The sequence below is a fragment of the Lepidochelys olivacea genome, assembly GCF_965140295.1.
Source record: "Lepidochelys olivacea isolate rLepOli2 genome assembly, chromosome: 17".
Classification (NCBI taxonomy): domain Eukaryota; kingdom Metazoa; phylum Chordata; order Testudines; family Cheloniidae; genus Lepidochelys; species Lepidochelys olivacea.
In genome coordinates, this window is record NC_140427.1 from 22,935,224 (window position 1) to 23,065,555 (window position 130,332).

General features: G+C 47.3%; 1 protein-coding gene across 1 annotated transcript; it reads right to left on the minus strand.

Moving 5' to 3' along the window:
* Positions 1-25,925: 25,925 nt before the first annotated feature.
* On the minus strand, positions 25,926-99,267 carry MPO (myeloperoxidase). Its single transcript, XM_084650636.1, has 14 exons — positions 99,218-99,267; positions 91,081-91,158; positions 86,895-86,988; positions 74,773-74,948; positions 73,894-74,017; positions 71,980-72,109; positions 61,522-61,728; positions 53,591-53,906; positions 49,755-49,915; positions 41,225-41,471; positions 39,070-39,240; positions 34,242-34,479; positions 30,029-30,240; positions 25,926-28,118 (listed from the first exon to the last, which is right to left on the minus strand). Exons 1-14 carry the CDS (start codon positions 99,222-99,224, stop codon positions 28,096-28,098), a joined length of 2,184 nt encoding a protein of 727 aa, XP_084506762.1. The 5' UTR covers positions 99,225-99,267; the 3' UTR covers positions 25,926-28,095.
* Between the last annotated feature and the right edge of the window lie 31,065 nt (positions 99,268-130,332).

The following is a 130,332-nucleotide window of genomic DNA, read 5'->3' on the forward strand; positions in this document are numbered from 1 at the left end:
GTGGGGCCCAAAACTGGACACAGTACTCCAGATGAGGACTCACCAATGTCGAATAGAGGGGAACAATCACGTCCCTTGATCTGCTCACTATGCCCCTACTTATACATCCCAAAATGCCATTGGCCTTCTTGGCAACAAGGGCACACTGCTGACTCATATCCAGCTTCTCGTCCACTGTCACCCCTAGGTCCTTTTCCGCAGAACTGCTGCCTAGCCATTCGATCCCTAGTCTGTAGCTGTGCATTGGGTTCTTCCGTCCTAAGTGCAGGACCCTGCACTTATCCTTATTGAACCGCATCAGATTTCTTTTGGCCCAATCCTCCAATTTGTCTAGGTCCCTCTGTATCCTATCCCTGCCCTCCAGCGTATCAACCACTCCTCCCAGTTTAGTATCATCCACAAATTTGCTGAGAGTGCAATCCACACCATCCTCCAGATCATTTATGAAGATATTGAACAAAACCAGCCCCAGGACCGACCCCTGGGGCACTCCACTTGACACCGGCTGCCAACTAGACATGGAGCCATTGATCACTACCCGTTGAGCCCGACAATCTAGCCAACTTTCTACCCACCTTATAGTGCACTCATCCACTCGTACTTCTTTAACTTGCTGACAAGAATACTGTGGGAGACCGTGTCAAAAGCTTTGCTAAAGTCAAGAAACAATACATCCACTGCTTTCCCTTCGTCCACAGAACCAGTAATCTCATCATAGAAGGCGGTTAGATTAGTCAGGCATGACCTTCCCTTGGTGAATCCATGCTGACTGTTCCTGATCACTTTCCTCTCATGTAAGTGCTTCAGGATTGATTCCTTGAGGACCTGCTCCATGATTCTTCCGGGGACTGAGGTGAGGCTGACTGGCCTGTAGTTCCCAGGATCCTCCTTCTTCCCTTTTTTAAAGATTGGCACTACATTAGCCTTTTTCCAGTCATCTGGGACTTCCCCGGTTCGCCACGAGTTTTCAAAGATAATGGCCAATGGCTCTGCAATCACAGCCGCCAATTCCTTTAGCACTCTCGGATGCAACTCGTCCGACCCCATGGATTTGTGCACGTCCAGCTTTTCTATATAGTCCCTAACCACCTCTTTCTCCACAGAGGGCTGGCCATCTACTCCCCATGCTGTGATGCCCAGCACAGCAGCCTGGGAGCTGACCTTGTTAGTGAAGACAGAGGCAAAAAAAGCATTGAGTACATTAGCTTTTTCCACATCCTCTGTCACTAGGTTGCCTCCCTCATTCATTAAGGGGCCCACACTTTCCTTGGCTTTCTTCTTGTTGCCAACAAACCTGAAGAAACCCTTCTTGTTACTCTTAACATCTCTTGCTAGCTGCAGCTCTAGGTGCAATTTGGCCCTCCTAATTTAATTCCTACATGCCCGAGCAATATTTTTATACTCTTCCCTGGTCATATGTCCAACCTTCCACTTCTTGTAAGCTTCTTTTTTATGTTTAAGGTCCGCTAGGATTTCACCGTTAAGCCAAACTTGGTCGCCTGCCATATTTACTATTCTTTTGACACATCGGGATGGTTTGTCCCTGTCACCTCAACAGGGATTCCTTGAAATACAGCCAGCTCTCCTGGACTCTTTTCCCCTTCATGTTAGTCCCCCAGGGGATCCTGGCCATCCGTTCCCTGAGGGAGTCGAAGTCTGCTTTCCTGAAGTCCAGGGTCGGTATCCTGCTGCTTACCTTTTTTCCCTGTGTCAGGATCCTGAACTCAACCAACTCATGGTCACTGCCTCCCAGATTCCCATCCACTTTTGCTTCCCCTACTAATTCTTCCCGGTTTGTGAGCAGCAGGTCAAGAAAAGCTCCCCCCCTAGTTGGCTCCTCTAGCACTTGCACCAGGAAATTGTCCCCTACGCTTTCCAAAAACTTCCTGGATTGTCTGTGCACCGCTGTATTGCTCTCCCAGCAGATATCAGGAAGATTAAAGTCACCCATGAGAACCAGGGCGTGCGATCTAGTAGCTTCTGCGAGAAGCTAAGATAACCTCGCTGGCACCTGACTTATGGCTTTTTGGTGGGCAACCTCCTGGGCTTTTTCTGCCTTTTTTGCTGCCTCCTTATTGAGTATTTTTAATTTGACCAGTTTTTGGAGTGTTGTTGTTTGGTGTATTGCTTCCAGTTTGGTTGTTTTCAGTTTCTGTTGGGCATTGCTTTTTCTCATTTTAGCCTTTTTGTTTTTAACCTAGCTATACCCAAGAGTTAGAAAGAAACAAAAACCTGGCTTGTAAAATTTGCTGTGCTGTAACCTGATACCTTTGTCTCTGATAGCTGTTCTCGGCCGACAGAAAAATCCTTTTGTTATGGAGCTGCTCTGTCCCCAGGCAAAGAGACAGAATTTGCAGCGGTAATCACCTTTTACAAAACCTTTTAAATTCCGCTGTGTTTTTGGTTCAAAATGATCTCACTTCTCCCACCATGTCAAGGTTCCTTCCCTACTCTGAACATTGGGGTACAGATGTGGGGACCTGCATGAAAGACCCCTTAAGCTTATTCTTACCAGCTTAGGTTAAAACTTCCCCAAGGCACAGATTTTTTTCTTGCCTTGGGAACCAGCTTAGTTAAAAACCTGATACATTGCCACCACCAAGCGATTTAAACCAAGAACAGGGAAAGAGCCCACTTGGAGACATTTTCCCCCAAAATATTCCCCCAAGCCCTACACCCCCTTTTTTTGGGGAAGGCTTGATAATAATGTCCTCACCAATTGGTACAGATGAACACAGACCCAAACCCTTGGATTTTAAGAACAATCAAAAATTAATTAGGTTTTTAAAAGAAGAATTTTAATTAAAGAAAAGGTAAGAGAATCACCTTTGTAAAATTAGGATGGTAAATACTTTACAGGGTAATTAGATTTAAAACAGAGAGAATTTTTTTAGGCAAAACCTTAAGTTACAAAAAGACACAAAAACAGGAATACACATTTCCTTCAGCACAGCGAATTTACAAGCCCAAAAAAACAAAGAAAATTCCTAACACATATTAGGGGACTTATTCCTTCACTCACTTACTTCCCTGGTCCTTCTCGCATGAACAGAGAGCAACAATACCCGAAGTCCAAAGGTGCAAACAATTCGATGTTTATTGGGGTGAACTTCCAGCAAGCATGATTCCAGTTTCCTTCCTTAGTATCCTCCTTCCCAGCTCTGACACCACAGAGCCTTACGCCTGTGTCCCTGTTCCCATTCCTACCCTTAGCCAAACATGATTCTAACTTCCTTACTCCCATTCCCTGTTCCCATTTCCCCCTTTAGGAAAACATGATTCCAATTTTCTTACCCCCATTCCCTGTTCCCATCTCCCTTACCCACATGCCCATGCCCATGCCCACCCACACCCACACCCACACCCAGTCACTTCCTCATTGACTACAGATTATATAGTAAAACTTGAGTTCTGCTTAGCTATACCTTAACCAATCATTTTCCTGAAATTTAACTAACCAATCCTAACATATTGTAACATGATTATGTAACCAATTATATCCCACCACCTTAATTAGTTTACACCCAGCAAAATTAATTATACAGCAGACAGGAACAATCACAGAACCAGACAGAGATTATACAGACAAACAATAGCAAAGTGGGAACTACAATGACAAGACAACACAGAAGTGAGGATTTCACATCCCAGCTATTGATAAGTGAGTTCTTGCCAGACAGGAAGCTATCAAACTAAGTTTCCTTTTACATTTTCTAGGCACTTCCCTTTCTCTGGAGGTGATAGGAATACAATCCTGTCCTGACAGTGCCTAACAGCCCAATAGCACCTTATTTCAATGTGACTAGTTTGGAATGTGAGGATGTGACCGTTCGCTTCCCAGCTTATGGCTGCCTCTGCTGCTTAGCCAAAGGCCTTAGCCTAAGAACAGGGCCTCAGACTGTCACAGTAAGAGAAGGCCCTTACATCAGCAGATAGTGATTTTGATTCTTCTTTTATACCTCTATAATTAGCCAAGTGATAAGAATACACCTAAATTCTTAGAGTATAGGCCTTTACAGACAGGCCTGAATATCTATATCCTAACAACACATTTTTTAGCTAGATTACTTATTACCTTTACAGGATTTTTTATTTGTTTTTGGCAAATGTATTACACAGACAGACAGACAAAAGCCTTTTCCCCGCCTCCGGATTTGAAAGAATTGTGTCCCCTCATTGGCCATTTTGGTCAGGTGCCAGCAAGGTTATCTTTAGCTTCTTAACCCTTTACAGGTAAAAGGATTTTGCCTTTGGCCAAAAGAAATTTTATAGCACTATATACAAAAAGGTGGTTACCCTTCCCTTTATATTTATAACAGCATCTATTAAACAGTAAAGGCATACATCTATGCCAAGCTGTGACAGGGCTGGGAGAGACCCTGTCCAGTGCGAGGCAAGTGCGTCCCGTCTCTCTTAGGGTGTAGATGTTGGGGTGTACATAACCTATGTTCTATGCCTCCTTATACTTGCCCTTCTTTAGCAGGGCAATGAGGCCTAATGGCCAAATTCAATGTACTCGCCCCTAATAGCTGGGCAGTGTAGTCCATTGGCCAGAGTCAGTAGATTTGCACCAGTTGTCAGGGCAATGAGGCCTAGCGGCTACAGTCAGTAAATTTGCCCCGGTGAGACAGGGCAGTGAGTCCCAGTGTAGGGTGACCAGGTTTCTGGTTTTCGACCAGAACACCCGGTTGAAAAGGGACCCTGGCGGTTCCAGTCAGCACTGCCAACTGGGCCATTAAAAGTCTGGTCGGCAGTGCTGCGGAGCCAAAGCAGGCTAGTTGCTACCTATCCTGGAATACCGTGCTGCACCTCGGAAGCAGCCAGCAGGTCTGGTTCCTAGGCAGGGGGGTCACAGGGGCCGTGTACTGCCCCTGCCCTGAGTACCAGTTCCACACTCCCTTTGGCCTGGAACCAGCCAATGGGAGCTGCGGGGGCAGTGCTTGCGGGTGAGAGCAGCACGTGTCGCGAAGCCCCCAGGCCACCCCCAACTCCCCGCCTAGGAGCTGGATCTGCTGGCTGCTTCTGGGGCACAGTACAGAGCCAGGACAGGCAGGCAGCCTGCCTTAGCCCCGCTGACCGGGAGCCACCCAAGGCAAGCCCGCGCCCCAACCTTGAGCCCCATGCAGCTGATGAAGTGTGTTTTAGCCCACAAAAGCTTATGCCCAAATAAATATGTTAATCTCTAAGGTGCTGCAAGGACTCCTCATTGTTTTTGCTGATACAGACTAACATGGCTACCACTCTGAAACCTGTCTAGTAGGAGTAGGGAAGTGGTATTTAGAGCTGAGTGAATAGTGAATTTTTCAGACTATGGCGGGGTGGGGAGGGACCGAAAAACTTGAAAAAAAATGCAGTTCAATTTGAATTAAACCCTTTTTTTTTTTTTACATTTTTATTGTATACAAAACTCTAAAAATTATTTTGAATTGACCAAAATGTTTGACTCAAAATGAATTTTTTAAGAGTTTTTTGTTTTGAATGTTGTGATTTTGGGTGTTTTTCACTCCTTTTTGTGATTTTTATTAATTAGCCAAATTTGAAAATGAAATGCTGTTTCAAAATGAAATGTTTTCAATTGTTTGAAAAAAAAATTGAACGAGATTTGAAGTTTCAAAGAGTTTTAGAACCTCCCCCGCACTCAATTCATTTTTTGTCAAAATTTCTATTCCCCGAAAAATTTCTCCCAATTCTAATGGTTTTACCTCTGTATGAGACTTTGATGACACCAATGTTGGCATACTGTGTACACTTCTTTTGTCCACAGTGGAAGGTTATTAAAAAACAAGAGGGTTCAGAAAAGAGCTACCAGAAAGATCCAAGGCCTGCTTGATATCACACCAGGTGACAATAGATGACAGCTTTCACAGCAGATGACTACAGTGGTATCATTTTAAAACCTGTGGTCTATGAAGTTTATTCTTCTCCTGGCCCTTAATTTTCTGAATGTGCCACTCAGCCCAGATGCAGTTACTGCATCTTATCATAGCCCTGGTCTCCACTACAAGTTGGATTGATTTAACCCTGCACCCGTCCACACGACAAAGCCAGTTTTGTTGACTTAATGGGCTCTTAAAATCGATTTCTGCACTCCTCCCCGACGAGGAGATTAGCACTGAAATCGACATCGCCAGGTCGAATTTGGGTTAGTGTGGATGCAATTCGACGGTATTGACCTCTGGGAGCTATCCCACAGTGCTCCATTGTGTCCACTCTGGACAGCGCTCTCAATCAGGATGCACTGGCCAGGTAGACAGGAAAAGCCCCACAAACTTTTGAATTTCATTTCCTGTTTGGCCAGCATTGATAAGCTGATCAGCACAGGTGACCTTGCAGATCTCATCAGCAGAGGTGACCATGGAATCCCAGAATCGCAAAAGAGCTCCAGCATGGACCGAATGGGAGGTCATGGATCTGATTGCTATATGGGGAGTTGAATCTATGCTATCAGAACTCCGTTCCAAAAGACGAAATGCCAAAATATTTGAAAAAATCTCCAAGGGCATGAAGGACAGAGGCTATCACAGGGACCCACAGCAGTGCTGCGCGAAACTTAAGGAGCTCAGGCAAACCTACCAAAAAACTAAAGAGGCAAATGGCCGCTCGGGGTCAGAGCCCTAGACATGCCGCTTCTATGATGAGCCGCATTCAATTCTAGGGGTGCCCCTACAACTACCCACACCTGTACATGGACTCCTGCAAGGGAGTCTCACGCAACAGGGATGAGGATTTTGGGGACAAGGAAGATGATGAGGAGGGGAAGGCTGAAGATAGCGCACACCAGACGAGCAGAGAAACCCTTCTCCCTGACAGCCATGAACTGTTTATCACCCTGGAGACAGTACCCTCCCAACCCAGGCTCGCGGACCTTGAAGGCAGAGAAGGCACCTCTGGTGAGTGTACCTTTGTAAATATAATACACGGTTTAAAAGCAAGCGTGTTTAATGATTAATTTGCGCTGAAGACTTGGGATGCATTCGCGGCCAGTACAGCTACTGGAAAAATCTGTAAACATGTCTTGGAATGGGGTGGAAATCCTCCAGGGACATCTCAGTGAAGCTGTCCTGGAGGTACTCCCAAGGCCTTTGCAAAAGATTTCTGGGGAGGGCAGCCTTATTGTGTCCTCCATGGTAGGACACTTTACCACGCCAGGCCAATAGCACGTAGTCTGGAAACCTTGCATAAGAAAGCATGGCAGTGTGTGGTCCCGGTGTTTGCTGGCATTCAAGCAACATCTGTTCTTTATCTCTCTGTGTTATCCTCAGGACAGTGATATCATTCCTTATCACCTGGTTAAAATAGGGGAATTTTATTAAGGGGACATTCAGAGGTGGCCGTTCCTGATGGGCTGTTTGCCTGTGGCTGAAAAGAAATCATCCCCGCTGTTAGCCATGCGGTGAGGGGAGGGGTGAAGCGATCATCCCAGAGAATTGGGTGTGGGGAGGGGGGGTTAGTTGGGTTTGTGCTGCAGTTTAACCTGAAAACATCAGCCCCTCCTTTTAAACGGCCAATGTGTCTTTTTCTATTTTAATCTCCCTTTTTTTCCTCCCGCAGCTGCAAATGTTTCAACGCTGCGACTAGCATTTCCGTCCCAGAGGCTAGCGCAGATAAGAAGGTGAAAAAAATGCACTCACGATGAAATGTTCTCTGAGCTCATGCAGTCCACCCAAACTGAAAGAGCCCAGCAGAATGTGTGGAGGCAGACAATGGCAGAGTCCAGGACAGCACAAAATGAATGTGAGGACAGGAGGCGGGAGCAACAGGAGAGGTGGCAGGATCAAGAGGAAAGCTGATGGCAGCATGATGAGAGGAGGCAGGATACAATGCTGAGGCTACTGGAGGATCAAACTGATATGCTCCAGCATATGGTTGAGGTGCAGGAAAGGCACAGACCGCTGCTGCAGCCCCTGTGAAATCAACTGCCCTCCTCCCCAAGTTCCATAGCCTCCTCACCCAGACGCCCAAGAACACTGGGGGGCGGGGGGGGGTTTCCGCCTATTGCCCCACCACAGTTAGGGAATCCCATTGCAGCAAAGCCATCCACTGTGACCTGCACATTTCCCAGAGTCACTACGTTTGATAGCAGCAGCTCAGCGATTGCGTTGGCTACTTGGATCACTGTAGTCCCCTGTCATAAAAATAATGGGAACGGCAACCACCTTTCTGTATACAGTGCTAGAAAATCCCTCCTGGCCAGATGCAAAACCCTTTCATCTGGAAAGGGTTAAAAAGCTAAGATAACCTCGCTGGCACCTGACCCAAAATAACCAATAAGGGGACAAAAAACTTTCAAATCTGGAGGGGGGGGAAACAAAGGGTTTGTCTGTCTGTGTGATGCTTTTGCAAGAAACAGATTAGGAATGCAGCCTCACAACTCCTGTTAAGTTAGTAATTAATCTAGCTAGAAATGCATTAAATTTCCTTTTGTTTAATGGCTGGTAAAATAAGTTGTGCTGGATGGAATGTATATTCCTGTTTTTGTGTCTTTTTGTAACTTAAGGTTCTGCCTAGAGAGATTGTCTATGTTTTAAATCTGATTACCCTGTAAGGTATTTACCATCCTGATTTTACAGAGGTGATTCTTTTACCATTTCTTTAATTAAAATTCTTCTTTTAAAAACCTGATTAATTTTTCATTGTTCTTAAGATCCAAGGGTTTGGGTCTGTGTTCACCTGTACAAATTGGTAAGAATTCTTATCAAGCCTTCCCCAGGAAAGGGGTGTAGAACTTTAGGGGATATATTGGGGAAAAACATCTCCAAGTGGGCTCTTTCCCTGTTCTTTGTTTAAAGCGCTTGGTGGTGGCAACATACAGTTCAAGAACAAAAAATTGTTGTACCTTGGGGAAGTTTTTAACCTAAGCTGGTAAAAATAAGCTTAGTGGGGTCTTTCATGCATGTCCCCACATCTGTATCCTAAAGTTCAGATTGGGGAAGGAACCTTGACACCCCCACAGTAGATTTGCCCACTGCATACTGACCAGTAGCTGTCTTGCATTGCAAGCTTCCAGAGGGCTGTCGCCACTCTCTTGTAAACTGTGAGGGCTGCTCTCCTCTTGGTATGCTGTCATTTCAGGGCAGGGGAAAGCAAGTCACAAAGTTCCATGAAAGTGCCCTTATGCATGCGAAAGTTTCGCAGCCACTGGGAATCATCCCAAACCTGCAACACTATGCGGTCCCACCAGTCTGTGCTTGTTTCCCGGGCCCAGAATCAGCATTCCATGGCATGAGCCTGCCCCATTGCCACCAGGATGGCCAAATTGCCGGGGCCCGTGCTTTGAGAGAAGTCTGTGTCCATGTACTCATCACTCTCGCCACCACACTGCCGTCACCTCCTCGCCTGCTTTTGCAGCTTCTGGTTTTGCATGTACTGCATGATAATGCGCAAGGTGTTTACAATGCTCATAACTGCCGCGGTGATCTGAGCAGGCTCCATGCTTGCCGTGGCATGGCACCTGCAGGAGACCAGAGTTGCAGGGGAAAAGGTGATTGGATGACCAATTTTGCAGACCTACTGCACTGTCTGCTGCCAGGACACAACAGCTGAGCGAGCTGCACGCTTGCCATGGTATGGGGAGATAAAAGTAGCTGAGCAGAGTTGCAGTGGAAGCAGCGAATGATGACAGTCATACAGAGCACCTGCGAGGTGGATTCATAGCACCAGGAGAGCAGAATGGCAGCGGAAGAGGTCGTTTGATGAGAATGGTTTGCAGCCCCACTGCACTGTCTGTTGAAAGCAGTATGGCGCCCGCACGGAAAAAGCGTGCGAAATGATTGTCTGCCATTGCTTTCATGGAGGGAGGGGCGACTGACGACATGTACCCAAAGGCACCCACGACAATGTTTGTGCCCCATCAGGCATTAGGAACTCAACCGAGAATTCCAGTGGGCGGCGGAGGCTGCGGGAACTGTGGGATAGCTACGCACAGTGCAATGCTCCGAAAGTCGATGCGAGCCTCGGTACTGTGGACACACTCCGCCGCTTTAATGCGTTTAGTGGGAACACACACACAATCATAGAAGATCAGGGTTGGAAGGGACCTCAGGAGGTCATTTAGTCCAACCCCCTGCTCAAAGCAGGACCAACCCCAACTAAATCATCCCAGCCAGGGCTTTGTCAAGCCAGACCTTAAAAACCTCTAAGGAAGGAGATTCCATCACCTCCCTAGGTAACCCATTCCAGTGTTTCACCACCCTCCTAGTGAAATAGTGTTTCCTAATATCCAACCCAGACTTCCCCCACTGCAACTTGAGACCATTGCTCCTTGTTCTGTCATCTGCTACCACTGAGAACAGTCTAGAACCATCCTCTTTGGAACCCCCTTTCAGGTAATTGAAGGCTGCTATCAAATCCCACCTCACTCTTCTCTTCTGTAGGCTAAATAACCCCAGTTCCCTCAGCCTCGCCTCGTAAGTCATGTGCCCCAGCCCCCTAATCATTTCCCCTAACCCTGCCACTATCCCTAACCCTGCCAATGCTTTGATTATCTCGCCCTTTGACAGTGCCCATTAGGTGCTTCCGGGGGGGGAGGGGGAGGGGGGGCGGGATCTGTCTGACTGCAGCACCAAATGGGAATGTTTAGATTAACTGAAACTGTTTTGACTGGGCAAAGATAAATGAACTTGCCTGAGTCCAGCATAGTGTCCCAGGAGCCACAGGGCAAATGTCCAGTGCCTGGACAGAAGCTGCCCCTGCTATTTCAGCCCTCAACCCCACGCCCCCAGCTGTGTCAAAGCACCTCAGTGCTCACCTACAATTTAACATGCTGACTCATTTCAACGAACAGATTCGAAGTAAGCAAATGAACCAGAGTGAGTAAGGTATGACTGGCTGAGTTACCTCTTTTGTCACAATGCTAATTTGCCTGAAGCAACAATGGGCCCTATGTGGCGATCAGGCTTTTCCATTGTTCCGGTTTTCCAATCGTCACTGAAATCCCATTGATGGCTAGAATGCATCCTGACATTTTAGTATTGTTTGGACATAGTCTTCAGAAGTTAGCACGTTACAAACAGACTGTCAAGTAAAGAAATGCTGTCAAGTTGAGTGTTAGGCCTTACTTGCTTGGCCAAGAGCTAAATACAGCCTGGTCGCTGACTCTGATACTTCTTGGTAAGATTAGTCTTTAAGGTGCCACCGGACTCCTTGTTGTTTTTGTGGATACAGACTAACACAGCTACCCCCTGATACTTGGTAAGGTGGGCTCACTTGAACAATAAGCCTTTTAGGCACACTTGTACAATGGAGATCTGTATTTTGGGAAAGTGACTCTGAAAGGCATTTAGGTGTCCTGGTGGAAAATCAGCAGGACATGAGCTCCTAGTGTGATGTTGTGGCTAAGAGCACTCATGTGAGCCTTTGATGTGTAAGCAGGGGTATATCAAGTAGGGAAGATATCAAGATGGTATTATCTCTATACAATCCGTTAGCAAAACCATTGCTGGATACTGTGTCCAGTTCTGGGGGCCACACTTCAAAAAAGATGTTGAAAACTATAAATTGTTCTGAAAAGTGCTACATGAAAAATTCAATGTCTAGAAAAACCTACCTTATAGTGAGAGACAGGTTAAGAGATTACTTGATTACAACCTGTAAGTACCTATATGGGGAGAAGATTTCGGATACTAGAGGGCTCTTTACCAGAAAAATGCAAAAAAACCCAATGTCTGGAAGCTGAAGCTAGATACATTCAAAACAGAAATAAGGCACAAAATTTTAATAATGAGAGTAATTCATCCTTGGAACAAATTATCTACAGGTGTGGTGGATTCTTCATCACTCTCAGTCTTTTAATCAAGATTAGATGTGTCTTTCTAAAAAATACTTTAATCCAGGAACTATGGACTTGACACAGTTTTCACTAGGTGAGGTTATCTAGCATATCATATCTAGCAATCACAGTGGTTCCTTCTGGCCTTAAAAGTCAATGAATGTTTCTGAAGAGAATGGATAAGTTGAAAGGAGGTGGTGAAGATAACTGAGGAAATCCTACATCTCTTCTTAACTGTATCAACTTACAGAGCAACTCTGCCTTTATCCTCTCAGTTCAGCCCAGCTCATTTGATTCTTAGTAGACAAATAAGAATAGTTCCCACACTGGAGAAAAAAATGTATCCTACATGGCCAGTGTTTAACCTGTTCAATGTGCTGGTGGGAAAGCTAAAGAGAGATACAATGGCATTTAGCAGAACTTTCACTGGAGGCGCAGTATCTCTGCAGCATATGATCCAACTATGGAAATCTGAGTGATACACATGTGCCTGTGTTCCCTAGGATTAACAAAACTAGCAATAGCAGCAGGCAGAATATTCCTTGCAGTTGACACCAGGATACATTTCAATCTAGTCTTTTAGTTAATTAAAATTCGGAAGAAAGCAATATGATATGCTTACTTGCAGTTATGTGACATAAACATTACATGTGTCTTGGTGCTGTATGGAGTTCCAGGAAGGGTGTGAACCTGGTACCTAAAGGAGCTTGGGCTGGAAATCAAGGTGTATGGAAGCCTGTATGTTAGTGTCTTCACATAATTCACCCACCTTGCCCTGGGGACCCTGCCCAAGACTCACCCCTCCTGCTGGGGAGGGCCCTGTATGTAACTCATCCAATACATTCAGTATGGGCGGTACACAGCATCCATTCTCCAGTTCTCGGGGCCAAGCCAACACTCCCACCAGGCATTATGCTGGCAGGGCTGCAGCTCCCCCTCCAGGTCATGCGTCTCAGCCTCCCACCCCCACAGTGTGCAACTGACGAACGCAAATGTGACAAAAAGCCAAAATGTGAAACGCCTGTGTTTTGTTTTGTGTCACCCTATAACTGACATCATAATAATAATTAACCATAAATAAGGCTAAGTTTTAGTCACGGATATTTGTAGTAAATGTCATGGACAGGTGAGAGGCAGTAAACAAAAATTCACAGCCCATGACCTGTCCATGACTTTTACTAAAAATATCCCTGACTAAAACTGGGGGGGACTTGGGGGCGCAGCCCAGGGGGTGCTGCGGGTGCCGGGGAGGGGGACACAGGTGCTCTGGGGGTGAGTCACGGCCTGGGGGGGCACCACTGGTGCTGGGGAGGGAGCCATGGCCCAGGGAAGCACTGCGGGTGCGGGGGGGGGGCTCAGGGTGCTGGGGGAGTTGTGGTCGGGGAGGGCGCAGGTGCTGAGGGGTGGAGCTTGAGAGGGCTGGGGCAGGCTTCCTACCCAGCTCCTGGGAAGTGGCAACCCCAGCTCCCTAGCTCCATGTGCTGCCTCCACTCCGTCCCAAGCCCTGGTTCTGCAGCTCCCATTGGCTGGGAACCCCGGCCAACGGGAGCTGCAGGGGCTGTGCCTGGCTGCTGGCCGAGGCAGTATGGGGAGCTCTGGGAGCTGAGGGAGAGGAGCCCCCCACATAAGCAGTGACCCCAAACCAAAGCCCCAAGACCCCCCACACCCAAACTTCTGCTGCTGGGGAGTGAGAGGCCCCCGAGACTGCCCCAGCGACAGACCTGGGGCTGCCCCAGCAGCTCAGATGGCTCCTGGGTCAGGCACAAGGGGCTGCTGCACAAGTCACAGAGGTCACGGAAAGTCACGGAATCTGTGACTTCGAGACCTCCATGACAAACATGGAGCCTTAACCATAAAGCAGGTTTAAGGATCTTTCTCACTGGGTGAATTCAACAAAGCACTTGTTTACAAACAAAACTAAAAAACTAGAAATTCCACCACATACAACCACGAGAACTCCTAAAATGAATCACCAGCAGGAATCCTGGTTTCTCCAGATCCCTAGCCCAAATGTCTATCACTTGAGCCAAAGAAGTAAGGGCCACTTTGTAAAGTGATTGTTATGGTGCAAGGTGTTAATGGCTGCTGTCAGGGTTCCCTCCCCACTCTGAACTCTAGGGTACAGACATGGGGACCCGCATGAAAGACCCCCCCCCAAGCTTATTTCTACCAGCTTAGTTAAAAACTCCCCAGACACAAATTCTCCCTTGTATCTTAGGTTTAAGTAAAGCTGCCACCACCAAGTGATTTAACAAAGAACCAGGGGAAAGGACCACTTGGAGTTCCTCTTCCCCCAGCAATCCTCCCAAGCCCTTAAGCCCCCCTGAGAATAATATCCTAACCAATTGCTTACAAAATGATCAAAGACCCAAACCCCTGGGTCTTGGAACAATGGAAAAATCAGTCAGGTTCTTAAAAGAAGGATTTTATTTAAAAAAAAAAAGGTAAAAATCCTCTCTTTAAAATCAGGATGGAAAATACTATACAGGGTATTCAGAGTCAAAACACAGAGGATTCCCATCTGGGCAAAACCTTAAAGTTACAGAAAACAGGTTTCAGAGTAGCAGCCATGTTAGTCTGTATCCGCAAAAAGAAAAGGAGGATTTGTGGCACCTTAGAGACTAACCAATTTATTTGAGCATAAGCTTCCGTGAGCTACAGCTTACTTCGTCGGATGCATTCATGTGCAAAACCTCCGAGGAAGTGAGCTGTAGCTCACGAAAGCTTATGCTCAAATAAATGTTTTTGTCTCTAAGGTGTCACAAGTCCTCCTTTTCTTTTTGAGAAAACAGGAATAAACCTCCATCTTAGCACAGGGAAAATTCAAGTTGCAGAAAACAGGAATAAATCTCCCTCCTAGCACAGGGAAATTTCACAAGTAAAACAAAAGATAAACTAATCCTCCTAGCCTGGCTTACGTATCCTGGTTGCAATATTGGAGACTTGGATTGGAATGGGTTGGAGAAGATGGATTTCTGTCTGGCCCCTCTCAGTCACAAGAGAGAACCCCCCACACAAAACAAAGAGCACAAACAAAACCCTCCTCCCCTCCCAAGATCTGAAAGTACCTTCTTTCCCCATTGGTCCTGTAGGTCAGGTGCCAACCAGGCTATTTGACCCCTTCTTCTTAACCCCTTACAGGAAAGGAGGAATTCTAGGCTACCCTTAGCTGTATGGTTATGACAGCTGCACTAAAGCATGTCTTTTATCTACAAGCAATCACAGACCTCCTCTCAGCTGATGGGAATGCTAGCCACCCTTCAGCAGTTAAGCTCTTTTATGGAATATAATAGCTGGAGACAATGGAAGCCACTGTCCAAAGCACTAGACCATATTCAAGGCTAATCAGAAGCCAACTATGTGGGCCAAGGGGTTTCCCCGGTGATTGATTTCAAACACAGAGACTGGAGCATTGATCGATTGCAGCTATGTGTATCTCTGTGTGTCAGAAGCAGAAAGCAGACAGAAGGCAAAAAGAAAGCCAAAAGACAGTGAGAGAAGCCATGGAGATCATGGCCCAGAGAGAACACAGAGACATCGCTCCTTGGGACATAAGACTGGCTGGAAACGCTGGGTTGGATTTCTGACCAAGGAAACTGCCTACAAATGTTGGTTCTTACTGTGTTCAGAGGAACAAGACTGTACATTCTTTGTAAATAAACAGGATTGCACCAAACAAATACCTGACATAAGAACTGCCATACTGGGTTAGACCAATGGTTCATCTAGCCCAGTATCCTGTCTACTGACCGTGGCCAATGCCAGAAGTTTCAGAAGCGATGAACAGAACAGGCAATCATGGAGTGAGCCACCGCCTGTTGTCCAGTCCCAGCTTCTGGCAGTCAGAGGTTTAGGGACTCCCAGAGCATGGGGTTGCATCCCTGACCATCTTAGATAATAGCCATTGATGGACCTGTCCTCCAGGAACTTCTCAAGTTCTTTTTTGAAGCCAGTTATACTTTTGTCCTCCACAATATCCCCCAGCAAAGAATTCCATACATTGTGTGTGGTATGAAGAAGTCCTTCCTTCTGTTTGTTTTAAACCTGCTGCCCAATTTCATTGGGTGATCCCTAGTTCTTGTGTTAGGTGAAAGGGTAAATAGCACTTCCCTATTCATTTTTTCTGCATTATTCATGATTATATAGACCTCTATCATATTGCACCCCTTCATCTCTTGGGGCATCAATTTCTCCTGCTAATTGGAACAATCCTACAAGGCCCTGGTATTGGAAAGCCACTCTCGACAGATTTTTAAAGACAGTTAAGTGCCAAAAGGTTTGTTTAGGCATCTTGAAAATCCCACAAGGTGACTAAAAGAATATTTAGGGACTTAAATACCCTTTAAAAGCTATCCCTTTTGCGTTGGGCAGCCAGAAGTGGGAGATGGGAAGTGATTCTACTTTGCTAATGGGCTACACAGCTAGTAGCTAGCGAGCTGTACAATATTGGGAATCTAGCTCCCTGAATTTAGTCCTGGCTTTGGAAAGGGAATGTGTTCTTGTGGATAGAGCAGTGGTTACCAGTACACAGGTTTGGGATGTCCTGCATGATATTGTAGTCCAGTGGGCTAGTTTGCCTTTATTATATTCACTGTTTTGCATTATATTCTGCTTTGCATTATATTTAGCAGTAATGCAAGAAACCTACAGGCCTGTATCATATATGAAATGCTTCAGCAAGTTAGCATAAGGCTTGAGGCCTATGAACTTTGAACAGATAAACTTTGCACAAAAAATGGCCCAACGGAAAACCTCAAGCATTTGGGGAGCTGAAAATAGAGTTTAAAGGGAAGTTCTGACCACAGGTACGTGAGTCCACCACAGAAGTGTCCTGGCAATGAACAGATGTACATAATAGGTACATAAGACACATCTAAGCTAGCCTGCTTGCTTGCTTGTATATCTTTTCTTATATGTTTTTTATTTTCTTATGGATTTGATTATTTGTTTTATTATGGGTTTATAGGTTTATATTAAAGTATATTTTGACTGTAACACAAGGGATGTACTGGGCACATCCTGTATGTTGAGTTAATGCATAGTTTGCATACATATATTTGGGACCTTTCACCTAGTGATAGGGTGATGGGACGGGGGAGGGATAGCTCAGTGGTTTGAGCATTGGCCTGCTAAACCCAGGGTTGTGAGTTCAATTCTTGAGGGGGCCATTTAGGGATCTGGGGCAAAAATTGGGGGATTGGTCCTGCTTTGAGCAGGGGGTTGGACTAGATGACCTCCAGAGGTCCCTTCCAACCCTGATAATCTATGATTCTATGATGAGCTAAAACATAAGGTCCATATATGGCTGCGACCTTTAACATAGAGGATGCATTGAAGTAGGTTGGCATTGGGGCTTCCTAAGTAAATACCCTTTTAAACTTAACAGGTACCTCACATCTTGGAACTTAGAAAGAACTGAAATAACCAGTTTGGACAGAAATAACAAATGTGATACCTAACCACAAAAGGGCCATGGTAACAAATTGACATATATGATAATACGCTGAGATCATTGATATACTAATCGATGGGAAAAGACACTCCAGTGTTAGTAAAGTGAGGAAATACAAATAAGGAAAAGAGGGGGAAATCCCCTACTGAATACGCATCGAACACAACAGTGTCAGCATAACATATTATAAAAGTGGCATCCCAGCCTAGGGGCAGTAGGGGAGAGAGATGTAGTCCTTGGGAGGTGCCAGAATGATGGGCACTGGTGATGATGGGGAACATGATGAGCAAGATGATGGCTAATATTTCCGGTTGTTCTACAGGAGATGTGTGAATATATGCATGTGCAGATGTACGTTCTGTAGTCTCTCTATCTGCCTTACTGAGTTGGGGTGTTTGTGACTATTAATAATCTGTAGTTGTAAATATAAAAGAGTTCCTATAGTGTAGATGTTGCAATGGTGCACATTGGGTTTCCCAACTATATGATAATTTAAATAATACTGAGCCTGATCTTGTCAACCCTCAAAGTAATAACTGGGGAGTCTTAAGTAGTCAATACATAATCTAAAGATTGGGCAACAATAGGAAGTGCAGCTAAGCCTTGAGTCTGTCATACTAAAGACCTGATTTTGGTTACTAGTGCTGTCAAGAAAGATCCTGTGTAACTTCATTTGAAAAATAATGGAAGGAAACCACTTGCTTCCCTCTTAGGGCAGGGATGCTGAACAGTAGATGTTGTGAAGCACCTACGAACACAAGTTTCCCTCAGTGAGGGAGAGGCATATGTAGAACCTACATCCTCCTGGCTACTAGGTCTTCCCTGAAGCCAAAGGGAACACTGTGGTGGAGTCTCATGTCTTCAGAACATTGACTTACTTTGGAGGTAAAACAGCCAAATGCAGAGAATCTCATGCAGTCTGGAAACATTGAGAAGACTGCTCCCATGAGGCTCTGTGCCAGTGGAGAAGGGAGGCAAGGAGCAGGGTCCTCAGAAGGCAGCTCTGAGTTGCTCCCTCCCTCCCCAAAACAAACAGTATTATTATTATAACAGAGTTGCCATCTCTCCAATATTTTTCACAGAGGCAGGATTTCAGAGGGGGCTGGAGCTTGTCTGGTGACGCTGAAGCTGGAAGAGTCTCTCCCCTCCACTACCTGCTTTGACGGTTGGAGGGGACAGCAAAGAGCCCAGCAGTCTGGCATGGCTCTGCTCCCTCCTCCCCTTCTGTGAGATTGCACCAAACAATTGCTGCTCCTCTCCCTCTCCACTGGAGCACCTGGCCTGGGAAGGGGAAAAGGGGAGGTGAAGACTCCCTGGAGCCACTTCCACCCAGCCTGGGAAGGGGGAGAAGGGACCCCACTGCAGACCCCTAGGCCAGGAAGATGGACGTGAAGAACCATAGGAGGAGCAGAGGTGAGGGTTGGGGACAGAAAGGCTGGGGGTAGGCACTGATGAGTGGACCTACCTGACTAACTGGGGAAGTGTACGTTCACCCAAAGGCGATTGCATCATTTTAGTCTTTGTAATCTCATCAAAGACTAAAATCAGGTTTATTTGGCAAGAGCCATTTTCCGTAAAACCATACTGGCAGACACTAATTATATCGTCTTATTCTTTAACTCTTTAACATTTGAATCCCATATCAACTTTCCATTATTTTGCCCAGGACTGAGGTCAGACTGACTGATTTATAGTTACCCAGGTCATACCACTTGCACTTTTTGACTATTGACACAGCATTAGTACACTTCCAGTCTTTTGGAATTTTGCTGGTATTTAAAAATGTATTACAAATTAACATTGGTGGGCCACTGATCTACTCCAGATAACTCTTTTAGGACTCCTTGGTGCAAGTTATTTAGGCCTGCTGGCAGGGCTGAAACACAGTGCATCAACTTCATGTGACACAAATACATCAGCCTGCGTCTTTTCAAATACAGAACAGAAATATTTATTGAACACTTTCTGTATCATCATTAATTATTTTACTATTTCAACCTAGTAATATGCCATTACCATACCATTTTTAAAATTTTTTTAGATCCTAATATTCTTTTAAAACTCCTTCTTATGCATAGCCCTACCAGCCTTAGATTTTTTCCTGATGTCTTTAGCCTCCCTTATCAATATTCTACACTTCATAACTACTAATCTATACTGATTTCTATCTATTTCCTTTTATTTCAATGTCATATATTGTTTTTTTTATTTCTTTATTTTATTTATTGCTGCGTCCACCACATGACTGAACCATGATGGACTTTTAATCAAAATTGTCCTCTTTCTTGATGGTGGAAGTATGGCTTTTTGAATATCTAGTACATTTTTAAAGAACACCCAATTTTTATTCACATTTTTCTTTCTAAATATTTTTTCCAATCAATTTCCCACAGAATTTTCCTCAGCTTTGAGAGATTAGCCCTCTTGAAGCAACAAGTTTATCTATCTCTGTTGGGAGTTTCTTCTGTTTGTCCATAATGATGTACTCATGTTATGATCACTGATCCTGAGGCAACCACCAACTTTCAGTCCAGTGATAAACTCACCTTTAGCTGTCATAATGAGTTCCAAACCAGAGTTATCTCATGGGTCCAATTTGTGTTAGCTTTTGTATTAGATAATTATTATCTATAATTTTTGGAAATTGGAATTATGTTTTATTACTGGCTGCAAGAGATCTTCAGCATATGTCTCCTAAATTAAACGGCCCCATAACAACACCACTTCTGTCAACACATAACAGGTAGATATGTTCTATGGTCCAATTTAGTGACCTGTAACAGACCCCGCCACCAGTACCCTGTCCTGGGCTTTGTTAGGTAGCACATTGATCCATCTGCATTTGAGATCCTCTGTGGTTCTGAGTTATCAATAACTCTAAAACAGGTAACAGGGTCTTTAATGTAGACTGCCACCTCCCCTCCACCTCTTTTATCCAATCTAGCCTTCCTAAGCAGGTTATAGCCTTGTCCCACAAGCGTTCAGTAATGCCAGTTATATCCATTTTTTATCCATGAATGAGCATTTCTAATTCCTCTTATTTGGTACCCAGACTCCTAGCATTAATGGCATTTTGGGATGTATAAGTAGGGGCATAGTGAGCAGATCGAGGGACGTGATCGTTCCCCTCTATTCGACATTGGTGAGGCCTCATCTGGAGTACTGTGTCCAGTTTTGGGCCCCACACTTCAAGAAGGATGTGGATAAATTGGAGAGAGTCCAGCGAAGGGCAACAAAAATGATGAGGGGACTGGAACACATGAGTTATGAGGAGAGGCTGAGGGAGCTGGGATTGTTTAGCCTGCAGAAGAGAAGAATGAGGGGGGATTTGATAGCTGCTTTCAACTACCTGAAAGGGGGTTCCAAAGAGGATGGCTCTAGACTGTTCTCAATGGTAGCAGATGACAGAACGAGGAGTAATGGTCTCAAGTTGCAGTGGGGGAGGTTTAGATTGGATATTAGGAAAAACTTTTTCACTAAGAGGGTGGTGAAACACTGGAATGCGTTACCTAGGGAGGTGGTAGAATCTCCTTCCTTAGAGGTTTTTAAGGTCAGGCTTGACAAAGCCCTGGCTGGGATGATTTAACTGGGAATTGGTCCTGCTTCGAGCAGGGGGTTGGACTAGATGACCTTCTGGGGTCCCTTCCAACCCTGATATTCTATGATTCTATGATTCTAATGTATAAGCAACTTAAAAATTTCTTCTCTTCATTTTATTTGTCACATCAGTTCAATTTGTGCATGATGTTTGAGTTTTGTACCACATTTGCCTCCTTAGCATTCTTCTTTTGCGTTGATGGTTAAATGCCCTCCTCGCTGTTTCAGCTAGTCTTCAGCCTAGAAGACTAGCCCCCTACTTGTGAGATGCAGGCTATCCTGTTTGTACAGTCCCTTGGCCAACTGGAATGTGGCCCAATGATCCACAAATCCAAAACCTATTTTTTGCCTTCTCTTGCTCATTAGGTTGGTAGGATCGCTAAGGAGATCACTTGGACTGTTCTCTTTTTCTACTCCCTTCCAAGATGACTGAGATTTTCTATCATTTGTGTGGTTCCATGTGATGCTTTGTCTTTGGTTCCAGTGGGTATCATTGTCAGTGGAGACTTGCCAGACAACTTCATAATAATCCTGTCTAATCCTACAATGACATCTCATACTTTCACTCCTGGGAGACAGCACACCAGCCTATTCTCCTCATGTCCCTTGCTGAATTTTCTATCCACTCCTCTTAATATGGACTTGCTGATGATGATTGTTTGTATTCTCAGGATGATTGAAGAACCTCTCTTGGTAGCTGCTTACTTCATATCATATCAGGTGTGTCCCCTGCAGTTTTCTGTTCCATTCCTTCAGAGACTGGTTCTTCCATGGTTGGCTTGCTGAGTGTCTGAAAACTTTTTGATACTACTAGTCAGGTTGAATGACTACAAGTCATTCCCAATGGCATTTTGGGATGTATAAGTAGGGGCATAGCGAGCAGATCGAGGGACGTGATCGTTCCCCTCTATTCGACATTGGTGAGTCCTCATCTGGAGTACTGTGTCCAGTTTTGGGCCCCACACTTCAAGAAGGATGTGGATAAATTGGAGAGAGTCCAGCGACGGGCAACAAAAATGATGAGGGGACTGGAACACATGACTTATGAGGAGAGGCTGAGGGAGCTGGGATTGTTTAGCCTGCAGAAGAGAAGAATGAGGGGGGATTTGATAGCTGCTTTCAACTACCTGAAAGGGGGTTCCAAAGAGGATGGCTCTAGACTGTTCTCAATGGTAGCAGATGACAGAACGAGGAGTAATGGTCTCAAGTTGCAGTGGGGGAGGTTTAGATTGGATATTAGGAAAAACTTTTTCACTAAGAGGGTGGTGAAACACTGGAATGCGTTACCTAGGGAGGTGGTTGAATCTCCTTCCTTAGAGGTTTTTAAGGTCAGGCTTGACAAAGCCCTGGCTGGGATGATTTAACTGGGAATTGGTCCTGCTTTGAGCAGGGGGTTGGACTAGATGACCTTCTGGGGTCCCTTCCAACCCTGATATTCTATGATTCTATGATTCTATGATTCTAAGTTTTCTTTCCCCTCTTGGTCACAAATCTCCTGTTCACTTCTTTGCTTTCTACTCTCTTCAATTCCCTTACCACTGATCTTTTCCCTTGTGATGTTTGTCACAAAGATTTCTGAATCGGCTGATTCAAGAAGCTTTTGTTTTCTCAAATGCTGCATAATGTTGCAACTTATGCTTCCAGACTATATATCTTCTCCTCTAGTAAGGCCACCAGCTTGCATTTCATTCATCAGAATTCTATTTTATCATCTGACAGAAAGGAAAGCAGCACATCTAAGGCAGGTCACAGCAACGGTTCCCTCATCATCCATATCTGCTACCTGTTGGAGAGTCATACCTCAAATAGAGCTCACACTCCTTCTCTGCATTCACACTAGAACTCATCTGGTTGTCTGCCTCTGTTAGCCTGGCAACCATCATACTGCCTCACTGCTCAGCTCGCTCAAATAGCCACCCGGAGCCTGGTTCTGGACAATGCCCCTAGGCCTCCCGCCACACACCCTTGTTGTTAGTGCTGCAGAGTGGTGTTGAGGATGCAGCGTCGCTAAGGCTGCTAAGTGCTGTTGTTGCGGGCACTGCAATGTCAGCTGCGTGAGCAGGGAATGCAGGTCACCGATTCAGCGGACCTCGGTGTTACTCATAAAGAAAGGCCACGGGTTCAATTCGGTGGCGAAGGCGCTTGGCCGGGTTTATTATTTGCAAAACACGGTCCTAGTGCCCTGGCTCCGTGGTTACAGGTACACTAACACGTGTATGCTCACGACAATGGTACCACCTCAAACAGGACACCACAATCCTGTCCCCTAGACAGGCACCAAGATGCCCCTCCTATGGCTTCTCCTTTTATACGTTGATACAGACACGTTACGTATTACACTCCGGACCACCCTTCTCCGTGGACCTACTGACTTTACCAGAACATCCTTATCCATTGTCCTGTCATCGCCTCCTTATTTTTATGACGGGTCAGTGTGTTCCTGTGCCGTCTCTTAGGGATGTGTTTACACAGTTATTTGAGAGATTTGTGTGTTTTTGTACCATCATCTCTGGTCAGGAATGTAGTTATCTGGTTAGCTGACACCTAGTGTGTTACTATTCTGCCAAGGCCGCAGCCTTTGGTTTACACTGCTAGTGATATCTTGAGCTCCTGCAAGGCCTACAGTCCCCCCAACCCAGCCACTGTGGGGGCCACAGCCCAGCCACACAACCCTCATGCAGAAACACAACAAGCACTGAATCCTTCTTCCTGCAAGCACAGTGTTGGGGACACTGGGGCATGGCCGCTAGGTAACTCGAGGGGATGGAAGACCACGAGTGTCGATGAAGCCCCCTCGCACTAGGCCCAAGTGTCCTTGGCCCCCCCGCCTGGAGGCACACACAGCAGTTATGCTGAGAATCTGCAACAATATGTTGCAGAGTCAGACTGCCTGAAACTAAGCAAGGCCACACAGGGCAGATATGGAAGAACAATGCTGAATAAAGCAGTTTTATGTACAGTTTAATAAATGATACAGAGAACCAGGGAACTAGCTGGGAACTGGATTGGCTGGCTATATGGATACTTGGGGCAGCTTGCTATTGGATAAGTATGCTGGGAAAAAGGATGTATAAAAGCCTGTGTAACTTCCTGCTCTGTGTACAGGATTTGAGATTCAAATCTCCCTGTACCTATTTGAAGCTTCAAATAAACTTTTCTGCTTCTCCACCCCGTTGTGATTATTGGGTGTAGCATACCGGGTAACGAACCAACTTCAGCTGTTGTTTAGCCTCTTGGCACTGGGTGCCGGCAACAACAGGATTCACAGCTCAGAAGCTCCCCGTCTGCTGCTCTTGTTACCTGCTAAAGTGTTTGGAGAGGAAGGGAAGGAGGCTGGTGACATAGGCCACAATTTTTCACAAAGAAAATGTCTCAGCTCAGGGAGTTCCATGTCTCACCTCCATTAAAACAGTCTAACGCTTGCAGGGACATGTCACTTGGGGTGACCCAACATGTAGTTTGTGACATACAGCCAGTCACACCCCATTTTCTTATTCAAGCTCCACAAACAGAATGGAAGTGGGCTGGGGCATGACATCTCACAACACACTGCTCAAGAGCAAAGCATCAGGTTAGGGAGCGGCCTATCCCGACTTCTTCAGAACTGTCGCACAGTTGCAGGGATGTGTCGCTTGGGCTGACCCACAATGCCATTTTTTTGCATACAATCTGTAAAAACCCAGCTACTTATTCAAGCCATTTACACAATGAAAGTGGGTGGAGGTGTGATGTCTCGTGGCATATTGCACAGAAGCAAAGTTTGGGGTAGGTGTGTGGCGTGTCCCTGCTCCCTCAGCACTGTCAAACAGCCACAGAAACGTGTCATGTGGGGCCAGCAGAGACAAAGATAGTCAAAACCCAGCTCTTATTCAAGCATCATTTCCACAATGGAAGTGGGGTGGAGGGGTGACATATGCCAGCAAGTTGCTTAAGAAGGAAGCTTCAGGTCAGCAAGTAGCATGTTCCAGCTACTTCAGCACAGTCGAAAGGTCAGACATGTCACTTGGGGTGACCTGATCATAGAATAGAATCATAGAATATCAGGGTTGGAAGGGCCCTCAGGAAGTCATCTAGTCCAACCCCCTGCTCAAAGAAGGACCAATCCCCAATTTTTACCCCAGACCCCTAAATGGCCAGGACCCCTAGACCCCTAAATCCTCAAGGATTGAACTCATAACCCTGGGTTTAGCAGGCCAAGGCTCAAACCACTGAGCTATCCCTCCCCGATGCTTATTTTGTCATGTACAGCCAGTCAAAACCCAGTTCCTTCTTCAAAATCCCTGTACAAAATGGAAGTGGGGGGTGTGACATCACACAGGATATTTCTCAAGACCACAATGTCAGGTCACGGAGTGGCATGTCCCAGCTGGGACTTGTTATGTGGTGTGACCAAAGATGCATTTTCTGTAAACCCAGTTCCACTCAAGCACCATTGACCATATGGATGTGGTGCGGGGGGAGATGGGGCAGCTTTGGGGTGGGGAGTGGCTTGTGCCCCAAAGCTGATGGTCATGGGGCTGGGTCAGACATTTTGTCAGGCACAGCCAGTCAAAACCCAACTCCTTCTTTGATTATTTAATTAATAATTAAATAATTGCTCATTTACATTTTTATCACATTCAGTCACATTAATTTGATGAAATTTCTAAAAAAAATAATCTTACATGGATATATTTTAAATAATTTTGCCCTCTGAGTAAGGCACTGGCAGTAAGGAAGCAATTTCAGCCTCATGGGCACCGGTCCCTGCAATCCCCCGTACTTACTTTGAGGGCTCAGCGGGGATGTCTTGTCCGCTCTGTGGGAGGGCTGGGGGTTTCATTATCAGCTGTTTCTCTGAGAGGCAGTTGTTGATTTGTACCATGCCCGCTGCCGTTCTCCTCCTCAGTTTTCTGTCACGGTATCCCATGTCCCAGGAAGCTAAGCCATGCCTCTGCTGCACAGGGACTCGGCAGGGCAATTGCTTTTCAGCATTCTCTACTTTGGCTCGTGCCTCTGGATTTGAGCACGTACCTGCCGAGTCCCTGCACAATACCTGTCCTCACCCACCTCCCTTCACGACTTACTGCACTCATCGCGATGCACAAGGGAAAGGAAAGTCAGCCTCGGTTCCAAAAAGCATTTTATTGGGCGATGCGTTACACAGAGAGTGGTTATACAGCAGGCATAGCAACTCAAGGCCCATTACAGGAGCGAAGGAGAAGTTGGTTTGCCCCTCACTTGAGGAATGGTGGGATATGTGTGGAATGAGACTATTTGAACTAGATCTGCTCTAGAACAAACAGGAATTAATTCAGGGAAGTTCTGTGGCCTGTGTTATACAGAAAGTTAGAGTAGATGATCACTATAGGCCCCTCTAGCCTTATAATTAATTAAGTGAAAGAAAGCTTATTTACAGACAAAGGCTCAAGAAAGAGTCACTGCCATCTGTATTGTGCCCAGCTTCCCACATAAATCGGCATGGGTGTAATAAACACACTTCCTGCCTCCCTGCGGATGCAATCCTGATTCTGCTGCTTAGACCCAGACTCAAACAATTTTGAGGACAGAAGAGTTCTAACAGAGAATGATTTTCTTCTCCAGCTTTGCTTATTCTAGTCCTAACATGACACAGGGGCATGTACATTAACTGAGAGAGGACTTCATGTTCTGAGCAGACCTGAAAATCAGAGGAGTCCCTTGTTGTGTAATGCTGAAGATCACACTGTGGCTTTGTGACTGTCACTAGCAATTACTATTCACATCCCAAACTCTCAGCCTTCACTCAGCAGAAGATTCTTTGCACTGATGCCTGAGTTAATTAAATTAATTGAGGATTAAATTAAAATGCTAGAGGAACCACACAAATGAACACACTGGCTTTCCAAATTTATACAGCCTATGAGACTGGATAGCTAGGCACCAAATCACCCAAACATAGGGCTACTTTGCACAATTCTAGCCACTTCAGCTGGGCAAAGCAATTCTAATGCTAGTGGACCCCGTTCCAGAGAGCTAAACAATTATCACTGCATCAATTGCTGGTGGATTCCCCCTGCCTAAGGGAATCCTAAGGTGGCACAGAGCTTGTGTAATTTCTCCTGCACCTCAGCTGCCAGATGGGGATGGAGCCAGGGGAAAAGGAAGCATAGTTAAGGCATCCCTGCACCCATTTGGTTTTCATCTTCCAGCTGCTCTACTTAGCGCCAGGACTGGTCCCATCACCCAGGTTTAGGATGCAAAGACTCATGCCAAGTGCTTCTTCCCCAGCCCAGAGAACTGAGGCTGTTGCGCCAATTTCCTTTCATATGTGGTGCTAACACTAATAGCACATCCTTATTCTTTTGTGACTACCATGGAATAGCTTGGGGGGAGATAGCACAGTGGTTTGAGCATTGGCCTGCTAAACCCAGGGCTGTGAGTTCTATCCTCAAGGGGGCCATTTAGGGATCTGGGCCGGAAATTGGAAATTGGTCTGGCTTTGAGCGGGGGATTGGACGAGATGACCTCCTGAGGTCCCTTCCAACCCTGAGATTCTATGACTTTTCCAAAGTCTGCAAAAAGATTAGGAATTAATGAGTTAATGTCTCATTTCTTCAATAGAGACGCTTTGCTGACTCACCATTCCAGGAAAATCAGAAAGAGAAGCTTTTTTATGCTAGAAACCAAAGAACAATAATTAAGTGGCATCACATGGCTGACAATCATTACTGTCTCGTTCAAATGCACCCCTGGAAAATCTGCAAACTTTGTTTCTCTTAAAGGAAAAATTCTAGGATTTGTTATACTAACTCAGAGAGCACAACAGAGTTTTAGTAAATAAGAGGTACGTTGAGAGTTCATTGCAGAGAAATTCTAGTGCATCCGTTGGACCTACTTTATCCTACAACACCATCTCCCAACAGAGACCCATATGATTATGGAAAATCAGACAAAAAGAAATGGCTCTTAAGAAAAAGCTGATTTAGGCCAAATTTGTGTGAATTTCGTAAGAAGGCAGCTTCCTGGCTGATTGTCAAATATTCTGTTGTCGTTTTGAAAACTCATTCTAGTGCCGTTCTCTGCTCTGTAATGTCATGTTTAGAACATTTCATATATTGCACTGGAATGTCTTTTAACAATGCTCACTTTAATTTGGTTGCATCTCACTGAAGAGGCCTCATGCAAAACAAAATCAAGCCAAACGCTAGCACTTATGCCGTGTATTCCAGGCAGTAAAATCATTGGACTGAATGTGGTAAAGAATCCTTGTGGGCAGCATCCTGAATCCAGCCCTCCAGGGGAATTTCAGCTTCCATCACTAGTAGTCACCGGATGCTTCTTCTGTGGGGTGAAATGGGCAAGGTGTTAATAAAGCAGTGAAGGCCCCTGGGAGGCTGGGATTTTGTTTTATCTCTATGGGTTAAGCAGGAACAGGAGGACAAAGGGGAGAGAGGCAATATATCCACCAATCGATGCCCTCAGGCTCTGTGGGAGATGTTCACCTTGCCCAGCTGGAGTCCTTCTCTAATTACCCTAGTCCAGTACAGCAAAGCAGGATTCCCATCTGACTAGGCACAGGAGCCAACAGATGGCCAAAGAACATTTTAGAAGTACGACTTTTAAGTCTAAGACATCTACCAATGAGAACTCATGACACTTTGTGTACAGTGTCCCTCACGCCCCTGGCATTTTTACCACTTGAACCAGAGCGTGCAAATCTACTGGACAGGAAGGGTGGCAGTTGGTTGTATATCACAATGGGTCCTCTTGAACAGGTGACCTCATTTAGTCTAAAATTGTAATAATTAGATAAACAGTCATTAATAAGTTAATTTCTAATTTTTTCAAATGTAGCTTGGGCAAGAAATTTCAATGTTTTATCTGTTGGATATTAGTTGGTTACTTAGCTGCTGAAGAAGGGGAGCTACGTATCTCAGTTGCAGGGCAGGCTCCAGGCACCAGCTAAGGAAGCACGTGCCTGGGGCGGCCCCTGTGGAGTGGCGGCATTTTGGCCAATATTGGGGCGGCTCTTTGGCAGCTCTCTGTTTGCCTTATTTTTTTGGCTTGGGGAGGCAAAAAAGCTCGAGCCGGCCCTGCTCAGTTGAGAACCTGAAGGATCAGAAAGGGCTGAGGAGCAGCTGAGTTCTGCAAAAGGAAAAGGCAGGGAAGCACCTACCAGCCCTGCTCTAGCCTGCTGCGGGAAGCCCGGGGCTGCAAGCCTGAGCTTGCACTGCAGTAGAGAGATCTCCTCGTGCCAGACCTCACCTCTCATGTTTCCTCAGATACCATCAGTTGACACTCCCAGGATGCAGCCACCAGGTATTCCCTGGTTACCAGGATGGCTGTTGTGTGAGAAGGGGATCTGCTAGCCTCTGCAGGGGAGTGACCCACTGCAGCTGACCTCTTCCAGCTCCCTGAACCAGGACTCCTCTTGGCAAGCCATAGTGAAACATTCTCCTTCTGCAGCACGGAACTGCTCCTCACGTCCATCCCACAGCCCCCTGTGCTCCCTGCATTGCCCACTGGCAGAGGTGGTGCTAGCCCACTGGGGGCCCTAAGCAGGAATAACTCTCAACTCAGCCTTATCTTGGGAGCCACTCCTGATCCCTCAGCAATTATTTGCTAAGCACTGACAATGTGCTCAGAACAAGACAACAAGGACAGATGGCTGGAGGGATTGCTGCTCTGACCCACTATGGTAATTTCGATGTGACAGGAAGACCCTGTCCTGAAGAGGTAACAAGCTAAACATTTATATAAAGTCATCCCTGGCAGCCCAGGTTAGCTTTACCTTTGACCAGCCATGCTGAGGGACTGCATGCCCATGAGCTTACTCATAACGGGCCCAATTTTCAAGCCTGTGTGCCTAAATGGAGGCGTCTAAATCTGCATTAGGCATCTATATACCAGTTTCTGGACCTAAGAACCAGCTTTACAAAGCTATTTAGGCACCTCAATATGTAGATAGGCACCCAGTGGGATTTTCAAAAGCACTTCAGGGAATTACATGCCGAACTCGCACTGATTTTCAAGGGAGCTAAAGTATCTTAATCAGTTTAGGTGCTTTTGAAAATCTCACTAGGCCCCTATTTGCATCTTTAAACAACTAAAACCTTTGAAAATATGCCCCATAAGTATATATCTAGGCCCATAAATGCAGATGCAAACATGCACCTTTGCGTATCCTACTTTGAAAATTGAGTTCCCCATGTTACGCTGAGTGCAAGCCAGCCAGTTCTCTCCATACCTACCTTCCCCAGCATGCGTTGATCTCCAAGCTGAGAGGTCCAGCTTCTGTATCCGATTGCAGTTCACAAAGTCTCTGGGGTAAGTATTGGCATAGAAAATACGCCTGGGAACCTCAGTAATGTGGGTGTTATCACAGATTATACGTGGCAAGCTGATCCGTCTCAGGGCGCTTCGCTGCTGGGGAGTGAAAATCCCGATATTCTCCCACCAGAATCTGCCCAAAACAGGAAAAGAGCAGCAACAGATTTTATCCTGTGGGTTTTGATAGACTCGGGACAGCTGGCATGTCATTTCCAATGAAACATGAACACAAGCAACATTTTTCTCTTTAAAAAGAACAGGAGGACTTGTGGCACCTTAGAATAAGAGAATAATAGAATATCAGGGTTGGAAGGGACCTCAGGAGGTCATCTAGTCCAACCCCCTGCTCAAAGCAGGACCGATCCCCAACTAAATCATCCCAGCCAGGGCTTTGTCAAGCCTGACCTCACTAGTGTCGAATAGAGGGGAACGATCATGTCCCTCCATCTGCTGGCAATGCCCCTACTTATATATCCCAAAATGCCATTGGCCTTCTTGGCAACAAGGGCACACTGTTGACTCATATCCAGCTTCTCGTCCACTGTAACCCCTAGGTCCTTTTCTGAAGAACTGCTGCCTAACCATTCGGTCCCTAGTCTGTAGCGGTGCATGGGGTTCTTCCGTCCTAAGTGCAGGACTCTGCACTTGTCCTTGCTGACCCTCATCAGATTTCTTTTGGCCCAATCCTCCAATTTGTCTAGGTCCCTCTGTATCCTATCCCTACCCTCCAGCATATCTACCTCTCCTCCCAGTTTAGTGTCATCTGCAAACTTGCTGAGGGCAATCCACACCATCCTCCAGATCATTTATGAAGATATTGAACAAAACCGGCCCCAGGACGGACCCTTGGGGCACTCCACTTGATACCAGCTGCCAACTAGACATGGAGCCATTGATCACTACCCGTTGAGCCCGACAATCTAGCCAGCTTTCTATCCACCTCATAGTCCATTCATCCAGCCCATACTTCTTTAATTTGCTGGCAAGAATACTGTGGGAGACAATGCCAAAAGCTTTGCTAAAGTCATGGAATAACACGTCCACTGCTTTTCCTTCTTCCACGGAACCAGTTATCTCATCATAGAAGGCAATTAGATTAGTCAGGCATGACTTGACCTTGGTGAATCCATGCTGACTGTTCCTGATCACTTTCCTCTCCTCTAAGTGCTTCAGAATTGATTCCTTGGGGACCTGCTCCATGATTTTTCCAGGGACTGAGGTGAGGCTGACTGGCCTGTAGTTCCCAGGATCCTCCTTCTTCCCTTCTTTAAAGATGGGCACTACATTAGCCTTTTTCCAGTCGTCTGGGACTTCCCCCGATCGCCATGAGTTTTCAAAGATAATGGCCAATGGCTCTGCAATCACATCCGCCAACTCCTTTAGCACTCTCGGATGCAATGCATCCGGCCCCATGGACTTGTGCACGTCCAACTTTTCTAAATAGTCCCGAACCACTTCTTAGAGACTAATAAATTTATTTGAGCATAAGCTTTCGTGAGCTACAGCTCACTTCATCAGTTTTCTACTGCATGCATCCGATGAAGTGAGCTGAAGCTCACGCAAGCTCATGCTCAAATAAATTTGTTTGTCTCTAAGGTGCCACAAGTCCTCCTTTTGTTTTTGCAGATACAGACGAACACGGCTGCTACTCTGAAATCTTTCTCTTTGTGAGCTTTGTAATGAATGGGGCTTTGTGATGAGGCTGAGCGGACTCGCTCTGAAGTGGAATGTGAGGGACCACTACATTTTTTTATGGTCTCCCACAGTATTTTTGCCAGCAAGTTAAAAAAGTATGTATTGGATTAATGGACTATAAAATGGATAGAAAGCTGGCTAGATTGTTGGGCTCAACGGGTAGTGATCAATGGCTCCATGTCTAGTTGGCAGCCGGTATCAAGCAGAGTGCCCCAGGGGTTGGTCCTGGGGCCAGTTTTGTTTAATATCTTCATTAATGGTCCGGATTATGCGATTAATTGCACCCTCAGCAAGTTCGCAGATGACACTAAGCTCGGGGGAGAGGTAGATATGCTGGAGGGTAGGGTAGGTCCAGAGTGACCTAGACAAATTGGAAGATTGGGCCAAAAGAAATCTGATGAGGTTCAACAAGGACAAGGGCAGAGTCCTGCACTTAGGAAGGAAGAATCCCATTCACCGCCACAGGCTGGGGACTGACTGGCTAAGCAGCAGTTCCGCAGAAAAGGACCTAGGGGTTACAGTGTACAAGAAGCTGGATGTGAGTCAACAGTGTGCCCTTGTTGCCAACAAGGCCAACAGCATATTGGGCTTTATTACTAGGAGCACTGCCAGCAGATCGAGGGAAGTGATTATTCCCCTCTACTCGGGGCACTGGTGGGCCACACCTGGAGTATTGTGTCCAGTTTTGGTCCCCCCACTACAGAAGGGATGTGGACAAATTGGAAAGAGTCCAGCGGAGGGCAATGAAAATGATTACGAAGTCATGACTTATGAGGAGAGGCTGAGGGAACTAGGGTTATTTAATCTGCAGAAGAGAAGAATGAGGAGGGATTTGATAGCAGCCTTCAACTACCTGAAGGGGGGTTCCAAAGAGGATGGAGCTCGGCTGTTCTCAGTGGTAGCAGATGACAGAACAAGGAGCAATGGTCTAAAGTTGCCGCGGGGTGGGGTCTAGGTTGGATATTAGGAAACACTATTTCACTAGGTGGGTGGTGAAGCACTGGAATGGGTTACCTAGGGAGGCGGTGGAATCTCCTTCCTTAGAGGTTTTTAAGGCCCAGATAGACAAAGCCCTGGCTGGGATGACCTAGCTAGTGCTGGCCCAGCTTAGAGCAGGGGGTTGGACTAGATGACCCCCTGAATTCTCTTCCAACCCTGGGATTCTCTGATTCTATGCTCCCCTGGGTGGGCGAAGCCAAGCCCGCCCCACCCCTTTCACTGGAAGTACCAGGAGCTCCTCTGTTACTGAGCCACAGGAGAGACCGGATGTCTCTTCAGGGGAGCAGACGTTCCTGCAAGAGCCTGGTCCAGCCCAAGTGGACCGACACTTTGCCATCATGGGAGGCAGACGAGGACCCCGAGGAGCTGCCGGAGCTACCCGTGGCCAAGTACCCCGAGCAGAGAGGGGACCTTTGGGACCAGGGCTGGCTCCAATGTTTTTGCCGCCCCAAGCCGCAAAAAAACCCCAAAAACATGTGGCTGAACACGGAAGCGGAGTGATGGTGTGGCCGCCGAATTGCCGCCGGTGACTGTAGAAGAGTCACATCCCGCCGCCGCCGAGGGCGGATTGCCGCCCCAGAGCCCGACGTCCTGCCGCCCCTTTACATTGGCCGCCCAAGGCACCTGCTTGGTTCGCTGGTGCCTGGAGCCGGCCCTGTTTGGGACCCTACATCCAGACTGTGGTGGGGGGGCCCCAGGGAGACCAGACTCTAGTCCGGTCCTGCTGCCAGAGTGTGAGTCAGCATGTTGCGGCTGGAATCCCCGCTGACCCAGTGGCAGATCACCTTGCCACTTTCAGGGGCCTGGGCTGGGATGCAGTGGAGTTGGGTGGGCCTGCGTCCCCCTGATACCCCACCCCTGGATGGCAGCCTCCCCACCATAGGCAAAGAGGCCTGTGTTGGCGTTCACACCCCCCTTCTCCCCCCCCCCGCCTGAGCCTCTTGTCTGCTTTGGTGCTCAGCTCCCGCTCTGCCCCGCCTGAGCCCCCAGACTGCTTTGGCACTCACCCCTGCAAGAGCCCTAATTGTGACTCCGCTCCGCCCAGAGGGAGCCAGAGCCCCTCTACAGACGGTTTGTAGCTGTCTGCCCAGCCAGGTGGCTGCAGGCTAAAGACTGTTTGTGTTTCTGCCCCCACTCCCCAAAAAGGGGCTGGAGCTCTTCCCTATAAGACTATTACTGTAGTCTGCCTGTAGTGAGGTCTGCCTGAAGTCTGCCTGTAGTGAGGGTCTGCCTGAAGTCTGCCTGTAGTGAGGCAGAGTAGCCTCCCTCTCCCACTTCAGAGTGAGGGACCACTACAGGCTTAAATTCCAGTGGCTTTCTATGAATGGGGATCCCCTTTTCTGTATTCAGAATACCTACAGTGGAGCACCCACAGGGACACTACTCGAAGAAGAATAAGTAGATATCAACTGGGATTCCTATCTTTGTATGATCTCTTACCTGTCCCCATCTCGCAGTTTTCTGAACTGAGATCCAATGAGGCAAGCCATGGTGGGCCCAACTCTGCCATTGGGAACAAATGGCTCCGCGAGTGCCCCAATCCAGATGTCGATATTGTCTGGTGTCCCGTACAGGTTCATGAACTTCTTGGCTAGCTTATCATTTCTCAGCTCTTCAGAGAGATCAGTAAAGTTGCGAAGCTGTGAAAGCCCACAGAATTGCCTCCAGGCGTTATACCCTGCAGAACCAGAGCAGAGCAGTCAATACCACCATCTCCCTCCCATCTGTGCTAGCAAGTTGTTCCTCTTCCTTGGGTGACGCAGTCACATATTTGTTTCTAGTGTATTTGAAGTCTTTTCTAAAGCTCTCCCCTTATTGTCTCTGATTTTCTGTTCTTTGTGTCAACTCTTTGTGTCAACTTTAGTTCCAATTAGTACCTTACCTGGCACGATCGGTATAGTTCAGGCAGGATGTCTATTCTTTAGATCATGCTGTTTTAGACATAACCCTTTCCTACCCGGCAGCTTTTACTCTTTGTTTGTTTTGGTGTCAGAGGCACATGAATAATTGTGTCTCTCTATGGAGTCTTAAGTTACTTTCAGGCTCCATTTACAGTTTAAGATTCTAACATATTCTTCCACCTGCTATTAACCAAAATGATCTTTGGATGTATAAAGAGGGGAATGTTGAGTAGAACTAGTGAGATTCTGTCATCTCTGAATACATCACTGTTGGAACACTACATCCCATTCTGGTCTCCACACTTTAAAAATAATATTGAAAACCTGGGCAGCGTTCAGAGAAGAGCTAAGGAATCATTTGAAATCTGGAAAGTACAATTTACACTAAGAGATTTAATGAGCTCAATGTATTTCACTTATCAAAACAAAGATTAAGAGACTCTTTAATCCTGTCAATAATTGCCTATCTAGAGAAGACACCAGGTATTAGGGAGCTCTTTGCTCTAGCAGATAAAGGCAGAATAAGATCCCATGGCTGGAAGCTGAAGTTAGACAAATTCAAATGAGAAATAAATTGCAGCTTTTTAACAGTGAGTGTAATGAAGCATTGGAACAGATTAGCAAGGGAGGGAGTAAATTATCCTCATTTAGAGGGTTTTAATCAATTTGGGTATCTTTGTAAATGTTCTGTTCTAGTTCAGACACCTGGTAGTAGACCCAGTTGTGTTGCCTTAAAAAGCAGGGAAGAATTATTCCCTCCACTGCAGGAATGACAGGCTGATGTTATATGGTCTGTGTTATGCCGGTCAGATTAGATCCTAGAGGTTACTTCTGGCCTTGAAAACTGTGAATTTATCACCATTCCTCATAGTTTTGAAGTCTGCCTTATTAAGTTTCCCACCACAATGCTATCCTAGTTACAATATCAGCCTAATTGGGCAGTGATCACTGTTAGCCCAGGAAGCTTCTATGCTCCATTTTAATTTTATTAACTCCTGTCTATTACTCAAGACTAAGGGCTTGTCTACACTGAAAACGCTGCAGCTGCCCCACTGCAGTGCTTCAATGAAGACGCTATCTACACCTCCTGTCAACATGGGTACTCCACTTCCCCAAGAGGCGGAACTAGGTCTGTACCAGGGGTCAGGTTGGTTTAACTGTGTCACTCAGGGGTGTGGATTATTCACTCCCCTGAGCGATGTAGTGATACTGACCTAATTTCCTGGTGTAGACCACATCTGAATTGAGAATTGCTTCTTCTGTAGGCACCTCAACAGGCTGATATAAAAAGGTATCATTCTGGTACCAAACTGATATTCCAAACCATTCCCAGATTCATAGAGTGTAAGGCCAGAAGGAACTATTAGATCATCTAGTCTGAGCTCCTGAGTAACACAGGCCAGAAATTTTAGCTTCTCCTGTGCTGAGCCCAACTAAATGTGTCTGAGTAAAGCATCTCTTCTAGAAACGTTTCAGAGTAGCAGCCATGTTAGTCTGTAGCCGCAAAAAGAAAAGGAGGACTTGTGGCACCTTAGAGACTAACAAATTTATTTGAGCATAAGCTTTCATGAGCAGCTCACTTCATCGGATTTGTTAGTCTCTAAGGTGCCACAAGTCCTCCTTTTCTCTTCTAGAAAGGCTCCAGTCTTGCTCTGAAGACTTAAGGAGGTGAGAATCGACCACTTTCCTTGGCAGCTTGTTCCAATGGCTAATCACCCTCTATTAAAAATCTGTGCCATGTTTCCCATTTGAATTTGTCTGGCCTCAGCTTCTAGCCATTGGCTCTTGTTCTGCCTGTCTCCTCTGCATTAAAGAGCCCTTTAGCACCCAGGCTTTTCTCCCCATGATGGTACTGAAACAGTATAGTCCAGTCACCTCTATATCGTCTTTCTGATCAGCTAGTCAGGTGGAGTTTTTTAAGTCTCTCACTGTAAGTTTCTCCAGCCCTCAAATCTTTTTAGTGGCACTTCTCTGTACCATCTTCAGTTTGTCATCATTTTTTTTCATTGGAGACACCAGAAATAGACGCAACATTCCAAGACTGGTCCCACCAATGCCGTACACAGAGGTAAAATCACCTCCTTACTCCTACTCACCATGGTCTAGTGAATCGTAGGGGAGTTAAAGGCATCCACTATCATTTTTCTACCTGCTACTTTTCTTTACGACTCCTCCACTTCTGCAATCTTAGCTGTGAGGTGTTACGGTTGGCTCCTGAGGACACTGACCTGCTCACAGCAGGGGCACATCTGCCACACAATAAGTAGTGATAGCAGATGACAGAACAAGGATCAATGGTCGCAAGTTGCAGTGGGGGAGGTCTAGGTTGGATATTAGGAAAAAATTTTTCACTAGGAGGATGGTGAAGCACTGGAATGGGTTCCCTAGGGAGGTGGTGGAATCTCCCTCCTTAGAGGTTTTTAAGGTCAGGCTTGACAAAGCCCTGGCTGGGATGATTCAGTTGAGGATTGGTCCTGCTTTGAGCAGGGGGTTGGACTAGATGGCCTCTTGGGGTCCCTTCCAACCCTGATCTTCTATGATTCTATGAGCCACAGACAGGACATGTGAGAAGATGCGATTTGTTGAATCAAAGAGGCAGCGTGGTTCAGGAGCTGGGCAGAGTTAGAATGCAGAAATTCCTGAATTCTAGTCCGGGCTTGGCAATGATTCTTGCAGACAAGTCATTAGCTTCCATGCCAGTTTTGCCATTTATCAACTGAAGATAATATGTTTGTTGTGACACAAAGAGAAGAGTTCATCAGTGACTGTTTGCAATGTTCTGTGCAATGTGATGTGAACGTAAAGGATTATGCCGCTAAGCATCTAACTCCAGTCAGCTCTTAGCTCCACACTGGCTGCTAAGTCAGTGGCTAACTTTCATAGAATCATAGAATATCAGGGTTGGAAGGGACCTCAGGAGGTCATCTAGTCCAACCCCCTGCTCAAAGCAGGACCAATCCCCAATTAAATCATCCCAGCCAGGGCTTTGTCAAGCCTGACCTTAAAAACTTCTAAGGAAGGAGATTCCACCACCTCCCTAGGTAACGCATTCCAGTGTTTCACCACCCACCTAGTGAAAAAGTTTTTCCTAATATCCAACCTAAATCTCCCCCACTGAAACTTGAGACCATTACTCCTTGTTCTGTCATCTGCTACCACTGAGAACAGTCTAGAGCCATCCTCTTTGGAACCCCCTTTCAGGTAGTTGAAAGCAGCTATCAAATCCCCCCTCATTCTTCTCTTCCGTAGACTAAACATCCCCAGTTCCCTCAGCCTCTCCTCATAAGTCATGTGTTCCAGTCCCCTAATCACTTTTGTTGCCCTCCGCTGGACTCTTTCCAATTTTTCCACATCCTTCTTCTAGTGTGGGGCCCAAAACTGGACACAGTACTCCAGATGAGGCCTCACCAGTGTCGAATAGAGGGGAACGATCATGTCCCTCCATCTGCTGGCAATGCCCCTACTTATACATCCCAAAATGCCATTGGCCTTCTTGGCAACAAGGGCACACTGTTGACTCATATCCAGCTTCTCGTCCACTGTAACCCCTAGGTCCTTTTCTGAAGAACTGCTGCCGAGCCATTCGGTCCCTAGTCTGTAACGGTGCATGGGATTCTTCCGTCCTAAGTGCAGGACTCTGCACTTGTCCTTGTTGAACCTCATCAGATTTCTTTTGGCCCAATCCTCCAATTTGTCTAGGTCCCTCTGTAGCCTATCCCTACCCTCCAGCGTATCTACCTCTCCTCCCAGTTTAGTGTCATCTGCAAACTTGCTGAGGGTGCAATCCACGCCATCCTCCAGATCATTTATGAAGATATTGAACAAAACCAGCCCCAGGACCGACCCTTGGGGCACTCCACTTGACACCGGCTTCCAACTAGACATGGAGCCATTGATCACTACCCATTGAGCCCGACAATCTAGCCATCTTTCTATCCACCTTATAGTGCATTCATCCAGCCCATACTTCTTTAACTTGCTGGCAAGAATACTGTGGGAGACCGTGTCAAAAGCTTTGCTAAAGTCAAGGAACAACACGTCCACTGCTTTCCCTTCATCCACTTTCCTACCTATTGGTTTACTGTGGCACAGTAAAGCAGACAGGACCCAGAAGAGATTCCGGCAAGATCCAAGCCAACACTGTGCTGTCAATATTTATTCTCCATGTCAGACTTTTTGTCGCAGGGTATGTGGATGGCTTAAGGTTGACTACATTTCTCTGTATTCCATTATGGGACTGTCTGGTTTTCCCCCTACGTTTCTAGAATATACTGCAATTTACATTCATTCCTGTGGGGTTTGGCATTTTGGTTTTTCCATTTCCTCTGGAGTTTTGTTTCTGAGATGGAGCCAGCTGGGATCCTCACCTGGGAGACCTTTATCTCTGCCCCGCTGCATGTTAAGTGCCGCTAAATCCAGTCCAGTCCTCATGACCTGTTCAAACAGCCGATCCCGGACTTCATCCACAACCATTTGCCTCTGTGTCATCAGTTTGGCCTGATTAGCCATCAAGCCACGAAGAATAGGGTCAATGCCACCTGCAGGAATTAAACAGGTACTAGTAAATGGCCTTCCACATCCAACAACATTAGGGATGGACACCGCATTTGAAACAGAGGCCCTACCTGGGCTTTTGTTCATACATCTACTGGTATAGTAGATGACTTGGGAACCTAAGCTTTGAATTTCCTGATATCTGGAAAAGTGCTCCTTCAGAAAAGGAGGGTGGTCCAGCAGTTAACATGCTGACCTGGGACTCAGGAGACTTAGGTTGAATTCCCTGCACCATCACAAACTTCCTAGGAGGCCTTGGGCAAGATACTCAGGCCCCAATCCAAAAAAGGTGCATGGCCATTGTAAAGATTCACTTCTCGGTGCCTGGAAAATCAGGGGACCCACAAAGCCTGAGGTAGGCATCAGTGCATAGGGGGGTGGGGGAGAGAGGCACCCGAGGAAAGGCTCCACCAAAGCTCGGTGGGGAGCCATCCCAACTAGCCAACGGGGGAGGCAGATCAGAGGGCAGTGTTCTAAGCCCCACCCCCTCGCAGAGTTCAGCACCCAAATCCAGGCTGCAGGAAGACGCCTATCTCTGCTAGCAATCCACAGCCAGGAACCCCTCTGCTGGAGTCAGGAGGTTTAGATGGCTGCCTAGCTTCCCACAACACTGAGGAAGCTGCCTCCTGTATAACCTTCAGTGCACTGGTTTGGGCACTCACCCAGGACATGGGAGACCAAGTTCAATTCCGTCCTCTGCCTGATATGTAGAAGGGATTTGACCAAGGCTCTTCCCCTGCTCATATGAACACCCTAATGACTGAACTATGGGATATTCTGGTAGCAGTGCTGTCAGTCTCTCTTGTGAAAGCTGTTCTACTGTAACTAAATATTAATTGGGCCAGAGAAAGCATGAGAATCTCCCTATAGTCCAGTGTTTAAGGCACTCACCTAAGAGGTGGGAAAGCCCTCTTCAAACTTTTTCGCCTCATCAGGAAGAGGATGGAATTAAACTGGGGCCTCCCCCTTCCTGGGTGAGTACCCTAGCCACTGGATTAAAGGCTATAAGGGAGGCCAGCTCTTCCTCTTCCTCCCTCCTTGCCTGACTGTTCTGTGTAGCATTAGGCATGTTCTGAGCACACCCATTGGACTGGGTCCTGCAGGAAGATAGGTGGAGGAACATGGTCAGGGTAGAACCATAGACCCCAAAGGAGCATTTGCAGCAAATGCATTTAGGCACCTAAAGGGTTAAATGGCAGCTGAGTGGGGGTTTTGTGACTTACAGTGGTGCCTAAACAGGGATTTTGTGAATCTCTCCTGTATTCTCTCTGGGCCTCAGTTCCCCATCTGCAACTGGGGACAGTAAGAATATCAGAACGGCTATCCTGGCTCAGAGCAGTGGTCCATCTAGCCCAGTGTCCTGTCTCTGACAGTGGCTGATGCCAGATGTCTGCCCTATCTCACAGGGGTGTTGTGAGGATAAATACCTTAAAGATTTCGTGAGCTACAGCTCACTTCATTGGTGAGCTGTAGCTCATGAAAGCTTATGCTCAAATAAATTGGTTAGTCTCTAAGGTGCCACAAGTCCTCCTTTTCTTTTTGCAGATACAGACTAACACGGCCGCTACTCTGAAACCTTAAAGATTGTGAGAGACCCAGACCATATGGTAATGGGGACCATGTAAATACCTCACATAACTCCAAACTTCCTGCATTCAGGTCTTTTTTCCTCCCCTCTCAGGAAAATGTTTATCTTCAGTGATTTTATTAACAACTATAAACATTTAACCAACCACGTGTGAGCTACCCCAAGAGGACGGTTTCTACTTTGACCACTCAGAGGAACTGTGCTGGGATGGCAAGATGCTTTGGCCACTGGTGACTGGCAGGATTCACTGGCTGATTTTGAGACAACGACCCCTATGTTGATGTATCCTGTTGTGAAGTCTGGCCATAGTGGCAGACGGGAAGTGTCTGACCAGAATGGGTGTGGGGCAGCGGAGAGTAGGACTGCAGGAAGGGTTTTACCTTGTGTCACAATTTTCCACGTAGCAAAGAATTCTTTGCTGAGGAGAGTTGGGGGGCCTACAGGCTGGTAGCGATCATCCAAGCGGAACACAAAGGGCTGAATCGAAGCGTGAGCAAAGCGGAAAGCGATGGTGAAGATGCTGGATATTCGGGGATCCACAGAGTCATTGTACCCCTTGTAGAAAGGAATAGCTTTCCTGAAGTTATTTCCCAGCACGCGGGGCAAGTAGTCTCTGAAGGTTATAATCTGGGGAAAACAAGGAGAGGATGATCCACTCATGGCACCAACCATCAGCTCCCTGGGAGTGCAGAGAGGGCTATGCTCATCTCCCAAGAGTTATTCTATGTAACTGTTTCAAAACCACCTGTCTGGGAACACGCAATAAAAGGGCAAGTGCTTGTACAAAATGGGAGCAGAGAAAGTGCACAGGACAGGGGCTACCCAACAATCTGTCTGTTGACTTGGCCAGACACTCTTTTCACCCAAACACACTTTAGTCCCAGGTACCAGATTGTAACTTACTTCCTAACTTTGTGGCACAGACTCATGGTCCTTTCTACAGCTGGCCATTTTATCACATGGTCAGTGATGCATCCTTCGGCAGGCCAGATTTGGGTGTCAGCACAAAAGTCCTCTGCATATGGCTGCGGCTTCCCCAGCCATGCAATTGTTTCAGAATCTCAGCTTTCGTTACAAATAACAAAGTTTCCACCCTTCATGTTTGCTCAGAAAAGAATTAAAACACGCCCCAGCAGGCTACTGTGAGCACATCAGACCTGTCCTCTACTTCCTACGCTTGCTTACCATAGAATTTCACATTAAGTTCAAGGTCTCAGTCCCAGGGTATCTAAAAGACTAGCTAAAGCTCCCGGATGAAACCTGTGATCGACAACTCTGCTCCTCTGGCACAATGGAACTCTCAACAATCAGAGTAAAGATCATCGGTGTAAGAGACAAGACTTTTTCCGGGTTTAGTCTGACACAGTGCAATGAACTCCCCCAAGAATCAAGGACCATCCCATATCTCCTTGCTTTCCACTCCAGGTGCAAGGCACATTTCTTTGACCTTGCCAGTCAAAGGGGGCTGGTGGTTCCTAAAAGATGTAATCCTAGATGCTCAATATCAAGCTATTCCAGTGCAGAGAAAAGAAAAGAAAAGCCACAAGAGGCCAATGTGGCTTCATGAGGATCTTCATAGCTATCTACAAACCAAAAGGGATCCATAAAAGAAATGGAAGGAGGGGCATGGCACCAAGGAAGGATACATGGGATAGCGTGAGTGTGTAGGGACAGAATCAGGAGAGCCAAGGCAAAGAATAAGTTACAGCTGGCAAGGAATGTTAGAGACAAGAAGGGGATCTGCAAATATGTCAGACAAAAAAGGGAAGATCAGGGATGCTGAGGGTCCACTGTTCAATGGAGAAGGTGAACTGGTAATGGAAGATGATAGGAAAGAAGAGCTGCTCAATGTCTACTTTGCTTCAGTTTTCACGCACCAAATAACACGTGACTGGACGACTAGCGAAGTTACCATAGACAATAAAGGGGAAGGGATGCAGATCGGGATAAGTAAAGAACACATCAGAGATCTTCTGACTAATCTGAATGAATTCAAGTCAGTGGGGCCTGATGTTATTTATCCCAGGGTGCTGAAGAAATTAGCTGAAGAAATCTCAAAGCCACTGGCAATAATATTTGCAAACTCATGGATGACAGGAGAGGTCCCGGAAGACTGGAGAAGGGCAAATCTGGGGCTCATCTTTAAAAAGAGGAAAAAGGAGGAGCCAGGAAACTACAGACCAGTCAGCCTGACCTCCATCCCTGGGAAGCTACTAGAGCAATGTACAAAACAGTTAATTTGCGAATACCTGGAGGCTGAAGGGTGATCACAAGCAGCCAACATGGATTTATCAAGAACAAATCATGTCAAACCACCTTGATTTCCTTCTTTGACAAGGTAATTCGTTTAGTGGATGGGGGAAATGCGGTGAACATAAATACCCTGACTTTAGCAAGTCTTTTGACACAGTCCCACAAGACATTCTAATAAGTAAGTGGGAGAAATGCAGGCTCAGTGGAACTACCATTAAGTGAATACATAATATGTTAAACAACCACAAACAAAGAGTAACTATTAATGGAATGATGTCAGATTGGAAGGAGGTCTTGGGTGGAGTTCCACTGGAATCTGTTCTGGGCCCAGTGTTGTTTAACATTGTTATTAATGACCTGGATGTAGGTATAGAGAGCACACTGATCAAGTTTGCAGATGACACAAAGCTGGGGGTGGTTGCCAACACTTTGGAGGGTAGAGCTAAAATTCAGAGGGATCTTGATAAACTGGAGAACTGGGCTAGACAACAAAATGAATTTCAACAAAGACAAATGTGAGGTGCTACACTTAGGGAAGAAAAACCAAATGCACAAATACAGAATGGGGGAAAACTGGCTTGGCAGCAGCTCTGCTGAGAAGGCTGTGGGGGTTGTGGTGGATCACAGCTTCAACATGAGTCAGCAATGTGATGCTGTTGCAAAAAAAGCAAATGCAATTTTAGGCTGTATTAACCTAAAGCTGGTTAGGCCTCAGCTGGAGTACAGTGTCCAGTTTGGGTCACCAATGTGTAGAAAGGATGAAGAGAAACTGGAAAGGATCCAGAGGTGAGGGACAAAGATGATCAAAGGAATGGAACACAAGCCACATAAGCAAAGGCTGAAGGAACCGGATATGTTTAGTTTGGAAAAGAGGAGATTAAAGGAGGAGATAATATGATCTTCAAATACTTAAAAGACTGCCATAAAAAAGATGGAGAAAAGTTGTTCTCTCTTGCCATAGAGGACAGTACAAGAGGAAATCGGTAAAAACTACAGCATAGCAGATTTAGATTAAATCTCAGGAAAAACTTCCGAACTGTAAGAGCAGTAGGGCAATGGAACAGAGGCCTCTGGAGGTCATGGAAACTCCCACACTGGAGGTTTTCCAAAGGAGGCAGGATAGCAGGCTGTCTTGTATGGTTAAGACAGTGGTTCTCAAACTTTAGCAACCCGAGGACACCCTTGATTTAAAATTTTTCGGGGACACCCAAGGCCCTCCACTTAGCCCTGGCCCTGCCCCCTTCCCTGAGGCCATGCCCCACCCCTTCTCCAAGGCCCCATCCCTGCTCACTCCATCCCCCCTCCCTCTGTTGCTCGCTTTCCCCCATGCTCACTCACTTTCACCAGGCTGGAGCAGAGGGTTGGGGTGCAGGAGAGGGAGTAGGGTGCAGGCACTGGGAGGGAGTTTGGGTGCAGAAGGGGGTGTGGGGTGCAGGCTCTGGAAGGGAGTTTGGGTGTGGGAGCGGGCTCTGGGCTGGGGCAATGGGTTGGGATGCAGGAGGGGGTGACGGGTGCAGGCTCCAGCTGGGCAGTGCTTACCTCGGGCAGCTCCCAAAAGTGACTGGCACATCCCTCTGACAGCAGCTCCTAGGCTGCGTGGCCAGGGGGTCTCTGCACGCTGCCCCTGCCCACAGACACCACCCCTGCAGCTCCCATTGGCTGCAGTTCATGGCCAATGGGAACTGCGGACTCAGCACTTGGGGCGGGGGCAACGTGTGGACACCCCCCCCCAAGGGTTGCAGGGACATGTCGGCCACTTCCGGGAGTGGCACGGAGTCAGAGCAGGTAGGAAGCCTGCCTTAGCCCCACTTAGCCCCACAGACTTTTGGCATGCAGGAAGCGCTGGGAGGGAGGGGCAGGAGTTGATGGAGGGATGGGGAGATCAGCAGAGCCCCTCAGGTACCCTCAGGGGTCTGCAGACCCCAGTTTGAGAAATCTGGTTTTGACACAAGAAATCCTTGGCAGTGGGTTAAAGTAGATGACCCTTGCAGTCCCTTCTAACCAGTGATGAGCTGCCAGAAGCTGAAGAACTGGTTCCCTCGGTCACTCTGGGTCTTTGGCAGTGCTGCCGAAGGGCCAGAGCGCTGCTGGGGGAGTAAAAATTCTCAGGGAAGCTTCCCCAGCCGAGAGCTCAGGCACTGGCCTCCCTCTTGGGGGGGCTCTGCCCCTCCCTTCTGACCTTTCGGCTCCACAAGTCAGATGAGGGCTGAAAGTGGCAGTGTCTCCCAAACACCATCCACTTGTGGCTCCAAAGGGAGATGCTGTTTCCAGCAGCCTGTGCAGATCTGTGAAATCCCGTCCATCCTTTCTTGCATACTATAACCAATTTCCAGAAGAGTTAATAGTGCTGACATTTAAATTATCACCATTATTGAGCATAACCCCAAATATACATACAATACGATGGGGGCTAATTTAGCTACAACTAATCAGGAGAAAGATCTTGGAGTCATCGTGGATAGTTCTCCGAAGACATCCATGCAGTGTGCAGCGGCAGTCAAAAAAAGCAAACGGGATGTTAGGAATAATTAAAAAAGGGATAGAGAATAAGACGGAGAATATCTTATTGCCCTTATATAAGTCCATGGTACACCCACATCTTGAATACTGCATACAGATGTGGTCCCCTCATCTCAAAAAAGATATATTGGCATTAGAAAAGGTTCAGAGAAGAGCAACTAAAATGATTAGGGGTTTGGAATGGGTCCCATATGAGGAGAGATTAAAGAGGCTAGGCTTTTTCAGCTTGGAAAAGAGGAGACTAAGGGGGGATATGATAGAGGTATATAAAACCATGAGTGGTGTGGAGAAAGTGAATAAGGAAAAGTTATTTACTTGTTCCCATAATATAAGAACTAGGGGCCACCAAATGAAATTAATGGGTAGCAAGTTTAAAACAAATAAAAGGAAGTTCTTCTTCACTCAGTGCACAGCCAACCTCTGGAACTCCTTGCCTGAGGAGGTTGTGAAGGCTAGGACTATAACAGGGTTTAAAAGAGAACTGGATAAATTCATGGCGGTTAAGACCATTAATGGCTATTAGCCAGGATGGGTAAGGAATGCTGTGCCTAGCCTCTGTTTGTCAGAGGGTGGAGATGGATGGCAGGAGCGAGATTACTTGATCATTACCTGTTAGGTTCACTCCTTCTGGGGCACCTGGCATTGGCCACTGTCAGTAGACAGGATACTGGGCTGGATGGACCTTTGGTCTGACCCAGTATAGCCATTCTTATGTTCTTATCTGCACTCAAGACCCCAAAGCAATGAATGGGGCTGTAATAAATATAAAGGGAAGGGTAATCACCTTTAAAATCCCTTCTGGCCAGAGGAAAAATCCTTTCACCTGTAAAGGGTTAAGAAGCTAAAGGTAACCTCGCTGGCACCTGACCAAAATGACCAATGAGGAGACAAGATACTTTCAAAAGCTGGGAGGAGGGAGAAAAACAAAGGGTCTGTGTCTGTTCGTGTGATGCTTTTCCCAGGGACAGAACAGGAATGGAGTCTTAGAACTTAGTAAGTAATCTAGCTAGGTATGTGTTAGATTATGATTTCTTTAAATGGCTGAGAAAATAGTTGGGCTGAATAGAATGAATATTCCTGTCTGTGTGTCTTTTTTGTAACTTAAGGTTTTGCCTAGAGGGATTCTCTATGTTTTGAATCTAATTACCCTGTAAAGTATTTACCATCCTGATCTTACAGAGGTGATCCTTTTCTTTTTACTGTTTCTTCTATTAAAATGTTTCTTTTCAAGAACTGAATGCTTTTTTTCATTGTTCTAAGATCCAAGGGCTTGGGTCTGTGGTCACCTATGCAAATTGGTGAGGATTTTTACCAAACCTTCCCCAAGAAGTAGGGTGCAAGGGTTGGGAGGATTTTGGGGGGGAAAGACATTTCCAAACAACATTTTCTCAGGAACCCAGAGAAATGTTTGGTGGTGGCAGTGGAAAACCAAGGGCAAGGGGTAAAATAGTTTGTATCTTGGGGAAGTCTTAACCTAAGCTGGTAAAAGTAAGCTTAGGAGGTTTTCATGCAGGTCCCCACATCTGTACCCTGGAGTTCAGAGTGGGGAAGGAACCTTGACAGGGGCAGCCCATGCATCTCAGAGCTATTGTTTCAAGCCCTCTGACGATTCAGGCAGGCATCACACTCATTTCACATTTTCAAGGTTTTCTCTACAACTATAAAGGCTGGAGTTAGGGCTGAGCAAAAGTCAGAATTTCCATCCTGTGGGAAATTGCAATATTTCAACATTTATATCCGACCCTAGTCAGAATGAAAAGTTGAAATTTCAACAATGTTTGCAGAACAAAATAGTCCAAAATATTTTGTTTAGGAAATGCCAAAATCATAGATTTGTTGGGCTGGAAGGGACCTTGAAAGGTCATCTAGTCCATTCCCCTGTGCTAGGCCAGAACCACGTAAACCTGGACCATCCCTGACAGGTGTTTGTCCAACCTGTTCTTAAAACTGCCAGGGATGAGGATTCCACAATCTCCCTTAGTAACCTGTTCCAGTACTTCACTATCCTCTGAGTTAGAAAGTTTTTCCTAATATCTAAAGTAAATTTCCCTTGCTGCAGATTAAGCCCATTACTTCTTATCCTACCTTCAGTGGATGTAGAGAACAACTGACCACTGTCCTCTATAACAGCCCTTCACATATTTGAAGACTGTTATCAGTTCTCCACCTCCCTCAGTCTTTTTTTCTTACGACTAAACATGCCCAGTTTATGTCCTCATAGGTCAGGTTTTCTAAACCTTTGATCATTTTTGTAATTCTCCTCTGGACTCTTTCCAATTTATTCCAATCTTTCCTAGTGGAACCCAGAACTGGACACAGTACTCCAGCTGAGGCCTCACAAGTGCTGAGTAGAGCAAAACAATTACCTCCACTGTCTCACATATGACACTCTTATTCATATGCCCCAGAATAATATTAGCCTTTTTCGCAGCTGCATCACATTGTTGACTCACATTCAATTTGTGATCCATGGTAATTCCAAAATCCTGTTCAGTTGTACTACTATCGAGCATGTTATTTCCCATTTTGTAGTTGTGCATGTGATGTCTCCTTCCTAGGCAAAGTACTTTGCACTTGTCTTTTCTGAATTCCATCTTGTTGAATTCAGACCAATTCTCCAATTTGTCACGGTTGTTCTGAATTCTAATCCTCTCCTCCAAAGTGTCCTCCCAGCTTGTTGTCATTTCCAAATTTTAAAAGCATACTCTCCACTCTATTATCGAAATCATTAATGAAAATAGCAAATAGTACCAGGCCCAGGACAGACCCCCGTGAGGCACCACTACATAACATCCTCCCAGTTTGACAACAGACCATTGGTAACCACTCCTTGAGTGTTGTCTTTCAACCAGTTAAGCACCCATTTTATATTAATTTAATCTAGGCCATGTTTCTCTAGTTTGCTTACAGGAATGTCATGTGGGACTGTGTCAAAAGACTTAGTAAACTCAAATGCTGAAACGGCAATTTCCATCAGAAAATCATCCCAGCCGAAAACTCCAAACCAGCTATCGCTAAAGACCCTTTTCTAATATTAAAGGGAGAATCTGAACAAGTGGAGCATAAGAAAAATACTGGTTTCCCCAACATGGTATTCCCTAGCCTAATACAGCCCAGCAGATAGTGGAATTGGCTGGATGTGCTGTTGATGCAGAGTGAAGAGGAGGGGGATATGCTGTGTGCTGCTAAGGGCTGTAGGAGTTTTTCTTCCACATCACAACAGGGGACCACCAGAAAAATTGTGACTCCTTGTGTGCATCCCCAGTGCGAACCTTCACTGAGCAGCCCCTTCCTCAGGGCACAGTCTAACAGTCAGAGCAATGTTAATTCAATGCCCATCCAGCATTTTAAAATTTAAACCCACAGCATTTACACAATGTTGCTCCCTCCTACTTTCTTTGTCCCCATATTCCTCAGAGAGGTCTAGGCAGGAAGTCTGACAAGACAGACAAGACTCCCCACTCCCCACAGTGAAAAGTGATTTCCCCCACCTGCGTAACTCAGCAGTGGCCATTGTGTGCTCTTGCTTTCAGACAGGGAGTCTCTGAGGGGCTGGCATCAGGCATCTGATTGCTTAGCCAGAGAGGAACATTTTCCAGAAGTTCTCAGCAGCTGATGAGAGGGTGTTAAAGAGGAACACCCTTCTCAGCATCCCTCAGCTACTGCCATATCTTACATCCATGTGACATCTGCTATCCCAAATACTTCAAACCAGATATACAGTATCTTTCCACCCACCACGGAAATGCAGACACCACTTGCATAGAACATATAGCTACTTTATATCTATTATATCCAGAGGAATTTAGGGATGTCAAATTGGAATTTGGCAAAGCCCAACACCTACTCCCCTCTGAACAGTGCTGAGGACTATCTATTGACCTGATGAGGTCATAGCTTGGTTTCAGACAGCATCTCCAGTACCACAGTTCCCCAGCAACACACTGGGCATTGGTTCAGAACTGACTCAGAAGGAAAAGCACCACCTCCCTGACCCCTTTTGCCTCTTCCTGTAGGAACACAGATTTCCCTTGATGGTCCCATTTTCAAGTACTGATGAAACCTGACCATGCTTCGCCTATAAGCTCACAGCCCAAGGCAGCATGGCTGCAGGAAACCAGTCATTACAACTGGTACCTGGATCATGGCACCTATGATCTTCCGGGCCTCCTGGTAGAGCTTCTCTCCATCCCACTGTGGATTTAATCTCCTCAGCTCTCTGGCCAAGCGATTGTGCTCCCGGAGAAAAAGTGTGTGCAAAGATGTCAGCTCTGGCATTTCATTGGCTCGAGTGTCACCTGTGGAAATCAAAACCACTAATTCAGTCTCCCAGCCTTGTTCCCCTTGTAATCACATCTCCTTCCCCTCAACCCCCTACTGCTCCTCCCACTGAGTAGGTCCATGCTCCCTCCCAAGAACTCCATAAGTAACCCTTTCACCCCAGACTCTCATTCACCACCCAGCTACTCTTACCCTCCCCGTTATTTTATGCAGAATTCACATTTTCTGACTTCCACAAAGCGAAGAGGCTAATTCCTAACATGTCATAAATGTCTCGGCCTAATTTACTCAACACAGTAATGCAATCTGTGCTCTTCAGAGCTAATGCAATGCATTGGCCTAGCATGGGGAGGTGCCCTAGTGCTGCTCACAGCCTACTGCTAACTCACACCGACAGGACTCTCCACTCTGCTAACCTCTGTTCCTACTTGAGATTTCTCTCTTTATACAACCCAGGATCACATTAGCCCTTTTGGCCATGGCACAGCACTGGGAGCTCAAGTTCAGCTGATTATCCACCACGACCCCAAAGTCCTTTTCAGAGTCACTGCTTCCCAGGATAGAGCCCCTCATTGTGTATGTATGGCCTACATTTGTTCCTTGATGTATAACTTTATATTCAGCCATAATAAAATACATACTAAAATGCAGTCTGGATTGCTCTATATCAATGACCTCTCCTCTTCATTATATACCACTGCCCCAATTTTTGTGTCATCTACAAACTTTATCAGTGATGATTTTATGTTTTCTTCCAGATCATTGATAAAAATGTTAAATGTTATTTTAAAATGTTAAATAATGTAGGGCCAAGAACTGGTGCCTGCGGAATCGCACTAGAAACTGACCCACTCAATGATGATTCCTCATTTACAATTACATTTGAGACCTGTCAGATAGCCAGGTTTTAATCCATTTAATGGCACATTTTGTTATCAGTCTAGTTTTTTAATCAAAATGTCACCAGGCACCAATCAAATGCCTTACAGAAGTAGAAATATATTACTTTGCCTCTGTTATCTTTATCAAGCAAACTGGTAGACTCATAAAAAAAAGAGCTCAAATCAATTTGATAGGACCTATTTTCCATAAGCCCTTGATGATTGGCATTAATTATATTAGTGTCCTTTAAATCTTTATTAATTGTGTCTCATAGGAACTGCGGCAATATTTTGCCTGTGCTTGATGCCAGGATGACATGGAAGAGAGCTAATAGGATACTGGTTTGTGCCTGAACATCATGGTAGTCAGACTATGTGTGATACACCAGAGTGTATTTTGCTCTCACTGGTCTGGTTAGATCCCATCAGGATTGGCCACCTTGTTTGCAGAAAGATATATCATCTGCAGGGATGGCAGTGGAACGTAAGGCCTGAGATATGAACGGTAGAGAAACGAGGGCAGGGACATGGTGAGAGGAGTGAAGTATTTCAGCCAATTTGGGGTAACTGAGATGGAAGCTTTATGATCCCGTAAGGTTTTCAAACTCCCCTGATGCCAGATCCCAATCCCACAGGCAATTGGGGGTCACAGCAAGAAACCATGAAGGGGGCATTAGAAAAGAGTGGGTTCTCCGGAACATGATCTGACACCTTGCACTTCCCTGCAGGTGTGGCTGACACATAGGCTTTCAGAGCTCCAGAAGGACCCCAGGATGGGAGGCTTGTGGGACCCATGTGCTACAAATAGGTGCCCCTAAACAGGCTCTTTGCCCCTCCTTTCTTTCTTTCTTTCTTTCTTTCTTTCTTTCTTTCTTTCTTTCTTTCTTTCTTTCTTTCTTTCGAAGTCTGAAGATGAGCTGGGACAATCAGGATCTGACAACCCCAGAAAAGAAGGTTTAAACCCCACCCCCCAAAATAAGCAGTTAAACCAACTGATTGCATCCAATGTTATTTTACTGTAAGAGTATATTGGGTAAAGTCTTTTATGAAAGGTTGCAATGCATTGAACTTACTAGTAATTACGAGCTATGAATGCAGCTTATCGTTATGAATGGACGTACTGTATCTATAGAACATTGTAATTGTAACTGTGGTGCAACTTTCAGCATCGCCTCACAATAGGGTGAGGAGCCATCAGGCACAAAGGAGCCACCCCCACAACCAGACCAGACCAAGCCATTCTCCAGTTCAGGAAAAAACCACGTGGAACCATCAAAGGAAATGGGAACAGCATGAAACAGAAAAGAAAATCCCAGTCTTTGGAACCCAAGAAAAGAGGGAGTTTTCCCCTAGTAACTGAAGAAAAATCCTACAAACTCTTTTAAAATGGAAGGAGTTTGTACTAAAGTTCATCCAGAACTTGGGAGATGGTCTCAAGGTGGAAGGCTGCCCATGAGTGCTGGATCCCTCCTATAGCTAGGGGCTATGCTGGGAAACTGTTTGAAGGCGAGAAGTAACTCTGATTAGAAAAGGGATTTTATCCAGTATGAAAGTGTAAAGCCTTAGGTTGTCTTTATGTGTCTTTTCTGTCTGTTCGCTTTCCACTTACCAGTTCATCTCTCAATCTGGCGCTTTTCTTTGAAATAAACTTTTTATTGATTTCTCTCCCAAGCTGGTCTCTAGTGTGCAACCTGGGGGGGGGGTGTTGTGCCCAAGGGACCCAATAACTGGGACAGCTGCTTTCCCACCTTTGGACTGGAAGGACTATTGGTGTCACCATTCAAAGAGTAACTGGACTGGTAAGAGCCAGGGTGAGCTGGCTACCGGTGTCAGGGAACCGAACCAGAGCTGCACAGCACAAAGGCCACCAAAGCTACAGGGCAGGCAGTGACAGAACCCCTCTGTGGTCTGGGTGAACCCAAAACTTCACACTAGCTCAATATTATACCTGCAGTGACACAAGCGTGTGCCAACAATGGAAACAGCTTCCTTGTAGAATGAAGAGAACAAGCCAGAGTAATCCAGACTGCTGCTTTCCCATCCTACAGATGTGGAGAGCACGCGCCAGGGGCTGAATGCAACACCACTAAATAGCCACCGAGTCAGAGAAAAGAGTCCCCTGACCCATCCTCCCTCGCTCACGGGGGCCGTTCTTTAAGGGGATCCTGCTGCACTGGCTGTGTCTCTTGTTTATGGCCTTTTCTGCCACCGTTCTCCAAATCGTGGTGCAGGTCGGAGAACGCGGGGCAGTGACAGAGGTGAGCTCTTTATTAGCAGTGAACCAGGCTGACGCAGACAAGTCTGCACTAGCTCCAGCAGCAGTGACATTTTCAATATGCCCACTGAGGTGTCTTCAAGCCTAACGGCTTGGGGTTGAGCCTGCTGCACAAGCTTGGCTGTGCTCTGGTGCTCGGCCTTTAGTACTACTGGAATGTATCACTTCAAGCCCTCACTCCCTCAGTATTGTAGAGCGTCCGCTGGCCTGTTTGAGCTCGTGTGAGCACAGCTCTGCAGTCCTCATTCCAGTGCTGGGTTGGGGTTATTGTTCAGGAGGTACCGTATCAAAGAAAGAGAGAGAGAAAGAGAGAGATTGCTTCTTCTCACCTTTAGAGAGAGAGTTTCTTCTCATCTCTAGACCCTTGTCTATTACAACCTGACCTGATCTTTAGAGAGTTCTGCTCTGCCCCTTTTTCCACTGATGTAATTGTTTGGATTTTTTAAAAAAATCAAGATACAAAATAGAAACCATAGACTCATTCACTCTGGGTCTCACTATCAGAGAATGGCAGGTGCTGCAGATACCCGACTTACCTGCAAAAAAACATCGGATTTGAGCTGTTTTGTTGGTGAGAACACAGATGTCCTTCTCCATATTTCTGAATGGCAGTAATTCCAATCCCTCATCAGTAAATTGCTGGTTAACAGCCATCAAGCCCAGCTGGTTGGTATTATTCCTTAGACTGTTAGCCAAAGGTACTTCACTGCCGTACACCATGCTGCCATCAAGGAAGGATGTGAGTGCATTGATCTGGTTTCGAATGGCTCTGCCCATGGTGCATGCAGGGGCTGAGCGGGTGAATGGAATGCAGTCACTTTGGTTTTTAATTCGTGGATCGTTGGGTGGAATCTACAGCAAGAGATGAACGGGATTAATTACCACTGAGTGCAGAAGCCATTCTCCATCCCGGAGCAGCATTTCCTGCCCTGCCCCATACTGAAACAGCCTCAGTTTCTTGTTAGATTTAAGCTATGGCTACACATAGAGTGCTTTGTTAATCCAGTCTCAAGGTGACAAAGGCCTGGGTCACTGCAACAAGCAGAGAAATGCTCACAATCTTATGGGCAGGTGCAGAAAGGAAAACATCTTGCTCGTCACTGCTCTTGTGTGACCATCCAACAGCCAAACAGGGAGCATAATGAAGGCCTCCATCAAGGATCATTCCCACTCTTCATCAAGAGCCTGGGTCTGGGGGTGCTGAGGGCACTCACTGCCCATAGGAGGGCCTCGTTCACTGCAGTCTGGGATGCAGGGGTAATGAAATGGGGGTTTCCTTATTCTATGACTGTACTTAGCCTGCCCTGATTGAAGGATCTCCATAACTTGAACCTGCCTCACTAAATATGGGGGAATGATGCCAAATCCAAGTAAAAGAGAGAGGGGGCAGGGACAGTGTTCCTACCTGGTGGTGAGGACTCTGTTTAAGGATCTTAGATGCCACTGGATCCTCACTTTCCGGTATGTAAAGAGAGAGCTGAGGAGAGAGTCTGTGTCTCATCCCAGTGATCACTAGAGCTGAAATCGTTGACCGGCTGGCCTGTGGGGCTGCGCTGAGAGCCAGTGTGGGGCAGGGTTGTGGGGAAAGACAATGCAGAGGAGGCAGCAGCAGTGAAGTTCCCCATTACCTGGTGAAATCACGAAGAGCTGGGCTGCCTGGTGGAAGCTGCGAAGGCGGCAGTGCGGCTGCAGGCTGTGGGGCGGAGGGGTGCAGTGTAAAAGGGGCCCCTGCCAGCAGGCTGAGGGCTGAGATTACTCCTAGCTGGGCTAGGTGGGGCTCATGGGGTGAGAGATGCAACAGCAGCAGAGCGGCGACAGAGGTGCAGGGGTGAAAGATGGCAGCAGCAGCAAAGCAAGACATGCACTCCAAGGGCTGTCGATGAACCCTCCTGCTGCACCCCTGGATTCTGGCCCTTTGCTGCCCTCAGCCAACAGCCCTGCATGGGGTGCAGCAGAGTGGAAGAGGGAGTGGCATGCTGTCACGGGACACTTGTTCATGGGACTTTCACACCACAAAGTGGGAAACTGAGGCAAAGGACAATGCCCAAGACACTGCGGAGCACGTGTTTTATTTATTGTTTGCAGACTATCAAATCATTGTTCCTATTTTCCCCTAATTAATGCTGTTTTTCCTCTCATCTTAATAGAAGATTTATTTGTGCTGTACACAGATTCAGTGCTTGTGACTGGGGAAGTATTGCCTCTTAGGGGTGCCCAGGGGAGATATATAGTTTTTCAGGGTTTCTGACTGGGGGCTTAAGATGGTTTTGTTTTGTAATTCTAAGAGGAACCCCAGGAAATTATACCCGGCCCTTATTGCTGTTAACAACACCTGGCAGAAGGGTTACATCAAGATCTCTCCCTCCCCCGACACACTTCCCCTGGTCAGCGGAGGCTTCTGAGTTGAAGAGTGATCAGTATAACAGAGAGAGGTGTCTGAGTGTTCTCCCTTAGGGCACTGTGTGAGGAGGTGTTTTACTTCTCTTTCCATTATGGTGTCGCAGGGACACATGATTTGATTGGGAGTAATTGACAGGTCTTTTTAAGAACATCAGAGCAGCCATACTGGGTCAGACCAATGGCCCATCTAGCCCAGTATCCTGTCTTCCGGCAGTAGCCAGTGCCAGGTGCCCCAGACGGAATGAACAGAACAGGGCAACTATTGAGTGCTCATCCTCTGTTATCCAGTCCCAGATTCTGGTAGCCAAAGCTTCAGGAACACCCAGAGCATGGGGTTGCATCCCTGGCCATCTTGGCTAATTGCCATTCATGGACTTGTGCTCCATGAACTTCTCTAATTCTTTGTTGAACCAATTTATGCCTTCACAACATCTGGCAACAAGTTCCACAGGTTGACTGTGCGTTGTATGAAGAAATAATTCTTTTGGTTGTTTTAAACTTGCTGGCTATTAATTTCATTGGGTGACCCCTGATTCTTGTTTTATGTGAAGGAAAAAATAACACTTCCTTATTCACTGTCTCCACACCTTTCATGATTTTACAGAGTTCTATCATATCTCCCATTAGTCATCTCTTTTCCAAGCTGAAAAGTACCAGTCTTATTAATCTCTCCTCAATGGAAGCTGTTCCATACTCCTCATAGTTTTTGTTGCCCTTCTCTGTACCTTTTCCAATTCTAATATATCTTTTTTGAGATGGGGTGACCAGAATTGCACACAGTAATCAAGATGTGTGTATGCCATGGCATTATGATATTTAGTGTCTTATCTATTCCTTTCCTAATGGTCCCTAACATTCTGTTTGCTTTTTTGACTACCGCTGCACATTGAATGGATGTTTTCAGAGAACTATCCACAATAACTCCAAGATCTCTTTTTTGACTGGTAACAGACCATTTAGATCTAATCACTTTGTATGGAATTATGTTTTCCAAGGTGCATTACTTTGCATTTATCTACATTTTGCATTTCATCTGCCATTTTGTTGCCCAATCACCCAATTTAGTGAGTCTCTTTGTAACTCCTCACAGTCTGCTTTGGACTTAATGATCTTGAGTAATCTTGTATCGTCTTCAACTTCCCACCTAGAATCATAGAATCATAGAATACCAGGGTTGGAAGGGACCTCAGGAGGTCATCTAGTCCAAACCCCTGCTCAAAGCTGGACCAATCCCCAACTAAATCATCCCAGCCAGGGCTTTGTCAAGCCTGACCTTAAAAATATCTTAGGAAGGAGATTCCACACCCTCCCCCACAGGTAACGCATTCCAGTGTTTCACCACCCTCCTAGTAAAAAAGTTTTTCCTAATATCCAAACTATACCACTCCCACTGCAACTTGAGACCATTACTCCTCGTTCTGTCATCAGCTACCACTGAGAACAGTCTAGATCCATCCTCTTTGGAACCCCCTTTCAGGTAGTTGAAAGCAGCTATAAATCCCCCCTCATTCTTCTCCTCTGCAGACTAAACAATCCCAGTTCCCTCATAAGCCTCTCCTCATGTGTTCCAGTCCCCTAATCATTTTTCAGAGTAACAGCCGTGTTAGTCTGTATTCGCAAAAAGAAAAGGAGTACTTGTGGCACCTTAGAGACTAACCAATTTATTTGAGCCTAAGCTTTTGTGAGCTACAGCTCACTTAATCGGATGCATCCGATGAAGTAAGCTGTAGCTCACAAAAGCTTATGCTCAAATAAATTGGTTAGTCTCTAAGGTGCCACAAGTACTCCTTTTCTTTTTGCTAATCATTTTTGTTGCCCTCCGCTGGACTCTTTCCAATTTTTCCACATCCTTCTTGTAGTGTGGGGCCCAAAACTGGACACAGTACTCTAGATGAGGCCTCACCAATGTCGAATAGAGGGGAACAATCACGTCTCTCGATCTGCTGGCAATGCCCCTACGTATACATCCCAAAATGCCATTGGCCTTCTTGGCAACAAGGGCACACTGTTGACTCATATCCAGCTTCTCGTCCACTGTAACCCCTAGGTCCTTTTCTGCAGAACTGCTGCCAAGCCATTCAGTCCCTAGTCTGTAGCAGTGCATGGGATTCTTCCATCCTAAGTGCAGTACTCTGCACTTGTCCTTGTTGAACCTCATCAGATTTCTTTTGGCCCAATCCTCTCATTTGTCTAGGGCCCTCTGTATCCTATCCCTACCCTCCAGCATATCTACCTCTCCTCCCAGTTTAGTGTCATCTGCAAACTTGCTGAGGGTGCAGTCCACACCATCCTCCAGATCATTTATGAAGATATTGAACAAAACCGGCCCCAGGACCGACCCTTGGGGCACTCCACTTGATACCGGCTGCCAACTAGACATGGAGCCATTGATCCCTACCCGTTGAGCCCGACAATCTAGCCAGCTTTCTATCCACCTTAGAGTCCATTCATCCAGCCCATACTTCTTTAACTTGCTGGCAAGATTACTGTGGGAGACCGTGTCAAAAAGTTTGCTAAAGCTAAGGAACACCACATCCGCCGCTTTCCCCTCATCCACAGAGCCAGTTATCTCGTCATAGAAGGCAATTAGATTAGTCAGGCATGACTTGCCCTTGGTGAATCCATGCTGACTGTTCCAGATCACTTTCCTCTCCTCTAAGTGCTTCAGAATTGATTCCTTGAGGACCTGTTCCATGATTTTTCCAGGGACTGAGGTGAGGCTGACTGGCCTGTAGTTCCCAGGATCCTCCTTCTTCCCTTTTTTAAAGATGGGCAATAGATTAGCCTTTTTCCACCTCTCTGTTTATCCCTTTTTCCAGATAATTTATGAATGTGTTGAACAGCACTGGTCCCAGTACAGACCCCTGGGGGACACCACTATTTCTCTCTCTCCATTCTGAAAACTGACCATTTATTCCTACGCTTTGTTTCCCGTCTTTTAACCAAAAAGAAAAGGAGTACTTGTGGCACCTTAGAGACATTGGTTAGTCTCTAAGGTGCCACAAGTACTCCTTTTCTTTTTGCGAATACAGACTAACACGGCTGCTACTCTGAAACCTGTCTTTTAACCAGTTACTGATCCATAAGAGGACCTTCCCTCTTATTCCTAGACTGCTTATTTTGCTTAAGAGCCTTTGGTGATGGACCTTGTCAAAGGCTTTCTGAAAGTCCAAGTACACTATATCCACTGGATTACCCTTTTCCACATGTTTGTTGTCCCCCATCAAAGAATTCTAGTAGATTGGTGAGGCATGATTTCCCTTTACAAAAGCTGGGTTGACTCTTCCCCAACAAACTGTGTTCATCTATGTGTCTGATCATTCTGTTCTTTACTATAGTTTCAACCAACTTGCCTGATACTGAAGTTAGGCTTACTGGCCTGTAATTGCCATTGTAATTGCCTCTGGAGCCTTTTTAAAAAATTGGTGTCATATTACTATCCTCCAGTCATCTGGTACTGAGGCTGATTCAATAGATTACATACCACAGTTAATAGTTCTGCAATTTCACATTTGAGTTCCTTCAGAACTCTTGGGTGAATGCCATCTGTTCCTGGTGACTTATTACTATGTAATATTTTTTGATTTGTTCCAAAAACTCCTCTACTGACTCCTCAACCTGGAACAATTCCTCAGATTTGTCACCCAAAATGAATGGCTCAGGTATGGGAATCTCCCTGACATCCTCTGCGAAGAAGACTAATGCAAAGAATTCATTTAGCTTCTCCGCAGTGACCTTATCTTCCTTGAATGCTCCTTTAGAACCTCAATCGTTCAGTGGCCCCTCTGATTGTTTAGCAGCTTCCTGCTTCTGATGGACTTTAAAATATTGCTATTAGTTTGTGAGTCTTTTGCTAATTGCTCTTCAAATTCTTTTTTGCCCTGCCTAATTATACTTGGACACTTGACTTGCCAGAGTTTATGCTCCTTTCTGTTTTCCTCAGTAGGATTTGACTTTCAATTTTTAAAGGATGCCTTTTGCCTCTAACCGCTTCTTTTACTTTGTTGTTTAGCCACGGTGGCACTTTGTTGGTCCTCTTACTGTGTTTTTTAATTTGGGGTATACGTTTAATTTGAGCCTTTATTAGGGTGTTTATTTATCAGGTTATTTTTAAAGATTTTCAAGGGTTCCCAGAGTATCAGACCAGCACTCGTTATTGTAGTTGGTAAAACATCCAAACAAACAAATAAATAAATAAATATAATGTATGAGTTAGCACAAGCCTACAAGGGGATTATGACATTCCAGACCAAAAATTAAGACAAAATTAATATTGTAAAGTGAATCACTCAAAAGTTGGGAAATTCCAAATTTAAGGGAGACTATGCCCATTTGAATTTATATGACACAGTCTCTGCCTATGTGATCATAAACTATTATTAGCCTAATGCCAGGTCGTACATCTAGGAACAAAGAGTATAGGGCATAATTACAAGGTGAGACTGAGCTCTGGAAATAAAATGACAGTGGAAAAGAGTTAGGGCTCCTGGTGGAGACCAGCTGTCCATGAGCTCCCAGTGCAATGTTCTGTCTGAGAGGGCTAATGCGACATATCTGAGCAGGACAATATCAATTAGAGAGGTGTTACCACTGTGTACAGCATTATTGAGACCATTACTGAATACTGTGTGCAGTTTTGGTGTTCATACATTAAAAAAGGAAATTGTCAGATTGGAGAGGATTCAGAGAAGAATTATTTGACCTCTGGGAGCTGCCTCGCAAGAAGAGTTTAAAGGAGAGAAGAGAAGGTTAAGAGGTGACTTGATTACAGTTTATAAGAACTCATATGAGGAGAAGATGTCTGAGAGCAGGGGCACTTTAATCTAGCAGACAAAGCACAATGAGATCTAGTGACTGGAAGCAGAAGTTCTCTGGCCTGTGTTATACAGGAGGGCAGGCTAGATGATTATAATGTTCCCTTCTGGCCTTAAAATCTAAGAAACAACACTCCCACTCTCCTCTTAGTCATACCAACATGCCCTTTGGGAGGGAGACTCACTTGCAGGTATCTGCCCATGGAAAAGGGCAGGGAGAAACTCTGACAAACCCAGTCCCTAGGAGAAATTGATCAAGGGTAATGATCTGGATGATGGGATGGATTGCACCCTCAGCAAGTTCGTGGATGACACGAAGCTGGGGGGAGAGGTAGATACAATGGAAGGTCGGGATAGGGTCCAGGGTGACCTAGACAAATTGGAGGATTGGGCCAAATGAAATCTGATGAGGTTCAACAAGGACAAGTGCAGAGTCCTGCACTTAAGACGGAAGAATCCCATGCACCGCGCTACAGACTAGGGACCGAATGGCTCGGCAGCAGTTCTGCAGAAAAGGACCTAGGGGTGACAGTGGACGAGAAGCTGGATACGAGTCAACAGTGTGCCCTTGCTGCAAGAAGGCTAACGGCATATTGGGCTGCATTAGTAGGAGCATTGCCAGCAGATCGAGGGACGTGATTATTCCCTTCTATTCGGCACTGGTGAGGCCACATCTGGAGTACTGCATCCAGTTTTGGGCCCCCCCCACTACAGAAAGGATGTGGACAAATTGGAGAGAGTCCAGTGGAGGGCAATGAAAATGATCAGGGGGCTGGGGCACATGACGTATGAGGAGAGGCTGAGGGAACTGGGATTGTTTAGTCTGCAGAAGAGAAGAATGAGGCGGGATTTGATAGTTGCTTTCAACTACCTGAAGGGGGGTTCCAAAGAGGATGGAGCTTGGCTGTTCTCAGTGGTGGCCGATGACAGAACAAGGAGCAATGGTCTCAAGTTGCAGTGGGGGACGTCTAGGTTGGATATTAGGAAAAACTATTTCACTAGGAGGGTGGTGAAGCACTGGAATGGGTTACCTAGGGAGATGGTGGGATCTCCATTCTTAGAGGTTTTTAAGGCCTGGCTTGACAAAACCCTGACTGGGATGATTTAGCTGGGGTTGGTACTGCTTTGAGCAGGGGGTTGGACTAAGTGACCTCCTGAGGTCTTTTCCAACCTTAATCATCTATGATTCTATTATTCTAAGGCGAGGTGCCCCCTCACTCGTCTGTTCCCTCCAGGAGAAATCCTGGCAGTACCTTGATGGGGAAGCAAGGTGGTTTTTTGGCACAGCTGGTCTGACAGTCCGTTCTGCTGCTGAAAGTGACTGTTGCTGGAGTCGCAGGGCCAAAGTCCATGTCATGGTCAATAAACTGGCCCCACTGCATGAAGATGAGTGCTCTGTTCTGATCCGATACGAGCTGCTCAGTGGGAAAGCATACAATCTTGTTTGAAACTTCTCGCACCTGGAGGGATTAAAGCAGAGAGTGTGTGTGTATAATAAGATGGGCTAGGAACATGTGTTCTGTAGACAAGATTGGGGAGTGGGAGGTCAATTTCCCATGCCATCAACAGGTGTCTAAGTGAGATGGAAGCTGCTCCAATTTCCTTTTTAAAAACACAAAAGTTTAAACGGTGAATTCTTTGTTTAATTTTCCTGCCGGCACCGTTCTGGACTCCCTTACTAGAGGGCTCTAACTCTTCATTTGCCATCTCTGTTCAAGTCTGTTCAGCTCTGAACACACACTACAATACTCCACACATAATGCTCCTTCATTCATGGAGCTCAAAGAGCCTCACCAGTGCTTAATTTGTAATGAAAGAGGTGCTGGGGCTCAAGCAATTGTTTTACTTTCATAACTGACATGGCAAGCCCAGAGGTGCCAGGGCTGTGAACTGCCAGGCCCAGAGGTGCTGGGGCTGTGAACTGCCAAGCCCAGAGGTGCCGGGGCTGTGAACTGCCAGGCCCAGAGGTGCTGGGGCTGTGAACTGCCAAGCCCAGAGGTGCCGGGGCTCAGCCCTGGCAAGCCCTTGCACAATTATGCACTGAGCCTCACAAAGATGGTCAAACTTTATCAACCCTTCACAGACTGGGAACTGAAGAAAACAAAGATTGAAGTCACTGTTTTGAAATGGGGGTGTCAGAAATGAGTACCTATTGAAAACCTTTGAGAGTCAGGTGCCTCAATTTCGGCACAGACATTTGAAAACACTGACCTTCACCCCTTTGGTTTCCGTTACCATTTCTGTGAAAGAGAGGCAATGTTAGTTCCTTCCCATGTGGACGAGAGAGTCAGGCCTGCCTACCTACCTACATAAGTCTGTGTAAAGGAGGAAAGTATGAAGGCCAGGCAGCGGAAGAACTACCCTCTTAGTCTTTTAATGGAATTTCTTAGGTTTTGTTTTAAAAGGAATTCCATAATCTGGACCTATCTGGCCAGCTCCCAGGCCTCTGCTGGCCTGCCCTGTGCTGCAAAGCACACATTGAATGAGACAAGACTTCACTGAAGCCCTTGCCTTATTTAATGTGCACTTTAGAAGATGCACATGTTCACTACATATTAAATTAGCTGAGTGCCTTGTCTAGTCCAGGATTTAAGGTGTGATGTTAGCACCTGTTAGATAATATGTTCCAATTAATACATTTTAAAAGCCTAATGTAGACATGGCTCACACAGCCTTTACCACGGGGATGGGGAGGGAAGCCAATGTAACACGTTTTCAGTGATAAACTACCTTATCTACACTAGACTTTTAGAACGTTAGAACATGTAATTTTCAATCCCTAAGAACCTTTCTTTTAGTAACTTTATCTAGGACGTATACGAAATCTTACAAATCATTACCAAGCAAGTACCAAAAATACTCTATTTACAAATACAAAAGTGGACCTGCTTTTGCCAAGAGAGACATTATCCATTGGGCAAGGATAGTGTTCCTCCTTTTATACACCATGAATGCATAAAATAATGGATTTTTTTTGGATAATAGTTTATAGTAAATATCTGGGTTAGATACAAACAATATTGCATCTCTGTTTGCTGCCTTCACACATCTCAGACTGGAGAACCTAGGCTCCATTGGCTTTCACTGCTGCTTTTGTTCTGGGAGAGGGAACAATGATTCATTTAAGGCAATGGAGGCCAGTGCCAATGTTCATATGGGACAAAGTTCTGAATAAATAATGCCACTCTGTCCTGTAAAACCCTTTTCCTCATCTGGAGATAACAAGAGAAGCACGTCCCCTTTAGCTCTGGCACTATGAATTACTCCAAATACTATACAAATATTACTTGACCTTTGTAAAGTCGTTAATTAATCCAGTTTGATCTGAATGTATATAAATCCCCTTCAGTTCTTCAAATAAAGAACAGTTTGGTGTGAATCTGGGCCTATCAGATCTGCATGAGGGAAGGGCTTCCCTTTTTCCCATGTTAGGGAGACCTAAAATAGCAGCTTCTTTCATAGATTTTGGAAGTTCCTCCCCTAACACAGCAGCATTAAAGGATCAACTGATATCTCCTTAATAGCTTTATAAAATTCTGCTGGAAATTTACAAGGCCTTGGAGTTTTCCACTTTTTAAATTTCCTCTGTTATTTCTTCTCCTAAAATTTCTCTGTCAGTCTCCTGTGTCTTTGGCAGCTACTTCCCACTGCCCGTTACTTCCAGATATTTTTGATAAAAAAATAAAACTTGAAGTATCTGAAGTATAGAGGTTATTCTAATAACAGCAAAAGCAGCACATACTTCGTAGCAGTGTGTAACTATCTTTTGCTGAGCATTTTTAACTGGGGGGATAGTGTATTGCTCTTTAATCCTTTGAGCTTTTAAGCATCGAGTTATCACATTTACTTCCTTTTTCATAGAAAAGCCTCTTTATACAAGTAAGGGCTTGTTTAGGGACATCTCCCATAAACTTATTCACTTCCCTCCCTATTATTAGTTAGCTGGTGATATGTTGTTCTGAGCCTGCACTTTTATGAATCTGTCACAGATTTTTGGAACATAGGAAGTGCCAGACTAGGTCAGACCAATGGTCCATCTATCCTGTCTTCTGACAGTGACCAAAGCCAGATGCTACAGAGGGAATGAACAGAACAGGGCAATTATCCAGTGATCCATCCATTGTTGTCCACCCCAGTTTCTGGCAGTCAGAGGTTTAGGGACACCCAGGGCATGGGGTTGCATCCCTGACCATCTTGGCTAATAGCCATTGATGGGCCTGTCCTGCAGGAACTGATCTAATTCTATTCTGAACCCAGTTATACTTTTGGCCTCTATCACATCCCCGGCAACGAATTCCACAGGGAATTCCACTATGCATTGTGTGAAGAAGTGGGGGAGGTTTAGATTGGATATTAGGAAAAACTTTTTCACTAAGAGGGTGGTGAAACACTGGAATGCGTTACCTAGGGAGGTGGTAGAATCTCCTTCCTTAGAGGTTTTTAAGGTCAGGCTTGACAAAGCCCTGGCTGGGATGATTTAACTGGGAATTGGTCCTGCTTTGAGCAGGGGGTTGGACTAGATGACCTTCTGGGGTCCCTTCCAACCCTGATATTCTATGATTCTATGATTCTAAGTGCTTCCTTTGTTTGTTTTAAACCTGCTGCTTATTAATTCAGTTGGTGATCCCTGGTTCTTCTGTTATGTGAAGGGGAAAATAACACTTCCCTGTTCACTGTCTCTGCACCAGCCATGATTGTATAGACCTCTGTCATCTCCCCGCTCAGTCGTCTCTTTCCTAATCTGCACAGTCCCAGTCTTGTCAGTGTCTCCTCACACAGAAGCGGTTCCATACCCCTCATCATTTCTGTTGCCCATGTCTCTACCTTTTCCAAATCTAATACATCTTTTTTGAGGTGGGGATTACCAGAACTGCAGGCGGTACTCAAGGTGTATCATGAATTTATATAGTAGCATTATGATATTCTCTATTTTATTATTTATCCATTTCCTAATGGTTCCTAACATAGTGTTGGCTTTTTCGACTGCCGCTGCACATTGAGTGGATGTTTTCAGGGAACGATCCCCAATGACTCCAAGATCTCTTTCTTGAGTGGTAACAGCTCACTTAGATCCCGTCATTTTAGCTAACGTAAGCAATAGTTTACATACCCCTGTTAGTAGTTCTGCAATTTCATATTTGAGTTATTTCAGAACTCTTGGGCAAAAACCATCTGGTCCTGGTGACTTATTACTATTCAATTTATCAATTTCTTCCCAAACCTCCTCTAATGACGCTTCCATCTGGGACAGTTCCTCGGGTTTGTCACCTAAAATAATGTTTCAGGGGTGGGAATCTCCCTCACCGTCTCTGCAGTGAACACTGATGCAAAGAATCCTTTAGCACCTCCATCATTCAGTGGCCTCACTGACTCTTTGCCAGGCTTCCCTCTTCTGATGTACCTTTCTATTTTCCTCAGAAGGATCTGACTTCCGATTTTTAAAAGATGTCTTTTTGACTGTAATCTCCTCTTTTACTTTGTTATTTAGCCATGGTGGCATTGTTTTGGTCCTATTATTGTTTATTTTTTGTATTTGGGGTATACATATAGTTTGAGCCTCTGCTGTGGTGTTTCAAAAAGTTTTCATGCAGATTGGAGGCATTTCACTTTAGTGACTGTTCCTTTAAATTTCTGTTTAACTGGCCTCCTCATTTTTGGGTAGTTCCTCTTTTGAAGTTAAATGCTTCTGTGATGGGTTTCTTTGGTATTTTCCCCCTACAAAGAAGTTAAATTTTATTATATTATAGATGCTATTACTAGGACCCTACCAAATTCACGGTCCGTTTTGGTCAATTTCACTGTCATAGGATTTTAAAAATCGTAAAATTCATGATTTCAGCTATTTAAATCTGAAATTTCACAGTGTTGTAATTGTAGGGTTCCGAGCCCAAAACCGGGGCGGGGGTCCACAGGATTACTGTGGGGGGGTTGTGGTACTGCTCCCCTGACTTCTGTGCAGCTGCTGGCGGCGGCGCTGCCTTCAGAGCTGGGCGGCCGGAGAGCGGCGGCGGCTGCTGGCCGGGAGCCCAGCTCTGAAGGCCGAGCCGCCGCCAGCAGCAGCAGCGCAGACGTAAGGAGGGCCTGGTCTGGGATCGCCACCCTTCCTTCTGCGCTGCTGCTGGCGGGGCGCTGCCTTCAGAACTTGACGCCTGGCCAACAGCCACCGCTCCTGGCCGCTCAGCTCTGAAGGCAGCGCAGAAGGGTTGCAATACTGCGACCCCCCCCCCAAAAATAACCTTGTGACCCCCTGCAATGCCCTTTTGGGTCAGGACCCCCAATGCTGGTCTCCCCCATGAAATCTGTATAATATAGAGCAGTGGTTCTCAAACTTTAGCAACCCGAGGACCCCCATTTTGATTTAAAATAGTTGGGGACCCCCAAGCCTTCCCACTCAGCCCCAGGACTCTCCCTCACTCCACCCCTTCCCCCAAGATCCTGCCTCTTCCTGCCGCCCGCTCACTCCATCCCCCCTCCCTCCATCACTCACTTTCACCAGGCTGGGGCAGGGAGTTGGGGTGCAGGCTCTGGGAGGGAGTTTGGGTGCAGGAGGGGGATGAGGGGTGCAGGCTCTGGGAGAGAGTTTGGGTGTGGGAGGGGCCTCAGGGCTGGGGCAGGCGGTTGGGGTACAGGAGGGGCGAAGGGTTCAGGCTCTGGGAGGGAGTTTGGGTACAGGAGGGGCGAAGGGTTCAGGCTCTGGGAGAGAGTTTGGGTGTGGGAGGGGGCTCAGGGCTGGGGCAGGCAGTTGGGGTACAGGAGGGGCGAAGGGTTCAGGCTCTGGGAGGGAGTTTGGGTGCAGGAGGGGGCTGAGGGGTGCAGGCTCTGGGAGAAGGGGCTCAGAGTTGGGGTAGGGGGTTGGTGCAGGAGAGGGTGAGGGGTGTGGGCTCTGGCCAGGTGGCGCTTACCTCAGGCAGCTCCTGAAAGTGACTGGCACAGCCCTCTGACAGCAGTTCCTAGGCCCACAGGCACTGCCCCCACAGCTCCCATTGGTTGCAGTTCCCGGCCAATGGGAGCTGCGGAGTCGGCACTCGGGACAGGAGCAACATGCAGTGACCCCCTGTTTCCCCCGCTAGGGGCCGCAGGGACATGCCAACCACTTCTGGGAGTGGCACGGAGCCAGGGCAGGCGGGGAGCCTGTCTTAGCCCCGCTGCGTGGCGGACTTTTAGCACCACTCAGGGAGGGGGAGGAGTTGAGGGAGGGAGGGGGAAGAGTTGATTAGCAGGGCTTACGGAGCCCATGGAGTACCTTCGGGGACCCCAGTTTGAGAAACTGGTATAGGGTAAAAGTACACAAAAGACCAGATTTCATGGGAGGAAACCAGCTTTCATGGTCCATGATTAATTTTGATGGCCGCGAATTTGGTAGGGCCCTAGCTATTACCAAATGGTTCAGATATATTCACCACTTGGGTCAGCTCCTGTGCACCACTTAGGACTCTCCCCTTGTGGGTTTCAGAACTAGCTGCTCCAAAAAGAAGTCATTAATGGTGTGCAGAAAATTTAATGTCTACATCCCGGCGTGAGGTGACATGTCAATATGGGGTAGTTGAAATCCCCCATTATTATTGGGTTTTCTGTTTTTGTAGCCTCAATAATCACCACGAGCATTTCACAGTCATCATCACTATACTGGTCAGGTGGTTGGTAGTATATCCCTACTGCTATACTCTTATTATTCAAGCATGGAATTTCTATCCATAGAGATTCTATGGTGCTGTTTGACTCATTTCAGATTTTTACTACATTTCACTCTATGCTTTTTTCATGTATAGTGCCACTCCTCTTCCAGTGCAACCTACTCTGCGATGCCTATTATACCAATATCCTCATTTAATACCGGGCACTCTGTACCTCAAAGTAGCATCCTGGAACCCCCATATTCACCACTGTGATAGGATTATGATATGTTTTGTACAAACTATACCTTGTGAGGTATCATTTTAAAAGTCTTGATCTGCTGAACATTAATATCCTGTTGGAATGTATGTGCGATCATTGTATGGGAAGTTATGACGTATTGCTACCTGTGTTACTGGAATATGTTGTGAGGTTGGGAACACACACCGCCACCCTTTCAGCTGCAACAAAGAAGGGCCCAGACAGCATTAATGGCCCATCAAAAAAGAGTCCCCTATCCCAGAGATTCCTTAGAAAAGACATCTATGCAATGAGGACTGCTTGACCAATGGGGACTGCCTAACCCCCCCCCATCACATCAGGGATCTTTCTAGCAGCTGAAAGAAGGTATAAAAGAGGGAGAGTGACATCATCACTTGGACTCTCCTTCACCCCGCCCCCAATTCAACACCTGGAATATCATCTGGAGGACAAAGACTTTGAACTAGGGAGATTGGTCCCAGATTGGAAGGATTTCAGTCTGTGTATTGAGGAACTGTAAACGTTAGGGTGTAAATCTGTTAATCTGTAAATCTGTTAGGGTGAGAAACCGTTTGATTCAAATCTTGTTTAGTCTGTTTAAGCTAGAATTTAGACTGCGTTTCTCTTTTTATTTCACTTAAAATTGATCTTTCTGCAGTTACTAAATCGGTTTTATATTTTATCTAAACCAGTGTGGTTTTGGTGGAAGTCCTTGGGAAATTTCCGCTCAGGTGAACAAGGGCTGTTGCATGCCCACTACACTTTTGTAGGACTGGCGAACTAATTAATGAGCTTACACCAGTCAGGCTTCTGACCAGTGCAAAATGGAAATAGTTCTGGGGTGTAGGGCTGGAGCTGGGGGGAATTGGCTGGAGCCTTTCTACTGATGGTTCATGAGTAGGGCCCTATCAAAGTCACAGCCCATTTTGGTCAATTTCATGTTCATAGGATTTTTAAAATAGCAAATTTAATGATTTCAGCTATTTAAATCGGAAATTTCAGTGTTGTAACTGTCGGGGTCCTGACCCAAAAGAAGTTGGAGGGGTCATAAGGTTATTGGTGGGGGGGGTTGTGGTACTGCTACCCTTACTTCTGCACTGCTGCCGAGGGCGGCGGTGCTGCCTTCAGAGCTGGGCGGCCGGAGAGCGGCGGCTGCTGGCTGGGAGCCCAGCGCTGAAGGCCGAGCCGCCGCCAGCAGCAGCAGTGCAGAAGTACGGACGGGATGGGATGGGATGGCTTTACCACCTTACTTTTGCCTTGCTGCTGGCAGGGCGCCGCCTTCAGAGTTGGGCCCTCGCTCTCCAGCCACCCAGCTCTGAAGGCAGTGCAGAAGTAAGGGTGGCAATACCATGACCCACCACCCTAAAATAACTTTGTGACCCCCCTGAAACTCCCTTTCGGGTCAGGACCTGCAATTTAAGAAATGCTGGTCTCCCCCGTGAAATCTGTATAGTATAGGGTAAAAGCACACAAAAGACCAGATTTCACAGAGGGAGACCAGATTTCATGGTCCATGGTGCATTTTTCATGACCGCAAATTTGGTAGGAGCCTATTCATGAGTGGCTGGGAACTTGTTCAAGTAACTCAGGTGGGTGTGTCCCTGCCTGTGGATGGCTGTGTAAGTGCAGTACCTGTCCGAGGCTTGTAGCTTGACATTAGCATCACTGTGTGAGAGACAGCCAGGCTGGTGGGTTTGAGAGCTCAGCGGTTCACAGTCCAGGCTGCACCCTGGGGACCTCGTCACACCCCCACTGTAGTGTTTAGAGTTCTTCCATTGCAGTAGAAGCACTTGTAAAATTTGTCAATATTTAGTTGTCTGCATTCATGTGGTATAACTGAATGAGATTCTATTTCACTTGAATGTTTTATCAACTTTATCAACTTCTATCTTCTCCTCTTTACTAGGATATCCCCATTAATAAATCCTTCCCTAAGGGATGTCTCTATTTGCACCGTGTGCTCCTCCGCACCTGTCAGCTTTCCCCCCAGCCCTTAGTTTAAAAAATCCCATATGAAGTTTTTAATTTTATATGCCAACAATCTGGTTCCATTTTGGTGTAGGTGGAGCCCCTCCTTCCTGTGTAGGCTCCTCCTTTCCCAAAATGTTCCCCAGTTCCAAATAAACCTAAATCTCTCCTCCCAACACCATTGTCTCATCTGCACATTGAGACCCTGCAGTTCTGCCTGTCTAACTGGCCCACGCACGGAACTGGAAGCATTTAAAAGAATGCCACCATGGAGGTCCTGAACTTTAATCTCTTACCTACCCCAGAACCTCTTTCCTCTCTTTCCCTACGTCACTGGTACCCACATGTACCATGACCATCGCTTCCTACCCAGCACTGCACATAAGTCCGTCTAGATGTCTCAAGAGGTCTGCAACCGTAGCACTCAGGAGGCAATTCACCATGCGGTTCTCTCGGTCATCACAAACCCAACTATCTATATTTCTAATAACTGAATCCCCATAACTATTATCTTTCTCTTCCTAATAACTGTTGTCCCCTCCCCCAGAAGGGTATCCTCAGTGCCAGAGGACACCACAACATCATCTGGAAGGAGGATCCCAACTAAAGGATTGTTTCCCTCTATCCCAGCTGATGTTCTCCACCCCCGAGACTTTCATCCTCCTCAACAGCACAGAGGCTGTCAGACTGGGGGTGGGACCCACTGTACTGTGCCCAGGAAAGTCTCATCTACGCACCTTTGTCTCCCTTCACTCCTCCCATTCAGCCATCCTGGTCTCAACAGCCCATGCTCTGTCTCCGAGGGTGAGGAGCTGCTTGCACCAAATGCACAAGGTGGATTTTGGAAAGTGGAATGAGCATTTCAGCTGAAATCCCCAGCTACCCCGAATTCCTGCCTTTCTGAGCGCTGCTGTCGTTACATCCCAGTGGAGCAGCTAAAGGCTCCCCACCCACCCTGAGGAGCACACGTGGACATACAGACACATACGCTTCCTTGCTGGGTATTTTAAAATATTTTTCTTCGGGGTTTTGTCCTTTAGAACTTTGCGCTCTGCTTTTTGGCAGGGTTAAGAGTCTCAAACTCAGGAGTTCAAAAATTATGAGTCAGGGCCTCAAAACTCATGAGACTGGCTGTGAAATCACAAGAATTTTTAAAATAGTGACTTTGGGGCCTTTTTCTTTTGCCTTCTGGGGGTTGGGCCATTAGGGTTCAGGGTTCTTAGCTCTTCCTGCCAGCATACACGCTAGAAACTCTTTTTAAAAAAATGAAAGCAGAGATTTTCATGACTTCAAGAGCTGGGGATTTAGAGAAACCACCCAGTATGATGACTCTCCTGATAAGATCGTGTGAGTCAGCAATACTGGGTTAAGTGGGTCTAGGGGGAAAAGATGGAGGCAGATTATTCTGCTTTCCACTCAGGCTTCAGACAGCCATTTTAGGGTACAGCAACACTTTGAGCTAAGGGTGATTCCCAGCTCTGATTGAGCCAACGTGCTAAAAACATAGTAGGCCATCACAGCGTGAGTAGCTAGCTGCACTGAGTACCTACCCTACCTACTGGGCAGCTAGCTTCTGCCTGCGCCTCTGCCTGCTACATCTCTTTTTAGCATACTAGCTCGATCAGATCTAGCCCTAGTACTTTGCCACGCACTGAGAATTACTCCTCCAGGCGGAAGTGCAGACCTAATGGCCTGCTGTTTCTTTCATTTTTCACTTTGGTCATTATGTGCTCAGCTTAGAGATGGCAAAAGGGTTACTGATTGTGGAGGACGTGTGCCATGGGGCCCCTGAGCTATCCTACCTCTGGCAAAACTCTGAGCTCCCTTCCTACTATTTTAATTCAAAGAATTGAATTGACAGTCCTTACCAATGGGAGAGAAAATCCAGAATAACAGATTCCTTCTGTCCAGCCACGAGGGATTGAAACACCATCTTCATACTCTTGAGGCAGCCATCGGCTATAGGCTCTGTTTGAAGCCCCTAAGGTAGGGCTTCTCCTGGGAGATGGAATGAAAGAATCTGTATTTACAATACAGCAAATTATGCCATCAACATCATCATAGAGCCTAGGAGCCTCAGTCACAGGCCAGAACATTGTGCTAGGCACTGTACAGACAGAACAAAAAGACAGTTCCTGCTCCAAGAAGATGACAGTCTAAGAATCAGACAAGAGACACCAAGTGGACACGAACAGGCCAGTGGAGGAGCACAAGGAAACAATCTGGGTCAGCATGACAAGCAGGGGCCTCAGCACACCAGCTGCCTAACCACTGCTGACTTTTTAGTAGGCGTCACTGCACAGGGGTGTGTTACGGAGGAACTGGAAGGAGGAAATGAGGTGGCATTGCTAATGCTTTTGGGAGCTCCTGCCATGGGTAAGGGGCAGTGTGGGGCAAAGCACAAAGCTTGTATGAGAAAGTCATGAGAGGCAGTGAAGGAGGGCATAGATGACAGATGAAGGCAGGAGTCGATAGTGTGTAAAACACTGAGCAAAACCATTGCAAATGTTTCAGTGACACCCTGACACACAGCATCCTGGGGACAGACGAGACTATGAGCTGAAATCTGACCTCTGTTTTGGCATGGGTGTGACTTTCGCTCTAGGGGTTTTCTAGAAACCAGCCTGATTGTGAGGCTTGAGCCAGCCAGGAACACATGAGGAGGAAATGCTGGCTATTGAGCCAGAGCCGGGCACAGAGCCAGCAGTGTAAAGGACTCTTCAGTGAGCTGCATTAACAAGAGTGTGTAGACACCAAATGCATGATCAGGCTCACCACTCCTGGTGGGGATTTTCCCCTGTGTACCCTGTGAGATTTCACCGGAACAGGCCTGGCTAGTGAGTTAGGAACATAAAAGCATAAGAACGGCCATACTGGGTCAAAGCAAAGGTCCATCTAGTCAAGTATCATGTCTTCTGACAGTGGCTAATGCCAGGAACTTCAGAGGGAATGAACAGAACAGGCAATCATTGAGTGATCCATCTGCTCTCGCCCATTCCCAGCTTCTGGCAAACATAGGTGAGGGACACCATCCCTGCCCATCCTGGCTAATAGCCATTGATGGACCTGTCCTCCATGAACTTATCTAGTTCTTTTTTGAACCCTGTTATAGTCTTGGCCTTCACAACGTCCTCTGGAAAGGAGTTCCACATGTTGACTGTGCGTTGTGTGAAAAAATACTCCCTTTTGTTTGTTTTAAACCTGTTGCCTATTAATTTCATTTGGTGACCCCTAGTTCTTGTGTTATGAGAGGGAGTAAATAACACTTCCTTATTTACTTTCTCCACACTAATCATAATTTTATAGACCTCTATCATATCCCCCTTTAGTCGTCTCTTTTCCAAGCTGAAAAGTCCCAGTTTTATTAATCTCTCCTCATATGGAAGGTGTTCCATGCCCCTAATCATTTTTGTTGCCCTTTTCTGAACCTTTTCCAGTTCCAATATATCTTTTTTGAGATGGGGCAACTACATCTGCAAGCAATATTCAAGATGTGGGCGTACCATGGATTTATATAGAGGCAATATGATATTTTCTGTCTTATTATCTATCCCTTTCTTAATGATTCCCAAGATTCAGTTTGCCTTTTTGCCACTGCACATTGAGTGGCTGTTTTCAGAGAACTATCAACAATGACTCCAAGATCTCTTTCTTGAGTGGTAACAGCTAATTTAGACCCCATCATTGTATATGTATAGTTGGGATTAGATAGGAACGTATAGATAGGAAGTTACTCTAGTGTAGGGAGGACCTGCCATGCTCTCCTTGACAGCTAGCATCACCTGTTGTTGCATTCACCAGTGATTGTTCGGTAAGGGTTTGCTTCGTCACATGGTATATTCATATTTTGTTGGGCACATCCAGTAGCCTTAGAAATCAATTCCAGCTGAGCTGGGGTCAGCATGTCTGCAAGAGAATGCAAAGGAGGTTCAGCAACTTGGTGTGCTGGGACTGGTGCCCCAGAAATGGGGCGAGGCAAAGAATTCTTGGAGGCCACTTCTGCACTCTGTCAAATCACTTCCCCAGCTCACTGCTGCCCTCACCAGGATGCAGCCTGCTCTGGTCGCAGAGTTGCTGTCTGGACTCACAGTAGAACAGAGTGTGAAGCAGCTGGGCATGTTCACACAGACATCACCGGCTGACTTTGAAGCCTCACCTCTGCAGAGCGGGGAGGGAGATGCCAGAGTGAAGGGAAAGAAGGCGGTACCAGGGAAGAGTCCCCTTCCCATTCCATCCCACAGCTGGACAGTGGTTATACTTGACCCAAATTCCAGAAGAAAGTGTTGGGGGAGGGCGGGAAAGTTGGCTTTCCCCTTCACACAAAGGAGCCTCTTGAACTACAACGCCTCCCCCTGCTTCTAGTCTCCCCAGGGGTTTGTGTCACCGAGGAAGCTATCTGAGTGACGAATGGGGAGATGCTAGCTCTGACGTGCATGACCTGACAGACAGACAGAAAGCTGCCATGTTTCATAGCTGGCCACTGCCTGGCAACAGACCCTTGCATGTACCTTGCAGCCACTCATCTTCTAGCTTTACAGGTGTATCTAATTAAGGGCCCAATATTGCAGGACTGAAGTCAGTGGGAGGACAACTGAGCCCCAAGACACTGGGCAGAGAAAGGGCTCAAGGAGAGAAAGCCAGACTGACTTGCACCCCTGTACCTGTGACATTAAACTTCCTCTTCACAGTCCACTGCAACTTCTCCTTCAGCAGGCTCAGGGTGGTTTCCATGTAATCAGCAGCTCGGATCATGGCCCTGGTTCCTCCCACTGGCTGCTTGATATGTCCCAGGATATCTGCAGGGGTGAAGGCTTCGTTCCTCAGTTTCTCCTTTAAACTGAAAGAAAAAAAGTCCCACTGTAGCTCTGGAGCAGAAACAATCCTACAAGTTGCAAGGGACCCCTTCTGCCTTTGGTCCATCGCAGCTCATTCCACAGTTACAGTAGTTACTATCCTGGCACGTGTGTGCGGTGTGGGGCTAGCAAACATATGTGTGCAGGCCAGAGCTGACCGTCAGGATGTATTGTGGCCTATATGATACAGTTGGGTTCTCCAGAATCTCAGCTTTCATTTAGAAAACCAGTTAAGTGTCTATCAGTCATGGCTGCAGTGCAGACATAACCTTCCCAAAGTGACTTAAGAGTAGCCAAGGCAGTGATGCCTGCCTAAGTCTGCCCAGAGCCTGACACCATGGCTCCGAGAGGTGATCTCCCCTGTTCCTCTCACTGAGATGTCCACTTTAAATACCAGTGATGACATGTCCATGTCAACAATAACTGTTTAACTGCTGACCATTTAGTGGTTGGATGGGGAGCATGGGGAGGGAGTGAAGCCCACAGGGAAGAAATTGGATCTGGCTGCAGGGAAGGCAATGCAGAGAAAGTACAGAAGAATCACAGACAGGATAGGGAGAGAAATGGGAAGGTGGGTGGGGAAGGAAAAGAAACAAAGGGCAGGACAGATTCTCTCAGTGTGTGATGGATATGACTATAAGGCACTGAACAAATACTACAGATAACAAAACAAACTCATCGTCGGGCCAGAGAGAGTCACAAGTGTAAGGCCAGATGGGACCAGCAGATCATCTAGCCTTCCCCCTGGGCATCACAGCCCCTCTGCTCACCATTTTCTGTCAGTTTAGATGTGTATAGAGGGCATCTACCAGACCAATCCCACAAGGCAAGATAGGCAGGGGAATCCCTCATTTGTGAATCCCATCGAGTGTTAGGTGTTGAGCTGCATGGCAGTGTGGGGAGGTGCTCAGCTGCCAAAATGTTGGTACCTTGTGGACTTTACTGGCAGAAATATGGGTGCCTATCTATGGACTTTAGGCACCTACATGGTTACACAGAAGCTGACAGAGGGGTTGTGAATGCCAGTGGCACCTAACGTTGGACTGAGGAACTTAAAGTGGCAGTTAGGTGCCTAGGTCCGCCTTGTGAATCCCACCCTTGCAGTCTGGTGTCTCTTTGCTCGTACCACGCAGGCTGCTCTCATCCAAAATGGCCACCACTTCTCCTGGTTCCCACTGAGAGTGACTCCAAGTTGCCTCCAGGGAAGACAGTAGTTCCCCATGCTATAAAGGAGTGGAGAGGAGCAGGTGAAAGGAGGCAGCGTCCATCTTTGCTATGGGACTCAGAAGAGTAAGAGATGGCAGCCATTTTGAGAGGGCAGTTGTTCATAGAATTCTCTGAAGTAGAACATTTTTCTTCAGCCACTGCTGAAGGAAAAACTTTCAGTTAGGAAGAATAATGGCAAAAAATTACCATGAATCCTAAACAAAAATTTTTGAAAAGTAGCCTATGGATACAAATTCAGTAAGGTTAATGATATGGAAAGTTTGAAGAGTCTTCATTATTTCATTAATGAGATTAGATTGGAACAAAAAAACTGTAATTATTTATTTTTGTATTAATTGTAATGCTGTTTAATTAATAGATTTTCTTGTATATGCTCAGAAAATTCATTTTATTCTCAAAGACTAAGTGCTGTCAGTTTGGGGAGGATATGGGGAGGATACGCAGGATGGTTCATACAAAACAAAATGCTGAATTCCTGTGTTAACTGCAATCTCCACACAACTGTGGAGTCCCAAACCGTATCTCCATAATGAGAACTTCCTGGGCACGTGTACAGCCCCCGCCCCTTACTCCACTGACTCATTTCACTCATTGGAATTGCAGCATGCAAATCACCTGTCAAGGGATTGTGATGGTTGGTTGAGTCATCTCTGATGCCACAAAAATGATCTATGCTGTTTGAACTGTCCTTGCCTGTATTTATCGAGGTGCCGGTTGCAGCTTGATAGTTTAGGCTGAGTTCTGTTTTGCACTTAAAATAGGGGTTCAATCTCTTGGTTATCTGTGAAGACAAATTTACACCTCCCTAAATTTACACCAATCACTCTTTGAGTTCAGAATGAATTTTCTGAGAATTTACAAGTAAACCTGAGAATTAGCTTATGAGTTAAAATTAATTAAAAATTGGATCCTTTAAGAAATTTACCATCTAAGTCAGTCTTTTCTTTATCCCAAAATAATGGAATAACACACACTTATCAAATTTCCACAGTTACGATATTTGGCATCTTGTTCATAGTCTATATCTGAAGAAATGTGATTGTAATTAATTAAAGTATTAGTGATTGTTGCATAAATTGTTATGGTTGTACTGGGTCCAGATAAGATCAGGGCAACATCTCAAGTAACTCTAAGTCCTACCAATGTGACATCAGAGGTAGCTTAACTAATCCTCATCCTTCTTCTACAGCTCATTCGTGTGCAACAATTCTATTGGTGGTAATAAGACAGGTATGAAGGAGATGGGATATGTCAAAAGTTCTCATTGGTAGATTACACAGCACAACTGCCACTCCTTTTAAAGGTCCCGTAGCCCCATGCTGGCTTGGTCATCGGTGCTTGAAAGTTTCCCGTTGGCTCCCCTGCACACAGAGAGGCCGCACTGCCAGAGGAAGTGAGGCAGGAGCACAGGCTAGAATTATTGGGACTCAGCAACTTGTCTCTCCCAGCCTCCCTTCCTGTCGCACCAGTCTCGCTAACACCGATCAATAAAGCCACTGCAAATGAAGGGACAGATTTACCACTGTGCTTTGGCTGCTTTGTACTGCTCTTGTGAAGGGAAAAATAAAACCCCCTTAACGGTTCCTTAAAAAGTCCATGTCCTCCAATCTGGAACCACAAACATGAAATGTCTTAATCACAATCCAGAATCTGGAGTTGTGTGGTTATTGCCTGGCCTCACTACTCGCCACTCCCCAAACCTTACCACGTTTGGATTTCTTTTAAGCATAACTTTAACTCTGAATTTCCCAGGTTTGGAATGTTAGATATAGACTCACAACAGCCCTGAAATGTTCTTTCCCCTAAAATGTGGTTACATATTCTCTATCTTAACTATATTTAAACTACAACGGTTAGTAAAAGACAGTTACCTACCTCTTGTAACTGTTGTTCTTCGAGAAGTGTTGTTCACGTCCGTTACAATTAGGTGTGTGCACACCACATGCACGGACATTGGAAACTTTTTCCCTTAGCAGCTCCCATCAGGATGGCAGGGAAGCCCCCTAGAGTGGCGCCCTCATGGCAGAGTATATATTACCCTGCCAGCCCGACCCCCTTTCAGTTTCTTCTTGCTGTTCACTCTGACAGAGGGGAAAGGGGGTGGGTATTGTAATGGACATGAACAACACATCTCGAAGAACAACAGTTACTAGAGGTAGGTAACCGTCTTTTCTTCTTCGAGTGATTGTTCAAGTCCATTCCAATTAGATGACTTCCAAGCTTACTATTGGAGGAGGGTAGGAGCCATGGAACGATTGATTGAAGAACAGCTCTGCCAACTGCTGCATCATCTCTGGCCTGTTGGTTAACAGCATAGTGGACTGTAAACGTGTTCACTGAAGACCAGGTGGCTGCTTTACAGATCTCCTGGATAGGGACCTGAGCCAGAAAGGCTGTCGAAGATGCCTGTGCTCTGGTTAAATGGGCCGAAATTGCTGGGGCTGGGACCTTGGCCAACTCATAGCATGTGCGAATGCAGTCTGTGATCCAGAACGATATGCACTGTGCAGAGACAGGAAGACCTTTCATTTTGTCAGCTATGGTGATGAACAATTGGGTCGACTTGTGGAAAGGTTTCGTACACCCTATGTAGAAAGCCAGGGTTCTCCAGACATCCAGCGTGTGTAGGCTACGGTGTCTCGGGCTCATGTGGGGTTTTGGAAAGAACACTAGTAAGCAAATGTCCTGACCCACGTGGAATTGGGAGACCACCTTGGGGAGAAATTTAGGATGTGGTCTAAGCTGCACCTTGTCCTTATGAAACACCGTGTGCGGTGGTTTAGAGGTGAGGGCTCTCAGCTTGGACATCCTTCTTGCTGATGTAATGGCCACCAGGAACGCACCTTCCAAGAAAGATAGAGGAGGGAACAAGTGGCCAGGGGCTCAGATGGTGGGCTCATGAGTTTGGAGAGGACCAGGTTCAGGTTCCAGGTTGGGACTGGTGGTCGAGAATACAGGAACACCCTCTCCAGACCTTTGAGGAATCGCCATACAATGGGATTAGAAAATACCGAGTGCCCAGACTCCCCTGGATGGAAAGCTTAAATGGCCACCAGGTTTTCTCTGATGGAGGAAGGGGATAGACCCTGATGCTTAAGGTGTAGGAGGTATTTTAAAATAACTATGATGGTACCCTGGAGTAGTTGAAGGCGCTTGGGTTCACACCTTATCCATTTCACCAGGTAGGTAGCCCCAGCAGAAGGTTTCCTACTGCCGAGGAGAATTTGTCTCACCAACTGAGAGCACTGGCTCTCCATGGGATTTAGCCACGGAGTTTCCAAGCCATGAGATGCAGAGACTGCAGGTTTGGGTGAAGGAGGCACCCGTGGTCCTGCGTGATCAGATCTGGGTTGAGGGGCAGGGCAATCAGGGCATCTACAGATAGCTCTAGTAGGGTTGTATACCAATGCTGTCAGGGCCAAGAGGGGCTGATAATGATCACCATCACCCTATGTCTGCGAATTTTGAGGCGGACCCGATGGACAAGTGGGATAGGAGGGAAGGCATACTTCAGACCCTTGCCCCATGGTATTAAGAGCACATCAGCAATCAAGCCTGGACTGTGGTTTTGGAATGAGCAGAACTGAGGGCACTGTCTGTTGCTCTTGGTGGCGAAGAGGTCTACTTGGGGATCACCCCACTCCTGGCAGAGTGACTGTATGTTGTCCAATCTGATTGACCACTCGTGCATGTGGTATGACCTGCTGTGGCGATCAGCAAGCTCGTTCCACACTCCTGGAAGGTAGGATGCTTTGAGCTGAATGGATGAGGCTATACAGAAGTCCCAGAGAAGAAGAGCTTCATGGCAGAGAGGTGAGGAGCGGGCTCTGCCTTGTTTGTTTATATAGAACATGGTGGTCGTGTTGTCTGTCAGGACTGTCACGCTGTGACCTTGCAATGTGGTGTGAAAGGTCTGGCAGGTGAGATGAACTGCCCTGAGCTCCTTCAGGTTGATATGGAGAAGTATCTTGTCCCTCAACCACAAGCCTTGTGTCCTCAAGTCCCATAAGTGTACGCCCCAGCCCAGATGTGATGCCTCTGTTACTAACATCAGAGAAGGTTGGGGCTTGGCGAAGGGGACCCCTGAACAGACCACTGATTGGTCCAGCCACCAGCACAGGGATTTTAGAACCTGTTCCAGGATCATCACCACGAGGTCCAGGGGGTCTCTGTACAGACGATAAGACAGTGCGAACCACGCTTGCAAGGGTCTGAGTCTCAGTCGGGCATGGCTGATCACGTACTGGCAAGCTGCCATATGCCCTATTAGCTGTACGCAACACCTGACTGTGGTAGTGGGATACCGAAGCATTGATTTTACAGTCTGCTCTATGGCTTGGAATCTGGGCTCTGGACGGTTCACTTTTGCCTGTACTGAGTCCAGGACTGTCCCTATAAACTCTAACCTTTGGGTGGGTATGAGAGAAGATTTGGGCACATGAGGAGGATCCCCAGTCTGTGAAATGTGTCCATGACTACCATCACATGGGACTGGACCTCATCCTTGGAAGACCTGTGAGAAGCCAGGTATAGGTACACTCGAACCTGCTTTTTCCACAGGAAGGCTGCCACCACCGCCTTGCATTTCATGAACACTCGGGGGGCTGTGGACAGGCCGAATGGGAGAACCGTGAACTGGTAGTGATGTTGGTTTATGGCAAACCAGAGGAAGCGTCGGAGCGCCGGATGAATAGCAATATGGAAGTATGCGTCTTTCATGTCGAGGGCAGCGTACCAATCCCCGGATCCAGTGATGGAATGATAGTGCTCAGGGAGACCATGCGGAACTGGAGCTTGACCATAAATTTGTTGAGTCCGCGAAGGTCTAAAATGGGTCGAAGACCCTCCTTTGCCTTGGGGATTAGGAAGTAACAGGAGTAAAACCCTTTTCCCCTTAGCTCCTGCGGAACCTCCTCCACTGCACCTATCTCGAGGAGCAAACGAACCTCCTGAAGAAGGAGTTGCTCGTGAGAGGGGTCCCTGAAGAAGGATGGGGAAGGTGGGTGGGAGGTAGGGGAGGAGGAGAACTGGAGAGAGTATCCAACCTGTACCATGTATAGGTCCGATGTTATATGGGACCACGCATGGTAGAAGTGGGATACACAGTTTAAAAACTCTGGGGATGGATCCAGGAGCTGGGTTGGTACACTGTCCTCGGGCATGCCTTCAAAACCCTTGCTTGTTTCCCAGTTGGGGCTTATTCTGGCCCTAGTTAGGCACATTGTTCTGTCCGTGCCTGTTATTTCTGCCCTGCCGGCAATACGGCTCCTGTCTGGGGTGGGGTTGATACTGCCTCTGCAGAGGCCTGAAGGGCTTTCTCTGGGTTGCCAGAGTATGGATCCCTAGTGACTTCAGGGTGGCCCGAGAATCCTTAAGGCGATGCAGCCTGGAGTCTGTTTGCTCCGAGAAAAGGCCTGAACCCTCAAAAGGAGGGTATTCTGGAACTCTGGAGGGAGGCCCGATGCTTGGAGCCATGCTGAGCATCGCCTAACTACCCCTGAGGCAATGGTTCTGGCCCCAGAGTCCGCTGAATCGAGGGAGGCTTGTAATGAAGTTTTAGCCACCGCCTTCCCTTCCTCAATTAAAGCCGCAAACTCAGAGTGTGAGTTCTGGGGCAGGTGATCCTTAAACTTGGACACGGCCATCCAAGAGTTGAAATTATGACTATTAAGGACTGTCTGCTGATTGGCTATACGTAACTGGAGGCTTCTGGAAGAGTAGGCCTTCCTATCGAAGAGGTCCAAACATTGGGCTTCCTTGGCCTTTGGGGCCAAGGCTTTTTGGCCCTGTCATTCCTTTTCGTTGACTGCTGAAATGACTAGGGAACAGGGAGCCGGATGGCAGAAATGGAACTCATAGCCATTGGAGGGAGCAAAGTATTTCCATTCTACGCCCCTCGAGGCCGGGGTCTGCCATATTGTTTTAAGAAAAGGAGTACTTGTGGTACCTTAGAGACTAACAAATTTATTTGGGCATAAGCTTTCATGAGCTACAGCTCACTTCATTGAATGCATCCGATGAAGTGAGCTGTAGCTCACGAAAGCTTATGCTCAAATAAATTTGTTAGTCTCTAAGGTGCCACAAGTACTCCTTTTCTTTTTGAGAATATAGACTAACATGGCTGCTACTCTGAAACCATATTGTTTTGTAATTCATTTGTATGGTCTTTATGAGAGGGAGCGCAACTCTGGAGGGGCCCTCGGGCATCAGGCTATCCACCATCGGATCCTCCTGCTCAACCATTTCTTCTGCCTGGAAGCCCATATTGAGGGTGATCCCACAGAGTAGCTCCTGGTGAGCCCTGTGGTCAATCAGTGGCGGTCCTGAGACTGATGTGCATGCCACTGCCTCATCTGGGGAAGAGGAGGAAGTGAGGTGCTGCAGGTTGCCCTTATCTAGACCCTCCTGTGTGTCCTCATATGCCTGGTCACTTCAGGGCCCTGCAGGGCTTTGACACCTCTCGAGGTGTCGCAGAACTTGGCACCGCCTCAGGTACTAGGCCTGGAGGCGCGGTTGCTCTTGTGGGTCTGGGGGTGGCCTAGAGAGAGTGGCCTCCCTTGTCCTTGATGGGTGCCTGCGTGGCGACCTGGAATGGTGTCACATAGATTGTCCGGACCCAGAGGCTCTGGAGGAGATGCTCTGTTGCTGGTGGTAGGCCCATGGGGTCCAGAAAGGCCACTGACCCGGAGGAGGCCATTGTGGCTGCCAAGCTGGTTGGGATTCTCTGCTGGCTATTGCTCGATGTCTGCTATAGCTAGAGGGCCAGAGTCGACCTCAGAGCTGGAGGATACTGATGGAGAGGACCAGGGTGGTGCCGAACGTTCAGCGGTCGCAGGGTGCCGGGGAGCTGGGGAGGGGTGCCTGGCTGACCAGGACCACGAACGGTACTGGGAGTCTCGGGACCGAGATCAGTGTCTTGCACTCAGCGCCGGTGAGGTCCGGTGCCGGGCGACCAATGGTGTTGGGGACTGGCGTGCAGTCGCCGCGGGTGCCGCTGGCTGGTTCGACTCTGGTGCCATAACTTCACTCTGGGTTGTGGGCACCAAGGAATAGTAAGACGCCGAGCTCGAATGGGAGTGGTGCTGAGATGGTGACCTCAAGTGGCGCACCATTGCCGGCTTCCCTCTGGACCGCCCCCTTTTAGGTGGTGCCAGAGGCTTCTTCCTGCACGGGAGGGGGTTTGGCACCGACAACTCAATGAGGTCTTTTTCTGTCTCAAAAGTGTCGGGTGTGGAGGGGTGTTCAAGGACCTCCTCCAGGCCTTCATCGACACTGAATCAGGTGGGTACCAGAATTAACAGGGCCTGTGGTGCCGGAGTCGATGGTGCTGGTTCTTGGCTCAGGCTCGAAATGTGTCTTTGCGTGTCAGGAGCATCTTTGAGCGGTTTAGTAGCTCTTTGGGAGAGCGCCCTCTTTCCCCTTGCTTGTGCTGCTTAGTTGGTGCCGGAGAGGTCGACCAATGCAGAAGTTGGTCGTCCCATCTCAGTGCTGGTGATTTACGGTGCCTGGGTGGTGCTGGGTCGCGCACGGATGCCAGGGCACTTTGCACCGAGGAAGCTGGGGCCAGTGCCGCTCGGTCAGAGGCCGGTGGTTGTAATGCAGCCTCCATGAGCAACTGCTTAAGGCGAAAGTCTCTTTCTTTCTTGGTGTGCAGCTTAAAGGCCTTGCAGATTTTGCAGCGCTCTGCCTGATGAGACGCTTCCAGACGCCGGAGACAGGAATCGTGGGGGTCGCTGTTAGGCATAGACTTGCGGTACATGGCATAAGCTTTGAAAACCTGGGCTTGCAGCATGCCCCACGGCCCCAGACTGGTGCTGGAACTAGCTTCCAGACACCTGAAACAATGGAGTTCTAACGAACTGGCAACTATCTAAGAACAAGACTGAAAGGCTAAGGGATCTCTCGCAAGCGAGAGAGAGAGAAAATATTCCAACACCGCCACGGACAATAAGAAGGAACAGAAGGGGGGGTCGGACTGGCAGGGCAATATATCCCCTGCCATGAGGGCACCACTCTAGGGAGTTCCCCTGCCGTCCTGATGGGAGCGGCTAAGGGGGAAAGTTTCCAACGTCCATGCACGCAGCGCACGCACACCTAATTAGAATGGACGTGAACAATCACTCAAAGAAGAACTTTCATTATGACCTGATTTGTTCAGCTGTGCTGAGTCCCCAGGTTTTTCAATGTGTGTTAATTATGTGGAAAGTTTGCAGGGTTGAATAAGGTGTCTGGAAGCTAGATGGGGCCCAGGAATACCTGTGACTCAAAAAAAAAGTGATTTGTTAACATTTAGCTGAAAACCCTCAGAAGATTCAGCCTTTGCTCCCAGATTGCAGCTAGCAAGAGATGTTAAGAGTAACAAGAAGGGTTTCTTCAGGTATGTTGGCAACAAGAAGAAAGCCAAGGAAAGTGTGGGCCCCTTACTGAATGAGGGAGGCAACCTAGTGACAGAGGATGTGGAAAAAGCTAATGTACTCAATGCTTTTTTTGCCTCTGTCTTCACAATCAAGGTCAGCTCCCAGACTGCTGCACAGGGCAGCACAGCATGGGGATGAGGTGACCAGCTCTCTGTGGAGATAGAGGTGGTTAGGGACTATTTAGAAAAGCTGGACGTGTACAAGTCCATGGGGCCGGACGAGTTGCATCCGAGAGTGCTGAAGGAATTGGCGGCTGTGATTGCAGAGCCATTGGCCATTATCTTTGAAAACTGGTGGTGAACGGGGGAAGTCCCGGATGACTGGAAAAAGGCTAATGTAGTGCCAATCTTTAAAAAAGGGAAGAAGGAGGATCCTGGGAACTACAGGCCAGTCAGCCTCACCTCAGTCCCTGGAAAAATCATGGAGCAGGTCCTCAAAGAATCAATCCTGAAGCACTTGCATGAGAGGAAAGTGATCAGGAACAGCCAGCATGGATTCACCAAGGGAAGGTCATGCCTGACTAATCTAATCGCCTTTTATGATGAGATTACTGGTTCTGTGGATGAAGGGAAAGCAGTGGATGTATTGTTTCTTGACTTTAGCAAAGCTTTTGACATGGTCTCCCACAGTATTCTTGTCAGCAAGTTAAGGAAGTATGGGCTGGATGAATGCACTATAAGGTGGGTAGAAAGCTGGCTAGATTGTCGGGCTCAACGGGTAGTGATCAATGGCTCCGTGTCTAGTTGGCAGCCGGTATCAAGTGGAGTGCCCCAAGGGTCAGTCCTGGGGCCGGTTTTGTTCAATATCTTCATAAATGATCTGGAGGATGGTGTGGATTGCACTCTCAGCAAATTTGTGGATGATACTAAACTGGGAGGAGTGGTAGATACGCTGGAGGGGAGGGATAGGATACAGAAGGACCTAGACAAATTGGAGGATTGGGCCAAAAGAAATCTGATGAGGTTCAATAAGGATAAGTGCAGGGTCCTGCACTTAGGACGGAAGAATCCAATGCACCGCTACAGACTAGGGGCCAAATGGCTAGGCAGCAGTTCTGCGGAAAAGGACCTAGGGGTGACAGTGGATGAGAAGCTGGATATGAGTCAACAGTGTGCCCTTGTTGCCAAGAAGGCCAATGGCATTTTGGGCTGTATAAGTAGGGGCATTGCCAGCAGATCGAGGGACGTGATCGTTCCCCTCTATTCGACATTGGTGAGGCCTCATCTGGAGTACTGTGTCCAGTTTTGGGCCCCACACGACAAGAAGGATGTGGATAAATTGGAGAGAGTCCAGCGAAGGGCAACAAAAATGATTAGGGGTCTAGAACACATGACTTATGAGGAGAGGCTGAGGGAGCTGGGATTGTTTAGTCTGCAGAAGAGAAGAATGAGGGGGGATCTGATAGCTGCTTTCAACTACCTGAAAGGGGGTTCCAAAGAGGATGGCTCTAGACTGTTCTCAATGGTAGCAGATGACAGAACGAGGAGTAATGGTCTCAAGTTGCAGTGGGGGAGGTTTAGATTGGATATTAGGAAAAACTTTTTCACTATGAGGGTGGTGAAACACTGGAATGCGTTACCTAGGGAGGTGGTAGAATCTCCTTCCTTAGAGGTTTTTAAGGTCAGGCTTGACAAAGCCCTGGCTTGGATGATTTAACTGGGAATTGGTCCTGCTTCAAGCAGGGGGTTGGACTAGATGACCTTCTGGGGTCCCTTCCAACCCTGATATTCTATGATTCTATGATTCTATGATTAATTGTTGTAAATTGAGGAAGATGCACTGTATTCTTAGATGAAAAACTGAACCCAACCTTAACTATGGAATAGCTGCTGTCAATTCCATAACAATTATGTCAGAGCACAGGTAACCATGAGGCTCACAGGCAGGTCGTGCATATACGAGAGGCCCATGGGGACAGACTGTCTCTGTCCCTCCATCTCTTTTACTGTCATTTTCTACTAAGGACAGTTAAATACCACCTTATTGACACCCCTTTTGTAGCCCTGCTCGAGAATGTCACCAATCACAGATTAGGGCTCAGGCATTGTCCTACTTGCAACCTGGAGTAGAAGAGTGCCTTGGACTAGGGTCAGATATTGGACTGCAGCATATTACATATGGAGAATTACTGTGGGCCAGATTTTGACACCTGTGCTCAGGATGAGTTGCACCTTACTCTGCAAATAGTGACACTGAAATCAATGGAGCTACCTACTCATGGAGCAGGGAGCTATTCACCATGCAGAAGGGTGTGACAGGCTGACCCTCTGTAAACAGGGAACTCACCGGTTCCGGGTGTACTTATATGCTGCATCCACCAGCTGCTTGGCTTCATCAACACTGCTCAGAAGGGACGGAGCCGACAGCATCCCTGAGATATCTAGTCCAAAGAGAAGAAGGAGCATGACATGAGGATACCTCCTTCCCACAAGTTCACTCCACAAATCAGGATTTGCTGTATATATTGGAGCAAGTCTCTGCCCATCGCAAGTGGAATCTTCCCTGAGGCTCACCATCTGGCCTCTGTCCCGCTCTCCTCAGATCGTAGACTCACTCTTACAGCTATTCAATAGCCACAGCGCTTGGGCATTCAAAGGTTAGGTTTCCTTTTTACTATTAGCTCTCCCATATAGTACATGTTGCATCAAATTCTACCCAAAATTACTGACATGTGCTTTGAAACTTGACTCCAGTTTCATGTAGCTTTTGTCTGAGAATTGCCCTGTTCTCTTTGCACTATTATTTCTCCACATGGTACCCACTGGGGCAGGTTCTGCCTAGTTGCTTCTATGTGCCCAAGCTGAACTGAAGAGCTCTGTGTAGCTTGAAAGCTTGTCTCTTTTACCAATAGACACTGCTCCAGTAAAAGACATTATCTCATCCACCTTGTCTCTCTAGCTGAAACAGACATTTATAGAGCAGAACAGGTTTGGATTTCTTTTAAGTTTAGTCTTTACTCTGAATTTCTTGGGCTCATAACAATTGTTTATGGGATAGTTACAACATCCCTGTTATGTTTGTTATCCTAAACTACTGATATGTACTCTGAAACTTGATTTCACTTTAATGTAGCTTTTGTCTGAGAATCGTCTTGATTTTAAAAAAATAATAATTTGCTTTTCATTTTTATGGCCAGATCTACTGGTTCAGGCTAACGTTTTTCTGCCCCTTGGAAGCAGCACAAAGCAGCAAGTACTGGCCATGGAAGTTGGGTTTACAGCTGCTTTGCATCTCCACAGTATAGCAAAGCAGTTGGAATACACTTTTTCCTCCCTCTTTCCTGTCCACATTCCCCTGAAGACACATTCTGGTTTCCACCTCCCTCCTGCTATCCCCTGTGTACCACTACACATGCTCCCCTCCTCCCCGCTCCCCCGAATAGGTCTGGTGCAATGGGTAGTTTCTGAAATGAAAGGTACAGAGCTAATTGTCTTTCCCATTACTCTTCATCACTGAAAGTCTGGAAGAACAATGAGAGAAGACAGACCTTTTGCAAAAGGGAAATTCATAGTGAGTTTCTCTGAAAAAAATTATTATTCTTCAGCCTCTGCCAAAAAAGAAACTTTCAGTTATGAAGAAAAATGAAGAATTCACAATTTATGCTAAAAATTATTTGTGGCATTACGCCCCATATTCTTCATGGTATTATTATCATGATATGAGTATGGCATAATTATGATATATTTGGTACAAGATAAGGCATGTGAGATATCATTGAAGAGGTTATGATTTACTGAATATGATTATCCTATTTGTATGTATGTATCATTCTGGTATCTGAAGTTAGATATATTGAAATGTGCTTACACCTGGGGAACACCCACTAGATAGAATGCAATCAGTCTAGATGGCTGGCTGGGAAGGGCCATTAGGGAAAACAATAGGTCTGAGAAGATGCTAATCTCCGACGGGGGAGCCTTTCTGAGGACGCTACAAACAGCATCTGATTCATGGCTGCTGTGGCCTTACAGAGACATGTGGCCAAGTCACTTGGTACTGGACTCCATCATAGAATACCAGTGTTTTTTCATTAAAAGGCATGGGTTGGCGACAAAGTTGGCGACAAAGGGTTTCCGCCATTTGCAAAAACTATTTAAGGCAGGGGAGTGACGTCATTGGGGTTCTTCTTGGACTCCCCGCCCAAGAGAGACTGCTGGAAACATCTGAGGAACAAGGACTGGAACTGGGGAGAATGGCTGGACCCAAGCTAGAGGGGTTTCTAGCCTGTGAAAGGAATAACGGGTTTTAAGTTGCAAGAAAGTGCAGCTTGCTCTCAAGACTCTGCAAACTGCCTAAATCAACACTTAGGGTGAGAATTTGCTACCGATATCCAATTTCTTTAGTATATTAAGCTTAGATTGCATTTTTGTTTAGTTGCAAGGTAATCTGCTTTGATCTGTTTGCTATCTCTTATAATCACTTAAAATCTATCTTTTGTAATTAATAAACTTGTTTTTGTTTTGTCTAAAACCAGCGTGTGGACATTATAACTTGGGGCAGAAAACTTTTGCATCTCTCTCTCCACGTTGAGGGAGAGGGCGAACTTCATGAGCTTACAGTTCTCTGTGCAGTTCTCTGTGCAGCACAAGACTGTATAATTTTGGGTTTACCCTCCAGAGGTGTGGTGTGCCTGAGAAGCTGGTAAGTACCCTAGTTGTATAGCCTTCCCATGCAGGGGCTGATCAGAAAGCCTGTTTGCATGTTACAACAGGTGTGTGTCCCTACCTGTGTGTATGCTGATCGAAAGAGCAAGCTTGGAGAGCTTAGCAACTTGTCACAGCAGCACAGTGTGAGAGGGAACCCAGGCTGGTGGGTCTGGGAGGCTCAGTGGTACCCAGTTCCAGGTGGCACCCCAGGGGGAACCCGTGACATTATTGTACAGTTATTTAGCTAGATCTATTCAAAATTCACCTCTCTGCCAATTATTGTATGGACAGACAATGTCCGAGCTGAGATCATTTAAGAAAAAAAATGGTCTGATACGGCGTGCTAAATTTCTTAAAGAACCCATTTAAAATTCATTTTAACTTATAAACAAATTAGCAGATTTATATGTAAAGTCTCAGAAAATTCCTTCCAGATTCAAAGAGTAAGTGCTATAAATTTGGGAGACCAGGCTGCATTTTTCATGCCTCGATGGTCCCTCTAAGGACAGTGGGCCCAGCTTTCTTGTGTCTGCAGCTGGACCTGATTAGGAATGTGGGGTGGCATCTGGGGCCAAGGAAGACAGAAGGAAATTTGGGTAAGAGAGGATAGCAAAAGCCTGGGGGTTGGAGAAGGAGGGAGGCCAGGAGAGACTTGCCTGCTGCCCTCCCCAAGCCAAGAAAGCCAAAGGGCTGAAGAAGGCTGAGGGCCAGGGGAGCAGCAAGGGACTTGTCCAAGTCTGAAGAAGGCTGAGGGCCAGGGGAGCCCAAGGGCTGAAGAAGGCTGAGGGCCAGGGGAGCCCAATGACTTGTCCAAGTCTGAGAACAGACAGTGTGAGAGGGTGCTGGACCATCTCCTGGAGGAGAAAGGATGCCAGGTAGGAACGCAGGGAGTTCCTGATGGACAGAGCAGGGAAGGATTTCAGATAGAAGGAGCTAGGGGGCTCCTGGATAAAAAGCAGACTAGAACTTAAGAAGAGCCCTGGGGCTGGTGGAAGGTCTCGGAGCTGTACAGATGCTGTGTTGATGGGCTGTATTCAAGGACTTGGAGAACGGTTTGAATTGTTGACATTAATAAACCAGCCCAAGCAGAGGTATTATTGCCCACAAGAAAGCCACTAGTGAAGTTCTTGAGCACCATGAGGAGGAAAAGCTGACAGGGCCCCTGCAAATATCATGCCTCTCACAAGGGAGCAATTAGGGATAAAGAGAATCTGTCTGAAGCCTTGTGGCTCTGTGGTTAAGATTGAGTTGAGTTCTGCACTTAAACCAAGTGTCCGAATCCCTGCTTTAAGAGCAAAACTCAGATTAATCTGAACTGTGCAGCCACAACTGGTGCCTCCATAATTAAATGCAGAGAAATCTGTAGCTAAGGTTGAGTTTTGAGGGAGATTCAGTCTCTGTTGGGCATGCAGCATGCAGCACATCCTCCCTAACATTATAGCATTTGCTCTCTGAGTACTGAACGAATATAAATAAAACCAATAACATCTCTGTTCGACATGGCTGAACAGGAACAGGACACTAGCTGTCAGAAACTCGCCATCCTGTAGAATGACCAGTGCAGGAGAGGGAAAGGGCACTTGGGTCTAAGCGATTCTGAAAAGGCAAATTATCAACTGCTGGTTTGTTTTCCTGAGCAAGCTGTTTATTTCTTTTGTGGTTCAGCTTTTCTCTAGGGAAGATTTCTGTGCAGGTGACATGTTTAATTCCTGATGCCATTGTAATTTTGCACTTTTTCCTTCTCAAAAATATAAGCCACTTTTTTAAAAAAAATCTTTTTCAAACTTATTATAGAGAGCAGGAGGGGCAGGAGAAAGGGGCAATACCTTTCAAGGAAGGTCCAGATCCCTGGCACAGGCTCAGCGTTACCAGGAATCCGAAGAGGGTGATTGCTGGCTTCATCCCTGGAAAGATACACAAATACACCTGGGTTAGTGGCAATGAAGGGTGTCCAGGATTCACAGATTTCACCCACCCATCAAAACAGCTCAATGCCCAGAGCTCTGACTGCCCCTCTCCTCGGTAAGGTTCAACTCCAGGCCAAAATCTCCTGCCTTTGGGTACAGATGGAGTCAGCTCCCAAGAAGTGAGGGGTTATTTTCAATCCAGAAGAGAGCCGCTGCCACGGTACACGGCAGCCGAATCCTCGGCTCATTCATACCACTGCAAGTCAGGCATAACTCCACCGAAGTCAATGGCTTTACCTTGGTACAAAACCACTGGGCAAGGAGCTGGAAGCCCCGTAGGTGAGTACCTGCACCTCAGCCCCTCTGCTCAGGTGGCACATCCTCTTGCTATTATCTGGTGACAACAGCAGAAAAGCTCATTGCATCACACCCTTTTGATGTGTGAAGTCACTTCCACTGTGTTCAATGGTGTGTCCCATAGGAGCACCTCCTGCGTGCATCGCTCCCTGAGGAGCTGTGAGGGCAGTGGTCCCCTCCTGCGTGCATCCCTCCCTGAGGAGCTGTGAGGGCAGTGGTCCCCTCCTGCGTGCATCGCTCCCTGAGGAGCTGTGAGGGCAGTGGTCCCCTCCTGCGTGCATCGCTCCCTGAGGAGCTGTGAGGGCAGTGGTCCCCTCCTGCGTGCATCCCTCCCTGAGGAGCTGTGAGGGCAGTGGTCCCCTCCTGCGTGCATCGCTCCCTGAGGAGCTGTGAGGACAGTAGTTCCCTTCTGTGGAGCAGGAGGGACTTGTAAAAGGCTCAGTTCTGAAAATGTAGAAACTAGAATAAGAACTGGCCAAGAGAGGTGTAGCAGGAGAAAGACTGAGCCACCCTCCTCCCTGCTCCAAAGGTAACTTTGGTGGGGCGCGGACAGGGCAGTGGACCCAGTTGGGCACAAGGTAGGGGGTCGCTGGGGAAGGCTCTGGGGGCAGAGTCTCTCTGCACAGCCAGAGGTAGGGATATTGCACATGCCCCTCCCTCTGCTGAGATGTCCACGGGGGCACGGGCACTCCAGGGAGACACTGGTGCTGTGAGTCAGGCTGGAGCTGGATGCCCAAGCCCAGAGGCACGTTCTCCCTGCTCCTGTGGTCCCAGCCTCCCAGGAGCCAGCGGGATTGGCTGCCCTGGCCCAGGGAGATGGGGCTGGAAGTTCCTCCCAGGGGCAACACATTGTGCCCCCCCAGTATCAGCAGGCAGGAGTCATCTATGCCTGAGACCTTTAAAAGAGCTCAAGTGTCAGGATTAGTGTGGGGAGCACAAGTAACATCTAAATCCAGGAACTATGCCAGGGATGCCGCTGGTATGGGGATGCCCTCTACAGCTTGGACTGTCAGGAGCAGATGAATGGTGTTAAATGAGCAGCAGTACAGCAAGGCCTACAGGCCTCAGCTGGGATCAGCCCCATCGTGCCAGGCTCTCTCTCTCTATAGCGAGAGACAGGCCTTGGTCCACAGACTTTACAACCAACCAGACAAGAGGGCACAGAGAGATCAGGCGTTGCAGCCAAGGTCCCCAGGAGTCTAGAGCAGTTCCAGCAAATGAACCCTGAGTCTTAGTCGGTACAAAACCGCCCTTCTTCTCCACCTAGCCTTCTCTTCAGCAGGGAGCTGAGTCTCATGGAGTCATACAATCTAAGGGGCCATTGTGATCATCTCATCTAAAGCACAGGCCATTGGACTTCCAAGAACCAATTCCTGTTTGAACTAGGGCTGATCTTTTAGAAAAAACCCCCAATCTTGATTAAAAATAGTCAGTGATGGAGAATCCGCCACAACTCCTGGTAAACTGTTCCAACGGCTGTTAAAAATATTCCTTATTTCCAGTCTGAATTTGTCCAGCTTCACTTTCCAGCCATTGGATCATGTTACACCTGTCTCTGCTAGACTGAAGAGCACTCTTTTATCAAATTTTTCTTCCCCATGTAGTTACCTACAGTCAGTGATCAAGTCACCCCTTAACCTTCTCTTTGTTAAACTAAATAGATTGAACTCCTTGAGTCTATCACCATAGGGCAGGGGCGGGCAAACAGCCAGGTGTGGCCCAGCCCCCGCCTCCTATCTGACCCCCCCGCTTCTCGCCCCCCTGATGGCTCCCCCGGGACTTCTGCCCCATCCACCACCCCCTGCTCCCTGTCCCCTGACTACCCCCTGCCGCCCCATCCAATCCCCCCCATTCCTGACTGCCCCCCCAGGACCCCTGCCCCATCCAATCCCCCTGTTCCCTGCCCTCTGACCACCCCGACCCCATCCACACCCCGACCCCTGACCACACCCCCGAACGCCCCTGCCCTCTACCCAGCCCCCGCTACCCCCTTACCACACTGCCTGGAGCACCGGTGGCTGGCGGCGTTACAGCCATGCCGCCCAGATCACCGTCTCAGGCCGCGGCTCTGCAACTGCGCTGCCTGGCCACCCAGAGCATTGTGCCAGCAGTGCAAAGCGCTGAGGCTGTGGGGGAGGGGGAACAGCAGGGGAGGGGCCGGGGACTAGCCTCCTGGGCCAGGAGCTCAGGGGCCGGGCAGGAAGGTCCCGCGGGCCATATATGGCTCGCGGGTCATAGTTTGCCCACCTGTGCTACAGGGCATAATTTACAAGACTTTAATTATTCTTGTGGCTCTTTGAACTTTCTCCAGTTTCTCAACATCCTTCTTGAATTGTGGACACCATTCTGAACACAGGAGTCCAGCAGCAGTCGCACCAGTGCCCGATACAGGAGTAGAATAACTTCTCTAGTCTATCCAAGATTCCCTGTTTATACAGCAAAGGATTGCACTAGCCCAAAGGTCCCCGAACTGTGGGGTGAGCCCCCTAGGGGGGCATGGAGGAACCTTCGCAGGGGGCGGGGGGCCAGCCCAACCCCCACAAGGAGTGGGGAGAGAGCGCTATCCAACCCTGCCCTGCCACCAGCTCTGCTCTGGCCCCACCCCCAGCCATGGCCCCAGCTCCCAGACCTGCGACTGACCCGTCCCCAGCTTCGTGGCTCCACACCTGGCCAGGGGCCCAGCTGCCAGCCCCCAACGTGGCCCGGCTGCAGCTCTGTTCCTGGCCTCACCACTGCCTCCAGGCTCGGTCCCTGGCCGCAGCTCTGGCCACAGCCCCAGACCCACCCCCGGCAGCAGTAGGGTTGCCAGGTGTCCGGTTTTCTACCAGAATGCCTGGTCAAAAAGGGACCCTGGTGGCTCCAGTCAGTGCTGCTGACTGGGCTGTTAAAAGTCCGGTCGGCAGTGCAGCAGGGCTAAGGCAGGCTCCCTACCTCCCGTAGCTCTGCGTGGCTCCCAGAAGCAGCGGCATGCCCCCCCCCTCTGGCTCCTACACAGAAAGGCAGCCTGGGGGCGCCACACACTGCCCCCACCACAAGCGCCGGTTCAGCAGCTCCCATTGGCCGGGAACTGCAGCCAATAGGAGCTGCGGAGGCAGCGCCTGAAGACAGAGCAGTGTGCAGAGCCTCCTGGCCATGTCTCCACATAGGAGCCGGAGTGGGGTGTGACATGAACTGGGACCCTATAGATCATTTTTGCAAGTAAAGGCCTGTAGTGGCCCAAATCTTACATAAAGGGGGTCATATAAGGTGTCTAAGACAAGGTTATGGTTTGCTGGTTATGATTATGCTGTATATGTGTATATCTGTATATGTGTATCATTTTGTAGTTAAAATTATGAATATTGGCTCTGTACTGTCTGTATTTCAAACCTGTGCTATGCTTCTGGGGAACACTCCAGACAAGTTGGTGTCAGCTCTGCCTAGCCTGCTTGGTGGCCCATTAAGGACCATCAGACACAGGCACCAACTTTTGTCAGCGCCCGTGGATGCTCACGCCCCCCTGCCCCTCCCCGCCCCTATTGGATCCCTCCCCAAATCCCCACCCTGGCCATGCCTCCTCCCCCGAGCGCACCACGTTCCCCCTCCTCCCCGCTCCCTCCCTGGCTTGCCACACAAAACAGCTGTTTTGCAGTGCAAGAGCTGGGAGGGAGTGGGGGAGAAGCAGGACCCAGAAGCGCGCTCGGGGGAGGAGGTGGAGCAGAGTCGGGGGTGAGCTAGGGTGGGGCGGGGAGCTGTCGGTGGGTTCACAGCACCCACCAATTTTTCTCCATGGGTGCTCCAGCCCCGGAGCACCCATGGTGTCAGTGCTCATGCCATCAGCGACACAACTGACCCATTGAGAGAAGGCAGACATGCCTTGGGACTCAGCCAGGTGTGCAGGGACCTGCCTAAGGACAGAACTCTGAGGGTTTTCCAGGCCATGTGCTGGGCAGCTCGTCCTTGGGACAAAGAAAGAGACCACATGGTAGGAGACTATAAAAAGCTGCTGCAGCTCATCCATCTTGTCTTCAATCCTGCTTCTTACCTCTGGAGGGACTTCGCTGCACTGAAGCTTTGAACCAAGGACTGAAAGACCCATCCCAGCTGTGGATGTTCTCCAGAGACTTGATTTGAACCTGCAGTTTACTCTATCACTGCTGCAAGCCTGAACCAAGAACTTGGCCGTTACTGTATGTCATTGATTCCATTGAACCAATTCTAGCTCTCATCTCTATTTCTTTCCTTTTATGAATAAACCTTTCGATTTTAGATTCAAAAGGATTTGCAACAGCGTGATTTGTGGGTAAGATCTGATTTGTATATTGACCTGGATCTGGGGCTTGGTCCTTTGGGATTGAGAGAACCTTTTTTCTTTTACTGGGACATTGGTTTTCATAACCGTTTGTCCCCATAACGAATGGCACTGGTGGGGATACTGGGAAACTGGAGTGTCTGAGGGAATTGCTTGTGTGACTTGTGGTTAGCCAGTGGGTAAAACCAAAGTCTTCTCTGTCTGTCTGGTTGGGTTTGCCTTGGTGTGCATAGAAATCCCAGCCTTGGGCTGTAACTGCCCTGCTTTCAGCAATTCATCCTGAATTGGCACTCTCAGTTGGGTCCCGCCAGAACCAGCATCATTACAGGGGGACATGCTGCTGCTTCCAGGAGCTGCTTGAGGTAAGAGCCAACTGGAGCCTGTACCCCTGAGCCTCTCCCCACAACCCAACCCCTGATCCCTGCTCCCGCCTTCCAAACCCTTTAGTCCCAGCCCGAAGCACCCTCCTGCACCCTAAATCCCTCATCCCCAGCCACAGCCCATGCCCCCAGCCAGAGCCCTCACCCCCCCTGAACCCCAATGCCTTGCTCCAGCCGGTGAAAATGAGCGAGTGGGGAGAGGGAGCAACGGGGGGGGGGGGCTCAGAGAAGGGGCGGGGCCTCCGAGGAGGGGCAGGACAGGGGGCAGGGCAAGGGTGTTCAGTTTTGCGTGAGTAGAAAGTTGGAAACTCTAGGCAGCAGACCCAGACTCCTCCCCCTCACCCCTGACTGTGGGCCCCCCCACCCCAAGACATGGCCCCACTCCTGGCCCTGACTCCGGGGGGTGGGGCATGGACAAGGGGAAGGAGAGACACCACCATCAAAAGTTTGGGGAACCACACTACATTAGCCCTTTTGACCATGTTGCACTGGGAGCTCATGCTCAGCTGATTATCCTCCGTTGTCTCCATGTTGACTCATCTGACCAACATTTGTGAGTGATGTCGTCCTCCAGGGACCCCAACTCAGAGAATACAATGAGGGCCCAAACTACAACTCCCATAAGGCAATGCACTAGCAAAATGAAATTTAGTGGGTTTTTTTAACTGATCTGAAACAAAATGTTTCAGGTCAAGTTAATAAAATGACATATCATAGAATCATAGAATCATAGAATATCAGGGTTGGAAGGGACCCCAGAAGGTCATCTAGTCCAACCCCCTGCTCAAAGCAGGACCAATTCCCAGTTAAATCATCCCAGCCAGGGCTTTGTCAAGCCTGACCTTAAAAACTTCTAAGGAAGGAGATTCCACCACCTCCCTAGGTAACGCATTCCAGTGTTTCACCACCCTCTTAGTGAAAAAGTTTTTCCTAATATCCAATCTAAACCTCCCCCACTGCAACTTGATATTCTGATATTCTGATTTGTGTTAAACTGACCCACAATGAAATATTACAATTTGATTTTCCCAATAGAAAATTAGAATTTTTTGGCAAAATTGAAAATTTCGCAAGGAAAATTTCAATTTTTGTAGAATCTGTATTTTCTGTCAGAAAAGCATTCTGATGCATAATTCCCAGCCAGTGCTATTAACGGCATTAAGCACTTTAGAGTGTGCAAAACTGCTGAGATGGGGAGAGCAGGATTTTAACAGTGGGACTAATTCACAAGTTTTGCTACAGCAATATAACATAGAAGCTGGAATTCACAGAACCCACAGGAGTTCCCAGAGCTGCTGTTCTGGGTACCACTCGCTGGGGACTAGTGTTCTTACCCCAGCTCAAAGTTACAGGAGCCAGTTCTAGTCAGGAGCACGCAGTGGTGTTCACCCCACCTCAGAGGAGCTGCTGGCTACCAGCTAGTGCCAGACGACCCTGATTCTGGAGATCAAAGGTCACTAAGCACCACTTTGCCTCCCAGATGGCTGGGGGCCAGAGAGATCCCCAGTGGTTGCTCTAATTTATGCTATGCTGCAACTGCTCCCTATGGAGCCATCCAGCAGCAGAGACTATCTGGAGCAGTGTGCTCTGGCCATACCTCCACCTTCCCTCAGATCACCCCCCAGCAGGCCCCTGGGCCTGGGGCTGAGCCAAGAGAGGTGCAGGGCCATGCTGCCCTCCTTGCACCAAGCTATACCCTGGCTTTGCATTTCCTGTAGGCCTGCAGAGCCAGTGTACAGGGCTCTCCGCGGCGGCCCAGTCAGGTCAGTGATGGTTCCAGACACAAGCAATGTTCGCAGCTATGGATGAACACTGTGTGTGGCACGGGGTTGCCAACTTTCATGATATTTGTTGCTTTTCCTAGCCCCCAGCTCCCGAGTCATGTGATTATCTGAGACTCTCAGCTATCATATGAGGTAGAAAAAGTGTAAATTTCTACACTAATTCTTGTAGAGAAAAGCTTGAAAACATGACCAGAGTGCAGGATAAAGCTCCAGAATCAGAAGCCAAAGGCATATTATTATTTTAAGCCAATCTCATGATTTCTGAAGCCTGACACATGAATCCTGAATCTTCTGGGTTGGCAGCATTGGTGATAACTGGAGAGGGTCTGGAATTTTTTGATTAAACATTTTTTTTTCACTCAGAAATGTTGATTTGTTGAAACTGAAACTGTTTGCAAAACAGTTTCAAGTCTGACAAAACACCTGGCTTAAAAAAATAAAAAATAAAAAAATTTAAAAAAGAGATTAAAAAAAGTCTTGAAATTGTCAGAATGGAAAGTTTCAGATTTTTGAGTCAAAATGACATTTCATTTTAAAATTTAAATAAACTTACACTAAAAGAGGTCTTTTTAATAAAGGAAAGAGTCCAAATCAAGACAAAATGTTTCAGAATTATAAAAATAAAATGTTTCTGTTGACCCAAACCCAATTTTTTTTCTTATTTTTTGGTTTTGGAAAATTTTCAAGCTTTTGATTTTTGTCACAGATCAGGCCAGGAAAAAATTTCAAAATGTTGAAAATGCTCCTTTTCCACCCAGCCCGCATCACGGTGTTTAATTCTCCCGCAGTGGCTACTCCAGACTGGTGAGACTATTCCAACACACCTAGAGGACAGGCCCTGGGTTGGGGGGACAGGGCTGGGCAGCCTCACAAGCACAACAGTGGATGAAAGGAAAACATAATCAAACAACTCAGATCTCTGGCTGCTTTCCTTTGCCCCGACCCCCACAATGAAGATCACCCCCCAGCAGATCCCTGGTACAGTGCCTGGCTCAGCTGAACACTCTGCAGCCCTAGGCAGGCAAGCGTTACTACCAGACAGAGCCTGCTGGCCACACAGCAGAGACAGTGCCCAACGCTGGCACAGGTCACATGCCGCGGCGGCTGCCACACCGTGCAAAGCACTAGCAGGGACTTAACCGAGCTTTCCACAAGCAGCTCCCTGCACACCCTCCTAACAACCATGCCATTTTAGCAGCGGTGCTGCTCAAGCACATACAAGCATTAAACCTGCAGCATCTCACCTGCCATCTTCTGTTCCTCTGCGCATTGCAGCCTGGACCCCTGCACTTTTATCTCAAGGCAGGGGCAGCTCCTGCTGGGCGGGACCTGCCAGGCTGCGGGAAATGCCCAGTTGGCATGAATTGGGCAGGGCCAAGAAAAAGCTCCGCCCACTTCTTGCCACCTCCCAACTCGTGATCCTGAAAGGACCAAGGCTTAGGGGCCATGTCACTGGTGCGCCCTGGCTGCTGTGTGCAACCAGAGAAGGCAAAACAACCAGAGCATACCAGTGAGTCTGAAGGTGCAGCTCCGCCCCTCACCCCTATGCCTGGCTGGAGGGAGCCTAGCGCTAAAGCAGTGATTCTGTCGGTTTTCTCAGGGAGAGCCTGGACTGAATGTTAGGGAGGTTTTAGTGGCAGAGTGGAGGGGCTGGGACGACCCCAGGGGCTGTCTGGCATTTGCTTCCCCATTAGTTCTGTTAATCCCTCACTACTGTTCCTGACTCTGTGCTGAAGCTGCCTTGCCCCGGTCCCTGGGGAGTCTGTGCCACTAGTTCTAAGTGCCTTTCCTCCTGTGCTGGACCTAGCCCTGTCCTTCCTCAGCTCCATGCTTTCGGTTCTTGTCTTCCTGCTAATACAGTGTATTATTCCTGCACTAGCCTAAAACATTCTTCGTCTTCTCACAGGCGGTGTTAGACCAGGTGCCTTAGCAAAATCCACAGTAAAATCAACTCATGGCAAGATAGAGCCTGAATTTCCCTGTATATGTTACCACAGCTGGCTTACACAACCGTGGCCGTTCTTATGCAAACCTGCAGAGCTGGCAGATGCTTCAAGCTGTTATCTGTGCATTTGCTCTGCGGTCTCATACTACTTGCCCTTTGTAAGATGATCGATCTGTAGAAGATGCCACTGAAAAGTGTTCTGGCAGGCCTATGCTGATATATGTGTTACGCAATGAAGAACTCCTGCTTTCATATGGCATTTGAAAAGCAATGGCCTGGAGCTGTAACTGCATCTTGAGATTCGAAAGCCAATTTAATGCTGCAGGAGTGGCCAGGTGGATTCCCCCTTGTGCCAAGCGTGAATGTGGCAGTCGAAGAACTTATTAAACCCCACTAAAAACCAGTGCCTGGTCTCACGATAACTGGATCTTCTGGGGGAGAGTTTGTCTCTTGAAAGCTCCTGTCCATGCTCATTGTGGACTTCTCCCAGGAGCTGACCACAGAACAACACTCTGCAGGAGCATGCATCTGAGATTCCCTTTGTGTTTTGGGGCACCTGTCTGCCAAACATCACCTTGAGCCCCAGAGCCCTCGCTGTTGCCATTTCCACCAAAACGGAATCATTACTGACCTAGGCTGAGGTGACACCAGGAAACGTGGCAACACTCCCAGAGCAGAGACTTCTTGCCTAGCCCCGAGGGGATTCCCTGGTCTCACTAGCTGAAGGGATGCTCATGGGAACGTCAGGCTTTAAACATTCTAGACACCCCAATGATACAGACAGACCCTCAGTGCAGCTGGAAAAAAACAGAATGGTGTTTCTATTTGGGGTCTATGTGTGTCCCTTAGTGAAGGTGGTTACCCATGCTGAGATATCCCCAGCCTGGGAGGAGGAGGAGAGCGCTGCTGGACTGGCCTGCGCCTCTTCACCATCATGGTTTGGCTGCCAGACCATTTAGATGAGCAATACTTTGAATATGGCACTAAACTACAGATCATGTCCAGCCTGGCAAGGGTCCTGCAACTGCTCTTTACTAACAAACACTGCACAACAACCATCTGTAACCCACTGGCCAGTGTGTGCTGGTCCATAGACAGATAACGCTCGGCTCTGACAGATTTCTCCTAAGCATAATTATTTATTATTGCTTCTTAAGCACCCATCGTATGCAAGGGACATTTTAGACATGCTCCCCGCCTCAAGGAGCTTACAGTCTACACAAGCTCCAGGCAGACACAGAGCCACCAAGTTTTGTGCAGTACCATGCCAGACATTTGATGCAATTTTTTCAATCTAATTTGTATATTTCCAAATAATTTGCATAAAACAATAAACTTCACTTTAAAACAACACGGGTTAGTGCTGGTGAAACAGTCCTGATGAATCAAGTCTACTCTTTACTTACAGGACAGCAGCAGAATATGGTTCCCACACGCACTGACATGTCAGCCTGCTTCATCTTAATTCTTCTAGGAGGTCCCACAGGTTTTTTGGCCTCTCAGCCGAGGCTGCTAGACATGGTCCAGTGGGCAATGAGTTTGTGTGTTTTACACAGCAAGGAATTAGCCCCGAGCCCAAGTTGGCCGGCACGGGCCAACCATGGGTTTTTCTTTGTTGTATAGACATACCCCCAGTGGCCTATTAGCCCAGCCCATGCACTGCCTTGGGGGCCTCAGGTCAGTAACCCAAACATAAGAACATAAGAACAGCCATACTGGGTATCAAACTGTCTGGCGTGGCTCACAACTGTGAGTGCTAACTCAGGGCAGGACAGACACCCCAAGTTGGTGGCATGTTTTATAATTAGATTTCACCAAAACCAGTAATAAATGTGAATTCCTGGATCACTACAACAGTCTTATGATGGAGTCACACACTGTCCCTTTAGACTCCCTAGTCTATCTTGCCACCCAAACAAACTGGATTTAGTGAAAAATGATAACTTACACCAAAAATTACACCACATTCAGGTTGCTTCCAGTCCCATAAGACCAATCATCTACCCCAGGTCACTCTAGATCCTACACCAAAGATAATGCCTGGAGCCAATCTTGTAATAAACTATCTAAAGGTTTATTACCTAGGGAAAAGGAATATGGGAGTTATTTACTGGTTCAAGCAAGCAAATGTATACACACCAATAAGATACCATCTAAACCCTAAGAGTGAGAGAGTTGTAGTGTATTCCAAGTGTCTTTCAGGGCAGACCCAGGAGGCTGGGGATGTCTGGCTTCAATTTAGAGTCTCTGGCCCTTCAGAGTTCAAACAGCCAAAAAGATGCAGTTTCTCTTCTTGTCGGGGATTTTTATCCCTTCCTCCAGAGTTCAAGATGGTGGGATGAGTTCATGTGCACATCTCCTCTTCATGGGTGGAGGGGGAGCAATGTCCTCTGATGTTCCACCATGGTTAGTTTGGTGTCTAGGGGCCTTCTTTTGCTGGGCAGGATATAACGCCTCCTGTGGCAAACTAGTATTTCACACTTGGTTATGTTTCTCTCCTGACTGTGGGGGTTTACAGTTACAAAGCAAACACTTAAATATTACCTAATAACATGGGATATAGACATTACAAGTGAGATTAATGCAGTCAGCAACACATGCAAGCGTTCCATAAGTCTAAACACTAAATACATTCTTATAAGATTAATACCTATTTTGAGCAAAACTAACATCCAGGTGACCTGGTCTGGTCTCCAGCTATGAGGTTGTCAGTTCTTAGCTACTGCCTGCAGCCTGGGTAAGGGCTGGTATTTGGCCTGCCAGTGTCACACTGGGTCAGACCAGTGGTCCATCTACCCCAGTATCCTGTCCTCAGAGAGCGGCTGGTGCCAGACATTTCAGAGGGAAGGACCAGAAGAGGGCAGTTATCGAGTGATCCATCCTCTGTCAGCCATTCCCAGCATCTGGCAGTGTGGAGTCTCTGGAAGTGGCATGGGTAAAACAAATGGGAGTGGTGTATTAATTTAGATGGAATATATGTGCCAAAAATGTCAAAAGTGTTAACTGTCCAACATTAAACATAATTTGGTGTTTGCTATACAGAGAACTCGGCCTGCTCCATCCCACTGCAAACACACATTTAATTAAAGAGACAGAAAAGAAGAAAAAACAGTTAAAGTATGTGCAATGTAAAATATTAAGCAAGATTTTCATTTTCACACCATCCCTTTATCTGGCGGGAGTTTTTAGAAGCTCCCCCCCTTCCCCTGCAACTCTTAGATGGTATTAAAACTGGCAGTAACTGTTCTTTGCAGGATAGAGAAGAGTCAGTTGAAACATATGGAGCTGTTGTTGCTGCTGCTGTTGTTAAATCATAGAATATCAGGGTTGGAAGGGACCTCAGGAGGTCATCTAGTCCAACCCCCTGCTCAAAGCAGGATCAACCTCAACTAAATCATCCCAGCCAGGGCTTTGTCAAGCCTGACCTTAAAAATCTCTAAGGATGGAGATTCCACCACCTCCCTAGGTAACGCATTCCAGTGCTTCACCACCATCCTAGTGAAATATTGTTTCCTAATATCCAACCTAGACCTCCCACACTGCAACTTGAGACCATTGCTCCTTGTTCTGTCATCTGCCACCACTGAGAACAGCCGAGCTCCATCCCCTTTGGACCCCCCTTCAGGTAGTTGAAAGCAGCTATCAAATCTCCCCTCATTCTTCTCTTCTGCAGACTAAACAAGGCCAGTTCCCTCAGCCTCTCCTCATAAGTCATGTGCTCCAGCCCCCTAATCATTGCCCTCTGTTGGACTCTCTCCAATTTGTCCACATCTCTTCTGTAGTGGGGGGACCAAACCTGGACACAATACTCCAGGTGTGGCCCCACCAGTACCGAATAGAGGGGAATAATCACTTCCCTCGATCTGCTGGCAATGCTCCTACTAATGCAGCCCAATATGCCGTTGGCCTTCTTGGCAACAAGGGCACACTGCTGACTCATATCCAGCTTCTCATCCACTGTAATCCCCAGGTCCTTTTCTGCAAAACGGCTGCTTAGCCAGTCGATCCGCAGCCTGTAGCAGTGCATCCTAAGTGCAGAACTTTGCACTTGTCCTTGTTGAACCTCATCAAATTTCTTTTGGCCCAATCCTCCAATTTGTTTAGGTCACTCTGGACCCTATCCCTACCCTCCAGCATATCTACCTCTCCCCAAAGCTCAGTGTCGTCTGCGAACTTGCTGAGGGTGCAATTAATCATCATCCAGATCATTGATAAAGATGTTGAACAAAACCCGCCCCAGGACCGACCCTTGGGGCACTCCGCTTGATACTGGCTGTCAACTAGACATCGAGCTGCTGATCACTACCCATTCAGCCCAACAACCTAGCCACCTTTCTATCCACCTTATAGTCCATTCATCCAATCCATATTTCTTTAACTTGCTGGCAAGAATACTGTGGGAGACAGTATCAAAAGCTTTGCTAAAATCAAGGTATGTCATGTCCACCGCTTTCCCCATATCCACAGAGCTAGTTATCTCATCATAGAAGGCAATCAGGTTGGTCAGGCATGACTTGCCCTTGGTGAATCCATGCTGACTGTTCCTGATCACCTTCCTCTCCTACAAGTGCTTCAAAATGGATTCCTTGAGGACCTGCTCCATGATTTTGCCGAGGACATGATTTTGTCTTTACTTCCCCAGGTTCTCTTTTTTCCCTTTTTAAAATATGGGGACCATATTTGCCTTTTTCCAATCGTCTGGGACCTCCTCCGATTACAACGAATTTTCAAAGATAATGGCCAATGGCCCTGCAATCACATCAGCCAACTCCCTCAGCACCCTTGGATGCATTAGATCTGGACCCATGGACTTGTGCATGTCCAGCTTTTCTAAATAGTCCTTAACCTGTTCTTTCACCACTGAGGGCTGCTCACCTACTCCCCATACGGTTTTGCCCAGTGCTGTAGTCTGGGAGCTGTCCTTGTCTGTGAAGACCGAGGCAAAAAAAGCATTGAGTACTTCAGCTTTTTCCATATCCTCTGTCACTAGGTTGCCTCCCACATTCAGTAAGGGGCCCACACTTTCCTTGACTTTCTTCTTGTTGCTAACATACCTGAAGAAACCCTTCTTGTATCTCTTAACATCTCTTGCTAGCTGCAACTCCAAGTGCGATTTGGCCTTCCTGATTTCACTCCTGCATGCCCGAGCTATATTTTTATACTCTTCCCTGGTCATTTGTCCAATCTTCCACTTTTTGTAAGGTTCTTTTTTGTGTTTAAGATCAGCAAGGATTTCACTGTTAAGCCAAGCTGGTCGCCTGCCATATTTGCTATTCTTTCTGCACTTCGGGATGGTTTGTTTCTGCACCCTCAATAAGGCATCTTTAAAATAAAGCCAGCTCTCCTGGACTCCTTTCCCCCTCATGTTATTCTCCCAGGGGATCCTGCCCATCAGTTCTCTGAGGGAGTCCAAGTCTGCTTTTCTAAGGTCCAGGGTCCGTATTTTGCTTTTCTCCTTTCTTCCTTTTTTCAGGCTCCTGAACTCAACCATCTCATGGTCACTGTTGCCTAGGTCGCCACCCACTTCTACTTCCCCCACCAATTTTCCCTGTTTGTAAACAGCAGGTCAAGAGGAGTCCGATCCCATTTCCTAGAAGACAGAACAAGAAACATGCACAAGAGGGGCGAGAAAAGAACAGCAGAAAGAAAATGCATCTTCTGTCTCTAGCACTGACTCACTTGCACCCTCACTGCTGGAGAAATAGAGGCACAGCATAAGGTCTTGTCAGCCACTCCAAGACCTGGCAAACTTGTACGACCATCAGGCTCTTTAGGACATTGCTTTTAGCTGCTTCTTTATGGCCAAAGTCTGACAGCACTCTTGCAGTGCTGTTACAGTCCTGGCTGGCTAAGCCAGACTCTTATTAGACAGAAGGGAAAAAAAGAGGGGTATGAAAGAGAAGAAATAAGTTAGGGAAGGAAAAGGACATGAGGCGGGTGGGGAGGGAAGGTAACAAAGTCTCTCTCACATTCCATGTGGTGGCTGGGATTTAGCCAGATCCAGTGGAGGTGATGATGTCAGTTGGATCCCTATCTCTGGCCCAGTCTGGTCATGACATCTCTCAGGACGAAGACCACAAAAGCCCAGCAATGTCATCTCCCCAGGAGGTGGTGAGGTGGCAAACAGGATAGTAAAGCTCACGGCAGCGGTTGTTAGCAGACTGCTTCTTTTCTGCTACTTTTTGCCCCAAAGGCTGTTCTTTTTAAGAACCCCAAAAGGGAGAGATGGGGGGAACAGACCATTCTTCTAGTCACCAATTTAGATATAATTTCCAGCACACCAATTTTGGGTCACTGATTTCAAATCCCTTATTCCAAAAACCTTATGCTGTTCTCATTTACCAGGCATAATCTTAAAACAGACCTTGAATTATATCAGGAAGCCTTTTTGTTTGTACTAATTCAGTCAATTTGCCTCCCTTTTGCACCTTTTTACATCAGCATTTGTTGTTATAGGTTATTGTGACATTTCATGAATTTTCACTCACTTGTTGCACTTGACCTCACTGTTAGGTAAATGTATAAGCCCAATGATTGCAACAGCGACTGCCACCCACTACGCCAGCCCAAAGATCCCTTTAGCAAAGTGACGTGCATGGTACGAGGAGCTCTAGACTCTTCTTCACTTGCGTGCTGTTAATAATTCTATGCTTTGCACAACAAGATTTGAACAAATCATTAATGTTTCAGTACAGTGATTGGACAGAAAATCCCCCCAAAACTCAGGGCGTTTTGAACCTAAACGGGTTTCGTTTTTCTTAGTTTTTCTTGACAAAATGAAAAAGATGAAAAAAAGGTCATTCTGGCTGAACAACGACATTTCAAACTGAAAGGTTTCCGCAAATTCATCAAAGAGGCTTGGCCGGAAAAAAATCCTTAAAACAACATGTCAGAAATGTCATCGCAATTTGAGGCAATTTGTTTTGAAACGTCATTGTTCAACCCGAATTAAATGTTTTCATTTTGCCAAGAAAAACAGAAACAATTCCATTTCAGTCAACTTTGGGGGGATTTTCTGTTCGACCACTGAACTGAAACATCAATTCTTTGTTCAGGGCTAGTTCTGCAAGGCACAGAATTATTAACAGCACCTAAGTGAAAAGAAAGAGTCTAGAGCTCTTCGCACCATGCACATCACTATGTTAAAGGGGTCTTTTGAGACACCTTGGGTACGTCTACACTGCAAAAAAACCCTCTGTGGCAGCAAGTCTCAGAGCCTGGGTCTACAGACTTAGGCTAGGGTTAGGGTTAGGCTCACACAACAGCACTAAAAATAGCAATGTGGCTGTTCCCATTCAAGCTGGAGCATGGGCTCTGAGCCCCCCAGCACCCCTCTCTGGGTTTCAGAGCCTAAGCTCCGGCCCGAGTGGGAACGTGTCCACTATGGTGTGAGTTCCATGAGTCTGTAGACTTGGTCTTTGAGACTCACTGCAAGGGTGGGGTTTTGGGGTTGTTGGGGTTTTTTTGCGGTGTAGACCTATTCCCTGATGTTCCAGTGTAACAAAGCAGAATGGTCAGCTCCAGTAAGTGTCCTTGCTAGGGAAAGGTTAAAAACAATTGCGACACTGTTCCGTTTTTTTCAAAAGACCTTAAACAACCTGCTTGAGAAACCACAGTCAGTATATTCAGTTATAACTGCTAACCGACTTCCTCCGAGGGGGCAGGCAACTACTGAGAATGCGTGCACTGTGGGGAGGGAGAGTTTCTGGAGGATTGCCAAAACTGGAACTGTGTCTTTCCCAGCCACTGATACTCATACTAGAGGTTTAGCTTTAGAAAAAAATCCAGCCTCACTTGCAAGTTCCCTTGTGCTTCACAGAGCGTAAATCCACCCATTCCTGAGACCATTGTTGTTCCATTGATCACTTCGTACTCAGATTAACTTGAAGAGCTTTGAGAATTGGTTCTTCTCAGCATTCTGGAATAAACAGGGGGTTGTTACAGGAGTGGGTGGATGAGATTCTGTGGCCTGTGTTGTGCAGGAGGTCAGACTAGACGATCATAATGGTCCCTTCTGACCTTAAAGTCGATGAGTCTATGATTCTATGAAACCAGCTTTATTTTTGAAAACTGTTTACCACATGAACTGTGCCACTCATGATCATTTACTTAAAGGAGGCAGAATGTTTGCATTATAATGTTCAGAACTTCCCTAAACATTTCCCTTTGGGGGGGGTGACACTTTTGAGGCCCAGTCTCTGCCTGTAGGTGAATATTTCTGGTAAGCTGTAGAAAAATCCCTGTAGCCACTTCTGACATATAGGAGAGTAAAAGAAATGCATTTCCCTACCCCTGTACAACAGGAACTGCCAACTGTGTGTGTGTGTGTAAAGGGGTAACAACAAAATAGCAAAAGTTCAAACTTATGGCCCAATCCTGCCCCCATTGAAGTAAATGGCAAAAACTCATGCTGACATCAATGGGTCAGGATGAAGCTTTTGGAGACAAAATGGACTTGTGTTCAGTTGAAAGAACCAGGCTGGATTTTGGCCCCCACTGTTCTCGTGATGTGTGAGGACCATGGAGTGCCTGCAATGTCCCCAGGGCAGGAGGGGCCAAAAGCCCTATGCTGCCCTCCTGCACAGCCCTCAGAGTAGGGGATCTCTGGGGGAAGGAGTGGGAGGTGCTCCTCAGTCCAGCCTATTCTGGGCAGCAGAGTGGCCCACAGGGTGCTGTACAGCCCAGTAGGCCGCAGAGCAACCCTGAAGGCCGTGTTAGAATAACGTTCTCATGTTTGAAAATGCACAGTGGGGCATTTGTAGAAGAAACACCGTGAAGCTGTTACAATGCTGCCCAGGCATTAACTGGACGGTTCTTGGTGACCACAATTTACTAGTTCAGCTCCTGGAGTAGGAAGGAGGTGACTGTAAAATCAAGAGACTTCGGAGCTGTTTAGCAGGTGGCGGTGAAGCCAGTTAGTGCAGCGAGTAGCCTGGCTTCGGTCTTAGGACCTTGAAGCACTTTTGTATTCACCACCCACTCCTTAGTCTGACAAACTGTACCAGTGGGAGCTGTGCCTAGAGCCAGTCTGCCCCAGGAGATCTGTCCAGTTAGCTGGGACTGGAGAGCTGCCACGGACTGCAAGGGCTGTATTGACACAGGGTTGGATGTCTCCACCCCAAAGCATTCACGGGTTAAACCCTTGCTTTACTACCATAAGAGTAGGCAGGTAAGTGTGGTCCAGGGTTGTTGTTTGAGGCGACAGTGGCTCCCAGTGACCGAGCCAATCATAAAAAGAAAAGACAATTAAAGACTTTGAAATGTGCAGATGAAAGTGAAAGTCTCATTGTAACAATTCCCCTTATTGCCCTTCCCTTCGCCTGTATAAAGCCTTTGAAATGGTAAGTGCTGGGCGACGTCTCTGTATGTGTGTGGGGAGGGCCCCAGCCCGCTGCCCCAACACAGCTAAGATGGGGGTGGCAACAGTAACATCACAGATGAGTCCCCATCAGGGAGGTGTCACAGGAGCAGGAATGGGGCAGAGGTGACAACATTCCCTACATCTTCCTGGCCTGTGTGTGGAGCAAATGTCTTCCTGAGCTCATACTACACACCTGTGAGTGCAGCCACGTCCTCCTCCCACTCCCAGCCCTCCTTCCAGCTCCCACTCCGTTCACTGCCCCTCCTCCTTCCTCACCCCTGTCATGACAGTGGTGTGACGGGTTCCCTTCAGGGTGCCACCTGGAACTGGGGTACCACTGAGCCCTCTGACCCACCAGCTTGGGCCCCTTCTCACACTGTGCTGCTGTGACAAGTTGCTAAGCTCTCCAGCTTGCTCTTTCAATCAGCATACACACAGGTAGGGACACACCCAGCTGTTGTAACATGCAAACAGGCTTTGTGACCAGCCCTGCATGTCTTTATTGAATGTCCAGGGAGATTGAAGTGCTCTCCTACTGGGTTTTGAATGTTACAGTTCTTGACGTCTGATTTGTGTCCATTTATTCTTTTACGTAGAGACTGTCCCGTTTGACCAATGTACATGGCAGAGGGGCATTGCTGGCACATGATGGCATAGATCACATTGGTAGATGTGGAAGTGAACGAGCCCCTGATGGTGTGGCTGGTGTGGGTAGGTCCTATGATGGTGTCCCTTGAATAGATATGTGGACAGAGTTGGCAACGGGCTTTGTTGCAAGGATAGGTTCCTGGGTTAGTGGTTCTCTTGTGTGGTGTGTGGTTGCTGGTGAGTATTTGCTTCAGGTTAGGGAGCTGTCTGTAAGCAAGGACTGGCCTGTCTCCCAAAGCAACCTTCCTTGAACTGTGTGCGGAGTTTGCCCCTGACCTGCAGCACAAAATGAGAGCTGCCCGAACGGTGGGAAAGTGAGGGGCAATCGCTGTGTAGAAGCTGGCAACTCCAGACTGATACCAGTCAGTTCAAATCAGTTTGGAGTTGGGAAGTTCACTGTGGGGGTTGCAGTGATGCAAGTGTGCAGGGTCATTAATTGCCTCCTGCTACAAATGACTGTGACTCTGGCAATGTGTGGAAAATAGTGGCTGGCTTTGTGGCTATGTGATTCCCTGACTGCAGTGGGGTGATAGCTAGCACATATATTCCAATTTTGTCCCCAGACCATCTTGCAACAGAGTACATCAAGAGAAAGGTTTACTTCTCTATGGTAGTTGATGGCTCACCAGGGTCATTTCACTGACGTCAACGCAGGGTGGTCATGGAAGATGCATACATCTTCAGGAACACTGGCCTGTATAGAAAGCTATGCAGGGACTTTCTTTCCAGACCAAAATCTTCCAGTGGGGGATATGGAAATGTCCACAGTGATCCTGGGAGACCCAGCCTACCCCTTACCTTCCCCTTCCCCCCTCTCCGCCATGAAGCCATACAGTGGAAACCTGGACAGCAGCAAGGAGTGCTTGAACAACAGGCTCATCAGGTGCAGAATGACCGTAGAATGTGCCTGGGGAGGGGGTGGTGCAAGATGAGACAGGGTCTGGGAGGTTTCAGAAGAGGACCAGGACAAATGCCTGGAGACATATTCTGAACACTGGCACCATTTTCCACAGGTGGGGGCGATTGAAGCTGAAAGTACACTGCAGAGGGTCACCGAAGATGCAAGGATGCATCTCCTGCATGTGTGTGGCTTCAGAGCAGGTCCCTATGCTGCTCGCCTGTGTGCTGATTTGGTTCCTGCAGACACAATTGCTGATTGGCATGGCAAAGTTTCCTACAATGGGGGAAGAAACAAAGCAGCTCTGCCGAGGAACCTTTGGCAGAGGATTGCAGAGTATCTGCAGGAAAGTTTCCTGGACATCTCTATGGAGGATTCCTGCGAGATCTTGGTGTGCATTAACAAACTTTTCCACAGGGCCTCCACTGTGTAGCTACATGGGAGAATATGAAGCAGATGCAAATAGTACCTAGTGTCATTAATTTTGATCCCTTCTCCCATGTGCACCATGTAACAAAATAAAGGACACCTCTATCTCATGTAACCAGGCATTATAAAAGAAAAATGAGTACTTACCGGAGCTCCCCTCTCCTGCTTCAGGCATGCCAGACCTGGATTGCTGGGACTGGCTGGACCCCTTCAGAGTCAAAAAGAGGTCCTGGCTCGCCACACCACCAGATGAACCTGTCACCTGTCCCACATCCTCCTCCAAATCAACCTCCTTGTCCATCACTTCATCCTCAGAGCTGACTCCACTGGCTGATGCCTCCAGTTCCCCCGAAATATCCACAGGGCTCTTGACAGGGGAGGTGGGATTGCCACAGAGGATGGTGTGCAGCTCCTTGTAGAAGGGGCATGTTTTCGGCACCATATCAGAGTAACGGTTGGCCTCTCTTGCCTTCTGGTATGCCTGTCTCAGCTCCCTTATCTTAGCATGGCATTGCTGCATGTCCCTTTCTTGCCCCTTCTCATCCATGCCATGAGCAATCTGGTTATAGGTGTCAAAGTTCCTACAGCTGGATTGAAGCTATCACTCCCCAGCCTCCTCTCCCCACAAATGCAACAGGTCCAGCAACTCATGTACTCCACGTGGGAGCCCATTCGCTGCGGAAAGCTGGCATGGTCAGCTGGGAAGATGCAATGTGCGTTGTCCATGCCTAGCAAACAGGAAGTGGAATTTCAAGGGCTTTAAAGGGAGAGAGGTGCATGCCACTGTACCAGGCTGCAAGGCAGCGGAGTAGAAACTGCTGACCAGAGCAGTCATGATGGGCACTGTGGGATACCTCTTGGAGGCCACTTAGGGCAACATAAACAAACGTAGAGTCTACACTGACACTGCATCACTAACTTCTGTGCAAAAGGCTCTGTGCCACGCAATGAGATGGTTTTATTATGGTGGCGTAGCAGGTGAGTTAAATCAGCAGGAGGAACTTTGCAGTGTGTACATCTGCACTGTTTTGTCAACAAAAACTGTGTAGACAAGGCCTTAGAGGGACCTGTAAGAGTGATCTAGTCTAACCCCCTGACAGGGTGGAGAATTTGTGTCATCAATGATTTAGAAGTAAATTGGAATAACAGAGACTTGGTGGGATAACTCACATGACTGGAGTACTGTCATGGATGGTTATAAACTGTTCAGGAAGGACAGGCAGGGCAGAAAAGGTGGGGGAGTAGCACTGTATGTAAAGGAGCAGTATGACTGCTCAGAGCTCTGGTACGAAACTGCAGAAAAACCTGAGAGTCTCTGGATTAAGTTTAGAAGTGTGAGCAACAAGAGTGGTGTAGTGGTGGGAGTCTGCTATAGACCACCGGACCAGGGGGATGAGGTGGACGAGGCTTTCTTCCAGCAACTCGCAGAAGCTACTAAATCGCACGCCCTGGTTCTCATGGGTGACTTTAATTTTCCTGATATCTGCTGGGAGAGCAATACAGCGGTGCACAGACAATCCAGGAAGTTTTTGAAAAACGTAGGGGACAATTTCCTGGTGCAAGTGCTGGAGTAGCCAACTAGGGGGGGAGCTTTTCTTGACCTGCTGCTCACAAACCGGGAAGAATTAGTAGGGGAAGCAAAAGTGGATGGGAACCTGGGAGGCAGTGACCATGAGTTGGTTGAGTTCAGGATCCTGACACAGGGAAGAAAGGTAAGCAGCAGGATACGGATCCTGGACTTCAGGAAAGCAGACTTCGACTCCCTCAGGGAACTGATGGGTAGGATCCCCTGGGGGACTAACATGAAGGGGAAAGGAGTCCAGGAGAGCTGGCTGTATTTCAAGGAATCCCTGTTGAGGTTACAGGGACAAACCATCCCAATGTGTCGAAAGAATAGTAAATATGGCAGGCGACCAGCTTGGCTTAACGGTGAAATCCTAGCGGATCTTAAACATAAAAAAGAAGCTTACAAGAAGTGGAAGGTTGGACATATGACAAGGGAAGAGTATAAAATATTGCTCGGGCATGTAGGAATGATATCAGGAAGGCCAAATCGCACCTGGAGCTGCAGCTATTAAGAGATGTTAAGAGTAACAAGAAGGGTTTCTTCGGGTATGTTGGCAACAAGAAGAAAGCCAAGGAAAGTGCGGGCCCCTTAATGAATGAGGGAGGCAACCTAGTGACAGAGGATGTGGAAAAAGCTAATGTACTCAATGCTCTTTTTGCCTCTGTCTTCACGAACAAGGTCAGCTCCCAGACTGCTGTGCTGGTCAGCACAGCATGGGGAGGAGGTGACCAGCCCTCTGTGGAGATAGAGGTGGTTAGGGACTATTTAGAAAAGCTGGACGTGCACAAGTCCATGGGGCCAGATGAGTTGCATCCGAGAGTGCTAAAGGAGTTGGTGGATGTGATTGCAGAGCCTTTGGCCATTATCTTTGAAAACTCGTGGCGAACGGGGGAAGTCCCGGATGACTGGAAAAAGGCTAATGTAGTGCCCATCTTTAAAAAAGGGAAGGAGGAGGATCCTGGGAACTACAGGCCAGTCAGCCTCACCTCAGTCCCCAGAAAAATCATGGAGCAGGTTCTCAAAGAATGAATCCTGAAGCACTTACATGAGAGGAAAGTGATCAGGAACAGTCAGCATGGATTCACCAAGGGAAGGTCATGCCTAACTAATCTAATCGCCTTCTATGATGAGATTACTGGTTCTGTGGATGAAGGGAAAGCAGTGGATGTATTGTTTCTTGATTTTAGCAAAGCTTTTGACATGGTCTCCCATAGTATTCTTGTCAGCAAGTTAAAGAAGTATGGGCTGGATGAATGCACTATAAGGTGGGTAGAAAGTTGGCTAGATTGTCGGGCTCAACGGGTAGTGATCAATGGCTCCGTGTCTAGTTGGCAGCCGGTGTCAAGTCGAGTGCCCCAGGGGTCGGTCCTGGGGCCGGTTTTGTTCAATATCTTCATAAATGATCTGGAGGATGGTGTGGATTGCACTCTCAGCAAATTTGCGGATGATATTAAACTGGGAGGTGGGGTAGATACGCTGGAGGGCAGGGATAGGATACAGAGGGACCTAGACAAATTGGAGGATTGGGCCAAAAGAAATCTGATGAGGTTCAATAAGGATAAGGGCAGGGTCCTGCACTTAGGACGGAAGAACCCAATGCACAGCTACAGACTAGGGACCGAATGGCTGGGCAGCAGTTCTGCGGAAAAGGACCTACGGGTGACAGTGGACAAGAAGCTGGATATGAGTCAGCAGTGTGCTCTTGTTGCCAAGAAAGCCAATGGCATTTTGGGATGTATAAGTAGGGGCATTGCCAGCAGATCAAGGGACGTGATCATCCCCCTCTATTCAGCATTGGTGAGGCCTCATCTGGAGTACTGTGTCCAGTTTTGGGCCCCACACTTCAAGAAGGATGTGGATAAATTGGAGAGAGTCCAGCGAAGGGCAACAAAAATGATTAGGGGTCTGGAACACATGACTTATGAGGAGAGGCTGAGGGAACTGGGATTGTTTAGTCTGTAGAAGAGAAGAATGAGGGGAGATTTGATAGCTGCTTTCAACTACCTGAGAGGTGGTTCCAGAGAGGATGGTTCTAGTCTATTCTCAGTGGTAGAAGAGGACAAGACAAGGAGCAATGGTCTCAAGTTGCAGTGGGGGAGGTTTAGGTTGGATATTAGGAAAAACTTTTTCACTAGGGGGTGGTGAAACACTCGAATGCGTTACCTAGGAAGGTGGTAGAATCTCCTTCCTTAGAAGTTTTTAAGGTCAGGCTTGACAAAGCCCTGGATGGGATGATTTAATTGGGGATTGGTCCTGCTTTGAGCAGGGGGTTGGACTAGATGACCTCCTGAGGTCCCTTCCAATCCTGATATTCTATGATTCTATGAAATGTAAAATCACTGCTGATAAAATTTGCGAATGACACAAAGATTGTAAAAGTGACAAATAACAATGAAGACAGGGCAGTCATACAGAGGGACCTGGAATACTTGGTAATCTGGACCCATTCCAACAATGTGCTTTTTAATATGGAAAAATGCAAGGCCATGCATCTAGGAACAAGGAGTGCAGGCCAGACCTACACAATGGTCTGGGGTCCCTAAACCTCTAAATGCCAGAAATTGGGAGTGGACGACAAGGGGTGATCACTCAAAATTGCCCTGTTCTGTTCATTCCCTCTGAACCATGTGGCACTGGCCACTATCAGAGACAGGATACTGAGCTAGATGGACCATTAGTCTGACCGAGTAGGGCCAGTCTTGTGAGTGTATCCTGGAAAGCAGTGACTCCAAAAAGGTTTTAGGGGTTATAGTGGAGAACTCAACATGAACACCCAATGCAATTCTGTGGCAGAAAGGGCTAATGTGATCCTTGGATACATAAAGAGGGGAATAGTGAGTAGGAGCAGAGAGGTGATTTTACCTTTGTATACAGCATCACAGAGACTGACACTGGAATACCGTGCCTAGTTCTGGTGTCCACTTTTTTAAAAGGTTGTCGAAAAATTGGAGAGGGTACAGTAAAGAACTACAGATATGATGTGAGAGCTGGAGAAAATGCCTTACAGTGAGAAACATAAAGAACTTCATTTGTATAGCAAAAAGACTTGATTACAGTTCCTTCACAGGGAGAAAATCCCTGGCGTGAAAGGGCTCTTTAATCCAGTGGAGAAAGGCAGAACAAGAACCAATGGCTGAAACAAGACAAATTCAAATTAGAAATTAGGCCCAAATTTTAACAGTGAGGGTGATTAATCATTGGAACAAATTGCCAAGGGAAGTGGTGGATTCTTCATCTCTGAGTGTCTTCAAATCTCGACTGGCCACCTTTCTGGAAGACATTTTAGTCAAACAAAGCTATTGTGCTCAATTTTGAGGTTAAAAGGGAGAAAGTATGCTATACAGGATGTCAACGTAGATGATCTAATGGTACCTACTAGCCTTAACCTCTATGGATAAGATGGCACATGAGGGAGTGAGGTGCTGGAGGGGGAGAGGCTCCCTTGTGGTGGGAAGGCACCGGACTGGGCTGTCGGGGGAGTGAGGCGTCAGGGGGCTTGTTTCTGGATTGGTGATGGCACTGTGTGTCTCTCCAACCCTCCCATACCAGCAGAGATGGGGACACCTCCTAAGTTCCCTCTAAGCTGTGTGGCTAAGCAGCTGCCCAGCAGGCTAACAAGTGCCACGCACTTCAGGTGCCCCTCCCCCAACTGCCACGTTGCTCCTGCCTCTGCCCTGGATCCCTGGCCAGCTGCTCCCGGGAGCCTCCTGCTTGCTGTTCTGATCCAGGGGGGAAGGGGCACGCTGATGTCAGGATGTCCCCCTCACCCAGCTCCTGTACCCCATCTCCACAAAGTGTGGGGGGGAGGGGGAACACGACAGAGCTCAGGATGGAGGGAGCTTGCTGGCAGCTGTTGATGTGTCTGAACAAGCAAGGAACAGGCTTCAGACTACTGAGTGCCAATCTACTTAGAAGGGCAGCATACTTAAAGGTGTGTCTCTCTGTCACACACTGTGATAAAGTGGGGTTTTATTCATCTTACGTTGTATGTGAGCCTGTGTGAGTCTTACTGTTTTGCATGAATGCTGTATGTGCCTAAGTTTCCCTGTTTCAGAGTAGCAGCCGTGTTAGTCTGTATTCGCAAAAAGAAAAGGAGGACTTGTGGCACCTTAGAGACTAACCAATTTATTTGAGCATGAGCTTTCCACAGTATGCGTCCGATGAAGTGAGCTGTAGCTCACGAAAGCTTATGCTCAAATAAATTGGTTAGTCTCTAAGGTGCCACAAGTCCTCCTTTTCTTTTTGCGAAGTTTCCCTGTGTATTACACCAATGCCTAGCTGGTGGGAATAAGGGTGTGTGACTTTTGCTGAGACACTCGGGGGCAGGTGAGGCTGCTCCAGCTGCCTGCACATATGCTATGATGGTGTCTTTCGTAATCTGAGACCCAGGAGGGGGATGCGACCAGCCCGCAAACTGAGACAAAGGCCAGGAGGAGAAGCAACAGGGGTGTCTGAGATTGGGTCACTGGAAGCTGGGCAGTCTGCTGTGGGGGACTGGAAGTGCGGAGCGTCCAGGGCATCTGGCCCAGGGTTCCCCCAAGATAGACTTGGCTGAAAGTCACAGATTTCTGTGCTAACAAGTTCTGTTTTATGCTGTGTTCCTGTCAACTAATAAACCTTCCATTTTATGCTTGCTGAGAGTCACTGCTGACTGCAGAGTTGGGGTGCAGGCCCCTCTGGCTTCCCGAGGAGCCCTGCCTGTGCGGACTCGCTGTGGGAAGCACACGGTGTGGAAGGAGATGCTGAATGCTCTGAGGTCAAACCCAGGAAGGTCAAAGCTGTGTAAGCTTCTTGCCCTGGTGACAGTCTTCTCAGAGAGAAGAGGCTTCCCCAGAGTCCTGACTGGCCTCATATGGAGTAGTTCTAGAGCATCACCCCGGTAACTCCAAGACAACTGGTGGTAACGGTGGGATAAACTGCACCCTGTGGACAAAGCATCCTGCAGTAAGTGACTGGGGAGCAGTAGAACGAAGGGGGATTAGCGAGAGACAGGCGTGCTGAAAGCTTAGAGAGGTGCGGTTCCAGGAGGCAGAGGAGCCTACGGCTTAACCCTGAGAGTGGACCCCTGAGAAGGGCTGTCACACTGAAGGGATTCCTCCCAGGGACCATGAGGAGCTGAGAGAACATAGGCCTGTGAGTCCCTGACAACTTGTGAACAGCGTGGAGATGGTTATACGTCCTTAAGAAGGACATTGTAGAGCTGTGCAGAGGGATACGGCTGCTCATTGGAAAGTTCACCAAAGCACAGCTAATTGCTCAGTTGGAGGAGAATGATTGCTCTAAGGAGCTGGTTCCTGACCCAGGTGGGGCAGCGAGAGAGGCTGGGAGCAGCCAGACAGCTCAAGGGACCCCACCAGTACCTGACCCAGATGGGGCCGTGAGAGAGGCTGGGAGCAGCCGGGCGTTCCTGAGATCCGTATCCCTGACCAGCCGGAGGTCTCCACCAGGTGCCCCATGGATGGATCTGAGACGGATGGAATTGGAGCTCCAATCGAAAGAGTCAGAGGACCAGGAGAGACAGGGAAGGCATGAGGGAGAATAGCAGGAGAGACAGAGGCTGCAGGAGGTGGTGATGGCTGAGCTGAGAGGCAGAAGGACCCATCCAGGAGTGAGTATGGATGGACCCAGGGGTGCCAATTCCCCAGGGAACCTCGACACTAAATTGCTGCCCCAGGTTAAGGAGGGGGGAGATATAGATGCCTGTCTCATGGCCTTTGGAAAGGCTGGCTATTGGAACCAGGCTGGCCCTGTGGAAAGGATCTGGTGTCTAGCTCCCTTCCTGGGTCCCAAGGCCAGAGCTGTTTAGCCAGATGGGTGGTGTGGCAGACTGGATCTCACTCCTAACCCCAGCAAAATGTCTGTCAGGCCCCTTGGACACCCAGTGGGAGCAGAAGGCGATGGTCAATAGGGAGACATTCCTAGGGTGGCGAGATCGTGGGACAGAGAGAACTGTTGTCAGGCCCTGGGTGGTGGAGCCTCAGCAGATGCTGAGGGGCTGTGTGACTTGGGTGAGGGTCCCAGGGATGAAGCCCTTTGCCCTGCCTATGCCCAGATCCCTGTGCAGACCCAGTAGGGGTCGGGCTGGCTGGTCGTTGGGGTTCTCCAGAATATTGGCTGTGAAGTCCTGTTGTGGGGTGACTGTGTCTCTATGGGACAGGATCCAGGACCCGCTCCTGTAATGGCCGAGGATTTGAATTTGAATCCAGGGAACCAATCAGCTGAGACTAAAGTAGTCAGTGTAAATGCAAATGACCTGGCTGGCAGGGATGAGGAACCATAGAATCATAGAATATCAGGATTGGAAGGGACCTCAGGAGGTCATCTAGTCCAACCCCCTGCTCAAAGCAGGACCGATCCGCAATTAAATCATCCCAGCCAGGGCTTTGTCAAGCCTGACTTCTAAGGAAGGAGATTCCACCACCTCCCTAGGTAACGCATTCCAGTGTTTCACCACCCTCCTAGTGAAAAAGTTTTTCCTAATACCCAACCTAAATCTCCCCCACTGCAAATTGAGACCATTACTCCTTGTTCTGTCATCTACTACCACTGAGAACAGTAGAGAGCCATCCTCTTTGGAACCCCCTTTCAGGTAGTTGAAGCAGCTATCAAATCCCCCCTCATTCTTCTCTTCCGTAGACTAAACATCCCCAGTTCCCTCAGTCTCTCCTCATAAGTCATGTGTTTCAGTCCCCTAATCATTTTTGTTGCCCTCCGCTGGACATTTTCCATTTTTCCATATCCTTCTTGTAGTGTGGGGCCCAAAACTGGACACAGTACTCCAGATGAGACCTCACCAGTGTCGAATAGAGGGGAACAATCACGTCTCTCGATCTGCTGGGGATCTGCCACTACTTATACATCCCAAAATGCCATTGGCCTTTGTCATAAATATAAAAGAATAGGGTAAACCCCTTTGAAATCCCTCCTGGCCAGGGGAAAGCTCCTCTCACCTGTAAAGGGTTAAGAAGCTAAAGGTAACCTCGCTGGCACCTGACCAAAATGACCAATGAGGAGACAAGATACTTTCAAAAGCTGGGAGGAGGGAGAGAAACAAAGGTTTTGTGTGTCTGTCTGTAGTCGTCTTGGCCGGGGACAGAACAGGAATGGAGTCTTAGAACTTTTAGTAAGTAATCTAGCTAGGTATGTGTTAGATTATGATTTCTTTAAATGGCTGAGAAAAGAATTGTGCTGAATAGAATAACTATTTCTGTCTGTGTATCTTTTTTGTAACTTAAGGTTTTGCCTAGAGGGGTTCTCTATGTTTTTGAATCTAATTACCCTGTAAGATATATACCATCCTGATTTTACAGGGGGGATTTCTTTATTTCTATTTACTTCTATTTTTTATTAAAAGTCTTCTTGTAAAACACTGAATGCTTTTTCATTGTTCTCAGATCCAAGGGTTTGGGTCTGTGGTCACCTATGCAAATTGGTGAGGCTTTTTATCCAACATTTCCCAGGAAAGGGGGAGTGCAAGTGTTGGGAGGATTGTTCATTGTTCTTAAGATCCAAGGGTCTGGGTCTGTAGTCACCTAGGCAAATTGGTGAGGCTTTTTACCAAACCTTGTCCAGGAAGTGGGGTGCAAGGTTTTGGGAAGTATTTTGGGGGGAAGGACGCGTCCAAACAGCTCTTCCCCAGTAACCAGTATTAGTTTGGTGGTGGTAGCGGCCATTCCAAGGATAACGGGGGTAATATTTTGTACCTTGGGGAAGTTTTAACCTAAGCTGGTAAGGATAAGCTTAGGAGGTTTTTCATGCAGGTCCCCACATCTGTATCCTAGAGTTCAGAGTGGGGGAGGAACCTTGACATGGTGGCACAGTGGTGGGATTAACCTGAAATCATTTTGAGATCCAGTTGAGATTTTTTGAACTAGAAATACAGATTTTAAAAAGGAATTTTTAGGAAGTCCAGAAGGCAGCTTTGAAACTGAAAGCAGCTTGGTTTCTCTCTGCTTTGTGGCCAAGCAGAGACAAAAGGGGATTATCTTGTGAATTGCAGATTTTCTTTGCCTGGAGGCAGGGTACTTAACTCCTGCAGGGAAATTCACAGTCTTCCAACCCAGAGGTTGTGTTTTTTTTTCTTTTCTTCCTAAAAGTAAATAGGGGGTGTGTGCTCTACCCATTTGCCTGGAGACAAAAGTGGCAGGGTTTTTTTTTTAGGATTTTGATTTTTTTTTTGTTTGTTTTACAAGGAGCACAGGTTTGAAAAGAAATTTTTTTCTTCTTTGGGCTGGGTAAGCAGGTTTCCAAGTAGTTGGAGGTTTTTTGCTTTAATTTGGGCCCAGAGCAGAGACAAGGGAATTGTCTTTTTCTGTAGGCTGACAATCACTATCAGAGAATAGGTATTCTATTCCAGCACAGCAAAATTTTACAGCCAAGTTTTGTTTGTTTATTTCTAAACCTCGGGTGTAAAGTTAGTTAAAAACAGAGAGGTTAGAATGGCCAAATCCTCAGCTCGACTACAGCTGGAATTAGCCAAATTTCAGGCTGAGGAAAAACAAAGGGAACATGAAAGACAGATAGAACTCATGCAGCTGAAGAAGGAACAAGAAAGGGAGGCAGAACAACACCAAGAGGCTGCCCACAAGAGGGAAATGGAGGCAAGGAAGCATGTGGAGGAGGAGAGGGAAAAAGAGAGGAAGCATGTGGAGGAGATGGAGAGGATAAAGGCCCAGCAGAATATACCAACAAACCCTAGCAATCCGTCTCCAGGTACCACTTCCCATCCCAGAAAGTTCCCCACCTACAAGGCAGGTGATGATACTGAGGCCTTCTTAGAAAACTTCGAAAGGGCCTGCCTTGGGTACAACATCTCTACTGACCAATACATGGTAGAGCTGAGGCCGCAGCTCAGTGGACCCTTAGCTGAGGTGGCAGCTGAAATGCCTAAAGAACACATGAACAAGTATGAACTGTTTAAATCCAAGGCGAGAGTCAGAATGGGGATAACACCCGAGCAGTCTCGTCGGAGGTTCAGAGCCCTAAGGTGGAAACCAGACATGTCATTTACCCGACATGCCTACCACATTGTAAAACATTGGGATGCCTGGATATCAGGAGCAAGTGTTGAATCTCCAGTAAATTTGCCCTTCCTAATGCAAATGGAACAATTCTTAGAGGGTGTTCCTGAGGAAATAGAAAGATACATCCTAGATGGGAAACCCAAAACTGTAATGGAGGCAGGAGAGATTGGAGCCAGATGGGTGGAGGTGGCAGAGAAGAAGAAAACTGGTCGCAGTTGGAGCGGAGACCAGAAGGGACCACCCCAGACCACACCCTATTACCGGGGGCCGCCCAAAGCCCCACCTACCTCCCAAAGAACCCTCCAGACCCCTTATCGTCCCACCACCCCGTTCTCCAGCAACCCTCCTCGCCCCAGTGACCCGTCAGCTGGACGATGTTTTAAGTGTAACGAGCTGGGGCATGTAAAGGCCAACTGCCCCAAGAACCCCAACAGATTACAGTTCATTGCACCGGAATCACACCAGAGGTCCACAGGCCCAGATACCTCCCAGATACCCTTGGAGCGGAGGGAAACTGTGAGTGTGGGTGGGAAGAAGGTCACCGCGTGGAAGGACACCGGAGCACAAGTGTCAGCTATCCATGCTTCCTTAGTGGACCCCAATTTAATCAACCCAGAGATCCAAGTGACGATTCAACCCTTCAAGTCCAACTCTTTCAATTTGCCTACAGCCAAGTTGCCTGTCCAGTACAAGGGCTGGTCAGGAATGTGGACTTTTGCAGTCTATGATGATTATCCCATCCCCATGCTGTTGGGGGAAGACTTGGCCAATCATGTGAAGCAGGCCAAGAGGGTGGGAATGGTCACCCGCAACCAGGCTAAACAAGCCGTGAGGCCTAGCTCTGTTCCGGAAACTTCTATCAGGACCCAGTCAGAGGTGATGGACCTGGACCCCAGGCCAATGTCTGCAACAGCAGTAGTGGATCCAGTCCCAGACACCCAGACGGAACCAGTCCCAGAACCGGAACCAGCCGAACAACCAACACCAGACCCCGTGTCAGCACTGAATCCAGTACTTGCAACCTCAACACCAGAGGGCCCCACCGAACCTGAACTGGCAGCAGCCGATAACCCTACACAAGAGGCTCAGCCGGAGCCTGAATCCCAACATAGTACACCAGCGGAGAGCGGTTCACAGTCAACAGAAACAGCTCCATCCCCTATATCGCTTCCAGAGGGACCAAGCCTAGGTCCACAATCCCATGAGGAACTGATGTCTCCAGCATCAAGGGAACAGTTCCAGACCGAACAGGAAGCAGATGAAAGCCTCCAGAGAGCTTGGACGGCAGCACGGAGCAACCCACCGCCTCTCAGCTCTTCTAATCGATCCAGGTTTGTTGTAGAAAGAGGACTTTTATACAAGGAAACTCTTTCTGGGGGACACCAGGAAGACTGGCATCCTCAGAGACAGTTGGTAGTTCCAACTAAATACCGGGCCAAGCTCTTGAGCTTAGCCCATGATCACCCTAGTGGCCATGCTGGGGTGAACAGGACCAAAGACCGTTTGGGGGGGTCATTCCACTGGGAGGGAATGGGCAAGGATGTTTCTACCTATGTCCAGTCTTGTGAGGTGTGCCAAAGAGTGGGAAAACCCCAAGACCAGGTCAAAGCTCCTCTCCAGCCACTCCCCATCATTGAAGTTCCATTTCAGCGAGTAGCTGTGGATATTCTGGGTCCTTTTCCGAAAAAGACACCCAGAGGAAAGCAGTACATACTGACTTTCATGGATTTTGCCACCCGATGGCCGGAAGCAGTAGCTCTAAGCAACACCAGGGCTAAAAGTGTGTGCCAGGCACTAGCAGACATTTTTGCCAGGGTAGGTTGGCCCTCCGACATCCTCACAGATGCAGGGACTAATTTCCTGGCAGGAACTATGAAAAACCTTTGGGAAGCTCATGGGGTAAATCACTTGGTTGCCACTCCTTACCATCATCAAACAAATGGCATGGTGGAGAAGTTTAATGGAACTTTGGGGGCCATGATACGTAAATTCGTAAATGAGCACTCCAATGATTGGGACCTAGTATTGCAGCAGTTGCTCTTTGCCTACAGAGCTGTACCACATCCCAGTTTAGGGTTTTCTCCATTTGAACTTGTATATGGCCGTGAGGTTAAGGGGCCATTGCAGTTGGTGAAGCAGCAATGGGAGGGATTTACACCTTCTCCAGGAACTAACATTCTGGACTTTGTAACCAACCTACAAAACACCCTCCGAACCTCTTTAGCCCTTGCTAGAGAAAACTTACAGGATGCTCAAAAAGAGCAAAAAGCCTGGTATGATAAACATGCCAGAGAGCGTTCCTTCAAAGTAGGAGACCAGGTCATGGTCTTAAAGGCGCTCCAGGCCCATAAAATGGAAGCATCGTGGGAAGGGCCATTCGTGGTCCAGGAGCGCCTGGGAGCTGTTAATTATCTCATAGCATTCCCCACCTCCAACCGAAAGCCTAAGGTGTACCATATTAATTCTCTAAAGCCCTTTTATTCCAGAGAATTAAAGGTTTGTCAGTTTACAGCCCAGGGAGGAGACGACGCTGAGTGGCCTGAAGGTGTTTACTACGAAGGGAAATGTGCTGGTGGTGTGGAAGAGGTGAACCTCTCCATGACCCTTGGGCGTATGCAGCGACAGCAGATCCAGGAGCTGTGCACTAGCTACGCGCCAACGTTCTCAGCCACCCCAGGACTGACTGAACGGGCATACCACTCCATTGACACAGGTAATGCTCACCCAATTAGGGTCCAACCTTACCGGGTGTCTCCTCAAGCTAAAACTGCTATAGAACGGGAGATCCAGGATATGTTACAGATGGGTGTAATCCGCCCCTCTGAAAGTGCATGGGCATCTCCAGTGGTTCTAGTTCCCAAACCAGATGGGGAAATACGTTTTTGCGTGGACTACCGTAAGCTAAATGCTGTAACTCGCCCAGACAACTATCCCATGCCACGCACAGATGAACTATTAGAGAAACTGGGAAGGGCCCAGTTCATCTCTACCTTGGACTTAACCAAGGGGTACTGGCAGGTACCGCTAGATGAATCTGCCAAGGAAAGGTCAGCCTTCATCACACATCTCGGGCTGTATGAATTTAATGTACTCCCTTTCGGGCTGCGAAATGCACCCGCCACTTTCCAAAGACTTGTAGATGGTCTCCTAGCGGGATTAGGAGAATATGCAGTCGCCTACCTTGACGATGTGGCCATATTTTCGGATTCCTGGGCAGACCACCTGGAACATCTACAAAAAGTCCTTGAGCGCATAAGGGAGGCAGGACTAACTGTTAAGGCTAAGAAGTGTCAAATAGGCCTAAACAGAGTGACTTACCTTGGACACCAGGTGGGTCAAGGAACTATCAGCCCCCTACAGGCCAAAGTGGATGCTATCCAAAAGTGGCCTGTCCCAAAGTCAAAGAAACAGGTTCAATCCTTCTTAGGCTTGGCCGGTTATTACAGACGATTTGTACCGCACTACAGCCAAATCGCTGCCCCACTGACAGACCTAACCAAAAGGAAACAGCCAAATGCTGTTCAGTGGACCGGAAAGTGTCAGAAGGCCTTTAACAAGCTTAAAGCGACACTCATGTCTGACCCGGTACTAAGGGCCCCAGACTTTGACAAACCGTTCCTAGTAACCACAGATGCATCCAAGCATGGTGTGGGAGCAGTTTTAATGCAGAAAGGACCTGATCAAGAATTCCACCCTGTAGTGTTTCTCAGCAAAAAACTGTCTGAGAGGGAAAGCAACTGGTCAGTCACTGAAAAAGAATGTTATGCCATTGTCTACGCTCTGGAAAAGCTACGCCCATATGTTTGGGGACGGCGTTTCCACCTGCAAACCGACCATGCTGCACTAAAGTGGCTTCACACCGTCAAAGAAACTAACAAAAAACTCCTTCGGTGGAGTTTAGCTCTCCAAGATTTTGATTTCGACATCCAACACATCTCAGGAGCTTCTAACAAAGTGGCTGATGCACTCTCCCGTGAAAGTTTCCCAGAATCAACTGGTTAAAATCGTCCTTGAGATGTGGAAAATATTGTTAGTCTTTATGTACTTGGTAGTATATTTAGAGATGCATGTGTCTTATTAACTCTGTTTTCCTAGAGCTCCAGGAAGAAATCCCAGCCAGTGTTTCACCCTAGCTGAGATTTGGGGGGCGTGTCATAAATATAAAAGAATAGGGTAAACCCCTTTGAAATCCCTCCTGGCCAGGGGAAAGCTCCTCTCACCTGTAAAGGGTTAAGAAGCTAAAGGTAACCTCGCTGGCACCTGACCAAAATGACCAATGAGGAGACAAGATACTTTCAAAAGCTGGGAGGAGGGAGAGAAACAAAGGTTTTGTGTGTCTGTCTGTAGTCGTCTTGGCCGGGGACAGAACAGGAATGGAGTCTTAGAACTTTTAGTAAGTAATCTAGCTAGGTATGTGTTAGATTATGATTTCTTTAAATGGCTGAGAAAAGAATTGTGCTGAATAGAATAACTATTTCTGTCTGTGTATCTTTTTTGTAACTTAAGGTTTTGCCTAGAGGGGTTCTCTATGTTTTTGAATCTAATTACCCTGTAAGATATATACCATCCTGATTTTACAGGGGGGATTTCTTTATTTCTATTTACTTCTATTTTTTATTAAAAGTCTTCTTGTAAAACACTGAATGCTTTTTCATTGTTCTCAGATCCAAGGGTTTGGGTCTGTGGTCACCTATGCAAATTGGTGAGGCTTTTTATCCAACATTTCCCAGGAAAGGGGGAGTGCAAGTGTTGGGAGGATTGTTCATTGTTCTTAAGATCCAAGGGTCTGGGTCTGTAGTCACCTAGGCAAATTGGTGAGGCTTTTTACCAAACCTTGTCCAGGAAGTGGGGTGCAAGGTTTTGGGAAGTATTTTGGGGGGAAGGACGCGTCCAAACAGCTCTTCCCCAGTAACCAGTATTAGTTTGGTGGTGGTAGCGGCCATTCCAAGGATAACGGGGGTAATATTTTGTACCTTGGGGAAGTTTTAACCTAAGCTGGTAAGGATAAGCTTAGGAGGTTTTTCATGCAGGTCCCCACATCTGTATCCTAGAGTTCAGAGTGGGGGAGGAACCTTGACAGCCTTCTTGGCAACAAGGGCACACTGTTGACTCATACCCAGCTTCTCGTCCACTGTAACCCAAAGGTCCTTTTCTGAAGAACTGCTGCCGAGCCATTCGGTCCCTAGTCTGTAGCAGTGCATGGGATTCTTCCGTCCTAAGTGCAGGACTCTGCACTTGTCCTTGTTGAACCTCATCAGATTTCTTTTGGCCCAATCCTCCAATTTGTCTAGGGCCCTCTGTATCCTATCCCTACCCTCCAGCGTATCTACCTCTCCTCTCAGTTTAGTGTCATCTGCAAACTTGCTGAGGGTGCAATCCACACCATCCTCCAGATCATTTATGAAGATATTGAACAAAACGGGCCCCAGGACCGACCCTTGGAACACTCCGCTAGATACCGGCTGCCAACTAGACACGGAGCCATTGATCACTACCCATTGAGCCCGACAATCTAGCCAGCTTTCTATCCACCTTATAGTCATTCATCCAGCCCATACTTCTTTAACTTGCTGGCAAGAATACTGTGGGAGACCGTGTCAAAAGCTTTGCTAAAGTCAAGGAACAACACATCCACTGCTTTCCCTTCATCCACAGAGCCAGTTATCTCGTCATAGAAGGCAATTAGATTAGTCAGACATGACTTGCCCTTGGTGAATCCATGCTGACTGTTCCAGATCACTTTCCTCTCCTCTAAGTGCTTCCAAATTGATTCCTTGAGGACCTGCTCCATGACTTTTCCAGGGACTGAGGTGAGGCTGACTGGCCTGTAGTTCCCAGGATCCTCCTTCTTCCCTTTTTTAAAGATGGGCACTACATGAGCCTTTTTCCAGTCGTCCGGGACTTCCCCCGATCGCCATGAGTTTTCAAAGATAATGGCCAATGCCTCTGCAATCACATCCACCAACTCCTTTAGCACTCTCGGATGCAACGCATCCGGCCCCATGGACTTGTGCACGTCCAGCTTTTCTAAATAGTCCCGAACCACTTCTTTCTCCACAGAGGGCTGGTCACCTCCTCCCCATGCTGTGCTGCCCAGTGCAGCAGTCTGGGAGCTGACCTTCCCGTGAAGACAGAGGCAAAAAAAGCATTGAGTACATTAGCTTTTTCCACATCCTCTGTCACTAGGTTGCCTCCCTCATTCAGTAAGGGGCCCACACTTTCCTTGACTTTCTTCTTGTTGCTAACATACCTGAAGAAACCCTTCTTGTTACTCTTACCATCTCTTGCTAGCTGCAACTCCAGGTGTGATTTGGCCTTCCTGATTTCACTCCTGCATCCCTGAGCAATATTTTTATACTCTTCCCTGGTCATTTGTCCAATCTTCCACTTCTTGTAAGCTTCTTTTTTGTATTTAAGATCAGCAAGGATTTCACTGTTAAGCCAAGCTGGTCACCTGCCATATTTACTATTCTTTCTACACATCGGGATGGTTTGTACCTGTAACCTCAATAAGGATTCTTTAAAATACAGCCAGCTCTCCTGGACTCCTTTCCCCCTCATGTTATTCTCCCAGGGGATCCTGCCCATCAGTTCCCTGAGGGAGTCAAAGTCTGCTTTTCTGAAGTCCCGGGTCTGTATTCTGCTGCTTTCCTTTCTTCCTTGTGTCAGGATCCTGAACTCAACCATCTCATGGTCACTGCCTCCCAGTTTCCCATCCACTTTTGCTTCCCCTACTAATTCTTCCCGGTTTGTGAGCAGCAGGTCAAGAAGAGCTCTGCCCCTAGTTGGTTCCTCCAGCACTTGCACCAGGAAATTGTCCCCTACACTTTCCAAAAACTTCCTGGATTGTCTATGCACCGCTGTATTGCTCTCCCAGCAGATATCAGGGTGATTGAAGTCTCCCATAAGAACGAGGGCATGCGATCTAGTAACTTCTGTGAGTTGCCGGAAGAAAGCCTCGTCCACCTCATCCCCCTGGTCCAGTGGTCTATAGCAGACTCCCATCACGACATCACCCTTGTTGCTCACACTTCTAAACTTAATCCAGAGACTCTCAGGTTTTTCTGCAGTTTCATACTAGAGCTCTGAGCAGTCATATTGCTTTCTTACATACAATGCAACTCCCCCACCTTTTCTGCCCTGCCTGTCCTTCCTGAACAGTTTATATCCATCCATGACAGTACTCCAGTCATGTGAGTTATCCCACCAAGTCTCTGTTATTCCAATCACATCATAATTCCTTGACTGTGCCAGGACTTCCAGTTCTCCCTGCTTCTTTCCCAGGCTTCTTGCATTTGTGTATAGGCATTTGAGATAACTTGCTGATCGTCCCTCCTTCTCAGTATGAGCCAGGAGCCCTCCCCTCTCGCGCTCTCCTGCTCATGCTTCCTTCCAGTATCCCACTTCCCCACTTACCTCAGGGCTTTGGTCTCCTTCCCCCGGTGAACCTAGTTTAAAGCCCTCCTCACTAGATTAGCCAGCCTGCTTGTGAAGATGCTCTTCCCTCTCTTCATTAGGTGGAGCCCATCTCTGCCTAGCACTCCTCCTTCTTGGAACACCATCCCACGGTCAAAGAATCCAAAGCCTTCTCTCCGACACCACCTGCGTAGCCATTTGTTGACTTCCATGATTTGACGGTCTCTACCCAGGCCTTTTCCTTCCATGGGGAGGATGGACGAGAACACCACTTGCGCCTCAAATTCCTTTATCCTTCTTCCCAGAGCCACGTAGTCTGCAGTGATCCACTCAAGGTCATTCTTGGCAGTATCCTTGGTGCCCAAGGGTGGAGAAGCAGGAAGGGGTAGCGATCCGAGGGCTTGATGAGTCTCGACAGTCTCTCTGTCACATCATGAATCCTAGCTCCTGGCAAGCAGCAGACTTCTCGGTTTTCCCGGTCAGGGCGGCAGATAGATGACTCAGTCCCCCTGAGGAGAGAGTCCCCGACCACCACCACCCACCTCCTTCTCTTGGGAGCGGTGGGTGGAACATATTATTATTGTTGTTGTTATTATTACTTGCTATTTCTTTCAAAGTGTGTGGTTTTAGTTTTTTGATTGGTCTATGCATTTCATAATTTTTATTTCTCTTGTACGCTTACATTTAATACTTTGAGTACTGAGTTCTAAAATGCCTAACCTGTCCTGGCTGGAGTAATTATCCTTATGGTAAAAAGAAAAGGAGTACTTGTGGCACCTTATAGACTAACCAATTTATTTGAGCATAAGCTTTCGTGAGCTACAGCTCACTTCATCGGATGCATACTGTGGAAACTGCAGAAGACACAGTATGCATCCGATGAAGTGAGCTGTAGCTCACGAAAGCTTATGCTCAAAAAAATTGGTTAGTCTCTAAGGTGCCACAAGTCCTCCTTTTCTTTTTGCGAATACAGACTAACACGGCTGTTACTCTGAAACCTATCCTTATGGTAACTTTTTAAAAATATATATTGTATCTAGGTTTTTTGTTTCTACTGGTGGTGCAGATCCAC

Excerpts from the sequence above, each read along its gene's own strand:
- MPO (XM_084650636.1), bottom strand. Across the intron at positions 86,989-91,080 it reads ATCTGGACCTTCCTTGAAAG|ATATCTCAGGGATGCTGTCG; the intron begins GTATTGCCCCTT and ends TCTTTGGACTAG. Across the intron at positions 49,916-53,590 it reads AATCCGATGTTTTTTTGCAG|GTGACACTCGAGCCAATGAA; the intron begins GTAAGTCGGGTA and ends TGATTTCCACAG.